The 144,179-nt window shown below is 44.6% G+C and overlaps 2 protein-coding genes and 4 long non-coding RNA genes across 8 annotated transcripts in view; 3 read left to right on the top strand and 3 right to left on the bottom strand.

Moving 5' to 3' along the window:
* LOC128321997 (uncharacterized) overlaps positions 1–2,843 on the bottom strand; it is a 3,437-nt gene extending 594 nt beyond the window's left edge. The window contains exons 1-2 of the long non-coding RNA XR_008305464.1: positions 2,612–2,843; positions 1–674 (exon numbers count right to left, since the gene is read on the bottom strand). The exon at positions 1–674 is cut by the window's left edge and continues 594 nt beyond it. This is a non-coding gene — a long non-coding RNA (uncharacterized LOC128321997). The remainder of the gene's footprint in view (positions 675–2,611) is intronic.
* On the top strand, positions 1,771–6,132 carry LOC128321996 (uncharacterized). The gene is made up of 3 exons (XR_008305463.1): positions 1,771–2,361; positions 2,786–2,967; positions 6,068–6,132. It is a non-coding gene; the product is annotated as an uncharacterized LOC128321996 (long non-coding RNA).
* Positions 6,133–14,263: 8,131 nt separating this feature from the next.
* LOC128321995 (uncharacterized) lies at positions 14,264–15,423 on the top strand. The gene is made up of 2 exons (XR_008305462.1): positions 14,264–14,902; positions 15,020–15,423. It is a non-coding gene; the product is annotated as an uncharacterized LOC128321995 (long non-coding RNA).
* Positions 15,424–54,201: 38,778 nt separating this feature from the next.
* On the bottom strand, positions 54,202–70,413 carry LURAP1 (leucine rich adaptor protein 1). 2 transcript variants are annotated; one of them, XR_008306033.1, is made up of 3 exons: positions 69,151–70,413; positions 57,571–59,650; positions 54,202–54,659 (listed from the first exon to the last, which is right to left on the bottom strand). XR_008306033.1 is itself a non-coding variant. In XM_053244964.1 (2 exons), the coding sequence occupies exons 1-2, from the start codon at positions 69,349–69,351 to the stop codon at positions 58,934–58,936; spliced, it is 918 nt and encodes a 305-aa protein (XP_053100939.1). In that variant the 5' UTR covers positions 69,352–70,413; the 3' UTR covers positions 54,202–58,933. The 2 variants fall into 2 exon arrangements, 1 of the variants encoding a protein (XP_053100939.1); XM_053244964.1 differs by having other exon boundaries at positions 54,202–59,650.
* Positions 70,414–78,765: 8,352 nt separating this feature from the next.
* On the bottom strand, positions 78,766–91,056 carry LOC128322861 (uncharacterized). Its single transcript, XR_008306034.1, has 3 exons — positions 90,430–91,056; positions 88,348–88,421; positions 78,766–79,736 (listed from the first exon to the last, which is right to left on the bottom strand). It is a non-coding gene; the product is annotated as an uncharacterized LOC128322861 (long non-coding RNA).
* POMGNT1 (protein O-linked mannose N-acetylglucosaminyltransferase 1 (beta 1,2-)) lies at positions 90,893–142,295 on the top strand. 2 transcript variants are annotated; one of them, XM_053244962.1, is made up of 22 exons: positions 90,893–91,100; positions 95,952–96,151; positions 111,672–111,777; positions 112,365–112,480; positions 112,922–112,987; positions 114,191–114,304; positions 115,289–115,406; positions 117,565–117,663; positions 119,030–119,157; positions 119,872–119,942; positions 121,814–121,889; positions 123,564–123,647; positions 124,130–124,171; positions 124,857–124,915; positions 125,663–125,735; positions 125,925–126,053; positions 127,230–127,355; positions 128,636–128,700; positions 130,076–130,120; positions 131,682–131,817; positions 132,074–132,183; positions 133,143–142,295. In XM_053244962.1, the coding sequence occupies exons 2-22, from the start codon at positions 96,035–96,037 to the stop codon at positions 133,237–133,239; spliced, it is 1,977 nt and encodes a 658-aa protein (XP_053100937.1). In that variant the 5' UTR covers positions 90,893–91,100; positions 95,952–96,034; the 3' UTR covers positions 133,240–142,295. The 2 variants fall into 2 exon arrangements, with proteins under 2 accessions (XP_053100937.1, XP_053100938.1); XM_053244963.1 differs by lacking the exon at positions 95,952–96,151 and having other exon boundaries at positions 90,894–91,100.
* Positions 142,296–144,179: the final 1,884 nt, after the last annotated feature.

Genomic DNA, 144,179 nt, shown 5'->3' with positions numbered 1-144,179 from the left:
TGCATACTTCCAGCCCGACAAGGGGACAGGGTGGCAGGGAGGTACGCTGCCACCCTGCTGGACCAGTTTACAATGGAGCGCCAGCGGGGGGAAAGCAGCGGGAGGAGTAAGTGCACCCTCCCCAACCCTTAAAGTCATCCCGCCCCCTGCCGCCTTCGAACTTCCCCGCATTGGTTCCATGTACATCCCTAGTTCAGAGATGCCAAAATTGGTTAACCCAGTCTGCTAGTTATTCTTGGCTTTAAATGTCCTGTAACATTAAAGAGAACTGTTGTTGTAATTGTTGTTGTTGTTGTTGTTGTTGTTGTTACATTTTATATCCCGCTCTTCCTCCAAGGAGCCCGGAGCAGTTTACTACTTACTTAAGTTTCTCCTCACAACAGCCCTGTGATGTAGGTTAGGCTGAGAGAGAAGGGGCTGGCCCAGAGTCACCCAGCTAGTATCATAGATGAATGGGGATTTGAACTCGGGTCTCCCTGGTCCTAGTCCAGCACTTTAACCACTACACATGCTGGCTCTAATGAAAAGAGAGGGAGAGCAAACTTCCATGGCCGAGCAACAACAAAAATCCCCAGCAGGCTCTGATCCAGGTCCTGGAGTTCTGTCACATGTCTCCTGGGTTATCTCATTGGCTGTCTGCTTCCAGCAGCTGTGATGCTCTTAACACCTCCCTCCTGTAAGAAAACAAGCAGGATTTAAATCCCCCCACACTCTTCTTCCCACTCCAGCCAGGGGTCTGATTTTTGCTTACTTGCTGTTTTTTGCAAGTGGGAGACTGCCTGTGAATTCCAGCTTGAGCTGCACCACCAAAGAAAGGTGGAATATACATACGTATATTGAAGGAAGAACAAAATATACTACGTATTATAAAGCTCCAAAACGGAACATAATAAACCATGAACACTTCCAAAATTATTCAGAAAGTGGAAAACATTATTACAATGTATACTACCTCTGATTTTTTTAAAATTTTCATTTATGATGAATAGTATTGATGCTTCTTCCAAACTTCCATCAGTTTTGATGGCCTTCCTTGACATTAAAAAAATCTGTCAACTTAACCATGCCTAAGAGCCCCTGGTGGCACAGTGGTAAAACTGCCACCCTGTAACCAGAAGGTTACAAGTTTGATCCTGACCAGGGGCTCAAGGTTGACTCAGCCTTCCATCCTTCCGAGGTCGGTAAAATGAGTACCCAGAATGTTGGGGGGCAATATGCTAAATCATTGTAAACCGCTTAGAGAGCTTCCAGCTATAGAGTGGTATATGAATGTAAGTGCTATTGCTATTGCTATTGCTATCAAGCACCATACATATAGCAGCCCTTTTGATTCCAGGAATCTTGTGTTTTCTCCATTTATTTACTGGCTGGCCTCTTTAAAAATATATATATATCTTCCCTTTAAAACATGCAATAAAATAAAAACATTAAGACATAATATATTACAGGCAATCAAAACTTTTATGGCTGTTAAAGGAACCACAACCACACCTCATCCTTGAACTCACAAGCTGGCCTTATTCAAGCCACTGCTCTCTCAAGTTCAGTCCCTTAATACTGACCTACTTGGCAGATCTGTTATGCAGATTACTAAGAAAGTGCATGTGAAGTAATTTGGACATCAAAACATCAGTACTAAGTATCTCTCTATATATAATTCTCTAAGGCAGACCCATGGCTAATCCTGTGTGTGGCAGCTCTCGTGAGAGTTCGCAAGCAGAAGCAAGTGACTGGGCAGTGGGGATTCCATATGCAGATAGGGAGAAGGAGCCTGTGATGGTTAAGGTCAGTTGGAATGCAACTGTTCTTGACTGTAGAGGAAAGGAATCTATATATATAAAAGGATAGTGGACAGGGGTATGTGAAGAGAGGGGTTGTGAGAGAGGAAAGAGCCCCTTCAGGAGGAGGCTGCCATTGTATGAATTAGATGAGGAAACAAGATGAACAAGATCTGTTAACTCAGGAAGGGCGGGGGAGAGAGAGAGAAAGAAAAAAAGGAGGGGAAGAAAGACAGAGAGGAAGAGCGAGTGGAGGAGAGAGAAAGAGAGAAAAAGAAGGGAGAAGAAAAGAGAAAGAAGGAAGGGTGAGGGATGGGACTGAGTCTGTCAATGGCCTGAGACGAATGAGTGGCCATGGCAGCAGTGGTGGCAGCAAGGAAGGGCCCAGTCAACCACTGCTGCTGTTTGGGGCTACCAAGGCCATTGGTGGAGGGAGGGAGGCAGGCAAGCAAGCAACAAGGCCTGGGTCTGTCAGCAGCCTGAGAGGAACGAGTGGCCATGGTGGTGGCGGCAGCGAGGAAGGGCCCAATCAACCGCTGCTGCTGCTGCTACTCCTGTGGGGAAGAGCAGGAGCGGGGCTCAGGTGAGGGTGAGGAGGCCTCTGGGGATAGGGGGCTGCAGCTTGGCCAATAGGCACCAGCAACCCTGCAGCCATGACCAAGAGGGGTGAGGAGGATGGAAACAATGGGATGGAGGAGGAGGAAGAGTGCAGTTCAGGCGAGGGTGGAGAGATCTCTGAGCAAAGGGGGGCTGTGGCAGAAGGTGAGGGGAGCAATCAAGTACAAGCACACAGATGCTCTGAACGGGTTGAGCTCGTTGTAATTATTACTCACCAGCCAAATCTTTGGCTACAGGCCTCTAATCTTTGTAGAGACTATTCTGGAAAGTTGTCACTACTCTTTTTTTCCCTTTCCCCTTTTTTAATAAAGACATACAGTGTGGTTCAATGCTCTATGAGGAGCTGTTGTATTCTATCAAGTAATCTTTTGTGCTTTGTTGTTTGGAAGTTTGTCCCAGTGGGGACCCCATAGAACAGGACAGTCAAAGTCCCAGCCCATGGGCCAGATCTGGCCATGAGGCTTCACTCTCCGACGCCAAACCCGGAGCCATGTCTGCCACTGCCACCATCGCCGAGAAGCTTCAGGGGCTGGCAGCAGGCTGGTGAGGGCAGCTGAGCTGGGTGGCTCAGGTAAGTATATTATTCAGAATCTCCTTCTGCACATATTCTGGTGTAAAAAGTAATGCATTCCGCTAATTTAAGTGGCAGAATTGTCCATGCAGAGTTTGGTAGAGAAGGAGCAAGGCAGGTGTGAGAAGGTGGTGTGAGGCAGGTGCGAGAAGACTGCATCAGGTGGTGCAGGGGGGGTACAGCCCCATGGAAGTGCATTGGAATCAAATCCAGCCCACCACATTTGAGAGTTTGACACCCCTACTGTAGAGCGTGTGTGTGTGGCGGGGTGGGTGGGGTGGAATCAGAAAGGAAAGGGAGGGAAAGGAGAAGGAGAAAATGGAGTTGTTTCTGGAATAAAGTCTTAGTTAAATCCACATAAGATTGTTTTGAGTTTATGGGGGAAGCAGTTATAAAACAGGGATCCAGTGCACCCATGTGCACACCTACCTATACAAGCAAAGGCTTCTCGCCCATTTCAGTGCTCTCCTTTCAATCTCCACTAATGCTGTCCCTAACATTGCATTAGCATTTATGTATACAACAAGCTGCTGAATCAAAGCTATCAGTTCTTTAATAATGTATATAATACCCCTCTCCCCCAAATATTCATCATAAATAGTGACAAAATATTGGCAAAAATATCAATGAAAGCAATAATACTTGAGGACTCACTCTGAAGAAACGTTGTAATTTTGAAAGTTAGCATTTTTGCAGCAAAAGCAGAAATATAACAAAAAAGCAAAAGTTAATCTGCTCTTTAAAATTAGACGCCATATTCCAAACTCAAAGTATGTATGAAGTATGTACAAAGTATGTACAAAGAAAGCAGTGTTTTAATATTTGTTGACTGGATTCTGCAATAAGCCTATCTACATCTCTAATATAAAGTTGTCATGACAAATATCCAGCAAAATCTGCTTCAATATGCGATAATCCCAAATGTATTCCTGAGTTCTCAGTCACAGCTGCCGCAAGCATATAACTCAGATGTGGCTGTCCTTAAAAACTGATCCTCTCATAATTACCTAAAGATGAGATGCAAAATCCTGAGGATGCTGGGTAATAATATGTAAATCAGGTTAACCTGCTGCAGCGGAACCAAGCTTCAGTCTTGGAATTACTTTCCAACATGACTGTGAGGCGCTACCATTGATGCTTCAGCATGACACGCTACTCACAGCCCTACAAAGAAGCAGGATTCTGAGAGGGAAGAATCAGGTAGTGGTGCTTAAGCCTCAGGCTGCTCAGAGCAAAGGTTTTCAGAGCAGAGACAAATGAACAGAGCCTTCTCATTTCAGGAATAATAACTTTACTTTATAAACTTTTTGATAGGTTTTCAGTTTCGTAGCATTGAAGCCCCTGCAAGTTTCATCCCCCCGCCCCACGTTTGCCCTAATGAGCTGCCACTTCAAAATTAAGACCTCACTAAGAAGTATCATTCATAGGAACATAGGAAACTGCCATATACTGAGTCAGACCATTCATCTATCTAGCTCAGTATTGTCTTCACAGACTGTCAGCGGCTTCTCCAAGGTTGCAGGCAGGAATCTCTCTCAGCCCTATCTTGGAGAAGCCAGGGAGGGAACTTGAAACCTTCTGCTCTTCCCAGAGCGGCTTCATCCCCTGAGGGGAATATCTTGCAGTGCTCACACATCAAGTCTCCCATTCATATGCAAGCAGGGCAGACCCTGCTTAGCTATGGGGACAAGTCATGCTGGCTACCACAAGACCAGCTCTCCTCTCCCATTCTTTAGCAACTAGACTGGAGGAGCCTGTCCCTTGTGGTCAGCTGGTATCATTACACTTGCCCACTGTAAAGGAAAGTGGACTGTCGACTCCTGGCAACCACAGAGCCCTGCGGTTGTCTTTGGTAGAATACAGGAGGGGTTTACCATTGCCATCTCCCACGCAGTATGAGATTATGTCTTTCAGCTTCTTCCTATACTGCTCACTGTACAGCCAGCCAATTGGCCAGTATTTGGTATACAGAAAATTGCTGTGACTCCTTGTGACATCTGGGAGCAGCCTCATGATTATCCAGAGAGAAGAGGCGGCACTGGTGGCAGATTTGCATGATGTTAAAGTGGTGGCCAGTTGTTCATTTCACAGACTTGGGACTTCACACAAGCATCAGGAGACCCCTAAATATACAAATCCTAAATACAAAAAGTCCTGAAACAAACAGGACACAGGAACTGCCACTGTAGAGGCTGCACAACCCTATTTCCATTTATGTTAATGTCTTGCTGTATATTATCTATTTAATTTTGCATTTTGTATATGTTTAAATGTGACTGCTTTGTGGTTTTTCACAAAAAATGGTATATAAGTAACTTAAGAGAAAGCAAAAAATAAATAACAAATATTTATATACTACTTTTCAACAAACATTTCTAAAGCAATTTACTAAAGAAGGAAGGAAGGAAGGAAGATGGATCCTTGTCCCCAAAGGGCTCACAATCTAAAAAGAAACATAAGATAGACACCAGCAATAGTCACTGGAGGGGTACTATGCTGGAGGTGAACAGTTACTCTCCCCCTGCTAAATAAAGAGAACCACCATTTTAAAAAGGTGCCTCTTTGCCCAGTTTGCAGGGGGCAATGAGCAGCTCGGGGAACTAAGTAAATATCTGCTTGTTGCCACATAGATCCAGTGGGGTGAATGAATGAACAAACAAATGAATGAATGAATGAATGAATAGCTGAATGAAGTGCAGCAAGCCACATACCTAATGGTTGTGTGGCTTGGTCCTCACTTGCTAATGGCAATTGTCAGATAAGGGCTTTAAGATGGGTGGCCATGTGCCTGGCTCAAGGTAACTGTGATAATATCCAAGATGTGGCAGCTACCATAATGCTGTGAGGTGCTGGCAAAAATCCGCTCCTTGAAGCACTGGAGCTGGATCACTGTTCCACAGGAGCGCACAATCTGTTAAGTGTGCCCCAATCACATTTGACAATGTACATAATACTTCGAAACCCAGACAGAAGGAGAGGACATAACCTCTGGAGATTCATTTTTTAAAATGTAAAGAAGACTAATTGTACACAAAATGGCTGGGCTGTGGGGAGGCTAGCCTTGCTGCTCATCACTTTTAAGACAAACCTTTTCTATCAGCACACCAGCGTTGGTGATCCATAAAAGAGAGTCGTGCGGCCACCAAGAAACTGTGTTCAAGAGCACTTTTAAAAGGTAGGTCACAAAGCTGTATAGGCATGCTGGGGGCAGCAGGAGGTTGTCTCTCACTAATGTCACAGAGAATATCCGGTTGGAAGACGTGTGTGTATTTCACAGTTCCGCAACCATACAGCATAAGTTTAGAAATGGACTGGATACCTAGCTACATAATTCAGCAACCACGTTTCCAGCCTCTAAGGCCGTGAGCATAGGCTTGAAAGCATATGGGCCATGCCTAGTGAAATCTCAGAAACCAGAGCATGGAATGAGCAGGATTATTAGTGGTAATGGGATGGTTCATTCAGTGTCCTGCTCTTTTGTCTGCCCTCCAAAGAGCTGGAGGGCAGAAATTCACATATCATTTCCATTACTTTTCGGACCTCATTGGGTGCCAAAGATAGTGCATGGGCTCCATTGCAAACTAGTGCAAAAATTAGAATCCCCTTTCCTTTCCCTTTCCCGCAGTGCAAGCCTATAGTAAGTCAGCTCTGGTGAGTGAATGAGGAAAACCTGCCTGGGCATCTTTAATGTGAATGACTCCCTTGGTGTTTTGATGACACATTTAGGCCTGACTGGCATTTTTCCTGGGAAGTGTAAATGTGATAAGATGAGAAGAAGGAATATCCTGCTGCAAGGTTTAATGTTTTCCAGGAGGGGGCAGACCTGCACTAGGAATGTGTCTGCTTCTGTGGTGAAATTCCATCTTTCAGTGCACTATACTGAACTGAGCACAGAGACCGCAGAGCAGTGCACACAAGACATGCATGTCCTGCTCAGGCAGCTGTAAGGCATGAAAGCATGTCTAAGTGCCAGGATGGCAGAATCTGTGGGAGAGTTCAGATGACCAACTGCAAGTAAGTAGGAAGGAACTGGAGGTTCCTGGCGAGTGTCCACTCCAGGCACGAGCTGGTACTTCCACCCCTTTCTGTGTCATCCAAACCCAAAAATGGCAGGTGTCCACCACCTGACATTCTCCACCCAGCTTCATCTCTTGGTTACAACTGTCAGGCAAATGATGGGCAGCAGAGAGAACCCAGCATTCTCCAGCTAACATTTCCAGATTTGGATGACAGAAAAGGGGAAGAATGACCTACTTGCACCAGGAGGTTTTCCAATCAGCGATTTACTCCTGCTTCAATATGCATAGAGTAGGGGGGAGTTCATACAAGGGAGGGATTTACAGTTGCTTCAATATGGTAACAGCAAAATGTAGTCCATACAAAATGTAGTCCATACAGCCAACACCTTATCTGATGTTATTGTGATTTCAGCTTAATCATTTACAAAATCATTAAAAATCAAAACATTGACTGATTAACTTGAAATTAAATACACAGAGTCTTGCCATCTTCCACTACCTGTGTGCCAATTTTCAGAATTCCCTGCCCAGAAATTACTGTGTTCTGAATTTTTAGTTCTCTTCATCCCATGGACAGCTCGATTTGTTTGGTTTGAGAAGGTGCTCATGCGGAACTGTGCTAATTCCAAAGCATTTCTGATTTGTTCTTTTTCTTTTACAATAGCAGGGGTTTCCAAGAGCACAAAAACAATTTTTTTTTAAAGTAGGGAAATTCTTGAGAGATACACATGCACAGAACCTGGTGCCTGGGCTTCCCACCCCTCTTTGTGAGAGCCTCAAAGTTGAAGCAGGACCTAATGGCAGTAGATGGACTATGGAACATTGGGTTGTACTCCCATGCAGATGGACTTGCACAAGCACATTGGGGGTGGGGGCGGATTTTAAAAAATAAAATTTCAAAAAAATAACCAGAAACCATGCATGTGCACTCACTCGTTCCTTGCCTACCTGGGCACAGGTAAATGCATCAGTAGTAAGCAGGAGGCAAAGCACCCTTGCCTTCTCTACAATCATATTGGCTAGAAATTAATGGAATGGGTGGGGAGAAGCCTGAACAAGCCTGTGCTTTTTAATATCTACATGAATTGTAGATATGGGGAGATCATCACAAGATTGGGAGAGATCATCACTGGGAGAGATCATCAGGAGATTTGGTGCAGTGTGTAACCTTCTCTTACCCCCTGCCACCTGAGCAAAGAGATACCTTTTAAAGTGGTGATTCTCTTATTGGGGGGAGAGCAACTGGCTCTATCCAACTGCAGCAGAGCATCCCTCCAGTGGCTGTTGCTGATATTTGTCTTGTGTTTCTTTTTGGATCGCGAGCCCTTTGGGGTTATTTATGTATTGTTTATTTTTCTGTGTAAACTGCTTTGAGAACTTTGGTTGATGAGCAGTATATAAATATTCACTGTAGTAGTAGTAGTAGTAGTAGTAGTAGTAGCCTCCTTAAATGCCTGCCTGGAGGCAGTGATGGGCTGGATGAGGGATAACAAACTGAGACTAAATCCAAATAAGACAGAAGTAACCTCCAGACATGACTACTGCAATGCACTCTATGTGGGGCTGCCTTTGTATGTAGTCTAGAAATCAGTTGGTACAGAATGTGGCCGCCATGTTAGTCTCTCTGGGTCATCACGAAGAGACCATATTACTCCTATATTAAAAGAACTACACTGAATACCAATAGATTTCTAGGCAAAATACAAGGTGCTGGTTATAAAGCCCTAAACAGCTTAGGCCCAAGGTATTTAAGAGAACGACCTTTTCCCTAGGAGACCCATTGCCCATTGAGATAATCCAGAGAGGTTCGTCTGCTGGAATGTACTCCCTGCCACCCCATCCCTGACAGCTTTTAAAAAGTCTTTGAGGCAGGTCTCATAATCCAAAAGACCCACACGAGCAGGGCAGCAGCCCTGGGCGGCCAGATTGGTCACCCACACGACTGGGAGGAGTGCGAGTGCACAGGGCATACTGGAGAGACCACCGACTGGGGGTCTCCTCATGAGTAGCCGCAGTGCGGAGCCACGCTGCAGCTACTCATGATTTTAAAAACCTGCGAGCCCAGTGGTTCTAGAGCGGGTAACCCGCGCAAGTATCCCTGCCCCCAAACCAGGTTTGCAGAGTGAGTGCTCCACAAACCTGGTTTTCCAGATCATGAGTAGCTGCGGCGCGGCTTCGTGCTACACCTACTCATGAGGAGACCCATGGAGGGGAGGCGAAAAGCTGCCTCCCAGCTCCAGGGTTCTCGCCAGCATGCCCTGTGTGCTTGCGCAGGGCATGCTGGAGCTTGCGGGGGCCAATTGGCCCCGACTCCCCCCAGCCCTCACCGGCTCCGTCTCAGAGCCGGCAATCGTGTGGGCAGCCGATGCAGCCTCCCAGGGCTCCCTCCCCGCTCCTGAGCGGGGAAAGCGGGCTTAGCCCACTCTTCCTGCTCACTGCCACACACTGGGTCTCATGGACCGTGAGACCCGGTCCTGTGTCTTTTTTATAATCTTGTCTTTAAATTTTATTGTGAGCCGCCTTGGGATTTTCTTAATGAAAGGCGGGGTATAAATTTAACAATAAATAAAAATAAATCAATGGATTTGATATGGCACAGTAATGCTTTGTGAGAATAATTTGACTCATCCCAGAAAGGTATGAGCTCACAGTTCCCCACTTTTTGGATCAACCATGTTTCAAAGGAATTGAGGGTCAGTTGTGATCATAATTGTTTCTTATAACATGTCAGAAGGAACATTCACACTTGATGTCCTCAGCTGAATCTACCCTCAGCCAGGTAGCAACAGCAGGGATATAGTCTGCTTCACTACAACCAAATGATTGTCTTAAATGATGCATTCCCATTAAAAATACAAAACATTCTAATCCTTATAGCATCTTTACTCCAGTAAGCAATACTCTCATGTAAATCTCCACTTCTGTAACACCATCCCCATCTTTGCTTCCTCAAATCAGTGACAGTAACTGTTTTTATCCGGATTGTTTTTAAATATTGGGAATGGGGTGAAGTAGATAATCCAAAAATGACACCAATATGTGGAGTTTTATGAAGGAGATTTGTGAATACAGGTGGCCTTCACAACTCACTTAGAGGTCAGAGTAGGCTCTGGCAAACCAGGAAAACAGGCATGATTTTCAACAGAAGTTAGATGTCACCATCCAATTGAGGCCACAAGCACAAAGAGGAAAGCTTTGCAAAGCATCATGAGAACAAACAAGGTCAAGGAAGAATTCTTAGCATCCCAGCTGCAAATCATCCAGCATTGCCCCGCCTTCTCCATACAGTGGTTATTAAATACAAGAGATTGGTTTCTAAGTCTGCCTTTCCTGTCCTAAGCATCTTACAGGAATGTGAGAGATAAATGCAAGGTTATTTTTAACAGCCTAATCCAGATTCACTGCTCTGTTTGCTGCCTCTTTCCAAATCCCGAAGGGGCTGATCTGTCCGTGACAGATAAACAGAGAGCTTTTGATCAAGGTGGGAGATGGAGAGTAAGTTCCTTTCCCATTTAAGTCTGTGACAGAATCTTTGGGGACTTTGCTGAAGCAGCTTCTTGGATTTGCCCCAAATGTTTTGCACTGGGAGCCTAAGGAAATGAGGACTATCTCTCCAAACATGCATGTTTGTGCTAACATTATGCATACAGGCTTGCCTCTCAATCCTGATCCCCCTACCCCCGTTTTCTCCTCCTCCTCTTTCTACCCTCTATGGGCTGATCAGCTGCACCTACCCATTATTGTAGGGCATAGCCACAAGATGCAGGTCACTTGTTGTCATCCTTACAAGTGTTTGGGAGTTGGTAAAAGCCGGAATGGAACGAGCCAGAACTTGGGGTGTAGCTAGGGGAGAGGGGGCCTGTGTTCACCCCTCTCCCTGGTGGCCCTTTGGAATGAGGGAGATAATGAAGAAGCACAGGGAGGGGTGGGCAGGGGGGCCCTCAGGAGCTGGGGACCCCAAGTTCTTTGAACTCATCTGCTCAATTATAGCTACACCCCTGGCCAGAACAAACCCTTTAAAATCTAACTGGATTCCAAAATCAGTGGGATGTGTTAGCGACACTAGAGAACAATACTGTAGCACCAAAATATTTCAAATATTAAACTTATTAACCCCTCAAGGGCAAAAATGGAATGGAACAGTGCAAAATCCTGCAACAGCCAAGGGTATTTCACTTTTATTAACCTCTCCACAGCCAGAACAGTGTGGAAAAGCCCAGAATGATCCCCCTAACAACCAAACTGCATCCCCAAAACAGAGTTATGCACTGAGGACACAGACACTGGATAACAATAGTCTAGCACTGAAATATTTGCAATATTACAGTTTTATTAACCCTTTCCGTGACAAAAATGGACTGCAATGGTGCAACCACCTGAAACAGTCCAGAACAGCCCCCAGACTGTCAGACTGCATACCAAAAGCAGTGGAATGGGCTGCAGGCACTGGAGAAGAATATTGCAGCACCTAAATATTTCCAGTCTTGTACCCCTTCAGTGCTAGAAATTGACCGGAATGGCACAATGGCCTGAAACAGCCTGGAATGGCCCCCTAACTTTCAAGCTACATCCCCAAAACAGTGGAATGGGCTGCAGACACTGCAGAAGAGTATTGTAGCACTGAAATATTTCCAGTCCTGCACTTTTATGAACCCCTTCAGCGCAAAAAATGGACTGGAACAGCGCAGCAGCCTGAAACAGTCTGGAAGAGCACCCAACTGTCTTTCAACCCATTTCTTGATTCTTTGACTATATACTTTTATGAGATATGGATCTATTTCCAAATAAGAAATACATGCTTTGATATAGTTCAAAGATCTTTGGAAACATGAACCAAAAATATAACCAGAAAAGCAATGTCAGCAACTACATTTCCCCCCCTGAAAAAATTATTTACTCTTTGCATTTTTTTTTAAAAAGCATTTCTAATTCTCCTCTGTTAGCATCACTACTAAGTTCCATCATAATGGAGGCTGTGTAAAGGAAAAGAGTGTAGCCTTCTTCGAAGATTTTTTCCTTTGTCACTTATGTCAGTCACAACACTTTGGACATTTGTATATTCCACAAGGAAGTTCAGTTATCTGAAGACAGAACAGATGATATTAGTCCCGACCTTGGTAAAAGGAGAACTATTGTGTCCTTCTTTGGTTTCTTGCACAGTTTGCCCATTAAGCACAAGGACCAAGAAGACCTGCAATACTCTTCTACTGCCAAAGACAGGAATTTGATAGTAGAAATAGAGATAGAAGAACCCTTGAGGTGCATTTCTGGAATTGACTGTCTTGAAATGGGTTCTGACTTGCGGGCCATTCTAATGTTTTTGGGATGCAGCTTGACAGTTTGGGGGCCATTCTAGGCTGTTTCAGGCTGTTGTGGCAGTCTGCCCATTTTTGGCACTGAAGGGGTTCATAAAAGTGCAAGATTGGAAATATTTCAGTGCTACAGTATTCTTCTCCAGCGACTGCAACCCATTTCATTGGTTTGGGGATGCAGCTTGACAGTTAGGGGGCCGTTCCAGGCTGTTCCCAGCAGTTGCACTTTTCCATTCCCTTCTTGGCACTGAAGGGGTTAATAAAAATGCAAGACTGGAAACATTTTAGTGCTGCAATACTCTTCTCCAGTGCCTGCAGTCCATTCCACTGTTTTGGGGATGCAGCTTGACAGTTTGGGGGCCATTCCAGGCTGTTTCAGGTAGTTGAGCCATTCTGGTTTCATTTTTGGCACCGAAGGAGTTCATAGAAGTGCAAGACTGGAAATATTCAGTGCTACAAGAGTCTTCCGCAGAGTCTGCAGCCCATTCCACTATTTTGTGAATGCAGCTTGAATGTCAGGGGGCCGTTCTGTGCTGTTTCAAACTGTTCTGCCATTCTGGCTCTGAAGGGGTTAATAAATGTGCACTAGCCCAAGCTTTTGCACAGTGGTCCAAGCTGTTCATGTCCATTTTTAGCTCTGAAGGGGTTAATAAAAGTGTAATATTGGGAATATTTCAGTGCTAAAATATTGTTCTCCAGTGTCTTGAACACATCCCTCTGTTTTGGAGATCCAGTTTGATTTTTAAGGGTCATTACACCCCATTCTGGCTTGTTCTAGTTTTTACCCAGAGCCAAAGGTTGTGTTTCTTGCCATGCATATAAATCAAAGGAGGCAAAGCTACAGCTCTTCTAGTTCCATATCAAGTATCCTGAACAACAGGAAATAGCAGGAATTGATGATGTTAATTTATTAATGAGGTGCACATGCTATAAGCATTTATTACAAAGAGATTTTAACTGTCCCTATTTACCAGGGACAGTCCCTGCTTTCTGGAATCTGTGCTGGGTAAATCCGTGTCCCTGCTTTTGCCTCTTGGGGATGCCAAGGGCGTAGCTAGGGGAGAGGGGGCCCATGTTCATCCCTCTCTCTGGCAGCCCCCCAGAGTGAGGGAGATAATGAAGAAAATAGGGAGGGATGGAGCTGGAGGCCCGTGTTCTTTGAACCCTTTCACTCAATTATAGCTGCACCCCTGGAGGATGTCTTGCTCATTTCCCCCCATGTGAATTTAGCAATTCACATGGGGGGAAATGAGCAAGGCATCCCCCAGGGGTGCAGCTATTAAGACCTCCTAAGTTGTCGTTTTTCAGGATTTAGCTCCCTCTTCAACATCTCTAGAAATTAAAACTTCAAGAGGGTGAGTAGATGCATCGTGTCTCTAGGCGCTGCGCGGTGCAGAGCCTATAGTGGGTGAAATCCAGTCTTATGAAAAGTGTAATAGTGAGTGGGGGCTTGAGCAGTAATCCTTGGTATGGGAATTGTTTCAAGTATCCTTATTTTCATCTGCTGTGTTGGCTTTGCTCATCTGCCTTGGTTATCTGGAATACTGTGCTATGCATGCACTTTATTACCTGCTTTCATTCTGTGATGTGCTTGTAGTCAGAGAGAATTGTATGCCTCACCTCCCAGGATGCTTGGTTACACCCCATACATACACATTCACAAGTGTGTCCCTGTTTTCATCTTGCAGGTATGATTACCTTCAACAAGCTGTATTAACACTTCACTTGACACTAGGTGACAGACTTTTAAAGAAGATTGGAAACCATTCTTACTGTACCTAAAGAACTATTTTCCTAATATTGATTTTTCAACAGGGTTTGAAATTTTGTAATATTAGCAGGTTGAGTAGACTAAACTCGAGTTTGGTAAGGTATAGGATATATGTTTTGAATTATTACAGCAAGGGTTAATTTAGTGATTATTACAGCAAGGGTTAAGTTAGTGATTCGCGCTGATTGGTGAGCTGGAAGTCAATTTTTGTTTAATGTTTGATGTAATGAGATTTTCAAGATATTGTTAAAATCAATAAAAATTTAAAGAAAGGAAAAAAAAGACACTAGGTGACAGACTGACAGCTGGGGTTTGGTCTCATGAGATAAAGCAGAGCTATACTGGGATTTTAAACATGGTTGTGTTTTTTTCCATAAGAACATAGGAAGCAGCCTTATACCAGTTCAGACACTTGGTCCATCTCGCTCTGTATAGTTTACCCTGACTGTTGCTAAACCAACAGGAGTCAATAATGAATACTACATTATTAAGGAAAGAGGCGTTCTTCATACACCTGTTTAAGACTTATATTGGAGGTCTTAATACCAATCAAGATCTTTCGTGTTTTTTGGGAGAACATTAGGAAAGAGAGGAATGCACACAGTTACTTTGGAATATCTATGGATGCTGTTATCATGAGTTTTACAGAATCAGGAGAGAAAGAAGAAGCTACCTGATTAATTTGGTAAAAGGATGCAGCTGTGGGTCATTAAAACTTAGCGTGCTTAATTGTGGATCAGTTTTAAAAGGAAGAGTGAGTGCAGAGATTCTAAGCATGTCTCCACAGGCGCATTAGTCTAAACACCGTGGTAAGATAAGGCCGGTAACAGAATGTAAGCATACATTGCTTATACTTAAAATGATGAGTGTTTAGAATTGGATCTGTATGTGGGAGAAACAGTATTTGGCAGGAAAGTTTCTATAATGTGATGCATTGTTTTCTTGTTTAGGTTTATCTGAAGAAGTAACAATTAGTTATGAAACAGATTAATATCCGGAAAATCTGTAATATTGCATATCGTTCACTGTACTGCACATGGATTTGGCTTTGAAAGCGTAAGATTAAATTACGCAGATTGTCTCCACTTGGAATATATGGAGAAGGAGACGTACCATCATATTACTGAATTAAGAAGAGAAACATCCTCCCCACTGGATTCCACGGGATTTGCACTTCTACTGTGAACTAATACAACTACAGGATAAGAACGGTTTATCCCTATATGGGAAGTTGTAACATACATCTGGGGGAATACTTCATATTATTATATATGTTTATGCACTTTGTCATATCCAGCGTGCAAGCCACTTTGGCTCTGATATGTTTATCAGATAAATTCATTGTGGAAGTTAAGTTGACGGTCTGAGTACTCCTCTTCAGATTGTTCTAGTCACGGTGGGTTGTTTGGTTATTTTAGTTTACTGGCAGTGACTCTCCAAGGTTTCAAGCAGGAGTCTCTCCCAGCTCTACCTGGAGAAACAAGGGAGTGATCCTGGGACCTTCTGCATGCAAGCAGATGTTCTACCACTGAACGACTGCCCCACCTCCTAAGGGGAATATCTTACAGCAGACAGCATTCACACAGAGTCATGCATACAGATGCAAACCAGGGCAGTCCCTGCTTAGCAAAGGGGACAATTCATACTCATTACCACAAGACCAACTCTCCTCCCCGAGAGGAGGCTAAAAACCCTTGGAGGATCAATTCACACTATAAGGTCTTTCACACGACCAGCCACAGCAGAGTAGGAGCAGGAAAACCCGGGTAGTGAGGTTCATGTGGAGTCCTGAGACCTGCTCCTGTCCTGCTGCTCCAGAGCAAGTCTACCCTGTTCTTGTACCTACCCTTTAACTAAGGTAAAAGGGGGAAAGCTCCATCTTACCGAGCCCTGATTGTGTGCATGGTCGGGACTTCTGCTGGAGCTCCCGGCAGCCAGACTTGCTCTTAACCACAAAGTGTTGCCTATAGAGAGGTCAGGAATCTGCGAGCTGCTTCATTGATGCGGACAGTCTCTCTGCTGCCCACACAATGCATTGTGGGTTGCTGGAGGACTTCGTCCTCCAGATCCCTATTGCAGTCAGCTCCGCCATACCGATTGTGTGGGTGCATGGCAGAGCGCAGGCAAGCCCCTACTTGTGTGGGGAAAGTCAGTTATACTCCTGCCTTCCCCCATCCCTCCCCGGTCACCAGGGGTTTCAATCATATGAACAACCTTTATCTCTACAGATGTACCCTAATTTGAAGTGATGTGGGGGTCTTCATTATAGGAAAACCTGGTATTTTCTCCCAGGAAGTTATACATTGCTCCGATACTACAGACTTATCTGGAGCAAGAGCATGATGAGGTAGCTAGTTTTTGAGGGTGCAAATTTAAATGCTCTGTTTATACTATAATTAAAGTGATTATCTTAAAGCCTAGATTGAAGGTAGTATAGAAGCAGGGTGGGCAAATCTGAATGGCAGTGACTGTGCCACAAATCATAATTTATCTACGGAATTAGGGGTTCTTTCTTTCTATCTAATTTGTATACCGTTCCAAACCTCCATCTCTGGGCAGTCAAGTTTCAGAACATAGGATTCTTCATGCAGAATACTAAAGCTCTGCTCTGCTGTAAATCACCTTTAATGACTTCTGCAAAGGAAACAGAAACAGAAACCCGAGCTGTGAACACTTTACTAGTATAGAGGTTGCCATAAGAGATCTTAGAACACTTTAATTGCCTTGGATTGACCCCCAAATTGCAGGTAGCTAACTGATGTTTAAAAAGAGAGTAGTCAATTGTCTGTGGTGATTGTGCTTCTTATTTGTAGAATTCCTGCCAGGTTTGCTATTGCACTGAGGCTGTCTTGACTTGAGGACAGAAAAGCACATGGCAGTGTCAACTGACTGCTGCTTCTCATCAACACTCCAAATGCATCTCTGCAGTTTTGACAAAAGTGACTTTGGAACAACTCCCCTGGACTGCCTCCATACCCAGAGCGTGGTGAAATTGTCAGCTTTTTTCCCCCTGGTGAAACTCCTCTACTTTTAACATGCAGAAATTCAACATGCAGTGGCATGCAGAAATTCAACAGGTGATACTTTGCCAGGCACAGAAATGGGAAAAAACCTGAGCTAGTGACTGAGTCATTTCTCAAGGTAAAACAAAATGGATGAAACTCACCAGATAGATTTTGGCATAGCTTAGAAGTGCTTATGAGCTTAAAAAAAATGATACAGCTCGGAGTCAGCACCATTCTCTGATTTATAACACCACCACCCATTCCAAACCTCCCCTTTTCATTCTGAACATGCAAAACCTTTTGCAGTTTGGAGTTATTTGGTCTTTAAGAAATCCAAACCTTTAGGATTATTTTTCTTTCTTGCCAAAGCCACTATGGCTTTAAAATCCCGGGCCGGTGAGAAGATTCTCAGAGCAGATTACCTCAGGGGCTTGCACCATTATTGGCCTTAAAAAGAAAAACATCCCTGTACATCTCAGGGGGTTAGGAACACCTTAAAATAGCCCTCTGTCATGCTAAGCTATTAAGTTACCTCAGAGTGAGTGATTTAAGCATACTTAAAATGCATTTGCAGGTGGGAAACACAAATCGTAATGCAAATGAAAAATGTGGCTTGGCTTGTTTGCATGAGTAATTTGAACCTCCTTTCCATCTTGCTGGTTAAAGGAGCTTTTCCCAGGGCCCCCAAAATTCCTAAAGTTGACCTTGCGTATCCCTCTTAGGGCAGGGGCAGCTCTCATCTATGGGCAAAGTGGGTAGCATTCATCTTAAATTTCTCAGTCAGCCGTGTTGTCTCTGCCCCCATTTTGTGTGCCTACTGACTCCACCTGTACAGATCTTTTCCTGTTTGTGTGCCCTCGTGTTTGGATCCTGCTGTGTTAGATACAAATCTACACGCTACTGTAGTCCTGTTAAGCATTATAAAGCAACTGATGTTTTCCATATTTCTCTGTATCTCTGCTGATGAGCATTTGAGATTTGTGTGATTGTGTGTGTGTTTATATTTTGATCCCACTCGTTAGCTGCAAATCTATACCTTGCCAGTTATTGCTAAGGCACCCGCCTAGTCCTGGCTCCACCTCCACAGTGCCCACAATTAGCTTCACCCTCACTACCTGTGGCTTGACCCATCACCTGCCCTGCCTAGTGTGCCCCCTACCCCATCCCAGGAACCACCAGCTGCCACTGCCTTAGAGCCAAAACTAGGAAGTTTCCTTATATTTAGTCAGGCCATTGGTAAAGGTAACTGTGCTGTCGAGTCGGTGTCGACTCCTGGCAACCACAGAGCCCTTTGGTTGTCTTTGGTAGAATACAGGAGGGGTTTACCATTGCCATCTCCTGTGATTGGTATAGCAATTCCTAGCATTCTCCACAGAATGCTTCTTCTGTGAAGAAGAATTCTTCCCAGCATTCTCCACAGTTTCGGACAGCAGTCTTTAGACTCTTTACCAGGCCTACCTAAGGACTGAACCTAGAACCTTCTGCATACAAACCATGCATTCTACTAGTAAGCTACAGCTCCTCCCTGCTGTGATTAGTCTCTTTGAACATCTTTTTCTTTCTGGCTCAGGACTGCAGCACCTGGGGTAGTGGGGTACAAACCTTCCCCTTCCCCCTGGGCCTGATTAACCCAGAGCTTTTAATCGGTAACATTATTTATTTTATTTAATATATTTTATACTGCCCAAAACATACGTCTCTGGGTGGTTTACAACAGAATAAAAACAGGAAGTAAAACATTAGTTAGAACAAAAACAATAAGTTTAAAACATTACAACAATTTAAAATTTTAAAACAATATTTTAAAACAGCATTAAAACCATTAAAACAATATTAATTAAAAGCCTGGGTGAACAGATGCATCTTGAACGCTTTAACTTATGTCTGTAAGTTTTCCACACAACAGTTTTGGGAAGGTGATTTAAGAAATGCAGCAGACAGGGTTAAACTCCTCCTCCCATGCCATAGTCACAATACAAATCCCCCCTGGTGGCTGCTTTTTGATAATAAAAAGAATCCAGTTTCAGAACTCCCACATTATATCTAATTTGGTCCTCTCTACCTACACCCACTTTACGTGACAAGGGGTTCTTTTCCATTTTCACTCCACACAGTGACCTCTCAGAAGATGAACATGTGCTCCTCTCCAGCCCTGGAATCTTCTGCTCTGGGCCCACTTTCTTATGACCTTCTCTTTTGACCTGTTATACATCCTCCTCCTCTTTATTTCTTTACCCAGCCTTGACCACAACTCTCCTTTCTTTTTGCCTTCTTCCCCCTTATCTTGAACTTATCTTCTAGTAGTTGGCTGAGCCTAGACGCATACCAGGCTCTTATCCACTGATCAGGGACTGTATGGCTGCAGCTTTAATACAAGCATTTGGGTTGTATTAGCATGTATTTCCTACATGGAACTGCTTTCCATAAAAACATTTTTCATGTTTCAAGTGGCACTTAGAAGCCAGATGTGAACATCTGGAAAGCAGCTTTCACTGACTAACAAAAGAAGACAGTCTGATGACAGGGGACAAGGAGCTTGAGCCTGTACAGAGTCGTACCTGGAGCCCTCTCCCAGCTGCCCAGAAGATTCAAATGATTAAGAAAATGTTAAGCAGAATCCAGCTCCATGGTCTAACTGTGTTTCTGGTAGCCAACCTGGAAATCACTCTGGTGACTTTCTAGTGGCAAAACAATTGAAACCATGATAGCAAAATGAGGTGAATTTAACATCTTTGCATGTATGCCTGGCTGCATGGTAGGAAGCACTGTGCAAGCAAAACTAAGAAAGAACATTCATGTACAAAGCCATCCAGATTCGCTGAAATAAACCAAAATCATGTAGATATGCACAGCATTAAAGGTTAAGTCATGAGTCCAATAGATAAGTACAAACAAGACAACACAATTTCATTCTTTTTGGCTCCTGCTACCTTGCTAATGAGGTTTGCCAGGTCCCTGCTGCTCATCTGCTTAAAGTATCCTGGTTCAAGGATCTAATCTTATCATTTTATTTCAGCAATCTGGGATTACTGCAGCATCAGGTTAGTGCCATGTAAAGTGGGCTAATGCCTATCAAATAGGGAAGGAATGAAGGGCAAACCCTGGGGGGAAACCTGCTGCAGTCTGAGCCTCCATGACAGCATCACTTTCAAAATGCCTGAAGAGAGAGCTTGACCAAATATCTGAATGAAAATTTGCACTGAAATCCATCCACTCCATGCAATGCACTTGAGAGTCTAGTACCCACAAAGCTCCTTCCACATCCTGCAAGCCTGCAGTTATGCCTGTGACATTAGAACACGGTATACATCCATTTTGTTTGATTCATTGCCAGGTCCTTGCCTAGTGATGGGGGTCCAGTGCAACTAGCAAGGGTGGAGCTGGTTGCACCTCCAGCCCCATTCTTCCCCCCAGTCCTCTCACCCACCCTCTTTTCCTGCCTATTGTAGCCAGCAGGACCCTAATTTTGTCTTAAAGCAGGGATGACCAGAAGGGTCAAAGGAAGAAGGGAGTAGGAGCTACAGGGGCTGTATCAACGCTTCGTGTGCCAGACCAATTAAAGATCTGGGTTTCTGGGTAAGGACCTGCTTCAGATTTTCTGGAGAAAAAGAGATACTAAGATTCCCAGGATCCTCACATAAAAGTCAGGCAGAAATAAAAATCCCTTGTCTGGCTATAGGGCGGAAATAGTTTCCATATGAAAGATCCACTTTCTGCTGTCAATCTGGAAAGATGCCACCAAGCGGACTCGACCTTCCTGCTGGATATAATTTACTGGTGTAAAAATTTCCGGCTTCTTGATGCAAGCAAGCTAATTTTATAAAGGGAAGGACAGAGGAGAGACACCCAATCATGTGGGACTTTTGTTAGGAATTCCTCAAGCTTCTATAGCTGGTGTTCCAAAAATCTGGAATTGGTTTAAATCTTTCTCCCACAACTACAGTAACTACATGCACACATGCAGGCAAGCAAACTCATGCAAGAACACACACCAGTCCCTCCACTCATGATCTCTGCTATCCACACACTAATCACTTTAAAGGATGCCATTTGACCCAGGTAAAGGAAGATTGGCTATGGTAGCTGAGCGTTATCACTGCCATCCACTCTCTGTCATGAGTCCCACAAAAATGATCCAATGACAAAGTACTGATTGCATTTGTGCTTGGAGACATATTTTAACCATGGGCTCATTTGGGTAGCCTGGAGCCTATTCACACACGGCTTTATGCCTCAGGATATCTGAAGAGCGAATCTGCTTTGCAGAAGATTCGCAAGATGTTTACTTCAGGGGATTAAATTGACCGTTCACATAGCTGTCAGTTCCTCCCCACACTCCCTGGTAGATCTTTTTTCCTGTGTGTTCGCACCTACCTGGTCTGGGTTTTCCCTCCAACCAGTCAGAAATCACACCACAGAGAAAGTGGCAAGAGAGCTTTTTTTAATAGTTTGACAGCTAACAACAACAACAACAAATATTTATATACCGCTTTTCAACAAAAGTTTCCAAAGTGGTTTACATAGAGAAATAACAAACAAATAAATAAATAAGCTAAGAGCGCAAGACCAGCCTAACAAATTGCCAAACAGTTAGATTGAACAGCAGGACACTTAACCCTTACCTTTGTGAGTGACTGCCTTCATCACATAATGTTCACACACACACGCGACACACACACCCCTAATAAAATCAGCGTAGACAACAACGGGTTCAGGTTACATCCATTCTGCATATCTAAAGCCTATGTAAAACATAGCAAGACACACATTTTGCAGTCTATGCTTGTGTTTAAATCAGGAATTTCTCCCTCCTCCTCCCCCTCCCCCTCCCCCAGCAATTTCTCCCTTTCCCTCCCTCAACAGAGTATCAGCCAATCTGCAACAACACCCGTCCTCCAGAGCTTACAATTGCAAATCACTTAGAGCACCCCATACCCCAAACTGCTGTCAAACTCCCCTTCATTGAATTTTGAAAAATGCCAATTTACTGACATGACCACCCCAAACATAACAGAGAAAACTGCAGGGCAAAACAGAAGCCCCAGATTTTTCCCAAAAGCCTTTGAAACTAGAGGATTTTTAAAAACCAGACATACTTCGGACTAAGCCAGAATTTGCAGCCTCCATTCGGGGGAAAACAAAGTCCTGTCTGCCCTGGTCCCTGATAGCCCTCAGGAATCTCAGGGTAAATCCAGCTAATATGTGGACTGGCACACTCCAATCAGGAGTAGATTCAAAATAAAAGCCCTGTGTGAAAAGCCTCCTAGTAAGGCTTGTGGGGTCCCAACGCACAGTCTCTACCTGTCACTTTAAGGACTCTCTGGTTACCTCTTATAGTGACAGGAATACTTGTGTGCACTCTGTGAGTGCAGTTTGTTTTACTTGAAATACCCCATTGTTCCCCATGGGTAGCTCCTAGGGACACCAAAGCGGGTTGTGTGGTAGGGCATGATGGGTTCTACTGTTGGGTTCTACCTACCACCCAACCACAAAAGAAATGGGCAAGCTTTGTCCAGTTTCCTCCCCTTCATTGTTCCTGCAACTCCCCTTTCCTGGTGGCAACCCACTGGTGCCTGGCCTTGGCTGGGTGTCCTCCACATGACAATAATTTATAAGGGATCAAGTGAATGTGTGGACAAGGTAACTAGATAAGCATTTCTACTTGTCACATAAGAGACAGGTTTAGTTTTCCAACTCCATCTGTGAGTTAAGTGCCAGAAAGCTGGTGAGTAGAAGCTAGGAATAGGAGCTGGAAAATCCCTGGTTCAGCTCTCTCCACCCAAGAACTCTCTAGGTGAGCAAGCTATTATTTGCTCAGCCCCACATCTACAATGTAGGGATAACAATACTGGCTGCCCCTAAAGGGCTGCTGTAAGGATCCCTGAGATAATGTATTTAGAACTGTTTGAACACTAAACATCTGTTCTGTTGCTGTTGGGTTAAAAAAATGTATCTTAGAATTTATGATTTACCAAAAAAAAAAAAAAAAAAAAAACCCCACCACATATGGTGGACATTGACCCTGTCCTCACCAAGGTTATTTGAGCTGGTTTGTAAATCTTGTGCAAGATACTTTGATGTGTAACACTGAAAAAGTAGTTGCTAGCCTTTCCCCCCTCATGGCAGGAACATAATTTAAACTGGAAATATACTTAAATAAACTTCCCAAGTTTCCTGTGGGACAGAATGGCCCAAATCTCCATACACAAGTCTGTATCTCCATAAATGAGATAACTTCTTTTTGATTTGAGGGCAACAATGTATTGTAGATTCCACACAAACACCCACCCCCCCCCCACACACACGTTTTCATTGTGAGATTTTATTTTGGCTATGGAAATTGCCCTTTCAGGTAGGGGTGTGGGAAAATCCTATCTTCCACTCTTTCACACATTGTTAATTAATATCTGTTTGCAGCCGTGTTCCCCTGATTGCTGCTACTTCAGCATTTAAAAAAAAAACTTGAAAGAGCTTCTTCTTCACTATGTGATGTCATCCAGTCAGGAATGACAGAATGGCACTATGTAGCCAATCAGCTTTGGCTGCATGACAGTGTCACTGAGGACAAAGTCCTTCCATAACTATTGCCCACATTCTGCATGCATGTGAGGGGAGAAACACATCCCCACTGCTCAAGCAACTAAATCAACACACCCTATCTTGGTATGCAATGCTGAAAATTTCATTGCTTGCCAGTGCAGCAAAGCTTTGGATAACTCTAATCTCATGTAGTTCCACATGTGAAGTTGGAGTCCAATATAGATGGAGATGCACACCCTTCCACATTCTGCCTCAACAAGTCCACTAAGCATGGCTAGAGAGAGGAATATCAGCCCCATTGCCTCAGTCATGTAGACACATTCCTTCTTTCCCCATCACTTTGTAAACAGATTCTACCTGTAAACCACCCAGAGACATAAGTTTTGGGCGGTATAAAAATATGTAAATAAAATAAATAAATAACATAATAAATAAAAATACTTATACAGAAATGGGTGCAAAAAATCAAAGGGGGTGTATTTCATGTTTGTGAAACACACCACCCATTTCAGCTCAGAACTGTCTGAGATCACAGGAGTAATACACATAGCAGCAGGAGTAACATATTTTATGCACACTTGTCATTTGATTCTAGTCTGAATGACCATTTATCTCTCACCTGTATTATAATGTTTATAACATTTTCAAGTAGTAGGTAAGTGCAAGAGTTTCTGAATAAACCCAAGGAAAAGTTAAACAAAAGTAAGATTTGTTGAGGGGAGAAAACAGAACATTCGCTCAGGCATATTGAAACAAAACAGTAATCAGTCTAAGCATAACATCCTATATATGTTTTTAGAGAGGAATTTGATTGATATCAAACTCCCCTATAGCATGTAGCCAGCCACAAACAACTATTTGAGGTTTTCCAGTTAACAATAGGCTAATTTCTAGCAACAGAAAGAGAGGTAGGAAGAAAAAGGGCTAACTAAAATCTGAATCCAACTATTACTCAAGGCTCTAGAAGTGTTCACTTAGCTGTCATTCAGAACACCCATAGGCTAAAAGGGAGACATTGTGGTAAAGATTAAAAGGGATGTCTAGTCTAGAAATCACAATCATTTCACCTCAAGCAGCCAATATGGATGCCTTCATATTCAAGATGGCTGCACTATTAAACTACAGGCATACTTCCCTGTATCCATTAAAATTATGATGACTGATATTTATATGAGAGCATCTGTAACATTGCATTTATGTTAGTCATATCAGGATTTTTATCCAATGTATTACAACGTATGTTATCCTTTTTATTCCTCATTGTTTCATACTGCACAGTCCTCATGCATAGTGTCGCTAGTTGTGCTTATTCTGCCCAGCTCCCTGGAGCCTCCCTGTTTGCAGTTGCATCTCCAGGCTTGGAGATTGCACTTTGGATATGTTCAGGAGCTTCACAGCAACACGAGCTCTCAGTTTATGGTACGTGTGGGGGACAGGTAACTTAGTTGGCAATGGGCTCGTCGCCCCTAGATTTGGCTGCAAACAAAACAAATTGGAACAGGGATCAGATGCATGCGCCCTCCCTATGTGGCAGCCCCATCTAAGCAGACCCTAATGTCAGATGCAGGGGGCAGGCCTGGGGGTGGGCACGGTGGAGGCAGCACCCGGGCCACTGCTTGGCTCCCTCCACGGCTGTAAAAAAGGGATAGAGCCAGGCAGCCCAATTGCAGGGCAAACATTCACCTTCACCTGATCTGGACGACAGGAATTCAGGACTCTGGGATGGTACTCTGGGACTCTGGCTCTTTTATACTGAAGAGTATAAAATTATGCCTGGAGTGGAGAGGGTAGGCAGAGAAAAATTTTCCCCACTCTCTCACAACACTAGAAACAGGGGTCACTCAATGAAAAAAAAAATTGGGAAATTTAAGACTGACAAGCAGAAGTACTTTTTCAAACAGTGCATAATTAATCTATGGAATTCCTTGCCATGGGATGTAGTGATGGCCACCAGTTTGGATGGCTTTAAAAAGGGGTTTAGACAGATTCACGGAGGACAGGTCTATCAATGGCTACTAGTCTGAAGGCTGTGGGCCATCTCCAGCCTCAGAGGCACGATGCCTCTCAATACCAGTTGCAGGGGAGCAATAGCAGGAGAGAGGGCATGCCCTCACCTCTTGTCTGTGGGCTCCCCAGAGGCTTCTGATGGACCACTGTGTGAAACAAGATGCTGGACTAGATGGGCCCTGTGCCTGATCCACCAGGGCTGTTCTTATGTTCCTCCAAGACAGCATGATTAGAAGCAGGAGGGTTGCAGGCATTAGTAGTAGGAGAGGTGCCCACAAGGAGGATACCTCCATGGGGCCAGCTTCCTATGGCGGCTAGGCAAGCTGTATGGATCAGCAGAAGGACTGATCCGGAGGGTGGCACAAAAAACTGGACAGCCCTGGTTGTGATTGTGGTGCACAGCAGATCGCCCAAGTTACTAGGAACATAGGAAGCTGCCATATACTAAGTCAGACCATTGGTCTATCTAGCTCAGTATTGTCTTCACAGACTGGCAGCGGCTTCTCCAAGGTTGCAGGCAGAAATCTCTCTCAGCCCTATCTTGGAGAAGCCAGGGAGGGAACTTGGAGCCTTCTGCTCTTCCCAGAGCGGCTCCATCCCCTGAGGGGAATATCTCACAGTGCTCACACATCAAGTCTCCCTTTCATATGCAACCAGGGCAGAACCTGCTTAGCTAAGGGGACAAGTCATGCTTGCTACCACAAGACCAGCTCTCCTCTCCTCTACTGGTGATTTCAAGCTCTCCATGCCTTTTAAAGGCGGGGGAGCTGCTCCTGGCCATGCTGCAAATACAGCACTAGCCAATTGAGCTCCCCAAAGGGGCCACTTGGCCTCGTTTGGGAGTGAAACCATGCCCCCCACATCTGACATCAGACACAGGGGCGTGTCTGGGGTGCAAGGCATGACCCCTGGTTGGTGGCGGCCTGAGTTCTTTGAACCCATTTGCCCAATAGTGGCTCTGCCCCTGCTTTCTTAGATCTAAGCAACCCTCATCTTTCTTTTAAGCCTCTTTCTCTTGCCTGCCTGGGAACTTACACAATTAGGACTTTAAGCTAAAACACCTCATTGTAGTTAAATGTATTTTTGATAGTAATATTGCTCTAACCACATGATTCTCTCTTCTGTACCCCCTCCTACAATAAATATCTTATTTATATTTTGAAACTATAACCTTGTCTCCAGTCATTTATTGAGTCCAAATGTTTGCACATATTAAAACTGGTGGAACTGACCCCCACTTAAGAGCTAATTCCTCTACAAAGCCCAAACATTGGGGTGCTGACCAAACACTCCAGGGCAGTGTTTGGTCAACAAACACTGGTATTGTTTGGTCAGCAGACACTGGTATTGTGGTATTTGGTTTCTTGAAGTAATAGAACTTTGTTGCTTAATTCTAACCATCACAGTTATAAGAACTGGTGGAGGAAGGGAAGTTAGAACATGTATGTGCACCCTAAGCAAATTTAAAATATTCCCAGCATCTTATCTAAAGAACAACAGGAGAAGTTATTTATCAAGGATAGATACGAGAAAAGAGGAACTATGCCTGGTACATAAGGACTGCTGGAGTTTATGAGGAGCTGGTTGCACAAATTATCCAGATTCACTTCACAAAGGCCTGCTGTAATTATTTTTAGCCTGTGAGAAATATGGGAAAGACACAGGATTCTTCTTGGAAGGAAATCCAGAACTCTCCTCTGGAGGTCTTCAAAGGCTCACTCCAGCCAGCTTTCTCCCACATTTATTTATTTATTTAAAGATTTAATATACCGCCCAATCCACAGATTCAGGGCAGTGTACAAAATAAGTACATCATCCATTTTATAGATATAGAGATAGAGATAGAGATTTAAAAAGCAAATGCCTGGCGGAAAAAAAATGTCTTCAGCTTTTAACGGCTGAAAGAGATGAGGCAGCCTAAATCTGGGGCGGCGGGGAAAAGATAATTCCAAAGTGAAGGGGCAGCAACAGAGAAAGCCCTTCCACGGGCTCTAGTACTATGGATCACTCTGAGACCAGAGACCGAAAGAAGGGCAACTTGAGAAGATCTCACAGGATGGGACATGACTGGCCCTGAAGGTAATCAGGCACTAAGTCCTGAAGGGTTTTTAAGATGAGAACCAGCACTTTGAATTGGACCCGGAAGCAAATAGGTAACCAGCGCAGTGACCGCAAGAGAGATGTCACACTATCATATCTCCAAGCGCCTATAAGCAGGCAGGCTGCTGCATTCTGGGCCAACTGAAGCTTCCGGGTCATCTTCAAAGGCAACCCCAGGTAGAGCACACATGAGTAACTGGCTGAGCGCACATGCATGACTGGCTGAGGGAAATAAAGACTTTGGTTGAACTCACTCACTCAAACTGTTTGTTTGAGACAAATTTGTTACACATGTTCAGGACACAATTGCACATTTCAAGTTTGAATATCAGTTCAATCCCCATGCCTGGTTTCAAGGAGGCTGCAGGCCTCCAGTCCAAGCCTGAAGTAGCATGGTGATCTGCCACCTCCACAACATGCGGAGCATGTTGCACACCAATCTCCTCCTCAGCCTGATCTCCCCATCCCACTCATGGAGCATTGAGTGCACCATGTCTCACTCCACCCCTATCTCCCCTTACCTGGCCAGTGCTCCTCCTCATCCCAGCCCCTCCCTTTTCAAAAGGCAGAGAGCAGGGAATGGAGCAGAAGGAGGTGTGGAGGAGTAGAGAGTAATAGATTACCATTCTCTCTCCTCCACACTTATTTCCACTCCATTCATCACCTTCTGCCTTTTGAAAAGGCAGAGAGAGAGCTGAGCAGGAGAAGGGACAGCCGACGATGAGTAGGATGGGGCAAGCAGCCAGCTGATGAAGTGATGAGGCATATGTACCTGGTGCTTTGCTGTTATCCAACACCAAAAACAGAAAGCCTTACAAGAAGAAAGAGTCCTCATTAGTGCAGTATGCTGCTGCCAAATTGGTCTCCGGGTCATCCCGAAGAGACCATATTACTCTGGTTTTAAAAGAGCTACCCTGGCTACCAATAGATTTCCAGGCAAAATACAAAATGCTGGTCATTACCTATAGAGCCTTAATGGCTTGGGCCCAGGGTATTTAAGAGAACAGCATCCTCCTTATGAATCCCGCCACCTATTAAGATCTTCAGGGGAGGTTCATCTGAGGGTGCCATCAGCTCATCTGGTGACAAGTCAAAGAAGAGCCTTCTCTGTAGTTGCCCCAGAGCTGTGGAACACACTTCCTGCTAAGATTAGAGCTGCTCCATCCCTGTTGGACTTTAGGAAACAACCGAAGACATATTTCTTCACCCAAGCTTTTTAGCTATTTAGCAGTTTTAGCTATTTTAATTTGAACTTTTATATGTTTTAAATTGTTTTAAAATTTCTTGATTTGTTTTAGTGTTGTAAACTGCCTAAAGACTTTGGTAGTGGGTGGTGTTCAATTATGCTAAATGAATGAATGAATGAATAAAATGTCTGAAAAACAGAAAAGTGACAAATTTGTAGTGAGTCTTTTAGAAGAAGGCTGGGATTAAAATCCTGTTATAGAGCCACTGCATCTATTGCCACTTATTTGCTTTTATTCCTTGGGTGAATCCCTTCACCACCTTTCCTTCTGCAATACCCATCTCACATTAGGAGTTTTTGGGGTGTGAATGTACAGATACAACTATCTATGGTGAATTTGGTGCTTAATTTCTAGAACAAGAAGAGCTGGGCTAGAAGTCATACCTTCTGACTGGAAACTGGCACCATAATCTCAAATTGTTAAGATTACTTAGCAGTGAGGAAAAGGCACTCTGGTCTGCATGTACTCATAGGCACTCTCTTCTCTGCATTAATACTGCAGCTCCAAGTCAGAGCCTTGGCATGTTCCACAGTGAAGGCCTGGCTCAGATTAAGCCTTGTATTCCCCAAGATGTCTCTGGCAGGATTGTGTTTATCAAGAAGCCCAGCTCAGACTGGACCCCAGGTCTCTCCACAAAATTCAGTAGGATACTGATAATCCCAGAAGCATGCGAAGTTGATTTTGATTGGAAGTCCATTTTTCTTGACATGCTAAAGTCAAGAGTGAGCTCCATAGCTAGTCCTTGTTCAACTCAACTTCCTTCTCTTCCCACTCTGTTCCCCAGAAGCTCATCAAAAGCTAGTAATGTAATCTAAATACAAAGAGCAAAAGTAGAAGATGGAAACTCATAAAGGCAAAGAGATAGGCTCATACTCATACAGGCAGACAATGGCAGAGATGAAAACAGAGGCCACATTTGAATGTAACGTGTTGCACTATCTAACTCTACACTTCCCTTCCCCCTACTCTCCCATCTGAATTTAGACATTCTGGAGCGCAATATACCAGCGCAATGATGACTAAATGGATTAAATAAATCTAAATGAATAAATAAATAAATACATGATGTTGCTACTAAATAAATAAATGCCATTAAATAAATAGTATTTATTTTGTAAATACTATTTATTTACACAACAAATAGTCTGCTAACTTGGCAAAGAGGCACCTTTTAATGTGGTGATTCTCTTTATTTAGCAGGGGGAGAGTAACTGGCCCTATCCACCCCCAGCACTGTACTTTCAGTGACTGTTGCTGGTGTCTATCCTATGTTTCTTTTTAGAATATGAGCCCCTTGGGGACAGGGATCCATCTTCAACCCCTTGTTGATGGATAGTTACAGGCCAATCTCCAGTCTCCCTTGGTTGGGCAAGGTGATTGAGAGGGTGGTGGCTGACCAGCTCCAGGCAGTTTTGAAGGAAACTGATTATCCATAGCCATTTCAAAATGGCTTTAGAGCTGGCTACGGGGTTGAGGCAGCCTTGGTCGGCCTGATGGATGACCTTTACCAGGGAATTGACAGAGGGAGTGTGACTCTGCTGGTTCTTTTGGATCTCTCAACAGCATTCAATATCATTGACCATGGTATCATTCTGGATTGCCCGGGAGGAGTTGGAGATTGGGGGCACTGCTTTGCAGTGGTTCTGCTCCTATCTCTTGGATAGATTTCAGATGGTGGAGTTTGGTGACAGCTGCTCCTCAAAACAGGAGCTGTTATATGGAGCCTCAGGGCTCCATTCTGTCACCGATGTTTTTTAATATTTGCATGAAATCTCTGGGTGAGGTTATCAGGAGATTTGGTGCTGGGTGTTACCAGTATGCTGATGATACTCAAATCTACTTCTCCTTTTCATCTTCATCACCAGGAAACGGCACTCGTTATCTAAATGCCTGCCTATAGGCAGTAATGGGCTGGATGAGGGATAACAAATTGAAGCTAAATCCAAGCAAGACAGAGGTGCTCATTGTAGGGGCTCAGAATTTGAGGGGTGAGTTAGATCTTCCTGTGCTGGATGGGGTTACAGTCCCATGGAAGGAGCAGGTACACAGCTTAGGGATACTCCTGGACCCAGGCCTCACCCTGGTATCTCAGGTTGGAGGCCATGGCCAGAAGTGCTTTCTATCAGCTCCGGCTGATTCGACAGCTGCACCCATTCCTTGAAGAGGATGACCTCAAAATGGGTGCATCAGCTGGTAACCTCCAGGCTTGACTATTGCAATGCATTCTGCATGGAGCTGCCTTTGTACATAGTTCGGAAACTTTAGTTAGTTCAAAATGTGGCAGCCAGATTAGTCTCTGGGGCAACCTGGAGAGACCATATTATGCCACTGGTTGGCCACTGTGCGAACCAGGATGCTGATCCAGCAGGGCTGTTCTTATGTTCTTATGTTCTTATGCCTGTTTTGAAACACTGACATGTTTCCAGGCAAAATACAAAGTGCTGGTTATTACCTTTAAAACCCTGAATGGATTAGGTCCGAGTTATCTTTTATAGCGTCTTCTTCTGTACGATCCCCACCGCACATTAAGGTCATCTGAGGAGGTCCTTCTCTAGTTACCACCAACATGTCTGATGGCAACTCAGAGGTGGGCCTTCTCTGTAGCTGCCCCAGGGCTGTGGAATGCACTCCCAGTAGAAATCTGTAACCAGAATTCATTGCTGGTCTTCAGGAGAGCCTTAAAACCATTTGGCCTGGCCTTCCAGGGTTTTTAATTTGTTGTAAACTGTTTTTAATTGCTGTAAATGTTAAGCCTGGTTCTCCAGGGTTTTTAACTGTTTAAATGTTTTGTTAGTTAGTTTTATGCTGTTTTTATGGTTTTGTCTTTAATTGTTAATTGATTTTAATTATTTTATTTTGATGTAAACCACCCTGAGCCATTTTTGAAAGTGCGGTATATAAATTGAATAAATAATAATAATAATAATAATAAATAATAAATATATGATGTTGCTTTATTCTACTAAAGCAGGAGCTTGAGTTCCAGGCTAATGTTTCACCGGTGCAATAGGCTGTGCTTGTGTAACCTCTGTTCCTTAAAGGTTAAAATATTATAGCTATAGGTGGGTCCAGTGGGGGCTGCAAAGCTGAGTAGGAACTAACACATACAGAGGGAAAGGCACAATCCACAGTGGATCCAGAGGGCCTGAAAGAGAAGGTCTCTGCCAAGAGAGCTCCTGTGAGAATACCTGTAGCTGTTTGTGTGATAAGTCTACACTATACTTCATGATTGCAGGTTACAAGAAGAGAGGATAGCAACAGAAGATTATGTCTCAACATCAACCCAGAAGGATCAAGAAACAGAACTATGAGATACCAGATTCTGGTTGGACATTCATGAGAAAAAGAACACTCAAAACAAGCAAACAAACAAAATCTCAATTTGGGACATATTTATTTATTTATTTATTTATTAGATTTATATACCGCCCTTCCGATACGGCTCAGGGCGGTTCACAACATGATAAAAACAATTAAAAACAAATTAACAATTAAAATCAAACTATTAAAAACATAATAAAACCAATAAAACAGCTAAAATCAGGGCAACAATTTAAAACAGTTTAAAACAATTAATCATTTACAACTCTGGAAGGCCGGGCCAAATAAGTATGTTTTAAGGGCTCTCCTGAAGGACAGCAATGATCTCAGATTATGGATTTCTGCCGGGAGTGCATTTCATAGCCCAGGAGCAGCTACAGAGAAGGCCCGCCTCGGCACACCACCTAGGAATGAACCCTCGGTTTGTACTGAGTTCCACTCACCCAATCAAGGATCCATTCCCTCCTCTGTGTTGTCTGGATTGGGAATTGAACCTGAACCGGAATTAATGGAGGAAGCTCCTCCCACTGGCTTCCCTCCCATTGGGTGGCACAAGCTGTCCTTCAAGGGTTGGAGGAAGCCCATGCAGCCAATCCCTCCCCTGTTTCCAGCTCCAAGACTGAAGATAATGATCATCTGGGAGTGCAAAGGGGTGGCGGTGGTGGCAAAGTGTGGGTCCATTGGACCCAAAGTTTCATTGGACCCAAAGTTCTTTTCTGTGCAAAGGCGGCCCAAGCCTCTGTAATTGTTTTTTGGTAAATTCTGTTGTTTGATTGGGTTACGAGAAATTAAACTCTGAAGTACATATTCATTGTTTAAATGTTACATTTATGATCATATATTATAGAGAATTAGGGGCGGGAACCCACAAGGCAGGATTACAGTGCCATTGTAGAAGAACCTATCCACATTACATAGAAAATGTACTTTTCTATGTACACTTGCACAACTTGTAGCATGCCTCCTGCTGTGAAACCTGTTCGTCGATCTATCCATGTTGTAGGGAATGATGTAAAACTATCCTCTAACCTTGTTATACAAATGCAGTGCTTATGCAAGTGGACAGAGAGCATAAGAGAATGAGCAACTCTGAGCTCAGCTATGTGATGTGTGTACCATCTCATGCATGAGTACCATCTTTGTGCATTGCACTAGTGCAGCGTTAGTCTGGATGTCAGCCAAGTCCCCTACGAATGGGCACTGCACAGACTCTTGAGTCAATTAATACTTGATTGAGCTCAGTATATGTGAGCTACGTGTCCTTCCTTCTCTGCTTTGTTACTAGACTTCCTCTTCCACCCACTCCCCCTTTCCCTGCACAGGCATGATATTCCCCCAGGCTGGACTTTGTAATACTGGCAGGGGAAGCAACAAAGTATTCAAAAGAGCTGGGAATGCTGTAAACAAAGGCAAACTCATAGACTAATTAATTGATTTTGAACTGTCTCTGCTGCCTCATTCCCAGGCGTCCTTCTCCTTTGCCAAGGACCTGGGTGCTGCTTGTGCCAAGTTGGGCATGCAGCTGCTTTGCCAACATAATGCAAAACAACAGCAGCAGCAAGAGAGCAGATGAGGCCAGGCAACCCAGAAAGTTATCTTTCTATTTCCCATGTTGACTTTCAGTATTGCTCATTTGTTTGTTTTTGCCTAGTGAGTTTATCTTAGCTCAAGATGAACTTCAGCCCTTATTGGTGGTTAACAAACACAAGGAAATACTGCATCTAAACATGATATCAAATTGCTGCTCTTGATGAAAGAAGAATATGGTCAAGAGGAAGGGGAGATCCATTGCACCAATAACTTCAGGGACTGGTATGGACAGAAGAATAAGGAATGAAGTTAAAGTTACCCTCATTCTGACTCTGTGGGGAAAGCCCGGAGGCAGTGAGGAGGCAAAATGTGGGAGGGAAAGACCGGAGGCAAAATGTGGTTTCCTGCCACATTTTGCATGAGCAGAAGCCATGTGTCATTAATAGCAGGAAAAAATCAACTGGAGGCTTTTCACACAGGGCTTTTATTGTGAATCCACTCCTTATTGGAGCGTGCCGGTCCACATGTTCACTGGATTTAACCCGACCTCCCTGTGGGCTATCAGGGACCAGGACAGACTTTGATTTTCCCTGAATGGAGGCTGCGAATTCTGGCTTAGCCCAAAGTATGTCCCGTTTAAAAAAATCATCTATTTCCAGTGGCTTTAGAAAAAAACTCCAAGGCTTCAAATATGCCCTGGCACTTTTCTGTGATGTTTGGAGGGGTCATTGCTAATGATTTGGCTTCACTGATCTAAAAGGGCTGCCTCCCTTGCAGGTTCCCCACCACCACCACCACCTTTCCCCATTGCCGCCTCACCCCTTCCGCCTCTCCCCACAGGCAGCAGCTCTTCTGGAGGAGGGAATAGTCTCCCTATGTTTGCTGCTGCCGAGCCCGAGTGGTGCCTCCGCCTCTCCCTGCCGGCTGCTCGGGCTCTTCTGAAGGAGAAAATTGTCTCCCTCCAAGGGTCCTCTTCGCTGCCGCTGATCCCACGTGGGATCAGCAGCAACAAACGACTCTCCTTCAGAAGAGCTGCTGCAGGCGGAGAGAGGTGGAGGCACTGGGCTCCAAAGCACCAAACAGAGGGAGACATTCCCTCCTTCAGAAGAGATCACATTAGGAAGGGCAGATTTATCAAACTGGGGGTGTCCATATAAATTACAAATTCTATAAACATGACTCAATGCACTTTAAAATCTTGATCGTGGCATCTGTGTCTCCCAGACATGCTTTTACTCTGATTAAGTATCACTCCAGTAATTGTTTGTTGAAGTATTGCCTTGTTTTTATTACACTTTGTAAGAAAATAGAGTATATTTTATGGAGAGTTTATAGAGTAAAAATACACTTCTTTTTCCTTCCATATTTATCGTGCATATTTATGGTGATGAATAACTAGTTTCAGTGTTGATTAATAAGCTGCAGAAGAAGAGAGGTGGCGGGGGGGGGAGATTTTAAAAAGTGTTTCTTTACGTGTGTGTGTGAGAGAGAAAGAGAGAGTGATGTGCACACACTGCCTTGAAACTGCTGCCCGGAACAAAACTGTTTCCACTCACTGATGATAAAAATTAGAGGGAACACTGGAGCTAATATTTCTTGAGGGGCCAGCTTGAAAAAACTCGGAGCCAACAGTGGGAACTCACAAAGGACAAAGATCGCAGGGAATGCAGGGAGTAGCCGACGGATATGTGAAAGGTCCATCTAATACCCAGAATTAAAATGCCTCGAATCTACGCAGATTCGCGCTTCAAATGCCCTGAGGCATAATGCCATGTGTGAAAAACCTCCTGGTGACACCACACCCCCGCCATGGAAATGCAGCAAGGATAAAATCTTCATCTCTTGCAGGCTGTCTGTCATGCAGAGTGGCCAGCCCATGCAGGATAGCCAACTCTATGGCAGAGGTAGCCAACCAAGGCTCTGTTTATTGCATCAGGAGATGATAGGAGCTGTAGACCAACAACTGCTGGAGAACCTCAGGTTGGCAACCTCAGTCTATGGCAGCTCTAATGCTACCGGTGGAGATGGCACAGAGCAGCCTCCAGATACCCCAAGATCTGTTGTGCCTCTAGATACCATGGCATTCACAGGATAATATGGCTGTGAACACTTAAGCAGTTCTAGGAGCAGAACTGCTAGCAGTACTCTTTTGCTGCTCTTTTGTTGTAGTGTTTTGTTGCATCCTGTGTTCCTTTCACTGCCTGAGCTTGAAGGCTAGTTCAGCAATTACAGTGGTGTGATCATCAGCAGGGATGTGCACAGAACCAGCCAGGCTGGTTCAGTTCAAATCCAAACTGGATTCAAACTGACCCAGTCCAGTTCAACTGCAGGATGAGTTCAAACTTGTTCGCGGACCAGCTCGGGGGTCTACTCAAAAAGGGTACAGCAGGGGGGGTTCCTAGACATAAAGGGTGCATGAAGGGAATCAGGGCTACTTATTATCAGTGGTGGGGCAGGGGCGGCACCTCCTCCAGAGTAGCCCGGGCCAGCTGAGGCCTGGTTTGGGCCTTCTTCAGTCAGGTTTCGGCCTCCAGAGGAGGCCATTTTAGTGACCTCTGTGCATGCATGGAGGCAATTTGCATCACCAAGCAAGTGTTCCCCCACTGTGTTCCTCACACAAGGGATGGTGTAGTTATCTGCGGCATATTCAATTAATAAGATGTTATTGTGTTACTGTATGCAGTGGCATTATGAAAGGAAATGTTTATGGGCATTGCTCATGTGGGGTGCAATCCTAGAATGGAGATGAGGAAAGGTCAATGGTATATTTTGACTGAGAGAAGCAAGGGGTCTATAGAATTGTTGATATCAGGCTTGCAGGCATTGGGTCCATTGATAAACAAACATCAAGACAGGGCTGGAAACCCACTGATGTGACATATGAGGGTTAAACTAGACGCAGGAAAAAGATGCCCTTTCTGGAACATGCCCCTGGAAAGTACTGCTTCAACATGCTTCACAATATGGCCCCCTTCCAATGGACCCATGGTTTGCCTCCATTCCCACCGCCACATTCCCAGATGATCCAATCTAGAGTCTGGGAGAGTGGGGGTGGGAATCCAGCTGTGTGGGCTTCCTCCTCTTAATAAAGGAAAGCTGCAGCAACCAATCAGAGAAGAAAGAGGGAGGAGCTTCCTTCTCTCAACTCCAGTCGAAGACAAGCTGAAGCCTTCAAATGACATGCTGCCACTTTCTAACCTGTGCTTTCGGCAGCAAAACAGAAGTGTGGCCAAGGGTTCAGGTTCGAGACTGGAAACCTAGGGTCACTTTTCTTTTGGAATCGCGGGTGCCCGCATTCGGACAACGGCAAACCTGAACCTCTGGAATGGTTGCCCCCAGTTGCCATTATGTGTGAAGGCAGCCTAAGACTTCCTAGACGCTGAAATGAAACTATGCTGTGCTAAGGATTCATACTTGAGGATTAAAACCCTGTTGGTGGTAAACAGAGTGAGAAAGGTACAGGTCAGATCATACATAAGCTATGTGGTTTATTTTGGCAGCCCAACAACCATTGCTGGTTGATAGCCATAAACTACTACTCAACACTTCCTTAGCAGGTGCTCTGGAAAAAGTGGAGAGACTATCTAGTAGCAATGAAGTGACAGATTTCAATATGATCCATGATCTGGTTGTCAACTAGTGGAGCAGTTAATCAGGGTAGAGATTGCTCTAGTACTGGGGCTTGCACAGAAAAAGATGCTAAGAGGGTGGAAGAGGAGCTGCACAATCTATATGCTTCAAATATGGCAACTGGAAACATTTCATTTTCATAAAAGCTCCTGCAACTGAATCTCAGACTTGGGGAGAGACTGAGCCAAGGCTTTCCTCTTTTTGACTCTTCTGGAAGAAGGAAGGAGGCAGGGTGGCTTGATTAGATCATTTTCTTGACTCTGGGAAACTCGCCAAGACAAAGTTTGAAAAACCATGATCTGTTTTAATTATACGTGATCTGTTTAATTATACACAGAAAAATGGAGCAATACAGAACAACGTAGATTTGAGGCTTTGCAATTCTCACATAGCAGAGTATATTCTGGTGGTAAAGAAGTTCAGCCCAAGAGATTATCTGGAGACATTCGGCTGAGTTCCAAAAACAAACAAAGATTCATGAAGGAACTAAACATCACACACTAAGAGAGAGCCATTGAACAATATACCCAGACAGCCACTAGCTTTCAGCAACAACTGAACAATTCTAACTGACCAAGACAGACCTACTAACATCTCATCATGCCTCTAGTGGCTAGAACAGATAACTAAAAGCAATGTGTTTCTCTATCTATCTATCTATCTATCTGTCTATTTTTATACCTCATGATATCTATGTATATCTATACAAAAATTTAAAAACACTATATAAATCTGAGTAAAAACAGTTAAAATTCAAATTACATTCATTTATTTAAGTAAATATTGACTTCCCGCTTACCTATCTGTGCGGTTCACGTTAAATATACATATAAACCATTGCTATAATAATTCAAAACATAGATACTCCACATTACTACTCGATTTTACCCAACCCAACCTGCTGTTATTACTATATTTCAAATCCTGCTGAAAAGTCCATATTAGAAAAATAGTTCTTTAAGTAAAGTAAAGTAAAGTAAAGTAAAGTAAAAATGGTTCCCAATCTTCCTTGAAAGATACCAAATTTTCATCCCTTATAAGTGTTGTAAGCTTTGCCATCTCAGCATATTCCAAAATTTTTATCAACCAGTCTTCTTTTGAGGCCTTAAGAGTCATCCTAAAAGCAAACAGAAAAGAAGATGCTCTTTTTTCAGTGGGGACCATATCCCAAAGCCCTGGGGCAGCCAGAAAGCAGGCCTGGTCCTGAGTAGGGATTTGCAAACTGGCTCGAGGTTGAGCCGGTTCACCATCGAACCAGGTTGGCTTGAGGGCTTGCCCTAAAGTCGAAATTCCCCCCAAGCCGGCTCAGGGTTCTAAACGTTTTTTGTTGTTGTTTTTTACATTTCCACTTCCCAGCAAGTCTGGCGGTCTCTGGGAGTGCTTCTATGGCTGTGGGAGGGGGGTATCCAGAGGTTCCCCCTCCCCCCAGTCTTCTATGGACCAATTCGGTCCATTTTTGAACCTTCGGTCCTTTCTGTGCTTGCGGGGGCCATTTTGGAGGCTGCTGTGCATGTGCCATGGACATTTGCATGGCTGGTCCAAAATGGCCAAATGGCTATGGCACATGCACAGCAGCCTCCAGAATGGCCACCACAAGCACAGAAAGGACCGAAGGTTCAAAAATGGACCGAACTGGTCCATAGAAGACTGGGGGGAGGGGGAACATTCAAGGGACACACACACCCCTCCGTAGCTGTGGTAGTACCCAACGGAGGCCACCAGACCTGCCGGTAAATGAAAATAATAATAAGTATTATTATTATTATTATTTATTTACACAGTCAGACAGGTGTTATTGACTGGTTTGTTTTATCCAGACATCTAGTCCTTCCGAAGGACCTGGGATGGCTGAATTTTATTGTCAATGTTGTTGCTGTTATAGATATCGTCGCAGAATATAGGCTGTTCCCAGTAAAGTTGCTTTTTGTAATTGGCTGATGGTGATTTCTGTGGCCCCTATGGTGTTGAGGTGCTCTTCAAGGTCTTTTGGAACTGCACCCAGGGCACCAGTTACCACTGGGATTATTTGGGTCTTTTTCTGCCACAGCCTTTCCATTTCAATTTGTAGATCTTTGTATTTTGTAATTTTTTCTATTTCTTTTTCTTCTGTTCTGCTATCCCCTGGTATTGCTATGTCAATTATTTTCACTTGTTTTTCTTTCTTCTCAACTACAGTTATATCTGGTGTATTGTGTGGCAGATGTTTGTCTGTTTGTAGTCGGAAATCCCATAATATTTTTACATCTTCATTTTCTTCAACTTTTTCAATTTTATGGTCCCACCAATGTTTGGCTACAGGTAGCTTGTATTTTTTGCAGATGTTCCAGTGTATCATCCCTGCTACCTTGTCATGCTTTTGTTTGTAGTCAGTCTGTTGTTGTTGTTGTTGTTGTTGTTATACAAATGATTTATACAAATTATATATAATTATAATTATACAATTACAATTATACAAAGATCTACAAATTGAAATTGAAAGGCTCTGGCAGAAGAAGACCAAAATAATCCCAGTGGTAACTGGCGCCCTAGGTGCAATTCCAAAACAACTTGAAGAGCACCTCAACACCATAGGGGCCACAGAAATCACCATCGGCCAATTACAAAAAGCAACATTACTGAGAACAGCCTATATTCTGCGACAATATCTATAATAACAGCAACAACATTGATAATAAAATTCAGCCAACCCAGGTCCTTGGGAAGGACTCGATGTCTGGATAAAGCAAACCAGTCAATAACACCTGTCTGACTGTGTAAACAACAAAATAATAATAACAATAATAATAATAAAACAATAAAACAAAACAAAATTAGTTTGTCTGGTTAGGTTCAAGTCTGGACTGGACTTGAACCAGCAATATTTGGTTTTATACCCCCAAACTAGAACCCTGGCTAGGTTCGCGTTCGAGCCAGTTTGGGGTTCGAGCTAGTTTGGGGGTATAAAACCAAATATTTCTGGTTCAAGTCCTGTCCAGACTTGAACCTAACCAGACAAACTAATTTTGTGCACACCTCTAGTCCCAAGTCTCCAACAAATGAGCCAGCAGCAACAAGAAAAACATAATAGGTGATGGGGTTCATTACAAAGAAGGCACTCTTTTAAGTATTCTGGGCCCAAGCCGCTAAAGGCTTTATAGGTAATAACCAGCACTTTTTATTTCACATGGAAACATATTGTCAGCCAGCGCAGTTCTTTTAAAATCAGTGTTATATGGTCCCTTCAGATTGTCCCAGAGACCAGTCTGGCTGCTGCATTTGGTACCAATTGTAGTTTCTGGATTACGTACAAAGGCAGACCCACATAGAGTGCATTACAGTAGTCAAGCCTGGAGGTTAAAAGCATATGAACCACTGTTTTAAGGTCATTTACCTCCAGAAATGGATGTAGCGGACGCATCAGCCAAAACCAATCAAAAGTGCTCCTGGCCACTGCCTCAAACCGAGAAACTAGAGAGAGTTTTAGATCCAGGAGGAGCACTCCCAAACTACGTACATGATCTTTCAGGGGGAGTTTAACATCATCCAGAACAGGCAGATCTAAACCATCTCTTGGGTCCCAAACCCCCACAGTCAGTACCTCCTCTTATTTGGATTCACATTTGTTGTCCTTCATCCAACCCATTACCGCCTCCAGGCAGACATTTAAGGAAGTTATGCCATTTCCTGATGAGGTTGATATGGAGAAATAGATCTGGGTGTCATCAGCATATTGGTGGGTCAGGCAACCCTGCAGGCTACCAGTTTAATGGTGGGCTACACCAGTGGTTGCACTCCCAGTGCAGCTCACCTTTATAAGGGCCTAGACTTTAAAAGCCCAACAGTCGTGGCTCTCACCCACCCTATCAGGCAAACCCAGCCCAGGTGCAAGATGTTACAATAATTAAAGTGAGCAAAAACACGATATAGCAGCCATCCAAAGAGAACAGCTGCTTAGAATTCTCACTTCTAAAAGTTTTGAAATCACATCCAATTTATCATCATGCCAGTCTTGTGTGATCATAATCCCTCCTTTGAGATTTCACAAATTGAATTAGGGTGAGAAATAATGAGTTACCCAAAGCTATCCAGCCAGTCATTAGTTGAGCTGGCACTCTGTACTAGGTTGGCTCCAATTCAAGCCCCAGTATGCCCTGCATGAGCACGCAGGACATACTGGGGAGACCCCCGAGCCAGGAGGCAGCTTTTCGCCTCCCGGCCGGGGGTCTACTGATGAGTAGGCACGGCATGAAGCTGCGCTGCGGCTACTCACTAGCCTAAAAAGCAGGTTTGCTGGAGCACGCACTCCACAAACCTGCTTTTTAGCAGGGGTTCTCGAGCGGGTTACCCACTCAAGAACCACCGAGCTCAGCTGCAAGCCCGGTGGTTCTTACGATCAACAAAAATCGGGCTAGGCTCTCCTAGCCCAATTTTTGTTGATTGTGAGAATCGCCCCACTATTGAACAAAGGGGGACAATTGTCCCTGGGCTGCTGGGGTTGTGGGCTACCATGGCATCCCCTTGCCTTCCTAGGGTACCCCCTCACCCCCAGCCAGTGAATGAGGTGCTTGCCAGCTGGGAGCGCAACACACAGCTCCCAGCTGGTGAGTACTTTGTCCACTGCCTCAGTGTTCTTTCTTTCCTTCACTCTGAGTGAGGGAGAGAAAGCACTCAGATGGTGAACAAAGCGCTTGCAACTGGGAGAGACCAATGTGGCCTCTCTGTCCCTTCGAGTCAGCAGGTACCTTGTTCGCTGACTGGGTGCTTTCTCTCTCTCTCACCTGGAGAGAGGGAGAGAAATAAAGCACTCAGCTGGCTGGAAGGGGCTGGTGGGCCACATGTCCCCCACTCCCCATGCTGGCCACCCCCCTGCATCAGTGTGTGTCTGATGCCAACACAAGGGGTGTGGCTTGTACGGGTGAGTGGGTTGTGGAGCAGCCACAAAGGAGTGGATTGTTCCCAGGCTGCTGCCAAGCCTGCTAGGTAGCTGCATCCTAAATTTGTTTACCATGCAGAAATTATTCTATTGTAATGCAAGTCTTTGCATATAGTAAATGATCCAGTTACCTGTACTTTTTAACCCATTCTCTCCAAGAGTTATAGCAAGATTATATCACTGTTTGTACTTCACTTTAATGCGTGTGTGTGTGTGTGTGTTGCACGCACACTTGAGCAAGCATGCATGCATGTGCATGTGTGCATAGCTGAAAGTGATGTTTTATAAAGTTATTACTTTAAGGTCACAAACACTGATAGTTATTAGGGATGTGTATGAACAGAGTTGCATAAGGTTTGTGCATGAACAGAGGTTCGTGCACTGGTTCAGCGCCACGGGGAAGGGAGTGGTGAATGGGATCTTTTAAAAAGAGGAGAGCAGGTCCTTACCTGCTCTCCACCACTGCATATAGCTTCCTGCTGCGATGGCACTGCCCCCAAGAACCCGTGTGCAGTGCCAGCATACACGGGTGCCATTTGTTTGGTCAGCAACACTATGTGCATGTGCTTGCTAGCACCATGCACAAGTTCTTGGGGGCAGTGGTGGAGAGCAGGTAAGGACTTGCTCTCCTCTCTTTTAAAGATCCCACTCACCACTCCCCTCCCCACCTCTCCTCTTCCCCTGGCACTGAAGCCTTGTCCACACTGGTTCAGTGCTGAACTGCACATTCCTAATCATTGTCTGTTTTTAACTCAGTCTAACTATTAAGAGGGTTTGTTTGTTTGTTTGTACATTTGAACTTCTTAAAGAAAACTCAGATTTGGTGCTAATCAGTTGTAAATCTTACAGTATTTACACAAGCAGATTTGTATAAACAAATTAAATTTAAACAATTTAAACAAATTAAATGTGAGCACAAGAGGCACCTGGGGCAGGGATTTTCTGGAAGCGGTTGACATCCAAATGGTCATGTGCTCTGCCTCAAAGCTCAAAAACGTGTTTGCTCTGAGTGAGGCAGCTTTCATTTCTGCCAAAGAACCATTTGGCAGGGATGGCTAGTTCTCTCTGTTACTGTTTGCAGCCTGTGCTATGAAGTCATTCCATGCCATTGTGCACAAAGGGCTGGAGGCAGGTTTGTTTGTTTGGAGAGTCACTGCATTCTCCACTGTTATACAAGAGCTCATCTAAAACTATTGTGGTATGGAGGGGCGGTGTGTATGTGGGTCAGAGATTAAATGGAACATGCAGTTGTGAGCTCACCAAAAGGGAATTCAAATCCAGTCTTTAAAAATATCTCCTTTTCCTCTGCTGCCAAGATATTCTCTCACACAGATACACACATACACACGTAAAAGGGGATAAGCTAATAAAGATCTGATCCACGTGATTAACCATTTTTAAAGATGCGTGTGTGGGGGGTGGGGTGGGGTGGGGAATCAGGCAAATGTCTTGCTCACAATATGTAGCATGTATAGAACGCATTGCAAAGTATTACATGCATACACTAAATCCATAATCCTTACATATGCCCCAACTGCCTCTTTTTACCAAGGACACTCTCTATTTTTTGGTCTCTGTTTTTGGTAAATCACTCTCCCTGTTTTATCCTATTTTAGTGTTCTGTTTTGGTGCCTTCTTAGAATTTTGTTGTATTCAGGTGCCAGCTAGGCCTGCTCCGCCCTGGTACTGGCACATTTTGTAGCCAAGGCCCTGGAGGCAACCAGTGGGGGGCATAGAGGATACTTTCCCGAGGGCCTTCTCAAACCTGAAGCCAACCTTGAAGAACATAGCAGATACACTGTCCTCCAGGTAGTTAATACTAAAACTGTCTTAGAAATACATAATACAAGAACTCAAGATTATCCAATTGGCAGGAGGGTCGGGACAGACAGGAGAAAATACTTCCCCATCCTGCTTCCAGTGAATTCTGTAGCAAGAGTACAGTTTTCATGATGTCAGCTGGCAACTGCAAAGTAGTGTCCCTGTTGATCGAAAGGAGAGAAAACAGTACATTTTCCTAAAGTCATCTCCATGACTGCTATTATGTGCATCTGCACAGGAGAGTCCATTCTATGATCTCTTTTCTTGTAGGGATGCTTGAAAATCCACATCCTGCACACCTGGGACAAAGCATGCCTTCTATTTTTATAACTAATTTCCAGACTTGCAGGCAAGACTTCAGAACACTCTTCCTTAATTAAAAACAAAACAAAACTTCACTGATTCAGTGAAGTTTTGTTTTGTTTTTAATTAAGGAAGAGTGTTTGTTTTTAAAAACTAGGCCTGATATTCTCATTGAGATAATAGAGAATGACTAATGTCCACACACATACCACTTCAGAATCCTAGACTGCATTCCTAGACAGTCATTGGGATATTGCCCTGTCCTTGAGAATTCTCTGAGCTGAATTCCTTCCTGGCATAAGGCCTACAATAACTTCAAAATCCCTGTGAAAAGCTTCCCCTTTGGCATTGCTCCCTTGAAAGTTACATTCTCACAAGAACTGAGGACAGGAACTACTGGGAAAGAAGAGAACAGCTGGGCATTAGGATAAGGAATTATATTGCTCTTCAAGTGAGTGTGGCAGCTAGGAGGCTGCAGAGCATCATCTGCAGGAGGGGGGGAAACTTTGGTTAGTCCTTGTTTATTTTAAGGATTTCCAAGCTGATTAAGATCTGTTTGCCTAAGAAATAATGAGTCCATTGGGGAATTTAACCACAGCAGGCAAGTAATAAGTCTTGTTAATGTCATTAGATCAGCATTTTATTATTTATTTATTTATTTATTTATTTATTCGATTTTTCTACCACCCTTCCGAGCAGGCTCAGGGAGGTTTACAATTAAAAGACAAAAATCATTAAAAACAATTAAAACAGAAATACAAATATAAACACCAATTTAAAAACATCTTAAAAAACAATTAAACTATCAAAACAATTAAAACCCTGAAAGCCAGGTTAACATTTAAAAAAATTAAAACTAATTAAAAACCCTGAAAGGCTAGGCCAAAAAAATGAGTTTTAAGAGCTTTAAGACAATAAAGAATTAAGATTACGAATTTCTGCTGGGAGTGCATTCCACAGCCCAGGAGCAGCTACAGAGAAGCCCGCCTCTGAGTCGCCACCAAACGAACCGGTGGTAACTGGAGACGGACCTCCCCAGATGACCTTAACATGCGGTGGGGGTCATGTAAAAGAAGTAAAAATGTAAAAAATAAGGAATACTAAAGGCTGTAAAAAAATAAGGAATACTAAAGGCTGTAAAAAATAAGGAATACTAAAGGCTGTCATATCTAGTTCATGGTTTCTGGGATCTATTTTATGCATTAGATCCCAGCTCTTATTTCTCATTAGATCCCAGCTGTGATCTACTGTATTTTCTGTAATAAGGGTGATAAATGTGCAAAGCAGAAAGCCAAAAGAAATGCAGAGCTGATGGGCTGGAATGCTGTTAAGCAACTGCAATGAAAAGGCTTCTGCTAGGTTTAGTCGACATTTCTTAAAGCTCCTAACTGTGTTGCAAATGGAGATCAGTATGTGGGAAGAAATATACACAGGAATCGACACACTGACATATATACATGTATAGTATAGATACCTACGTAAAACTGAGATGGACTCAGTTTGAATTAAGACACACGAATTCTGATTTAAACATTAGTTCTAGTCAAGGAAATAACCAATATGTTTTGCAAATGAGGAGGAGAAATCCCTCCTAGCAAGAAGATGATGATACATAGGGAGGCTCTTCTTATGATCGGTGAGAAGAGCCTCAGGGAGGTTGCGAGGAGAGCAGGCTAAGCAGACAGTCTGCTCTGGTGTACAAGCAGACAGTCTGCTCTGGCGGCCGCACTGGCCGGCCGCACAACTGCCGGCTCCGTGACGGAGCCAGCAGGGGCTGGGAGGATCGGGGGCCGCATGGCCCCCCGGAAGCTCCAGTAGGCCCTGCGCGAGCGTGCAGGTCATACTGGAGAGACCCCTGAGTCGGGAGGCTGCTTTTAAGCCTCCCGGCTGGGGGTCTACTCATGAGTAGCCATGGTGCAGAGTCACATGGTCAGGCAAAATCAGGCTAAGCTCTCCTAGCAGATAGCAGAATAGGAAGCTATTCTGACGATCAGATGAAACTGGGCTAGGAGAGCCTAGCCCGATTTCATCTGACCATGTGAGCCACTGGGCTTGCAGGCAAGCCCAGTGGCTTCCGGGTAGTTAACCCGCCTAACTACCCCTCCCCTTAAACCGGGTTTGTGGAGCTAGCACTTCACAAACCCGGTTTTCAAAATTGTCAGTAGCCGCGGTGTGGCTCCGCACCACAGCTACTCATGAGTAGACCCCCAGCCGGGAGGCTTAAAAGAAGCCTCCTGGCTCGGGCGTCTCTCCAGCATGCCTTGCGCATACTGGAGCTTCCGGGGGCCATGCAGCCCCTGATCCTCCCAGCCCCCACTGGCTCCGTCATGGAGCTGGCAGTCGTGTGGGCAGCCACTGCGGCCGCCCAGAGCAGACTGTCTGCGAGGAGAGCAGGCTTAGCCCACTCTCCTCACAAACCCCCTAGAGGCTCTTCTCACCGATTGTGAGAAGAGCCTCAGGGGCTGTTTACATGAGCAGCCCTACCCGGGCACACACATCCCTACCCAATCCCTGTCCCTATCCTGGTGCTCTGAGTATTCTCCCCAGGCTTCTACTGAGGTAGAAGGGCACAAGCATGCCCTTTCACCCCAGTGCCCAGTCATGGACCATATTGCTTGGCAGCTAGAGTGCTCACTCCATGGTGTGTTGTGGGATGCGGGAGGCCACAGCCTGCTTTCCCCCTGCTCCCATGCTTCTCTCGGAGCTGTTGTGAGCAAGTCATTGATAAAACTTTGCCCAAATCTAAAAGTCTTGTAACACCTTCGAAAAATGTTCAGGATCCGACACTGGTGAATCTCCATGGGAAGAAGCCCTTTCGCACATTAGGTGGGTTCAGATTATACTCCATCCACCCAGCCCATCACACACTATCAGGCCCTGAGCAAACAGGTCCTTCTCCCTTTCTGCAGCAACTTTCCCTAATCACAAAGGGAGTGGTTTAATCTGACCTACTCATCTACCCATGACCCAAATACCTGTTTATTTCAGCTGTATGTAGAGGAGTGATTCAGATGAACTGCCTCTCCACACACTTAGGGAAAGGTGTCCCAGTGTGCCAGAAGGTGGGGGAGGACGTGTACAGACATGTTCTCCCACATGTCCTGATCACATGCAGTGGGTTGGGTTAAAATAGCATCATCCGAAATGTCCCAAAATGTTCAGTGCACATACAAGCTGTTTATAATGTACACATGTACAGATCTGTACAGTTCAGCACACATACATAGTACATTTCATACCTGTCTTGGTAATACATTTCCTACCTGTTTTAGATTTGAAGGAATCTGTACTTGGGTTCACTTTTAAAATGAACTCATGTACAGTCATTATCACAAAAACATGTACATGTGTGCAGACATGTGCAGTCATTCACACAAAAACATGTACAGACACCTGTACATTCAGCGTTATGTCTGAATAGGGCTACAGAACTTTTCAATTGTGGATGCAATTGCAAACTACTGAGGATGACTTTCACATTCTTCACACCCACACTGTTGCTCTCTTTAAGTCTCATGCTTGAGTGCCTTTCCTCACAATCGCTCTTTCCCTTCCTGAAGAACCCTGTTTATATGCACACTTGGCCCACTGACCCAAGCTCCAGGAGTGCAGCCAAGAGAGGAAGGGGTGTATTCAAATGAGACACAATTGGCCCCTTTTCTTCTACTGGTTAAGCCATGAGACAGGTGGCGAGACAGAGGTGGCACAGATCCATGAGTATGTGGGTGGGCATGTAAAACACAATGAATGGGAATTCGGCTCCGCTTTTGTCAAATGCCAATTAGACAATCACGAGCTAAAGAAGAAAGAAAAAGAAATCTGAACTATTTGAGTAGGGAGGGAGGTAAATTGGATGGCTTGAATATTAGATAGATGAATATTATGGAATGGGGGGAGGAGGACTATGCTGATGTGTTTAGTATGCCAGCCTCTGCTTTTCTTTGGCTGAAAGGCGTTCTTTCAATTCCTTTTCATCCAATTAGCCAGAGACAAGGGGCTTCTGTACCACAGTGAGGCTAATGCCCCCACTGTCAGCACATTAAGGAAAGACTTGCTTCCAAATGTACCCCCTCCATTAATAGCCAGACAATTGTGCTTTTTACACCCCCTGGCACAGTTTGGACCCAATCATGCAAATGGGACCTTGTCCCATGAGAGGGGAAGACTATGCTCACAATTTGAACTGGGGAGAGATGGCCTGACCTGGCTGGTTCTTGCATCTGCCATCCCCGGTAGCTGAGTAACAAGTTCCTTAAAGCAGGGATAGCAGCAAATACAGCTAGAGATAAAAGGTGGACCCCCACTCGCCACCAGCTCTAAATGTTTACTGCAAGGAAGGTAGTTCTTTCCTATGTCAGACTGCTTGTGGCCTTGAGGTTTCTTTCCCCTTGCACCCTCCTATTTGCTTGAGCTATCTATGGAGTGAAACAATTTTGTAGCAATGGATATGTTATTGAAATCCACCTTAAATGGCTTTAATGCTTCTATTTTTGTCAGCAAGTTGAACAATGCAGGCTTTTCTTGATGGCAAAATGTACCTCTGGAAGTTGTGGTTGCTGAAGTTTATACTTGGCCAGATGCATTCATTACTGTTTCTGCCTTGGTCAGTATTCCGCGGGGGAAACCAGGTTGTTTCTTTCCAAGATCCAAGCCATGATGTGAAGTCTTCCATCTCCATACTCCCATGTTCAGCTGCATCAGTAATTTCACAAACAGAGAAGTAGGGAGGCCCATATTTTAACTTCAGCAATCCAAGTGACAGCCATATGCTCACAGGGAACACTGCCTCTTCCTCCCAGCTAGGCCATGAGAACGTTTTCCTCTATTCCTAGCCCCCAGCTGCTTAGGAACTCAGCTCTGAGAGGAATATCCTGCTCTTGTACTGTATAGAAAAACATCTGAAGCTGGCGCTATATTCATTTAACTGTGAATGCATTTCAGTTCCCCAAGGATGTGTGGGTGGAATTATTTTTAACTTGGAAGATACTGAAGCAAGGCAAAAAGAGAAGAATTGACCGCTTGAACGGATATAGTTTTCACAATGATACCTTTTGCTTTTGAAGAACAGGATTCACAAGGTCACTTCCAAAGAATGGTCTTCCTGATTATTAATATAGATTTCCACACAGCCAAGTTGGAGCCATTATTTGTTCTGATCACCTGTTGTTGCTGTGTGATTCTTGATACCAATACAAATTTTCTTTCTCTCTCAAGGCAAATAGCTGCTACAGAGAAGGGCTGATCCACAGGACTATGGTGGGCAGAGGGTTAGTCATGGTCCAATCCACGGAAGACCTGATCTGCTTGGTATTTACTGAATGAAAAACAAGCACTCCAGTCATCTGCTTAAAGTAACATTAAGGTGGATTCAGATATCACATGGGAGCATGGTTTATATTAACTAAGGTTCATTTAGAAATCCTGGATTGGTGCTACAGACAATCATGTCCAGCATTGCCACTTGGGTGCTCATCCAGATGCAAAGGTTGCCCATCTGCACTGCATGACTTTCAGTGACACACGCATCCAGATGCACTGTCATCACCTACATTCTACCGCAACTAGACAAGTAAGGTCCCATTCAGACATAACAAATCTTGGTCAGTTTTGTCATAACATTGTTTGTTTGGGTCCTATACCTTCTCTTTATCACCCATGATCTAGGCTTGCTTCTTTCTATGTAAGAGCCCTGTGAGGGTGGAACTACTGAAACAAACCAGGTTAAGATTAAGCCATAATTGTAGGTTCAGACATCACATAAGAACATGGTTAGGACAAACAAAGCAACCATTTATCTTGAGATTCGATTGTGGTTTGACTGCCCAAAAGAAATTATAGCTAGTTAACTGGTGCTGGATCAGACATACAAACTAACTATAGTCAGACAAAATATACTATGATTCCACATGATGTCTGAACCCATCCTTACTATGACCCACTCAAGTCTTATGTAATTGCTACATTACCTCAGATTCAAGAAGGAATATTTAGAAGTATAAGGTATAGTTCCAGTCCTGACACTACAATACATAAGAGACTGAATAATGACAGTGCATTATCATATTCGTGATCATATTGCATTGTTCCAGGATCTTTTTCATCTGCTATCTGGGGGGGGGGGGAGTCCTCCATCCTCTCACCTTTTGGGAGGATTCCTCCATATAAGGAAACTTGCTTGAAGTGTAAAGATGAGATCTCTCTACAATCACTTCCTCTTGCAATTACAAGGGAGATGAAGAAAAACTCTTTCCCTCATTTGCAGCTTTCTTTGTCAGCTACAAATTTTCTGCCCATGCACATCAACACAAGACAAATGAGCTGAATAATCTCACATTATAGGATATATAGTAATTCAATCAACATTTCTTCCACGTGGGGAAGAAACTACTCTGTTGCCAAGGCAAAAGAGCGAACGATTCCTCACCACAACCCAGTTACTCTTAGGCCCCCATTCGGACATAGTGCAAAACCTCAGGTAGACAAAGCTGTGGTTAATCTATGAAGCCGAGAATCATGCCACAGATGATGGACAAGCTCCGCTTCTGGGCAGATGAACTCCTCCCTCTTTCTAGTCTGTCCAGGCTGCAACTCAGAAAGCTGAGTTCTACTCATGTGACCAGACTATTGGCAAAGCATCAGCATGCTAGTGAAGCTGCAAACATTGGATGCAATTTTAGAGGGGGCGTGCTCGGTGTGATCATGCCTTTCGGCAGGATTCAGCAGGACAAAGACATGTTAACCCTTTCCTCAAACTGCTCCATAGTCCACCGCAGTTGCGGCAGAAGGGTCATGTGGGCATCCTCTTCCTGTCCCTGTGAAGAAAGGATTGGGTGCCTCTCTTCCCACCGGTACTGGTTAAATATAGACTGCACAAGTGATCGCTCTACTCAAAATGAGTTTGTTACTGGCAATGGACATTTGTGACACACCTGCACCAGCCCATTCTCCAGCAGATATGCCATAAGTCACATGCCCCACCTCCACATGGCTCTCTCTCCCCATTTCTCCAGGGACCTTTTTCCCCTCACCCTAGATCCCCTATCCCTATCCCATATATGAGTGCTTTTGTATGAATGGATAGGATTAGACTGCTAGGAAGAGGTTGAGATTACTTAGGATTTGCCCCTTTGATTTTTGGTAGTAGTGCTCTATTTTTTGTACTAGTCCGTAGGGGAAGGAGGGCCCAGCCCCTTACCCCTGGATGCAAGTATGCTTGGTCTCAGCCAGACCTCATGAGAATAACCATCCATCTAGAGCAGGATTAAATCACACAAGATTCTTGTGTACAATGAAAATGGATCCTGCTCTGGAGCAGACCACTCTCTCATGAGAGACACACATGGCAGGCCATAGAGACACACATGCGGGTTGGAGGCCTTTGACCACCCAGTCCGGTTGACAGTTCCACCAAAGCCCCGGGAAGGGTTTCCCAGCAACATCCTTCTCAGCCCCGGCAACTGCCGGGAACCGAGAATATAAGCACCCCTTAAAAGAGTCTGGTCTTCCCACAACACATCTCCATGCTTGGTAGTGCTGCTGACAGTCACCTGGCTCACCTGGTAGTGCTGCTGAATGGTCACCTGGACCATTAGAATGGTCATTCTAATCCATCGGTGTCCATAGACTGGGACATAGGATTCATCCCTGGTCTCTCCTTGAATGCCAACCCTGCCCAGGAACACTTGAACACCCAAAGCGACTGAGACTACTGTTAAGTCTGGAAGAGTTGGGTGGAAGGGGGAAGGTGTGGAGTATGAGTTCTATTTTTAACCAGTGGTGCCGGGATCCCCACAACAGCAGGTGCTATAGTTGGAAGGTTTACCTCATGAGTATACAGTCAAATGGAGAGCTGAAACACATTAATGTTTCTTTTGTGTGCAGTGCACTGGCCCTCTCTTGAGAAGGTTAGCTTCTCCTACCCCTCTGGCTGGCAAGCTGGAACAAGAACAAGAGTGTGTTTGGTCTTTCTCACTGCTTTGCCCAAGACTTCAAGCCCGGTGGCACCCTTGGTTACAGTGAACCAAACCCCAGGATCCTCTGCCTATGAACCAGTGAACCAAACCAGTGAACCAGTGAACCAAACCCCAGGATCCTCTAGCCTCCTAGGAAGTCAATAAGATCTATTCCTGGAGTACCAGACAGGCAGCCCAAGCCATTTCGTGGTCCAGCAACCAGTGTCTTCCCCCAGGATTCTCAGGCATGTTCCTCAGTCTGGTGTCCCCCCCCACACACACATGTTTGTGTACTTTAAGGCCAAAGACACCACACTCCACTGATAAGATCTGAGAGCCCCAGGAATGGAGATAGATCAGGTGTTAGGTCAATGAAAGGGCTCTTTGCACATGTGTCTATTCTGCCTTTTTAATTTAAAGCGTGCTTTACTCAGTGCCACCCCTTTAAATGCATGAACTGCAGGGACGCAACATCCCTATTGCCAAGCAGCAGCAGGAGGAGCAAGGGGATGGCAGAGGGTGGGGTACTGGCTCCAAGCAGCAGCCAGCGAGAAATGCAGCTGCCCTAGAATGGATGCATTTTTGGCTGATCTGAGTCAGCCTCTCTATCTGGAGGTTGCACACAAAACCCAGGTTATAATGGGTGGCAGAATTCGGATGACACAATGGTGACATCTAACCTCAGGTTTCAGCAGCAGAACTCACTACAAACTGAGGGTTCCAATTGAGGTTTGGGAGCAAAAATAGAGCCACAGTTGGGTGACGAAACCACAGTTTCAGGCTTTCAGACAATCACAGACTCAGACCTCTGGCACGTTTACCTCTGGTTTGGCATTATGTCCAAATGGGGCCTTACTTCTCTAGTTGGGGCAGAATATAGGTGATGACAGTGCATATCTGGCTGCATGTCTCACTGAAAGTCATGCAGTGCAGACGGGCAACCTTTGCATTTGGATGAGCACCCAAGTGGCAGTGTTATTACAATGCTGCATTACTTTCAATGCACTAAGCATTTGGATTTGAATGCTCACCCCCATCCACATTCTGCCACAGTCATATGTAATATGTGTTAGAATTGGATCAGAGCAAAAGGTTTGTTGTGCAACGCTGGAAGGCAACCTAAAGTAGCTGTGCGGCATGCAAGGCAGGATGTGCAAGTCCAGTTGCCTGGATAACAAGGATGCTGGGTAACTTCACACACCTCCAAAGCAGCAGCAGATCAGTGAAACAATGGCTGTAAAATGGCACCAAAAGAGTGCATGAAAAAATGGCAGACAGGACGGGTTTCTTTTACATTTTGTCCACACAAACACCCAATGGAAACCTTTGCAGCAAAAACCGAACCTCATGAAAATTAACTGCAGCACCACGTTACATTTTACAGATTAGCAGTTTTCATATCCAAAAGGAAAACATTAATAGTTTAGGCTGCATCTGCAAATGATCATGTATATGAAAGCAAGGAAAACTTGTGGAAGTTAAGGCTGGGAATTTGTATTCTATAATATGATTTGCATTATCCTTAGAACATCTTGTGTTTTTATGAGCAATTGTACTTGTGGTTTTATAAGAAACAACTTAAAGAAGTTTACTAGATTAGAACAGCAGTCAAAGGGGCAGACTTCTCTTTCCAGGCTTAGTAAGAGAGAACTTCACTAACTGCACACTTATTTTATCTCTCCTAAGTACAAACAGTACAGGAATCCTCCTAGGCTTGCATGGCAGAATATCCTACATTTAATGACATGAGAGTAAGAATAATCATAAAAGGATCAAATGTTTTAATGCTTGAAAGACCCCAGATGATGTGTGCTATTGCTGGAGGAATAAAACATGGTTATTCAATGAAGTTCATCCAAGGCTGATGTTCTGCACTCTTATAACTTAGAGATAAGCCATGTTTGGCATTTTTTTTCTTTCAAATGAATGATCTAGAGAATCTGTGCGTTCCCCTGCAGCACATGACTTGGTCCTGACTCATGAATCACCTGGGATTATTTGCTGGGCAGGTATTTTTCTGCTGTCCACCTACTCTCTGCATTGAGTATGCTGATCCATGTGGATATGGTTTGGTAGACTGCCCAGAAAGTTTGACCAGACGACACTGGGTCTTATTCGGTCCTCTGATTCTATTATTGTTGGACATACGGTACAGGTTTTGAGGTAAACTTTAAATTCATTCCAAGTGTATGCTGTTCAAATTGAATACAGCTGTTGATGCTCTGAAAGAAAATGTACATATTCAAAATCCAAGGAATTTGCCATATATGTGTTCATCAGTTCTGAATGCAAGTGTTTGTAGATGAAATCAAATATGCAACCTTCTCCCCACTCCCCACAAAATTGAAATTGGGTTGGGGAATTTGAAATCAAAGCTTTGTGGGGTGCAGTACAAGATATAAGTGACAGTGGGTTTTGTTTTCAACAAGGGCACCTGAAAAATCACACTTTTAAAAATCTTGTTTTGCGGATTCACTTATTGTTCCCTAGGAACATAGGAACCTGCCTTGTACTGAGTCAGACCTTTGGTCCATCTAGCTCAATACTGACTACACAGACTGGCAGTGGCTTCTCCAAGCTTGCAGGCAGGATTATCTCTCAACCTTGTCTTGAAGATGCCAGGGAGGTAACTTGATGCTCTTCCCAGAGCAGCCCCATTCCCTATGGGGAATATCTTACAGTGCTCACACATATAGTCTCCTATTCAAATGCAAACCAAGGAAGATCCTACTTAGCAAAGGGGACAAGCCATGCTTGCTACCAGAAGCCCAGCTCTCTCTCCTTGGAGAGCTGGTCCCTACATTTCATATGTTTGGTATTTTATATGTTTGGTATTTTGTTAATCTACCATGATGTTCTCTCATTGCTCAGTAGGATCACGCCCACCCACCCCCCATCTAACTGCTTGACTAATTGAACCAAAGGTAGACAAATGCCATACCTGCAGCATGTCCTCCATGGAACTGAAGATCAACCAGCAGACTCCATTTTATGCAGCAAACTGGTAACATTATTTAATTAACATTAGTTCAGGGCCTCTTTCCAGATTACCATTCTATTGCTCACATGTACAATGGCATCACCATGTTGGGAAGGGGATAGTGGTACAAGGCCCAGTAAGGCTATGGGTTAAAGGGAGATCAACTGATAGGCCACAGGAAATGACCATGTGCTGTCCATTACAGATTTTAGCCAACATAACATGATAAAGGTGAAATAATAATGAGGTGCCCATCAGATACCAAAGCAATGAATCCAATAGACTTTGGAAGGGTTTCCAAATCTGAGGAGTAGTTGTTGTTTGTTGTTGTTGCCATTGTTAATATAATATCCAAGAAAATATAGTATCCAATATTATATCTAATATAATATCCAAGAAAACATTAACATGAAACAATTCCTGAATTCCAAGTAGTCCATTGTTTAGGCTAAGAAGCATAAAGAAAGTTTACTATAGTTCTGAATCACGACTGTATATTGAGAGACTCAAATGGACAGCAATGATACAGTATTGCTTATAAATTCTGTTCCTACCCATCATGTCATTCCCTGGTCCATACCATTGCTACGATGGCTCTTGCCCTCCCAAACTAAGGTGCCAGATTATTGGCAGGCATAAAGAACGCTTTCATTGGTGATATAACACCGACAGATAAAGTAGTATAAGTCTCCTCTCAAAGCAGCCACCATAGTTGCTGTCCTTCTGAGGCTGGATTATTTGGCCCTTCCACAACACATGCTCTCTACCACAAACCAGAGCAAACCAGAAAGGGAAAAGCTTAGAAAAGGAACACATTGAGACCTTGGCAGCTTGGAAGACCATATGAAATCTAAGTGGCTCCCTCCTGGCTAGTAGGGGGGAAACCCTTAAGGTACTGATCCACAATTCTGGTTTTGTAATATGCTTTCTTCCTTTTCCTGAATGGAAATAAACTGCTAGAATTATTTTACAGCACTATTTAACCCTGAGGATCTGATTATTTTTTCTGCTGTGGGCGATAACCCCAAATGAGATTGATTACAATGAAAGACTGGATTTTACATGTCAAAAAAGAAGAATAAAGTGGTGGACAACCACAAGGAAGACTACTAGACATAATCTTGGATGGTGCATTCTGCTCACCACCAGCAGTGTAAACCTACTGAATACAGGTTATTTGAAAAACTTCAGATTAGAATTGAAAATGGTATTTTCACAGAACTAGAGGTCATTCACACAATAAAAAGACAAGTTCTACCCAGGTTTGGGAGCTGTGTGTGCTCCCAGTTTTTGATTGTGTGGAAGCAACGTAGGAGGAAAACCTGGGTAGAAGTGATTGTGCAAGGTAGGAGGGAAAGCTACCTGGGTTTTGTGTGAACGACCTCCTAGACTTCCATTTGAAGATTCAGTTCCATGATCAACTTCAGATGCTATCTATATTTCTCTTCATTGCATGTAAGTCCCAGGTTAAACACGCACATTCTAATTGGTTATGCATATTTGCTGCAAGTTGCACTGCAGTATAGACTCAGAAATATTTAAAAACAATTAGCAGACAATACACATGCACTATTTAACTGGGCCTTTACAGAAGAGATTATATGGTTGGGTTAAACAATATCATTTGGCACAAAAGGTTTTAAAGGAAAATATAGCAAGAGTTTGCTCAAAGACACAATGGGATAGTTAGCTTCAAAAGGATATCCAGAAAACATCATGGGAATTTGGAACGTGTATTGACATACTTTGAAAATATTATTTGAAACTTCTAGTTTAGGTTAAGCACAGGGGCTTAAATGGAAATACTGCAAAATTAGAGAAGGTTGCCAGATAATTGGGAATCATATTCATTGCAATTCAAGCACCCCTGTATTTATCTGAATTATGCTGTTTATGAATTTGACAGGATATCAACAGGGCTGGCAATTCAAAATCCATAGTAATAAAGATAAAGGTAATGGAATAATAGAACAGGAATTGACAAATCATATTGGCAACAGATCTGAGGATTTGGATTAAAGACCCAAACTAGTCTCTTTGGGGTCTCACCCAAATCGGCTCTATATGGACTAACAGGTTCAACAGAAATCAGAACAACCCACAACAGGATTAAAAACTGGTCTGTGACACCCCTACAAAGCAGATAAGTTTACCTTTCTCTAATAATAGAGCAAACTGAGGTGATCAACAGCTCAACAGCTCACATCAGAAACAAGCATGCAGAGTTGGAAATTTCAGATTCTTGGTTTTCAGGTTGTCTGGGTTCCTCAAAATCTGATGGTGGTACCAACAAAGTTCTGAATGCTTTTTTGCAATCTTGTGCATGACTGACACCTTGAGGCTGGCTCCCAGAACTATGAGCACACTCTCAGTTGTTCTTCAGAGGGTCCCACAAATTTTGGCTGGGATTAGTAGCCAACCAAAATATCAGAGGCTTGCTTAAGACATTATGTTGCACTTTTGAGGTACTGATTGTTGCTTGAAGTGAAACACAAGGTCAGGGTAATTCCCTTTCACCAACCTGTTCCAAGTTTAGGAAGAGGAGGGCTTTCGTTCACTATTGTGCTTTCAGGCATCTGCAATGCCTCCAACATGAAGCACAAGATGGACAAGTATCACCCCTCTTTCCTGGCTTGGAACAGGGGGTGGGAAGGGGAAACCCTCCCCTCAGACATGCTGGATTTCCTAGATTCTTGGAGTGCCTCAGAAGTGCAGCACAACTTCAGGAATAATCCCTCCCTCCTTCACTCCCTCCTATATAACCACTCCTAAATAATCGCTCCTTCACTCACTACTCCCAACTCCCACTTGAGATGTGGGGTGGAACTCTCATACTTGCCAGAAATGAAAAGACCCTTACTATGGTTGGTGTGGCAAATGAATTTGTGGATTTCATTGTACTTCCTCATTACCTTCTTAAACACAAAAACGGTATTGAAATAGCAAGCAAAGAGAGATAATCCCACATCAGAGCAGAGTGTAATGAATGTGATGAAAACAGAAATTGTGTCAAAGAAATTATTCTGGTTCTGTTTTTAAAAAACAAAAACACCTTGGATAATGCTCAGTTAACTTGAACAGGAAAGGGGGAATATGTTTTCCAAAGAAAGGAAGTGGCTGCATGAATGTGTGAGGTCCTTAATTGCCATCAAGGTGAATGTACTTCTTTGAAACTGGGGGTAGTAAGCATATGCCCAGAGGCAGACCATGACAGGAGGTGGAAGGTATTCAGTTATTGCACAAGGCTGAGGGATGCAAGGGCCCAAACACTTCCCTCAGAGCAGTGGAATCACTTGACATCATGATACTGGTTCTTGGGGTTAATGTCAAGGAAGGACAATGTAACCAGTTTGGTACAACCTGCTGTATCTGCCAGCAAGTGTGCCCACACATCTGGTCAAACCAAAGCAGCCATTTTGGCAAGGAAAGTAGTGTTTGCAGACCAAAGTGCAAAAAAATTAATCATGTGAGTCCCTGAGCCCATCATCTTTGACCTGTATGGTTTTTCTTTGGAGGCTACAAGAATGTCACATCATCTTGAGATTGAACCCAGTGCCAGTGGGCATCATACTCCAAGTGCCTCCTGCTATTCAGTTTGCAGTTCTCCACATCAACTTTGTTATTCCTGGAGGCCTTTGCTGTAGGACTACTTTTGCTTGACCTCTCTGTAGCTGCTGGAGTGAATTTCGCCTCAACACTTTGCTCCAACCCTGGGACTTGTCTGCCCAAAAGCCCATTGGCCATTGGCAGTGACTGAGTGACAGCTCTGTTTTGCTCATTGGAGCCTGGGTTTTTAACCAAACTGGGGACCCTCTCGTGATATGCTTTGCTTTTGTCCTGCTCTTTGATTACATTCTTGGCAGGAAGGGCCCTGTCTGAGTCAGTCTTTGATTTATCCAGCTCAGCTCTAGCCAAGGGTCTGCCTGGGGTTGATGACATTATGGGTTCTACGGAAGAGCCTTGTCCATACTCATCCATATCATCAGCCAGTGTGTCCAAATAGCTTCCAATGGAGATACTGTCCAGCTTGTCATTAGGGTCCTGCAGGCTGTTCCAGCTGCCCCGTCGGGATGTCTCTTGACTTTCCACTAGGCTGTACTGGCTGCTGTTGAGGCTGCTGCAGTGGCTGGTCAGCATTCCTTTCTCCTCTAGTAGCCACTTGACAGTCTCTATGCCCTCGTTCACTGCCATTAGCTGCTGTAGGATCTTAACATCTATTGTTCTTAGGTAGGCCTGTGGGAGAAGAAGAAAAAACAGAATAGAATTGTCAGAACCATGCACTGCAGGAGATATTGAATTGGTTACTTCAGGAAGTTTGAATTGAAGTTGGTGTGTGTGTATGTGTGTGTGTAATGCAGTCAAATATAAAATAACAAAATAACAATTCTATTGAAAGTTTCAATAAGAGGATGCCTTCTTCGTTATGAATTCCGCCGCCTATTAAGATCTTCAGGGGAGGTTTGTCTGAGGATGCCACCAGCTCGTCTGGTGGCAACTCAAAGCTATGCCTTCTCTGTGGTTGCCCCAGGACTGTGAAATGCAATTCCTGATGAGGCTAGAATGCTCCATCCCTGTTGATCTTTAGGAAATAACTGAAGACACATCTCTTCAGCCAAGCTTTTTAGTTAGTTGGTGTTATTATGGATATTTTAATCTGATTTTATGTTTTAACTGTAAAATTCTTGGTTTATTTTATTCTTGGTTTGTGTTATGCTGTAAACCGCCTAGAGACTTCGGTAGTGGTTAATTAATTAATTGATTAATTAATTAAAATAATGGCAACTCTCAGGAATTGTCCTTAGCACTGGACCACCTCAGATGGAACCCAAAATATCCCTCTGTGCCAAGTATGTGCTCCATTTCTTCCAAGACCTGTGTAACAGAATGGGAGTGCTCATGACCCTTCCTGCTACAGTTAACAAGGAGCACACCCCTGGTGCTAGCAAGGGTTAGCACATGGTAAGCTGACAATGACCAACTTGAAAAACATTCCAGTGCAGCATTGTAAGAGGGAGAAAGAGAAATGAGTTCTGGAAAGGAAGAGAAAACAGAGGATGACTGCCATATGTGTAGGAGACAAATAGTTTAAATTGTTAGTGAAATATCTTGCCTGCCATCTGCATTGAACCAGAGTTCACTCTTCCCATTTTTTGAGATGAAGTGATATTTCAAATACAGAGGCACTGGCTCACAACTTAGCCTTTCCTGTCTTCTTGAACCAGAACAAATTACAGCCTCACCACTTGGGACCACAACCTAAGACCAAACCATCTTCACATATCTTAGGTTCTGTGTGAAAGGGGCTTAAGTCCTATTATAATATGGTCGTGCTGTTGCTTCCTATCGTATGGCTGCTCCCTTTCTTGAAATCTAAATCACTATTTTGTTTTTCTTACTTTCTTTTTATTGTGAGCTGCCCTGGGCACCCAATGTTGGGTAGAAAGAGGATATAAATTATGTAAATAAAATTGTGTAAATCACTATAAAATGTATTGTTAGATTCTGTGATGGTGGTGCTGGATGATCAAAGCTCAGTGTATGATATTGAAGCTATTCACATGCACGTGCAAAATTGGGTTAAGGGAGCCCAGCCTGGTTTTGCACATCTGTGTGTACCACTGGGATTGGGCCCAATCTGCAGGGCTCCTGCTCGTGCAGTGCATTATGAGAGCTCCAAGGGGCAAGGCAACGTAAGGCAATGCATATGGCACCCCAACCCTCGGAGCGACTGGCAGCAGCCAGTAATTGTCTGGGCAGGTGATGGGCCCACCCAAATGATAGAACCGGATCGTCTGCGGGGAGGCAAGCTTTTAAAGGCTTCCTTCCCACTAGCCCTCTTGCATTTTCTCATTGCTCATGAGAAAGGGCTCACAGTCTTGCTGTGTTAATGGTGGTAGACAGATACAAAGATGTGATAGTGGTCTTGCTCTGCTTTCACTCATTGTAGCTGCTAACACTCTCATAGACTGTGGAGACACTTCGGTCCTCCCACTCAAGACTGAGTTAGAGCGCACAGAGATTACAACAGTCTGTCTCCTCTGATGGAGCACTATATAACTGAAAAAGTAAACTCTTTTGTTCTATTTTAGTCTTGGTTACTTGGTTCATCAGAACATTATGATTCAGCTTCTGATCTATACTTTTAGTTTACGTGGTAGAAAGTTGTGTTGCCATACCCCTTCTAAAGTTGTGGTGGAGACCATCTGTCAATAAGCGTAGGTGCAGTCTTCACTGGGATTATATTTATCCCCTGAGCCATAGTTATAACCCAGAAATAACATCAGCCTAGATTATTATTAAACAGGTGATATTTCAATTAGTTGTTGAAGAACAACCGAAACAATGGAGAAGACACAGAAAAACTCTATACAGCTGCAGCTATCAATCAAGTAGATAGAAAAAGAGACAAAATGAAATAAAGAACCAAAGGCATCGACAAGGGGAAGGTATGTCCGGGTTTGGTAGAGACAAGACTCATATTAATTACAGTTTTGATTGTTCTTGCCAGTGAGGGTTGCACTTAAAATTGCTTTCAGTTCAAGCTTTCCAGGCAGATTTCATAACACTAACGAGATAAAAGACGCCCAGTTTAATCAAAAGTGTGTTGAGATTTCTGCAGGGGAGAACAACTTGTCTGCAGTTGCATGGAGAACCAATCATGTTCACCATACTACCACAAATTGTTCTTCCTACAGGTCACCATGTAATAGCAGCATGAAGATCGGAAGCAAACAGCTTCCAGTCAAGAGCACTAGATAGAGGGAGGAGCAGACTTTGTTGTTCCAGAAGTCAGGACTAGAACCAACTGGCAAAATTGCAGGGAAGCAAATTTAGGCTAGACATCACAGCAAATTTCCTAACTGCGAGAGCCTACTTTGTGCAGTGGCAGACTCTCTCATTTGCTAGAGCAGGGCTGTACAACTTTGGCCCTTCTGCAGATGTTGGACTACAACCGCCATCATCTCTGACTATTGGCCGCTGTGTCTGGGGATGATGGGAACTGTAGTCCAAGAACATATGGAGGGCCAAAGTTGTGCAGTCTTTCACTAGAGGTTTTCAAACATGGACTGAATGGCCAACTGGCAGGGATGCTGTAGTACAGTGGCTCCCAACCGGGGGTCCTCCAGATGTTGCTGAACTGCAACTCCCAGCATCCCCAGCCACAATAAGCTGTAGCTATGGATGCTGGGAGTTGTAGTTCAGCAACATCTGGAGGACCCCAGATTGGGAAACACTGCTGTAGTAGTTTCCTGCACCGAACAAGGGGTCCCTTCCAACTCTAAAATTCCATGATTCTACGATCACCCAGTATTTCTTGGTTTAAAGCAGCAGCTGGGCTATATGAAGCAGCTCCAGGGTCCTGTGCAGAGAAAATCACTGCCAAATCATTAATGTTTGTACTATGTTTGGTCTTGCATGTTGCCAGCACAATTCTACAAGATGCAATCACAAAGGGCAGAAGAGTAGCAAGGAACTTGAAAAACAAGCAAAGGATTTGTATAGAGAAGTTTGATTTATTAGACTTGATTCAAAGACTGTGGTATTGCTAAATGATTCCAGCTGGACAGAAGTTGAATAAGTTGACAAGAGATGTGAGCACCATGGACAGAGAGGAATAGTTCCAACAGAGTATAATTGCAAATGGGGAAATTTAAAACACAAACACACAAACCATGGAAGGACTGTGTTTGCTAGAGACCAAGTGAACCACCAAAGGCCAACAAAGACCAGCCCATGGAAGGTGGGGACATAAAAATCCACATAGAACACAGAAATTCCATAAATTTGATCATCCTCAGTTTTAAGAGGGGTAAAATTGGCCATGGTTCCTCAATAGGCACTTAAAGGAAATTAGAGAAGACGAATAATGGAATGTATTCCTTTGATCCTTCTCTACAACTGGTTTTCAGTTGAGATTTCAAGCCCTTATACAAGAGCTTGGGATGGGGGAGCAGAGCAGATAAACAGTCCCATTACCAGTATTTTTGTGCTTCCATCATAATTTTGTGCTTTGGTCTCAGAAAGGGGGAGTTTGAATGAACACATGGAGGAATTGTGTCTCAGGAAACACTTGTCCAGGAAGCATTTTTTAAAACCAGGAAGAGACCAGAGAACAAATGGTTGGTCTGCAGGATATGGATCCTATTTCACAAAGTTCTATTTTTGAAAAGGAAAAAAAGTGTGGGGGGGGGGTGGTATAAACAGACAGCAGGTGTTCTTTAAAGAGCTGTAATGGCTTATAGTAGTATTTCCCAGTGAATGGAAAAAGTGTGTTCCACCTGGAATCAGACTCAGCGCTTGGTGAAATGGGTGGGGGTAAGCTTTAGAATTGTTCTCCAGAGCCTCCACTTCTACTGTTCATTCCTATCTATTAAAAAAAACATGCCAAGGCCATACTTGTTATGGGTTTAAAGAAATATGGTGCAGATGGAGCCTTCACCTGGGCTATACTTAGATGACATTGCTTTGTCTGAAGTGCAGGCAGCTGGGGGCCAGTCTGAAGATTCTCATATATATGGGCCTTATAAAAACCTCTATGCAGATGTGCCCATGGGAGCTAGCAGCATATGCCTATTTAACTGGAAGTAATCCCATGATTTTGACAGAACTTACAAATGTGTAACAGATGGTATAACAATGTTGGCTGAAAGTGTGACCTATAGCCAAGGAGTCCCCAGTTGGAATCACAACTCAACCAGAACTGACTAGGTAGCTATAGTCAAGCATCAACCTCCATCCACCTTAACATGAAGATCATGATACTACACCATAAAGATATATCTGCAAGTTTCCAAGAATCTGCTACAGCAATGTTTCAGCTAGGTACTCACTCACTTGTCTGGGGCAAGCAGCAATTCCTTCTGGATAAGTAGGTTGCCAGATCCATTGCTCAATCCACCCTGCGGCATACAGGTATGTGCAAACAGGTAGAAACAGGTAAGCCTAGCAACTAGGCTGGTGTGTGCATTGTACTCTTTTTCATGGAACTCCTTTGCAAAGCTGCACCCACCACTCCCATTTGGAAATCAGTCTCCTAAATTAGCACTGTGAGGCATTGCTGTGAGCTAATATATCCCAACTGCTTTCCTTCTACATCTCTCAGCTCCCTTGCAAATAAAAAATTCAGCATTTAAAACTAAGCAGATGATCTGTGCAGCTGAATACAGTCTTCAAAAATCCTCCAGTCCCTCTACAGACTCAGAGACCTTAAGAGCATCCTTCTCATGCTGGGGAACAGATGTCTCCAGATGTGGCAAAGAAAGCAATGTGTGGAGGAAGAGAGGCTGTTTTGTATACTCTTTTTTTGTTTGGGAAACAATATAAAGATAAACCACTGTTCTCACTGTTCTCTTTTTTGATGTTGGCTTCTGGGAAAGTGCACTTGAATGCCAAGTTTCAGACAGAAGATAATTAAAGGCTTGGCAGAATCTGGCAATATCAATGGGTTAGAAGGGTGTTTATGTTTTCCATCTTTAGGTTCCCCCCCCCCCCCGCCCCCCCTCCCACACACACACATTTGCTGGTAATTTGTGGAAGGTTGCTGATTATCATATTTATCTAACTTGGGGAAAAATTCTCCCACATTTGCCCCCAAACGGCAGTGATTCTGTGAGTTTGCAAAAAACAGCATGTAGAATTTATAAAGTACAGTTTAAGTGTCCAAAACATTTGATATACATTATTTCAATAACCCTTACTATGACCCTGTAAGGTAGGTCAGTGCTATTATCCCCAATTGTATGTACAGCGAGGTGATGGCTTGCCTAAGGGCTTGCCTGGCTGACTAGTGCTAACTTGGCAAAGAGGCACCTTTTACTCTAGTGATTCTCTTTATTTAGCAGGAGGAGAGTAACTGGCCCTGTCCACCCCCAGCACACAGTACCTCCAGTGACTGTTGCTGGTGTCTATCCTTTGTTTCTTTTTAGAATGTGAGCCCTTTGGGGACAGGGAGCCATCTTATTTATTTATTATTTCTCTGTGTAAACCACCCTGAGCCATTTTTGGAAGGGCGGTATAGAAATTGAATTAATAATAATAATAATAATAATAATAATAATAATAATAATAATGCCCACCAGCCTCTAGTCCTGGGTAGTGTGGGAACGGATGGGCCTTGCCCTACTGCCTGAGGCACGAGGGGAAGGCTTGGGCCAGCCCTGCTTAAGGCCACCAGTGAGTTCATGATTGAGAAGAGATTTGAATGACAAATATCTGCTCATAGCACACTCTTAGCAACAGGGGTGTGCACGGAACCAGTTAAGGCAGTTCGGTATGAATTCGAACCAAACCACTGGTCTGCAAGCCGGTTTGATCAGACCAACTAGTAATCCAGTTCATTGAACTGAGTTGAACTGGATCAACCCGCTTTGACCTGCTTCAAAGGCTATGCTTGTAAAGCGAAATTCGGTAAGGATTCCCCCTTAAAACATTCTTAAAGGATTCCCCCACCCCTTTGCTTGTAAAGGGGAATCCTCACCAGATTGCCCTTTAAAAGCATAGCCCTTGTACTGGGTTGAACCGGTCTGAATCGGACTAGGCCCAGTCCGGTTCGAACTTGGACTGGTCACCTTTTTGAGGAGCCAGTCCAGTTCAAGTAGGAACCAGTCAAACCAGTTCTGCACACCCCTACTTAGCAAGTATACTAAACATGCCAAAAGTGTTCTTAGATCTTTAGCATCAGTCCACCATATGATATCCCATCACAACTGATACCACCAAGAAAACAAAATGAAAAAAGCAATATTATGGGGAAAGGAGAAGGATCTCTTCTCTCCTACCCACCTTGCCAAGAGGGCCATTTTGCACATTCAAATATACTGAAATTGAGACTGTGGGTTGAGCAAATCCATGTAGCAACCAGCATGCTCCAAAGCAATCACAAGCATGGTTCAGCAAGTAGGAACTAGGGTTGTGCACAAAACTGGTTTTGCTGGTTTGGTTTGGGGCCTGGTCATACCAGACCCGGTTTGAGTTTGAACCAAGCTGGTTAGAACCAGTTCAGAGTTCTACTGGTAAAGGGGAATCCAATGAGGGGAATCCAATGATTACCAGTAAAGGGGCAGGGAGGGCTTGCCTAAGGGTAGAGTGGTTGAGAGGGGAGTAAGTAACTGCTTACAGGTGCTGGTGGCTGTGGTTGTAGGGGGGGAGGTGGCACCCCCCCCCACCGCTGGCGTCCCTCAGAGTAGGCAGGGCCACCGGTTCGGGCCTTATTTGGTCCAGTTCGAGCCTCTGAACTCCACACATGGAGGCCATTTTAGTGACCTCCACGCATGCACAGAAACCATTTGTGTGACCATGCAAATTGTGTGACCTCTGTGCATGTGTGGAGGTCACTAAAATGGCCTCCATGCATGCGTAGAGGCCCAAACTGGGTCGAAGAAGACCCAAACTGGGCCGTTAGCGGCCCTGCCTACTCGGGAAGGCCAGCAGGGGTGGCCTCCCCCCATGGCCGCAGCCACCAGCACTTGTAAGTAGTTACTTACTCCCCTCTCACCCACTCTACCCTTAGGCAAGCCCCCTTGCCCCTTTACTGGTGAAGGGGAATCCTCACCAGATTCCCCTTTACCAGGAGAGCTCCAAGCCAGCTTGATTCGAACTGGGCCTGGTTTGACCCAGAACCTGTCGAGCCGAGCCGGCTTGCACACCCCTAGTAGGAACATAGGAGGACGCTTCGTTATACTGAATCAGACCATTGGTCCATCTAGCTCAGTATTGTCGACACTGACAGCAACTCTCCAGGGTTTTAGACAAGGATCTTTCCCAGCCCTACCTGAAGATGCCAGGGTCTAGAGATCAAACTTGGGACCTTCTGATGCAAAGCTGGTGATCTGCCATTGAACTAAGGCCCCATCCCCCAGCTCAGCACATGTTTAGGATACAACTGCCAAGTAAATGCCGATTGGTTGAAAACTAGGCACATGCTAAAGCAATATCCTACAGAAACTTCAGAGCATGGTGGATAGTACTGGGTTCACTCAACCCACATTCACAACACAACAGTATGATTGTCTGAATTGGTCAAACTGAATATGTGCTGCATGGGGCAGTCAAACTAGCTGCTTTTCTTGTGCTCTCAATAAAACCCCACTGACTTCACCTTTTCAGTTCCGTCTGAACCTGCTCCATAAAAATAAGTATCGCTAGTGGGGGGCCCAGCTGCTTAAACAGCTCTGTCTAACTCACAAAACTAGATAAACCAGGGAATAGGATGAATTCCAGCCAATTTCGTCCCATCAATCACTTCAACTGAAACATTTCAAATAGACTTGAAGCCAAGCACTGCAGCTGAACTGATACCGTGGAGCTGAGTGCCAATGAAAGCTTTATGTTTTCCTGGTAAAATAGCCCCTGAAGGGTCCTAGTCTGGGTTGGGACCACACCAGGGCAGTGCTTAAAAATCCTCCCCATTTGCTGCAGTCCCAGTCTGGATCAAGCCTCGCACACATGCTGTTTGCAAAAGAAAACAGCCGTGGTGTGCTTACAGTGATGCTATTAATGCCACATGTCGTTTAGCCCAATGTCGGCCTATGAAACTGGGCTTGGATGCTGGAATCCCTTCCTGCCTCTGCATTCAAAAGTGACAATGTGGAGTTTTCCCCTGCCCTGCCCTGCCCAACCACCTCCCTAGCATCTGCAGTGTTCAGAATCTACACAGCCATCCTTGCATGACAGGAAAGGAGCTTGGCGATGAGGAGGGCGCGGGGAGGGGTGCAGCAGGAGGAAAAGAATGTAAATTCCACTGGAGTCACTGTGATAATCAGTGGCTGTCAAAGACAAGACATGTGCACTTTGGAGATGAACTGCTTTATTGTGGCCTGAGCTTCCATAGGCAGCAGATACATACATGGAGCCAAGTGTGGTGGATATTGGACTGAATGTGGCTGAAAGGGATGTGGGTGCAGAGGGGAATAAACTAAGTGAACCAAGAGAAAGTTTAATGTAATGATATCTGGAGCCCCCTCCAGCATCGGGTGAACTGTCCTCCCTTTCTGGCATGGGACTGGTCATTGTCCCCACACATTTGGGTCTAGCAATATGGGTTCTCTCTATCTGACACTGGAGGGGTAAAAGAGGAGCAGAGCTTGGAATGGGGTGGGGGGCTAGTTGCAGACTGTTACCCAGAATGGGGAGGTATTGCCTAGCAGCAAAAAAAACATTGAGAGGTGGGTGGCCAAAGAAAAGTGACTAGCCTGGTGACAGAGAGGCAGACAGGATGGCTGGAGAGGCTGCTGTCCCACGGGAGAGAAAAGAGGGGTGATGCTGGTGAGGAGCAAGCATGCCTCAGAAAGGGCACGCTGGGGACAGGCAACATTCAGAGGATGGAGCACATCTGCTCTGCATGCAGAAAGCCCCGGGTTTGGTTCTTGACATCTCCGGGGAAAGTATCTCAGAGAGCCGCTCTGCTGAGAAAGACCCGCGTGCCTGGAGAGCCAGAAGGAACCGTCACAACACGGACGCGCTGGGCTGGTTGGACCAAGAGTCTGACTCAGCTTCATCCTTTCACCGAAAAGATCTTTTACAGCGAATAGCGGTGGGGAAGGGCAGGAAAAGTTACCCACCCGCCCGCCGGCCGCCCGAAAGGGCAAGGATACAGAGGAGGATGCTTCAGCCCGCCTGCAGGCTTCTTCATTCACCCCAAAGGCAGAAGAGAAAGAGGCACGCCGGGGCCAGCTATTGGGCGCCCACACCGCGGGAGGGACAGGGCAGGAGGGAGGCTCGATCCCTTGACTCACCAGTTCCAGTTTCAGCGCCTTGATCTTCTCCCCAAGCCCGTGGCGCAGCCCCCGGCTAGGGCTGCTCCGGAGCAGATGAGCAGCGGGGTCTTCCCGCAGCCAGCGCAGCAGCCCGTCGGGGGGCTTCTGCCCTACTTTGCTCTCCAGATCCTTCAGGTCGGGGGGCAGAGCGAGCTCAGGGCAGCCCCCCGGAACCTCCATCCTCGGAGGCTGGGGTGCAGTGGAAAGTGGATCTGCTTGGGGCGGGCTCAACTTGCAAGACCCCTCGGAATCAAACTGGGCGGGATCTCCTCCGGGAACTAGCCAAGCCGCCTTGCATAGCAGAGGAAGGACCGTTGAAGACTCGGCCTGGAATAGCAAGCAAGGATCACCTCACCACCGCGCCCCCCCAAATCTGGGAGTCACAGCCCGCCAGAGCCTGGAAGGTGAAGATGGGCCTCAGCAGATGTCCGGCCGCTCTCCCCACTTGCCCGTCACTCCCGATTCCAGCAGTCGCCCCGCATTGGGCATCTCTCCCGGTGCTGGGATCTGTCAACCCCTTTGCTGCTCATAGGAGGTGGAGGCGGGAGGCATCAGACGCCCTTGACGTCTCCTTCCAGGATCTCCGAGAGTCCGGCATCCAGTCGCGCCGCGGATGGGTTGACACTCAGTGGGCTGAGAAAGTGCCCGGCAAAAGTTGTCGCCTCTGCACAAGGCTGGGTGCCAGAGCAAGCGGTGGGCGAGGAAAGGGTTCTGGCCGGAGCTGCGAGGCTGTCGCTCCTGCAAGCGGCCCCTAACGGACACATAGATGGCCCCCGTCTGTCTGTCGGTCTTCTTCTCCTTCAAGGGGTCTCGGGTGCAGGCCATCCGGCAACGAGAAGGCTCCCAGTGAAATCCCAGGGCTTCTGCGCCCGCCTCTCCCACCTGCCCGGGTTAGGGAAGCACAATGCAGAGAAGCAAACTGCTACATGCCAGCTACCGTAAAGCGCATCGTAAAGGCGTACTACTTGTTACCCTATTTCCTCGAGTGGAGAGCAATCAAAATGAGTCAACGCAGCAGTTTAATGCATTATGGGAAGACTTACCAGACACTTTTCTCCTTTGTCAGCTTCTCCTATATCACCTTAAAAAATGTCAGTCCTTAACCTCCTCTGTGACAGGAGGTCGCTGTCCAGCTAATATAGCTTGTCAGTTCTCTGTGTAGAGACCATGAACATCATTTTAAAGACAGCTTTTAAGTGATTTTGAGAGGGGCTTTGCTTCCCATCCCATGGTGTACACACATGCACTTTCCTTCTACTGGCACCTCAATCAAACAGGTTTTGCAGATTTAGGAAACAATAACATCAACAACAAAACCCATGGGAGAAATCTGATTACCTGAGTCAAAAGTTGACTAAATGTACACACAACAATCAGCAATCTTTTTTTTCCAACCACCATTGGAGTGAAGATGTGGGTCCACCAACTCTTAAACATTTATACAGTTTGTTTGATGCCTTTGTCACTTCTGTGTTCTCTACAACATTAAAAAGAAACATAAATTTTAAAATGGGATAGTGGCTGTATGTCTGTGTCATTTTCCATCATTTGTTGAAAAACACTATTTGTTGTGTGTGTGTGTGTGTGTGTGTGTGTGTGTGTTTACATACACATGCATATATAACACAACAATAATTTAGGCTGACTGATTGCACCAGCAAGCATGAAAGCATTTCTTGAATCCAGCCCTGTTTTGGTTTTTTGGGTTTTGTTTTTGTTTGTTTTTTTGCTAGGCTGCTTTTTGATATGTGCACATTTGATTTTCCATATTTTAAAACACTCTAATAGAAAATGTTCATCTCTCACCTTGGTTGCTTGTTTCTTCTTCTTATCATCATCATCATCATCATCATCATCATCATCAATGGAAAGTGGGATGGTGTAGGTTCTTGTCATTCCTGACTGCCATCTACGACTACAACTATATACCACTTTTCAACAAATGTTCTCAAAGTGGTTTACATAGAAAAAAATAGATAGATAAATATGGCTCCCTGACCCAAAAGAGCTCACAATCTGAAAAGAATTCACACATTTGTACACATTTCATGCTTAGAAATGCAGAGAAAAACATGTCTGTGTGATCACCAGACAGCCAAGACAGACGCATACTGGGTTCTTTACAATCTTGTTTCTATCTTTTAAAAAAGTAACATGTTGTTCTAGTAAGAACCAATCTGCCGACTTTTCTTTCACTGTCCCTACAACAGGTCTAAATTTGGTCCAAATTGGTTAGGCAGTTTACAGGTTAGCCCACTTGTGCCTCAAACAATCATGTGTCCACCATCTTGAACTGGGGTAGATGACATCATCACAAACTATGCATTTGAGGTTCCCTATGTGTCCCTACAACTGTACCAAATTTAGTCCAAATCATTTCCCACTTGCACCTTAAACATTCACATGTCTGCCATCTTGAATCAGAGTGGATGACTTCATTACAAACTATACCCTTGAGGTGTCCTTATGTTCCCTACACCTGTAACAAATTTGGTTCAAATTTGGTTAGGTGGTTCACAAGTTAGCCCAAATGTGCCTCAAATGTTCACGTCTGCCATCTTGAATTGGGATGGATGACATCACAAACCACACCACTGAGATGTCCTTGAGTGTCACTCACTACAACTGTTCCAAATTTGGTTCAAATTGGTTAGGCAGTCCACAAGTTAGCCTTCTTGCGCCTCAACCATTCATGCAACCACCATCTTGAATTGAAGAGGATGACATCATCACAAACTATGCCATTGAAGCATCCCTATGTGTCTCTACCACTGTAGCAAATTTAGTTCAAATTGGTGAGGCAGTTCACAAGTTAGCCCACTTGTGCCTCAAATGTTTACACATCCTCCATTTTGAATTGGGGTGGATGACATTGTCACAAACTACATCACTGAGGTGTCTCTATTTGTCCCTACAACTGTACCTATTTTGGTTCATATTGATCCAGCCATTGCAAAGTTGATAGGGACACACTCACACATGGACACACATGGAATGCCCGGTGATCTCGTAAACCTACTGGAAAGTAGGTGAAAAACTAACCATTTCCTTCAAGCCCTAAGTTTGAGTTTGTTGAATGTACATTCGGGCCCTTTCAACATCCTGTCTGTCCCAGCTCTTCAAGACCATTATTGTGATCTCTTGAATATATCTCACCAGCACCACCTCTCCATATTCCAATTTTACTAGATAACCTGGTTTTATGATAGATTATTTTGAAAATATTAGCTAATAGAATGTGTTGAAAGCTTTTTAAAGGAACATGTACTGGAAGTGCACAAAGAGGGAGCCCTTTTGACTACAGTGAGAGGAAGTCTTGGTTCAAATCCTTGCACAGCTCCAGAGTTTATGAATGACCTTAGGCAAGTCACTATAGGCTTGCTCATGCTGGCATGTACTTTGAGATTATTCATTTATATGTTCTGTATTACTACGCCCTCCTTATGCTCCCGGCAACTTCAGTTAATCATTCCTTAGCTGTTGTTAACCTTCTAATGCTTCATCTAAACATTAGATTGTACATGAAAGTTAAAGACTAATAGCAAGATTATCACTTGTGTCTGGCAGAACCCTTGTACCCTTAACCATGTTGTGCAGCAGGCAGAAATTCAACAGATGATGCTTCCTCCATTGCTGCATCTCCATGTTAGGAACAGCTGTACTTGCTGAATTCCTGCATGTCATTTAGATGTTAAAGATATAAGACTCTGTGGAAAGAAGCTATAAAATGTGCTAGTGATTTAGAATACCTGTTATGTGAACAAGCCTTTTAATATCACTGGGATTCTGATATCCTTTTTGTAACTGTAAGATAATCATATGGCAGGCTTTTCTCCCAATTAGAGATGTGCAAGACGTTTTGCGTTTCGAGCTCAAAAGCAAACACTCTCTAAATAAAGGGCCTATTTTGAGCTTGGAACAAAACAACCTCGTTTTGAAAAACATATTGATGTTTCACGCACCATTTTGGAGGCCTCTTTTTTCCCTGTTGATTGATTTTATGGCACTGGCTTCCAATTGGCTTGCAATCTCCTTGCTTCTTGGTTTAGCCTCTCTTGAACTAAGGATACATCAGGAGAGGAGGAAAGAAGGTTTGTGGTTTTCTTTTCTCAGCACCAAGTATAATATGCTGTGCGGTTTTGCTGGTTCTCAGATTAACAAAGGCAGTCCTTCCTTGAGTTGTGGTTTGTTTTGTTTGTGAGATGGTGTTGTAGTGAGAAATGAACAGCGGCAACTCTGTGTGTGCATAATATTTCTTGGTGATTGCTGTGATGAGCTCCTTGTCTGGCCTTGAGATTAACTTGTGCTTCACTCATTGCTCTTGTCTGCACTGCAATCTGCATTCATTACAAGTTGTACTCATTCAAAATTTGGCTGAAATTGCTCTAGTTGAGTTTATGGGTATGCTTGCTGCCAATGGTGCTGCTGTGTCAGCTGTTGCAATGCTAGGAAGTAATATAAGGAGTCATAATTCTTTAGGGGGAGAGCAACTTGTGCCAATGATGTTACTGCAGCTCAGGCACTGGGTCTGGCAGTAGATTCTGGGTCAATGATTCCTTTTGACCATTTTTGAACTGTGTTTGAAATGTGTATTATGAGTTGGAAGAGACATATTCCGTTTTATAGTGTGCTTCTGCAGTGGTTTTCAAGACAGGGTTGCAAAATGCATTGCAAATTGCAATGCAAAACTTGCACTCTGTGAGTGCAGCTTGTCCCAGCCATAGGGAACAATGGGGAAACTGAAAACATCCCATTGGTCCCCATAGGTAGCTCCTAGGAACACCAAAGTGGGTTGTGTGATAGGGCATGATGGGTGCTACCTACCACTCAAACCACAAAAGAAACAAGCAAGCAGGTGATTTTAAATAAATTTTTAAGCTTTCCCCCAAACCCCCATAAGATCCTACAATGGGGTGTTTGGGGTTTCCCCATTGTTCCCTATGGCCAGAACAAGCTGCACTCACAGAGTGCAGTGCATACAAGTTTTGAATTGCAATTTGCAATGCATTTTGTTCTGACAAAATGTTTCAGCCATTTGTGTTTTGTTTTGAGCTCAAAACAAAATGCAAAATCCATTTCGTGCACATCCCTACTCCCAATTACTGAATGATTTTGTTACAGCAGTGGTGGCTATGGGTTCTTCCTCTGACAGGTAACAAGAGCTGCCATGCAACAGACAGAAATGGAGAAAATGTCCCTAATTTAACGAATTTGTATTTCAGTTGTACTCTTCCATCTCAATTTTTTTCAGCACATCTTTATAGCCTTTTAAAGGCAACAGAATACTTGTAACTGTCTTTTCCTAAGAGGTGAGTAAACCTCACCTCCAACCTATTTAGCCACTTCCATCATCCCCAGCTGCAATGTATTACAGCTGGGGGTGATGAGATTTGTAGTCTAACAACTTCTGGAGAGCGTTGGGTGACCATTCCTGCTATAGCATATGCAGGATTAATCATCCTTTGTCTCTGCAGATTTTGCCTTCTGTTTTATATGCATTAATGATGGGCGACAGAAGGTGTCATGGTCATATTGTTTTTATCCATGTCAGCTGGAGAAATTATTGCATCTAAAATTAGATTCAGATAGTACTAGGCAGATAGGCTCAATCAACAGCATGAAACTGTCCACTGAATCCAGAGGACATCAGCAGCAAACATGGATGTTGTGGAAGGCAATGATGTAATATTTGTCTCAACAGAGGACTGGCTTCACGGATGGGCCATGGATGGGCATGGGCCCAAACGCCCTTGCCCATCTACCCAGATGACTCCATTGTAGTGGTGTGAGTTGGAGACAGATTAAAACCAACACCAGGCAAGCCTATCTGCCCATGGAAGCATCCCCCAGGCCTCAGGGAGACTCCCATGGGCCTATGGCGAGGACACAAATTTCCTTTTTTCATATAAACTACTTTTGCAAACTTTTTGTTGAGAAATGATATATAAATATTTTAATACTAGATATTAATAATAATAATAATAATAATAATAATAAGAAGAAGAAGAAGAAGAAGAAGAAGAACAAACACCAACACTAATAGGAAGAGGAGGAGGAGCTGCACCAGTTGGGAGCTTCACAGCAGCTCTTTCTCCATCCTTCCCACTGGTCAATGGACTGTCTCACAAAGGCCTCTGGAAAGGTACAGGGGCCTTTGGAAGAAAGTGTATTGGCAAGTGGGAGGGGCAGGAGTTGCTGCTGAAGGAACTGGCACGGCAACCACCCATCCACCACTGCCTAGGAAGCTGGGGGAGGCAGCAAGCTGGGTGTGTGTGGTGAGGACCCAGTGCAGGGGCCTTGCTTCAGGGCCTAGCATCAGCCCTGCCTTGGCACTTCTGGCAAAGAATGAAGTTCTTCCGGGTCACAGAGATTGTTTCCAATAATGGAAATGGCCTCTAGAGCATCTGTTGGCCATAGAACTATTAAGCTCTGTATCATCTCTCAGGACTAACTATTGTATACTATATTGTATGCTTAGATTCTGGTGATGAAAAGTCCATTTAAGGCTAGTGATGACACCAGAATACATCATTACCTGATTTGGTATGAAAATTTGGTCAGCTTGAAATCGTCACTGTATTGGGAACTGGACATCATGATTTCGCCCAGACATCAAGCTGGATTTTCATCAAGCCGGATTTCCCAGCTTAGAATGTTATGATTCTGTGTATTCAGCGTTCAGCAGAGCAAGCACTAAAGCCAGCTCGATGAAATTCTTGAGTACTGCTGTGAAATTTCTGGGGATGATGGGAGATGTAGTCCAACAACATCCAGGGACCCCTGGAATGAGAACCCCTGCATTACTTGCAGTGAAAATCTTACTGATTGCTGTGAACTCTACAGCCAGAAACTCAACAAAAAAACCCTTCATATTTCCTCTATTTGATCAATTTCCTTACATTTTTCTTGCAATTTTATTATGTGTTTGTTGTCTCCCATCCAAATAAAAACTACAATTCTCTTGTTACAGGATATGTTTGTTTGGAGTTGTGTGGGGAATTGAATTTCCAGGCAGTTCTCCATCATGGCTAGTGTGGGTTCAAGGCAAGTGAAATTGTGCAATGCCCAGGGGAAATGTGGTCATGAAAATGTATATCGCATCATCAGTGAGTGCCTGCTCTCAATTATGTTCTGTTCCCAAAGTTCAGTTTCATGTTCCTCTGCAAAATGAAGTTTGATGGATTTCCGTTTGTTAGGAGCAAGGCCTCCTCAGAGGTGGCACCAACTTTGTGGAAAGCCCTCCCCCAGGAGGCCTGCCTGGCCCCAAGCCCGTATACCATTAAATGTCAAGTGTCAAGCCAAAGCTCTAGCTTTTAAGGTCCCCCCCCCCCACCCATCAAACTGATCAGACTCATGTCAACTTTGGATGCTGATTTGTTGCACACTGCAATCCTGCCTGTATGAATTTGTTTATTTAATTTGAGGAGAATTCAATCATCACTATTTATGATGGGTCAAGAGGATCCATTTCAAACGTTAAACAATGAACTTCTGGCAGAATTTGCAAAAAAGAACTATTAGTATCCTCAAATGTGTGATTCTTTTGCCTCTTTCAGTAGGGGTAGTATATAGCATTAAGTTCTGTTCAACTGAGAGGAACAGGAAACACACACACACACACACACACACACACACACACACACACACACATCCATTATACCAGTAATAATCTCCAGCCCATTTACTTTCATTAGGGTTGCACAATGTACAACTCCTGAACCACTCAAGGCAAATCCTGACATCTGGCTTGTTTATTCCAACAGAGTGAGCTGTGTGTGCCAGGTGGGTGAGGGGGGGCTCTGTCATGGGGCCATGTGAAGCGAAGTCCTCAGGAGGCAAGTGCACTAAAGGGTGGTAAGTGTGGGCACCTGCCCCACCCCATTTCAGGAGAAGACAAAGCAGCCAGGCTTGGTACTGGAGGAGAAACGTGTGGGGAGGGGAGAGGGAGCACTAATCATGGTGCAGCAGTACAGCAGCAAGGAAGAGCGGCCAGCCAGTGAAGCTGTTGCTGTTGGATGCATACCCCATGGTGCCTTGCCAAACAGCAAGCAGTGATGAAGCAGCCCATAAGGCAAGGCCAGCAACATAGAGAAGGGGGGGCAGCATCTGGGGCAATGAGGTGGAGGTGAAGGAGGTGGGGCCAGTGAGGGGGTAGGGGTGGCAAGTAGGTTGCCTCAGATGGCAAAAGGCAATGAGCTGGCAGTGGTTGTGTGTGATGCACAGGGGCATGGAACCCAAAAGCAGAGTGTGCCCAAACAGACAATCAGTAAGTCCAGGCAATAGACTGTCTTGCAGAATGTGGCAAAGACCATTTAATAATGGCATCTTACAGCACTACGTTTTATGTGCATAAGGAATTGGAAGTAGAGCTGCCACCTTTGTTTCTGGCAAGATACATGTGTATGGCATGCTGGGGGAATTCTCCCTGTGCATGGCAGAGAAAATCAACAGGTGTAGCTTTTACCAACATAATCATATCTGCCAACATGTCCCTATTTTTCCATTCACCGGAATGGGAAAATAGGGACGTGTTGGCAGGTATGGATGATACAGTAATGGAGAAAACTCAGCTTCCTACAGCTCTGCTGGTCATGCAGTTAAAGGAGCCCTGTTAGAAACAAAGGTAGCAATCCTAACTAGAAGTATGACTCTAGAGTCTAGGATGATGCCTCCCCAGGCTCAATCCAGTTCCAGAAAGCATGACCTGCAAGGTCTTCATTGTGTGAGCTCATCTGTCACCATTAGCACATCGTCATAAAAACAAGGTTTTACTTGTATATATTTGTCCCACCACCCTGCTGTGTAGCCTTAGATTTCTCTTTGTTGGAAAGAACAGATTTCTCCCTGTGCACCATGCATGCATTTCCTGCGCAGGAGCAGGGCTTCCTGGTCAAGATAGCGGTTTCCGGGAAGGGTTAATTCCAGCACCACTCTCTTCAGAAATTAATCCCTGTGAAAGATGGCAAGAAGCCCACAGAGATATTTAGGGTATGCACAAACATACAGAGGATGTGGAATAACCTAAAAGACTTCAGAAGAGGGCAGGAGGCCCAAGGACTGAGGCATTTAGTGCAGGGTATGAACAAATAAACAAAGGAAGAGGAAACATCCCAAAGGGTGCAGAACAGCAGCCTCCACCCAGACTATAGGTAGGACACTGACATTATGCCCCCCCACTCCCGAAAGGAATGACTGTTCCAGTCTAGTTCATGCACTAGCAGATATTTTATTAGTCTTATTTTGCATTGTATATTTTTATTATGTTGTGAGCCGCCCCAAGCAGTAGCGTACTGGAGGGGTTGGGTATAAATACTTTAAACAAACAGACAAATGTTGATATGTTGCACAACCAGTTGCACAAAACACTGCAAAACACACTGCACAAAATGTAGTCAAACACAATGCACAACATGCTGCACAATCGGTTGCACAATGCATTGTGCAAATTTGTATGCATTTCAGAGGCCTTTCACTAATGGCTGCATAACATCATTAAGCACTCCAGCTTTCCACAACTCCACAAACTTCTTTGGAGCACCTAATTTCTCTTGTCATGCTAGCCATGTCAGCCAATTTTTTTTGGAAGGGGGGAGAAATCACAATGTTTCAAGCAGAAGCTCTTCATCAGGAGAATAGCTGTCCAAAAGACCAGCTTTAAGGACAAGACAAAGACATGGTTTTTAGGAAGAGTACTCTCTAGCAAAGCCATTCGAATCCACAGTCTTTGGGCCAAACTCTGTGTGATGGCAGTAGAACCATGTCTGCAAGGGATTTAAAAGGCACATTCAGCAGCCCATAGATGTTCAGGGACAGTGATGTCTGCAGAGAGCCAAGAAAGATGCAGAGAGTGATTAGTGGCAGCAACACATGGTCTCTGAACCTGACAGCCTGGTTGGTGTTTGTGAGCGAATGAACTGGGAGTGGTGCTACCAGAGTGCCCATGTAGTGGTGCCCTTGCAGGCTCCAGTCCTAGCCACCCTGCCCCATACTGGGGGAGAGTGTGTAGTGACTGAAGCAAGGCCTTTCCCTACGCTAGCAGCACTCGGTGTGCTGTGACTGTTCTGCTCTATGTGGTCAGGCCTCAATTCTGAAAAACAAACCGGTCCATGGGTGTTTGGCCAGCAGTAGCAATTGCTGGAGTGGAGTGCCCAGCATTCATCAGCAGGAAGCATACATCTGGCCCCCATGCCACCTGGGTGGGAGAAACCGCTCTCAGCTGTCAAGGGAGGAAATAATGGTTAGCCAACACTGTTTAGCCAAGTCGTAGCTGACAACAGTGAATGAGGAGAGAGAGAGAGATGGAAGACATTTGAAGCATTTTTACTAAGACAACTTCTTGACAGGTTAAATAGTAAGACTGAGCTCCCACATGGAGGGAGGAGGAGAGCACTCCTTCTCAGCCTTGACACAGGAAGAATATATATATTGCATAAAGATGGCAGCTTTCCACAATGGATCTGTTTCTGTTGACTGCACTCTGTGGCTTCATGCGCTGAGAAGCAAGCTGGCACACAGCAAGCACTGCAGTGCTAGGACATGGCTGCAAAGTTCCATTGATGCACTTCCTGTGGGAAGATTTCCAAGCAGCAATGGATGTCCTTTCTCCCATCCTATCACCAGAGGCGGATACGTCCTCTCCCAACACCTGTTAACTCTTACTTCCCACACTGGAAGAAAAGCCCATGTGAACATTTATTTAAAAACTAGCTGGCTTGGGCACAAAGCATCTACGCCTCCACTGCCTGGCCGGCCCACTTCTCCCCCCACCCACACGCCCAGCTTCTCCCCCCGCCAACCCCTGGTTTTTGGCTGGTTGGCGGGCAGGCTGGAAAGCCAGCCAACAACCTCCTCCCACCTGCCCACCAATTCCTGGTGGCCGGTCCGGGCCAGCCCACCTCCTTCTGCTGCTCCCTGTGGCCAGCCACACGCTGACGGGAGCAGACCGCTTCTCCCCCCCCCCCACACACACACACCTGCAGTTTCTGGCTGGCAGGCCAGTCGGAAAACCGTCCCGCCACCTTCTCCCGCCTGCCAGCCCACCAGCCAGCCAATTCCTGGCAGCTGGGCCAGCCCACTGTCGCCTGCTCCCACCGGCCGGGCGGCCTGCCACTTGCTTCTGCCAGCCAGCTGCCCACTGGCGGCCGGCATCCCTATTTTCTCCCCATCCCTAATCGGCAGCTCTTTGCGAACTCTTGCGAGAGCTGCCACACATGGGATTAGCGGCAGGTGCGCCTAGGAGACATAAATATATATATTTGCAGGCATTAAAATGCAGGCTGAGCTAGAAAAAGGAAAAAATCAACAGCCAGGTGACAACAAATTAGGCTGCTTTAAAACAGGCCAGATGGCAACCAAATAACTTTGCACCCCAGTAGACACATGCCCTTTCCTAGTTCCTTCCATAATGGTTTTATGGATTGTTTTAATGTGTCTGTGTGTGAGCCGTTTTGGAGAAAAGGTGTAATAAAAAGCTTTTTAAAATTATATGTGTATATATATATACACCTCTCTCTCTCTCTCTCTCTCTCTCTCTCTCTCAGGTAGAAACTGGCAGTTAGTTAACTTCCCTAGAAGTGTGAGTTTTACACATCCCCACTGTGAAGAAAGGACATGGAGTGAAAATTATCATTTGCTTGACCGCATGAGCCTGTTCATACTTTTTGATCCTGTGAGCTCCTTTCTGTCCACTTTTTATTTGACACTTATATGAATCTAAATAGCTAGTAATTAGCACAAGCATAACAGAGCAGCAGAGTTTCCATTCCGGCTCCACCATGAAATCAGCCTGAATAGTGTAGTCATCAACTGCAAGGCAGCATGCGGGAGCTAGCCAGCCATTTAATTAATCTGCTTCAGACAGCCCAGTGAGACTCCAGCCCACCCATGCTTATCAGAGACCGGCAATGGGCCAGGGGAGGGGAGGGGGCAGAACAGGGCCATAGATGTAAAGGAGGACAGGGTTCCGGTTCTTTTAATAGTTGTGAAGAAGGGGGAATTTCAGTACGTGCAGCTTTTCCCACCTTTGCCTGACAAGCTGCACTTGTCAATGTTTATTTCTCCTATAACACTATTAAAGATACAAGAAATCTGTCCTCCTCTGCATCTGACCATGTTAAAATATAACACAGATATGTTAAAATATAACGCAGATATGGTCTTGTCCTTACAACAGCCATATACAAAGGGGGACAGGGCAACTGTATTTTTACCAGTGGTGCAGAAGAGGACATTTTGTGTGCTGCTTTTCTCACCCTTGCATGCTACACCTGCTGAAATTCCCTTTTCTATTAAAAGGAACTATTCAAGGTGTCGGGACAGCTAGTCGCCCTTTCTGTACCCAGATTCTGCCTGGATGCTGGATGAGATAATTCTAACCCTATGCTTTGGAAGGAAGCCTCTGCCACTCCTCTTACATGGGCTATGTAACAAATAAGTAGTGAAGCAGATCTTCAGTGACCTGGCTTAAAGGTGAAAATGTTGAGCAGTGGCCTTACATTATATCCACATTCGGTTCAATTGTTCGGTTCAATTGTTCGGTTCAATTGCTCTCTGGGGCTGCATTTCAAAGTCAACAAGTAACCTCACACAAATAGTAGCACAGTGGTTTATCCCACTAAAATAATTATAGCACTGATTTCTTCCTGTAACCATTCCAATGTGATTCTCACACATATGCACCAGGACTGCCCCTGAGTAATTTCATTTTGGCAAACTTTATTTATGTACAATTGAACTTTTCCATTCATTCCATGTATCTTTGATTTTCTCTTTTTTAAAAAAACTGCTTGGTCACAGGGGCATAGGGACCATAGAGCAATGGGGGGAACGATTGTCCCCCCAGCCACCAGGGTCTAGGGGATCTGCCAAGGCACGCCCTCAGACAGGGTGCCTCTTTGCCCTTCCCGCACCCAGCTGGTGAATGAAGCGCTCACCAGCTGGGAGTGCGAGGCACACCCCTCTCCTCTCCAGCCTGTGATTCAATAAAACGCTGGCTGTGCTGAGTGGAAAAGCAATGAAACGCTGTCAGGGGAGGGATGGGAGCAGTCCGAATGGACCCTCTCCCCGATTTTGGCCCTGCCCCTGAGTCTCATGTCAGTTGCATGGGGGTGGGGGCAATGCTGAGAACTGGGCTGTCACCCCTGGCAGAGCTTCCCTTCCCCAGTTAGCTATTTATGGAATCGCAGACTGAGAAATCCTTTCCCTGCCTCCCTGAGAAGGCAGGGAAAGGAGTTCCCAGTCAGCGATTCCACAAACCGCTGACTGGGGAAAGGGAAGCTCTGCCAGGGCTGATGGGCCCCAATCCCGGCACTGGCCCCACCCCATTACGCCTGATGTCAGGTGCAGGGGGCATGGCTTGGGGCATGCGCAATGGTAGAACCTAGGGGGTGGGGCAGCTGCTGGAGGACACTGTCCTCCGGCTGTGGCCAAGCTCCCTACACTTCATAGACAAAGTATCTGAGCTACACAGGACTTTCTTGGTGGCAAACAAAAAGCATTGTCTGAATGGAAACCTTGTAGTTTCTCCTTATATCAAAAGCTGATTAAGAAGTGTAAGAAAAAAGTCTCAGTCTCTGAGACCAATCTCAGTACGTGGCTTCACACATCACAGAGAACACGACTGAACTCCAGAGCACACATGAGAGCCTGACTTCTAGGCTGGGGAAGGACATACCAACACTGAGTATATCGTCCGAACCCACTGATGTTAGCAGATTCTACTACTTGCAATTCCAAACCCAAAATCTGTAACCTACATCAAATCTAGGTTACAGATGTTGGGTTTGGACCCACAAGTAGGGTGGAATATGCCAACATCGGTGAGCTCAGATGTCATGCCCAATGGCAGCATGTCCTTCCCAACACCGAACGTCAGGCTCCCATGCATAGTTTAGAGTTCAGTTGCCCCCTGAGATTGATTTGAGACTGGAAGTGGGTGGTGGCCAGTGCTTTCACACCGGAAAAACACCTGTGTGTTGGGATCCCTGCACACTCCGGCTAAGCTGCCAATTCAATATGATAAGTGAAGTTGGCCAGTATGTCACATTAATGACAGGTGTATTTTAAAGAACCAGTCATGGCCCCAAATTTTAAACAATAACTTCCAGGTATCTTTGGCACATGTGTTTTCAGTTTGAAACCAGAAATGTTGAAAGGAAAACAGGCTTGCCAGTGGAAAGTATCTGCCAACTACCAGTACAATGGACTGGTACTAAGGAATATTTAAAGGTGAAGAGAAACTGTTCATTACCCTCAGGGAATAACCAGTTTGCTTCGTGTTGAAAATCTGCATTTTCAGAGCTCTTATAGCATTTACTCACAGGAAGCAAGATGAGGGCAATAGAAAGTAGAAATTTTGGAGTCAATATGGCTTTTTTAATATACCTAACTAAAAATTAATAACATCAGAGCCATAAGTTTGTATCTACCCCATATAGTGGTCAATACAGAATTTAGTTTGAACTAGCCGACTCTGCACAGAGCATCTGTGCGCTCTTTGGGGCCGGCGGTCACCTCTCCTCCCACTTCTGCCCCAGTCTCTGCTTCTAGGCCTAGCCACCTCTCCTCCCCACTGCCACTTCTCCCCCCCCCCCCCGACTTTCTTTCCCCCCCTCCTGGGCCTTGCCTCTGGCCTCCGCGGCCATGCCCGCCGCCGCGGCAACCAATCCTCCTAGGTGTGCCTCATCCAATCAGGCGTATCCGCTGCCCAGCCAATCAGCTGGGCTCTGGGACGCACATTCCAAGGCACACCCAGGAGAATTAATATAATAGATGCTGACATCAAAACCTTGGAGTGAATTCCATGTCAGTGAACTTCTGAACCAGTAACACAATCTTTTGGCCATAATTTGAGTACCTGAAGTTCAGGTCATACAAGGGGTGAAGGTGTGCCTTATTGTCAGGTATCTCTCAGTGAAAATGTATTCTTCCATAGAAATTATGCAACAGAGAAATGTCTCATTACCACCACCACTGGAGTTAGCAGCAAATCTGACCTGGAAGAAATTTTCCTTCTCCTCCTAAATATGGCATGCAAGTAATTCTGAGTGATAAGCAGTACCAACACTGTCTCCCCACAGCAGAAAGTTCCTTAACTCATTGGTATGAGTCCATTCCATGTGTAGCCATTTCCTACCTAAAACTGTATTCTTCTTTGATATCTTGGGGTGAAAGAAAATGCACACACATACACATATCTTACACAAAAACATTCGATCCACACACATGTCATGTAGGCAACCCTTAAGGCACCAGAATAAAAACCTAATAAGACTACATTAGATAAGCAAACATTGTCTTTGCTTATGATTAACATTTTTCTTAGGGTGGTGGGATTTCTACTTCCATCCATGCCATTATGCTGCCACCTGGTGGCTCAGTGATGCAATCTTCATTAGACATCCTCCTCATTCTTAATACTAAAATGGGACATTTCTGGATGGCAATTTATTCTAATATGCACTTAAGCTGCAATGAGAGATTTTAGCATGGTATCCAAATGACATCAAAGAACATGCTATTTCTTAGTGCCATCTGCTCGCCATTTGCTGACAATCTATGAAAGGACCATCCCTTTCGAATACTGCAATATTTGAAATCCATTTAAATACATTAACATCTTTTAAAATGTATTTTTTCATGGATAGTCACAGTTCATGGATAGTCAACAAACAGCCAGCATGTAACACTAGCAAACAGTACAACATTCTTTGACATCCTCTGGATTCCCTGGAAAATCTCTCATTGCAATTTGTGTTCATGTTAGAATAAATTGCTGTCTGGAAATGCCCAGGATTACATCTTAAGAGTGTTACAAATTGCAGCCCTTGGGGCTTTTCTGTCATGCCCACCTTTGTTTTTTCATACACACACCCTTTGTTTGCTTAACATCCAGCCTGAAGAAACATCCAACCTGAAGAAGAGTTGTAATTTGTAATCTTGCTCAGTATTTTATATTTTAATTTGTTCTAATAAAAATAATACCCCTTTTTAAAAAAATAATCTAATAGAGCACATTATCTTTGTAAGACACAATTGTAGTCCAATGCAGATGTTTGCAATCTGTCTCCTCTTAAGCCTCTGTATTGCTCCCCTTGCCTACTTCCTCTCACTTCTGGTCTTCACTTTAAGCTTCTTGTACATTCATATAGTTCAGCTTGTTCCCCTTAAATATACAAGAAGCATAAAGTAAAGACAAATAGTGAGAGAAAGCTAGCAAACAGCATGGTACAAATAAGTTACATGGTAAACATGAAGAGCAGAGAACATCAGACGAGTAGCAGCATTTAGGACATAGTGAAAAGACAAGGTTATAGCTTCTCCCCTTCCGAGTATGCTCCTCCCTGGCCTCTTTGCTCTCTAGGCACCAATATTCTCAAACAGAGCCTAAGCCTGCCCCCTCTGTTCCTTGCCTGCATCCCTTGCCTACATGCAGCTTCCTATCACTCTGATTCCTTCCCACCTGACACTTTCTCTGTTTCAAGCACCTCATTAAAATACATCTCTTCACTGCAGCTTATCTCAATTGACTTCCCTTTTATTTTACTTTCCCTTCCTCTCTAAAGGGTCTTCCTAGACTGTAAGCCTAAAGGCAGGGACTGGTTGGACTTTTGTTTTGTTCCTTAATTCTGTACAGCACTTAGAAACTTTCAGTGTAATAAAGAGTAATACTATAATTGGCGGTGTGTGTGTGTGTGTATGCCATTGGGATTTATTGGTTCTGGACAAACAAAACAAAGTATTTCTTTACACAATCCATACCATAGTTAACATACAGATGTAACCATAGCAAAATATGGAGAGGAGAGCTGGTCTTGTGGTAGTAAGCATGACTTGCCCCCTTAGCTAAGCAGGGTCCATCCTGTTTGCATATGAATGGGAGACTAGAAGTCTGAGCACTGAAAAATATTCCCCTTAGGGGATAGAGCCTCTCTGGGAAGAGCAGAAGGTTCCAAGTTCCCTCCCTGGCAGCATCTCCAAGATAGGGCTGAGAGAGATTCCTGCCAGCAACCTTGGAGAAACTGCTGCCAGTCTGTGAAGACAATACTTAGCTAGTTAGACCAATGGTCTGATTCAGTATATGGCAGCTTCCTATGTTCCTATATGGTGAGGGCCATTAGCTTTGATAGCTTTTTAAAAAAGGATTAGACAAATTCATAAAAACCAAATCTATCAATGGTTATCAGCCATAACCGTCTTGGGATTGCTTTAATGAAAGGCGGTATATAAATTTAACAAAAAATAAAATAAATAAAATAAATAGCTAAATGGAACCTCCATGTGCAGAGGAGGTATACCTTGGAATATATTGATTTCTGGGGACAGGGAATAGCCATCATCTTCCATACCCTACCTCTGCACTGCCCAACTTGGGCCACCCAAGCAGTGGTCCCTCTATTTTTTTTCATCTCTGTGTGGAATGAGTTTTGTTCTGGGCGGCAGCATCAAGGCACTGTATGCGCACATGCATTCAGAGTGGGGCCTTTCTAATTCAACTTGAGCGGGGTCTAAAATTAACTGAGTGAACATCGAAAAACTTGTGAGCGTGCACATGTGCTCACGCCTTAGAGAGAAAAGTGAGCCCAAGGCATCTGATGGACTGCTGTTGGCAAAAGAATGTTAGACTAGGTAAATCTTTGACTGCTTTGCAAAGCATGTATTTTGGTCCACTGTAGAAATGCAGATTTGTCCCTCATTTTCTCAGATAACCTGTTTCTTGTTGGCAAGTGAACATTTTATATTTCTCAATGGCTTAGTATAGAGGTTTATGGAGTGATCAGCCATCCCTCCTTCTAAAGAGATAACAGGGAGTGAACCCTTGTCTTGACTGACACACTGGTGAACTCCAGGGCAGCCAATCAGTACACCAGGAGGTGGATGGGACCTAGAGAGCGGTTGCAGGGGATTCTGGGAATAAGAAGGGCAGTCTTTGTTAGAGAAGAAGCTATGCTGGAGGTGCTCAGCAGGACATGTGGCCATGGAGGCTAGCTGCAGGAGAATGACTCTGCAGATCCTTGAAAGATAGGAGGGCCGGAAGCTTGAATTCTCATCTGGAGTTTGGTGAGTCCAAGGAAAGGAAGTCTGGGCTTTGGCTTTGGAAAAATTAATTTAGGGGAACGTTTGTTTAGTCAGACTTTGTGTTAGAAACTCATATTTCTTTGGTGTGTGTGCTTTTGCATATCCCTGATACTGTTTTATTTTTGTTTACCTGTAACATAATTAAAATAAGAAACACTAGCCTACGCCCATCCTACCTAGGCTGCAAAAGACTATAAACATTTAAGCGTGCATTAAGACAACCTATTTTTGTAATCTTACTAAGTATTCTTAACTGTATCTAAAAGCTAGAAGTCTCAGACGGAAGCAGTCTGTAGTAATTAAATAAAACTGGGATGCTTTTTTGTTGTTGTTATTTTCTTTTTTACAAGCCTCTCTGAGTTGGTTTTTAACTCAGGAAAAGAGTGGGGGTGAAGGGGGATTTTATCTCGGGCAAACATATCCTCAGACATTCAGCAGCTATCAGTTTTCTCATTCCATGTAAGGTTACATGTGGAAAGGTTTTTTTGTATTTGCCCAATACCCAGTGCCGGAGGGACCTCGGATTACAGCACCCAATCCACGGGTCCAGTTCTCAGCAAATTTTAGGGTGCTTGGTGGCAGTATTTTGAACCTACCAATAATTACAGAATAGTTTTAGGAGAAGCCTAGCCAGGCAGCTTGGCAGGGATGATTCAATATTTTCTTTCCCTCATGTGAGCTTGCTCTGAGACAAAGGCTTTAATCCACTACGTCTTAGTATATATATCATATTGACTATTTGCTATTGAACATACAGTTCCAGCCAGCAGATATGTAAACCATTGCTCCTTTCTATAGTAGCAACCTGCAGGCAGCAACCAAAAGCCTATGCCAGAAGGATTGTCCATGTGGGTTCTGGAATAAGGATGTTAAGTCTAGCAAGAGACAAAAGAGAAATATTTCTGCATTCAGCCTCATTGGAAATAGGGACTTAGGGAGGATAAATAAAGGTGGGGTGATGGTATATTTGGACTGGAGGCGTTGCCAAGGGGTTAGATTAAGTTGGGCATCCACATTGCCCTGGGGAAAGGGAGAAATCTGGCAGGGGATTATTCATATTTTCTTTTTTGCATCCCCATTCCTACTTTTTTATAGTTCTACCTTGATGCAGATCTTGCCTCTATCACTGCTTTTTCATCTTGTTCCCAAGGTCTTGAAATTGGTGGTCTCAAAATCTGAAAAATGCAATAAATAAATATTGAACAATGACCCATAGAGATGCATTGTATTGAAAACGTTGTATAAATTGCTGCTGAAGAGTTGCATTCCTAACACTGGAGGTCAAGTAGTCAGTACCATGCAGTCTGCCTCTCATTGCTCTGCGCAAATCCCAGCTATGAGCATGATAGTGTAGAGGGCCCCAGTGTGTCCAATGAATATATTCTTTCTCTCTTTCTTTTAAACTCTAGAGGTGGAAATACTTGTTGAATATTCAGCTGAAATTGCATATTCAGGACCAACATTGATTTCTGAAGATTTTGTAACAGCAGTCAACATCTCACAATCTCTGACATGCAGCAGTCAGTATTTAACAATAGCCAATTGCTTAGTATTTGACATGTGCTGGCATTGCAGCAGTGAACATTTGACAGAAAAACTGGCATGCAGTAGCAGTCAATAGATGACCATTTGCCATAGGCATCTTGCAACAGAACTTGGTAACTGTAAATTACAAATCAAAAGAGATGAATTTTGATGCCAAATTTCAACTCCAACATTTGAATGTTGAATTTCAGAATTATGCTTTGAATCAAAATCTGATGAAATGTGGGGGGGAAATCAGACTTTTACAATTGTGCAAATTTTCATATCAGTTCTAAAAAATTCAGTTCATATGCTAGGTGTAACTTGAGCACTCATAGTCTTCCTCCTCCAACAGATTAGCAGCTTTCATTTAAAACAACAACAAGAACTTTGTTGCTCAATGAGTCTGCTCTGCTTCAATACAGGTATCCGTCATCCCTCCCAAAATAGCAGCCAGCTAAGTGCTTGGCTCAGCTACCGCAGAGGTATGGCCATAAATGATTCCTAGCAGCAGCCCCTCAACTTGGCAACTGCCTGGCTTTAGTGGGACCTAAAGGGAGAGAGAAAGAATGGTTTTATGTTTCTCATGCAATCCAAATTTGTAATTTTTAGATACTGAGCAGCATTCAGACAAAGTTACCCAACAGTAGAACTCAGGAGTTATCTATTCTACTCATGACCACTTAATTTCAATTATTCAGGAGTAATTTAATCTGGCTGCTGCCCTTTTTTTAATGTTTAGATCCTCTTCTACTTTGTTTCTGTGTTTCTCAATTCTCACCCTATCCTGTAGAATGCATGCAGGAGTCCACCCTCAGTCTTCAAGACAAGGTGGGGTAGTGAGCCAAATAATAACACTACCAATAAATCAAAGCTCTTTCCTTAGCTTCCTCTGCTTTCCCAAATTTCTGAGTTGTGGAGGGGTGATGTTTCCTCCTAAAGCCAGAGGTTAAAATAATCCCTTCCACACAATTTGCTTTTAAGCAGCAACTAAAGCCCTATTTACATGCTATGTTCAACACTTATATAAAGAGTGTACCATGTACCATTCTGTACATAGGTAGTTATTCACATGTTATGTTGAACACTGATACAACAGTACACTTCCTCCTATCTGTATCCTGAAGGGGCCTGTACCTAGGTTCACTTTTAAAATGAATGTAGGTACAGAAACATGTACATGTACATCTGAACACAGCAGGTACAACATAATGTCTGAATAGGACTGTCACTGAAGTGGCTTCCAGTCATCTTCCATTCCCATCAGATTCTTGATTCTAACCTGTAAAAGCTCTGTGGGTGGGTAGCCTTTATGTCAGTGGGAAGGAATGTTTGTAACCAATTTTTTTTTAAAAAAAAATCCTTAATTTTTAAATAAATTGTTGTTTGACTCCCACCCCCTCACCACATATCGAATTCCTCACACAGAACAAATAAGGCTATTCTTTTATCTGGCCCAACTGTTTTAAAATGCAAGATTTCGAAGTCACATAGACTTCATTCTTCAGCCAATGTGTATTGTTCTGTGGAATTTGGACGCAGGGGGAAGTTCCCAGGAAATCTGCCCGTTACACTCCGCCACCCGAACCCCTAGACAACTCTAGACGCAGCAACTGGTCGCATGTGAACAAACTATGTACATGTGAGGGTGGTGCACACCGTGTATGCATTGCACAAACGTTTTCCTCTGCAAAAGCGGCATCTGTGATGGAAAACCGTCATACAGAAAGCAGCCCTGACTCTGTGCCGGGACTCCTTTTCTTTTCGCCAGTCTTCGGCCGACTATTCGTTGCGCGTCTACAGCCGCTCATAAACCCCAGGGCAGCACAGGAATAACTTGCACGTGCTTCGGCCGGCTGGCAGTTCCACCCTGCGGCTACAGCCAAGGCTGGAGGAGCTGCTCTGCCTTCCCAACAAGCAGACAGCCTAGTCTGTTCCACTCCGTCCAGGGGCGGGGCTACATTTTTAATACGCGGCACAGCAGCCAATCGCACAAACTGCAGCACCCCTGCCTGACAGCTCTGCGCTGCAAAACAGAGGCCTCGCCCCTTTCTGCGCTCCGCCCCTTCACCTCTTCTGGCGACCTGGCTAGACGCCTTGCCGGAGTCGTCTCCTTTAAGAGCGGGCGTCTAGCTGTATATCCCGCGCCGGAAGCAGAGAGGCACGTCAGTTTCCAGCCTCGCCAAGAAAACGCCTGTTAGTGGTCAGAGTGTGGGGGGGAAAGGGACCGAGGTTCCCCACTGCTGCTGTTGAACACGCGCGGCTGCTGGAGCACACTGAGCTGCGCCCGGCCATGGACAAGGCTCCCCTCTCAGCCCCCTTGAAAGGCAGTAAGTAGATCCATCTTCATTTGGAGCTGCATACGGTGTAAAAACGTGTGTGAGAGAGATCTGTTATGGATCGGCTTACCCACCACCCTTCCCCCCCCCAAGACTCTATGATCCATTTTGCATCATCACCACCACCTCTTTTTTTTTTTAATGTTCTGGCAACCTGCTAGCAATCGCTTTATCCTTAACTCACTCCATTTTATGTTGCTGCAAATCAATGCCGACTACTCAGCCTGCCCTTACTAACGCGCGCGGGTGGGGGGCGTGTCACAGGAGGGTAGGAATATCTTCCACTTTCCCAACTTCATTGCTTGAGGCTTATTTTCAGCCCCATAACCGCAAGGTCTTCCCTTCACAGGGCTGTCTCCTCTCCCTTCCTGAATGCCTTCCATCTATTTATAGGCATGGATGCAGGGCAGATCGAAAAGTTGCTTCCCATCCAGTCTTGGGAGGGAAGATGGAAATAGGTCTCAGTAGTATAAAAGGTAACTCTGAAAAGATTCCTGGTTCTTATATGGTGCATCCTTTCTCCTCAGAGATACTTCTGTTGCTCAGTTTTGTGTGACATACCAGCAGTGAATTCTAGCCCTGTTTCCTTGGAGGTGATTCTCATTGTCTTCAGAGTGACTTGCTTCTAAGTAAATGTGCTTTGGCTTGGAGACTTTGCCACTGATGCAAGCTTATTTGCTGCTTCCATTTCCTCCTGGAGCACATACTCTGTTCAGAGGATTCTCCCTCCAGATAAGAACATGTAATCCGTTTAGTGTTGGCAAGCCTGTGGCCAGTTTCCATCTACCACCTCCTCTTAAATCTGTGAGGTCACTGGGGAGGGGACCTGTGCACAGGTGCTGACTGAGGAGATGAAGGATCCATGATAGCGTTCACATCTGAATAACCCATTGATATCAGTAGCAGTCAGATGACAAAAATAACTAATCTTTGCAAGGTTTCTCTCACTTAATTGAAGTAGTTGCAAAATGAGAAATATAGGAATAGTTAGTCTCTGGAGTAACTAGTCTTCAGAAGCATGTTGGAGATGCTTCTTGCATGAATTCCCAGCAGCATATAGCATAGCTTCTCTACTGTAAATCTTTCTGAGGAAGAATGAAGGTAAACTTACCTCCCATACTTTTTAAAATTCATCTAACATCACTTTCGCCTGTGCATCTGCAGAAGCCATCTTTTTTCCTGAATAAAAACTATGACAACTCTGGACCTATCCCAAGTGGTCTTGGGACCGACGCACATTGCTAGTCACGTGCTTGATTTGGTCTTTCACTCTGATCCGGGAGGTGTTCCATGGGTGGGGACTCCTGTGATTTCCCCATTGTCATGGATGGACCACCATCTGGTTAAGGTTGGACTCACAATCCCTTCCCACCTCCTCAGGGGTGAGGGGTCTATTAGGATGGTATGCCTGAGAAGGTTATTGGATCCAATAGGATTCCAAGATGCCTTGGAGGGATTTAGTATTGGCTCTGCTGGCAATCCTGTTGATGCCTTGATGGAGAACTGGAACAATGAACTCACCAGGGCAGTAGACATGACCGGTCCCAAGTGTCCTCTCTGACCTGCTTCAAAACTGGCCCCTTGGTATACGGAAGAACTATAGGTCTGAAGCAGCAAGGTAGACTGGTGCATAAGTGGAGAAAGACTCGGCTTGAATCCAACAGATTGCAACATGGAGTGTGTTTGAAGATCTATGCTCAGGCAGCATGTGTGGCAAAGAAGCTATTCTTTTCTGCCCGTATTGCATCTGCAAGTTGACCTCCGGCGGAGTTGTTCAGGGTTGTGAGAGGGCTAGTATGTGCCCCTCCTCTCTTGAATCAGAATCTGAAACCATTGATTACCCTCTGTGACATGTTCAGTGAATTCTATATTGAAGAAATTTCTCGTATTTGGGCCGACTTAGACTCAGTCTCCACAATTACTGCATTGTCTGGTGCAGAGGTGTCCAGCGACTCCTCTTGTGTGGTTAAGTTGGATCAGTTCCAGTTCGTGACTCCTGAAGATGTGGACAAGCTGCTTGGAATGGTGCGGCCTACCACCTGTTCTCTTGACCCTTGCCCAATATGGCTTATACTGTCTGGCAGGGGGATTGTTTGCAGGCCTGTTAGAGGTTATAAATGCTTCTCTGAGTGAAGGCATAGGAACATAGAAAGCTGCCATATTCCGAGTCAGACCATTGGTCTATCTAGCTCAGTAGCCTTCACAGACTGGCAGCGGCTTCTCCAAGGTTGCAGGCAGGAATCTCTCTCAGCCCTATCTTGGAGATGTCAGGGAGGGAACTTGGAACCTTCTGCTCTTCCCAGAGCAGCTTCATCCATCTTACAGTGCTCACACATCAAGTCTCCCATTCATATGCAACCAGGGCAGACCCTGCTTAGCTAAGGGGATGAGTCATGGTTGCTACCACAAGACCAGATCTTTCTTGTCTTAAGGAGGCAATTATTAGACCACTTCTGAAGAAGCCTGTGTTGGATTCCTCAGAGTTAAACAACTAGTACAGGTCTTTCTCCAAGCTTCCATGGCTGAGCAAGGTAATTGAGAGGGTGTTGGCCTCCCAGCTCCAGACAGTCTTGGAGGAAACTGATTATCTAGACCCATTTCAGACTGGCTTTGAGTGGGCTATGTGGTGGAGACTGCCTTCGTTGGCCTGATGGATGATCTCCGATTGGGAATTGACAGAGGAAGTGTGACTGTGTTGGTTCTTTTGAACCTCTCAGCGGCTTTCGGTACTATCAACCATAGTATCCTTTTGGAGTGTCTGAGGGGGTTGGGAGTGGGAGGCACTGATTTGCAGTGGTTCCGCGCCTACCTCTTGGGCAGGTTCCAGATGGTGTCCCTTGGAGACTGTTGTTCTTCAGAATCTGAGTTTTTGTATGGTGTCCCTTGAGGCTTCATATTGTCTCCAATATTGTTTAACATCTACATGTTGTTCAGCATCTGCATCTGGTGGGTCACTGTTTGAAATCGGATGCTGGACTAGATGGGCCTTGGGCCTGATCCAGCAGGGCTGTTCTTATGAAACCATTGGGAGGGATTATCAGGAGATTTGGTGCAGGGTGCTAACAGTATGCTGATGACACTCTCACATTTCTCCATATCAACATATCAGTCTGGTAACCTCCAGACTGGATTACTGCAATGCACTCTATGTGGGGCTGCCTTTGTATGTAGTCCAGAAACTACAGTTTGTCCAGAATGCGACAGCCAGGTTGGTCTCTGAGTTATCTTGGAGAGACCATATTACTCCTGTATTGAAAGAGCTACACTGATTGCCTATAAGTTGCGGGCAAAATACAAAGTGCTGGCTATAATCTATACAACCTTAAACTGCTTGGGCCCTAGTTATTTAGGAGAATGTCTTTTTCATCATGAACCCCACCACCAATTGAGTTGATCAGGAGAAGTTCGTCTGCAGTTGCCACCAGCTTGTCTGGTGGCTACTCGAGGATGGGCCTTTGCTGCTGCTGCCCTGAAGCTTTGGAATGTGCTCCCTGCTGAAATAAGAGCCTCCCCATTTCTGACAACTTTTAAAAAGTTTTTAAAGATGCATTTGTTCACCCAGGCTTTTAATTGAAATGCAGCACTGTTTTAATAGTTTTAACATTGTTTTGAACTTTTAAATTGTTGTAATGTGTTAACTTTTTCTGTCATTTGTTTTGTGTTGTTGTAAACCACCCAGAGACGTAAAGTGTTGGGTAGCATAATAAGTTAGATAAATAAATAACTGCTTGACTGGAGATAGCTATGTTTCTGGAGGGGTTCTGAGCTGGATAAATAAATAAGACAAGGAATGCTTGGAATCGTGTCTGCATTATCTGCTGATGGCCCCAAAACTGAAGTTGAGTTTGAATAGTGAATGGAGAGAGTGGTAAAGGTAAAGTGTGCCGTCAAGTCGATTTCGACTCCTGGCGCCTACAGAGTCCTGTGGTTTTCTTTTGGTAGAATACAGGAGGGGTTTACCATTGCCGCCTCCTGCACAGTATGAGATGATGCCTTTCAGCAGCATCTTATATCGCTGCTGCCCAATGTAGGTGTTTCCCATAGTCTGTGAAGCATACCAGCAGAGTACTCTGCAAAAAAAACAAAACAAAAAAAAAACACCCCCCAAAAAACCCCACTAAAGGGTGGGAAAGAATAGCACCAGTATGTCCGCAAAAGGGAAGGGACACTCCATGGTGCTGAAACATGTCTATTAAAATGTTTAAGAGTGTCTAATGCACTTCAAACATATGCTCTTCTATTACATTCTCAACTTCCACTTGGAATTCTCGTCACCTCACCAATTTTTGCTGAAGTAAAATGGAAGAATATGTGAAGATGGAGGAAAATATACTCAAAACACATTTTTGAGTATAAAATATTTTAGTATAAAATGTAACTCAAACATTTTAATAAGGACACTTGTAGCAGCTTGAGTTTCCCCTTCTCATTTGCTGGCCCTCAGTACTCTGCCTGATAATCTCTCATTCCATACCTGCCAACATGTCCCTATTTTCTCCATGCAGGTGAATGGGAAAACAGGGTCAAGTTGGCAGGTATGCATTCCCTGCCTACCTCTTCCCATGCCTCATTGTTTCTCTGCTTCTAAAACTCTTTGACAAAGGGTTCTCCCATCTTAATTTCTTCCATCCTGGTCCATGCCAGGCTCCTTCACTCCCTACTCATAACCACTACTACGTTTTGCAGAAGTCCATATATTGTGACCAGAATAGATGATGTAAATTGTGTGTTAAACTTTTGTGCAGAATTAGAGTTGCCTCTGCAATAGATCTTGATGTCATGCAATACATCTAGCTCTGCCTTCCCGATCTTCAAACTCTTGCTGTTTTCTGTGCCCTGCAGGTCTCATGGGCAGAATGTGACTAGAGAAGAGCCAATGCTGAGAGCTACCTCATGTAGCTGCCCACTTCCGTCCTATTTGCCCTATGATGATGGATGAGTGGAAACCCAACCCCCAAGGCAAGCCATGGAAGAAACGTAGCTGGTACCTGACCTGGAAGTACAAGCTAACAAACCAGAGGGCACTAAGGAGGTTGTGTCAGGTGAGAACAGGCCCTGCCCACCCTTGCCTCTGCTAGGTTCTAGGGATGTGCCCAAAAGTTATTTGGCACTGGCGGGGGTGGTACTTTAAGGGCAGGGGAGGTGTACTTACCCCTCCCACTGCATTTCTCCCACTGGCACTCTGTTATTTTCAAGCCCCTCGGGGTGGCAGTGTTTCTCCCTGCTGCCCCGTTGCCCTCATCGGCCGGAAGTAGCAATTGTGTGTGCGCGGCAGACAGGCGTGCACGCACACGCAACGGGCGCGTGCGTGATCGCTACTTCCAGCCGATGAGGGCAACGGGGTGGCAGGGAGGAACGCTGCCGCCTCGAGGGGCTTGAAACTAATGGAGCACCGGGGGGGGGAAATGTGGCAGGAGGGGTGAGTACACCCTCCCCTCCCCTTAAAGTACCACTCCTGCCAGCACCGACCCACCCCCCCACCGAGCCGAAACATTTTGGAGGCCTTTATAATGGCCTCTGAAATGTTTCAGGCTCAAGCCTACTCGGTTGCTTGTGTTGTGCTGCACATTGCAGCCCTGTTCAGGAACTGGATACAGTGTATGCAGATACAAGGCAACTGGGAGTGAGCTTGCTAGCCCCACTTTCACATTCACCTGTTCCTTAGTCATGTCCCTTGACTCTCCCTGGAAATAGCAGTTGTCTGCAGAGGCAAGCACTGTATCCGGGAGAGTTTCTGGGGCTGAGGAACACCCAGCACTCCAACTCACAGAAAGAAACTCTCCCCAGGTACAGCATAACAAACACTCCTGTTCCTCCATATCTGGGTGCGGGGCTTGTGACTGACTAGGATTAGAGAAGATTGGTTTTAAATGCCTCTGGATTATGGAGTGTCTGTGCGCAAACTGATGAGAACCTCTACAAATTGAATGAGCATTGCAAATGGATTATTTGTATTATGCAAAAATAGTATATTGACACAGATAAGTAGCTTCTGCATTGTTCATATTTTTTAAAAAACCAGCAGTCCAGTAATACTTTGTAGGTGAGCTGACTTATTGTAGCATAAGATTGTGTTTAGGCAAGGGGTCACCTGATGCATCTGGTATATACTTGTGAAAGCTCATAAATAAATATGAGACTGTGAGGTGCTATGGAATTTTCTATCTCTTTGCTGCAACTGATCATTGTATCCCTCTTCTGAAACCAATTAACATGAATATTCTTAGCTTTTGCCCCGTATCCTAAGAGTGAACCAGTTGCATGCCCTTCAGAGGAAGCATAGGTCACAAGGCACGAATTGAGGCTTGTCTGTCACTTCTGGTCTGAGGCAATCAAAAGTTTGGGGTGGTCCTGGACTGGTAACAGTATGTAGGTTCTAATTATTTCATCTAATAGCTACTGGTATGTCTTGCAAAAAGAGAAGTAGAGACTTAGAGATTCTACCAGGGCTGCTTGGAAACCACAAATAATGTGGAATTTGAGCCTCTCAGACGGAAATCTATTCATTTTATTTATTTATTTATTTATTTATTTATTTAAAATTTATATCCGACTCTTCTTCCAAGATCCCAGAGTGGTGTACTAGATTATGTTTATCCTCGCAGCAACCCTGTGAGATAGGTTGAGAGAGAGAAGTGATTGGCCTAGAGCCACCCAGTGAGTTTCATGGCTGAAATGTAACACTGTATCCAATTGGTGGATTTGGAAATACTGAGGTTGTTCTCACAGCCACACTAGGGAGGGCGGTGGAGAAGCGGGCTCCTGCCTGCCTGCCCACACACAATCTCCCTGCCCTTCCAAGCTTTACCATTCCTCAGACACACAATTTGTTGCCATAGTGAGTGGCAGAGCTGTGAGCCGGAGCAGGAAGTCTTCTAGCATCCCACAGTGCACCGTGCCAGGGGTGCAGTGCATTGTTGGATTCCCCCACTGCTGGGTGCTCTTGCCTCCCAGTTTTGTGCATGCTTGGGCTGCAGGCAGGGTGTGCTTGCACCTTTCTACCTGCATAAAAGCCTGGTGGGGGAGAACTCGGGAGCACCAGGATCAGGCCTGGCCCCAGCATTCCACACAAGCAGCCCTACCTCGGTAGGGCTGTGCAAGCCTGGGTAGGGCTGCTCGTGTGCATGCCCTCAATAAATCACAACTTGGCTTTAAATGAAGTTGCTCATTTGCTCATCCCTTGGTACATGTTGCTCTTGTTCATTGGGTATGACAGAAGCTGAGCTGCTGTTCCAACAGAATGAACTGATCCAAAGTACATGAGCACCTAGGAAGTATCCTTTAGGGATGTGCACGGAACTAGCAGAGGTGGGACAACTTTAAGGGCAGGGGAGGATGCACTTACCCCTCACTCCGCTTCCCCCACACCGATGCTGGGTTTGTAAAGACTCTGTCAGGGTGGCAGCATACCTTCCTGTTGCCCCGTTCCCTCCTTGACTGGAAGTGCAAGGTGCGCATGCGCACATCGCGCCTGCACATCAAACATGTGAGCAAGCAGGTGCAACATGTGGCACTTCCTACCAAGGAGGGAACGGGGCAGCAGGAAGATATGCTGCTACCCTGACAGAGTCTTTACAAACCCAGTGCCAGCGGGGGGGAAAGTGGAGAAAGGGGTAAGTGCACCCTCCCCCACCCTTAAAGTTGTCACACACACACCTTCGAGCCTCAGAACTGCCTGGTGTTTGAACCTGTTTGGAGCTCGATAAAAGGGCCTCCAAACAGGTTCGTGCACATCCCTAGTATCCTTAATTAAACTAGACACTGACTTGTCATTGTGTGCATATAAGGACCGTAGGTCAAGCAACTTAAAGGCTATTGGCCAGGATTTAAGGTTAACATAGGGATCCTGTGAGCCTTCCCATGCTAACTATGACTGTCCCTGGAGAAAAAGGCCATCAGCTTCTAGTCCACTGTTCCACATCTTGAATGGTGAGTGAAGGAGCCTTCATCCTCTCTAGGCTTGCCATATTTTTTTTTCCCCTGACAAGGTTCCTGTGCATTTAAAAGCTGCCTGACAGGAAAATTTTGCTTGCTAAATGTCTCCTTATCTGTCTATGCAAGAAAAAGCTTCACCTGCCAAAGAAGCCCTGCCAGGGAGGGAAAAGCTGTTATCCCCAATTCTATCCCTTTGTCTCTTGAGCGGGAATGAGATGCCTTTTACTTGTGAGCACTTTCTAACACAGAGTCAACTCACTGGGGATTTCTGCACCCCTTCTGGCAGCATCCAGGCAGAGCTTCTTGGGTTCTTCCAAACTGTGATTTATTCCAACTTCGGAGCAAATTCAGACGGGAAATGTAAGGAGGTGTTCACAGGATGTTCAAGAACATTGCTCAAGTTCTTGGTTCCATCTGCTGACAATCCATGAAAAAGCTGTGGTTTTCCCCCCAAGTTGGAATAAAGGCAGTATTTTTCACAGATTGTCAGCAAATTGTGCTAAGAACTTGTGTTACTGTCCTTGGATGTCATGTGGACAACCTGTTACATCTCCCATCAGAATTGGCACTGAAATTGAAATAAGTCTCCAACTGGAAGAACCTCTTGCTAAGTTTCACTGGAACATCTTCTGCTACAACATGCCCAGCTTACACTGCCTGCTTAGGGGCTCTTCTTTGTCCCAGCCTTATTTATATCTTGATTTGTTGTTGGTTGTACAATTGAATAATATGCACACAAATTAATGCAGCCATTGCAACTGAGCTGCCACAGCCCTCTCAGGACAGTCGGCTTCGAACTTTTTCCAGCGGCTATGTACTCAGAGAGAGATGGCTAATTCTCAGTGCTGCTCAGGTAATCTCTAACAAATATGGCAATGCAGATGCCTCTTCTAAATAAATAAAACCGTGGATTTGCAGCCTTGAACATCAAGTCCTCCCAACTTGTCAGTTTCTCCTTTTGCCTGTGATGCTGAGTGAGTTTCAATTAAAAGCTGAAACGGAAGGAGGACGGGGAAGGGTGGCTTCTAAAGGCACATCCTGATGCTGGATCACAGTTCTCTGATATATCTGCACTATTAGCTCTGTGTTTCCTGGCTCGTAGAACAGATCTGTTTGTGTAATGGTGCTTCTTAATAAAGCGTGAACAAGCCCATAAACATGTACAGAAAAGCCGCTCTCTTCACCTAATTCCATGTGTTGGTGGAGTAAGTACATCTGGGAGAGGAAAGAAGGGATAAGGTTGGAGAAATGAGCAGATTACCTTGTGGGGTGGGGGAACCATGAAAGCCTTGCTTCCTAATCTGATGTGAGTGATTGAGAGGCAAGGAAAATGTACTCTTTGATGCTGCAACATATCTATGGTACAGCATCATAATACGGTGTATATGGTGTTCTAGAGTTTCATCAGCAAAAACAGACAGGTCTCTGCCTCCAGGGAGCTTATATCCAAAGATGAGCAATGGGGGCAGGGGAGAGTGAGGGATGAACGTGAGCAAATGCAGTTACACATACTTAAGACGTGCTTACAGTGGTGAATAAAGATTACGGTGATAAGCCATAGGCCATGCAGAAAGTCTTGCCTTTGAAATTATTTAAGGAAGGATTTGAAGCGGGGGAGAGATGTGATACTCCATGCATGTTCAGGATGGAAGCTCTGTCCCAAGGGGGCAGTGGTTGGAGGAGAATTGGTGGAGTAAGGACAGCAAGAGGCCTTCGGGCAGCTGAGTGGGATAATTGGAGGAGTGGTGCTTATGGGCAGGATTACTTCAAGAAACGAGACCTAAAGGATAGATTAAAAAAGGCTCAGAAGAGCTTTAAAGGTAAGGACAAAAGATTTTTGCTGACTGTAGAAAGGGATGGGGAACTGGAAACATCCTCTCTATTATTCTTTATATCTTAACTGTTGCTATGGAAAACAGTGTTCCCAAAGTGGTTTACATAGCTATAAATAGATAAATAAAATGGCTCCCCATCCCCAAAGGGCTCACAATCTAAAAAAGAAACATAAGGTATTCACTAGCAACAGCCACTGGAGGGATGCTCTGCTGGGGATGGATAGGGCCAGTTGCTCTCCCCCTGCTCAGTAGAGAGAATCACCACTTTTAAAAGGTGCCTCTTTGCTCAGTCAGCAGGGGGCTGCTACTACTACTGCACCACATAGTGAGGCTATTCTGACGATCAGGTGAAATCGGGCTAGGAGAGTTCTCAAAATTGTGAGTAGCCCCCCAGCTGGGCGGCTTAAAAGCAGCCTCCTGGCTCGGGGGTCTCTCCAGTATGCCCTGCGCACTCGCACAGGGCATACTGGAGCTTCCAGGGGCCGCACAGCCCCCAATCCTCCCAGCCCCCACCGGCTCCATCACGGAGCCAGCAATTGTGTGGGTGGCCACTGCGGCCTCCCAGAGCAGACTGTCTGCTCATCTGCGAGGAGAGCAGGCTTAGCCTGCTCTCCTCGCAACCCCCTTAGAGGCTCTTCTCACCGATCGTGAGAAGAGCCTCAGTGTCATACAGTAATCAAGGCTGGATGTAACCATCATTTGCACTATTGTAACTAGATCCAATATCTTTAGATAGGGCTGAACCTCACAATTCAGCCAAAACTGATTAAAGGTGCTCCTGGCCAGTGCTGTCACCTAAGTATCCAGGGACAGCAATGGATGATCACCCTTAAACTGCAAACTTGCATCTTTGGTCTCGACTACAATCCCATCTAGTGTTGAATGAGTGCCCACCTATATGAAACTCCCAGCCAACAGCACCTCAATCTTTTTTTGAGTAAGTTTCAGTTGGTTCACCTCCATCCAAATCAGTCCTGCCTCTTGTGGCATTTAAATCAGGGATGCTTTGAAGTTTGTGTTTAGTTTTTCACCTTAGATGTTACTTGGGCTTGTATAATTGTACTTACAGTGGGTATAGGAAAGAATCACCCCCTTTGATAGACCTTAAATTCTGGTTCCCTTACATCCTGAAATGAAAACACAAAGAAAATTCCCTTCACCAGCTGTACTTATCCAATGCAATCTATAACATCCAACTGAAAAACATCACAATTACAGTCCAGAAAAAGTGTCAGAAATAAAAAACAAGAATTACTGAGATTGAAAAAGGATCACCCCCCCAATGTCAATATTTTGTTGAACCACCTTTTGCTTTAATAACAGCCTTGAATATGTTGGGATACTTCTCTATCAACCTTGCACATCTAGACGGAGCAATATTTGCCCACTCCTCCATACAGAACTGTTCAAGTTCGGTCACATTGGATGGTAGGTGTTGGTGGACTGCTATCCTCCCTGGATCCAGTCGGCCCTCCAAACTGGATGGAAGAGCAAGGAGGAAACTGGTAAGAGAGGTTACCAAGAGGCCAATGGCCACTCTGAAGGAGTTAAAGGACTTCATGGCAAAGAGTGGTTGTTCTGTGCATGTGACAACAATTTCACGAGCGCTCCACAGATGTGGCTTGTTCAGGAGGGTCGCAAGGAGAAAGCCACTTCTCAAGAAAGGCCACATTAAAGCTCGTTTGAGCTTTGCCAGAAGGCACCTTGAAGATTCTGATGCCAAATGGAAAAAGGTCTTATGGTCAGATGAGACCAAGATTGAACTATTTGGTCTCAACACCAAACAGTACACCTGGCGTAAATCCAACGCAGCTCACCATCCACAACACACCATACCTACAGTGAAGCATGGAGGTGGCAGCATCCTGTTGTGGGGGTGTTTCTCTGCCTCAGGGACTGGGGCTCTCGTTAGGGTAGAAGGAAAAATGGATGGGGCAAAATACCGTCAGATTCTGGAAGAAAACCTGCTACCCTCTGCCAGACAGTTGAGGATGGGCAGAAGATTCACCTTTCAACATGACAACAATCCGAAGCACACAGCAAAATTAACCACACAGTGGCTGAAGGAGAAAAAAGTGAACGTCCTCATGTGGCCCAGTCAGATCCCAGACCTAAATCCCATAGAAAAGCTGTGGAGAGATTTGAAGATAGCAGTCCACCAACACCTACCATCCAATGTGACCGAACTTGAACAGTTCTGTATGGAGGAGTGGGCAAATATTGCTCCGTCTAGATGTGCAAGGTTGATAGAGAAGTATCCCAACAGACTCAAGGCTGTTATTAAAGCAAAAGGTGGTTCAACAAAATATCAACATTGGGGGGGGGGGGGTTGATCCTTTTTCAATCTCAGTAATTCTTGTTTTTTATTTCTGACACTTTTTCTGGACTGTAATTGTGATGTTTTTCAGTTGGATGTTATAGGTTGCATTGGATAAGTACAGCTGGTGAAGTACAGCTTGTGTTTTCGTTTCAGGATGTAAGGGAACCAGAATTTAAGGTCTATCAAAGGGGGTGATTCTTTCCTATACCCACTGTATATTCTGCTGCCACCAATTATATGACGAAGCTTCTGTAATTCTGTTGATTTCTTTACCCTAATAACATGGCTTTGCAGACGTGAGGAGCGCTTGTTAAAGAAAACACTTGGTCAGATGTACTTTAAAACAAAACAAGAAGAATATTTATTTAAAGATGTTGTCTGAGGTTTGTTTCACTACTGATTAGTAGGGCTGAAATCTTGCTTGGTTACACAGTTGATGATTTGGACTTCTCAGAGCACTTACTTAGTTTACACACGCATACCTGCCAACATGTCCCTATTTTCCCATTCACCTGAATGGAAAAATAGGGACATGTTGGCAGGTATGCATACAGTGAGGCTCTCCACACGAGCAGTGTGGAGAGCCGAATCAGGCTCTGTAGGAAGAACGGGCTTAGCCTGCTCTCTCTGCGCATGATCTCTCTGTCCTGGATCGGCTGCCGACACAATTACCGGCTCGTCATGGAGCTGGTAGGGTTGGTGGGGATTGGAGGCTGCCTGGTCCAAGGATGCCCCGCGTGAGTGCACAGGGCATTCTGGGGGAGATCCCCAAGGCCTGGAGGCTTGTTGGAGCTGCCCGGCCGGGGGTCTCCTCATGAGTTGCCATGGCGCGGAGCCGCAGCACGTGTTAAGTGTTTGCTCCATAAACCTTGGTTTAAGGGGAGGGACATTTTTGGAGGTTTGCTGCCGGGAGCTGCGCGGCTTCCATTGCAGCACGCGACCGTGCAAAACCAGGCTGGCCTTCCTTAGCCTGCTTCCACACAATCATGAGAATGGCCTCAATGTATAAGGCTTTTCACCTTTTGGACTGAGTTCTGTCTCAGAACTGTACTTCGTTACAGACTGTCCTAATAACCTAGTCCTTTATTTTTTTAGACTTCCTTATCTTTTGAGTCTCATAACAACTCCTCTTTGAGACTGTTGCTACCCAGACCCAAATCCCCACTCTCGCTCAACTTCACTTCCGTCACCGTCACATAAACGACAGCTCCCGAGAGTTCTAAGCCAATTGCATTGGACCCCCAAAGGCAAATGTAATTGAGAGGTGTGGTTTGCTGTTAAATTGTGAGGGAGGAAATCAGTGTTTTTTTACATATCATGACACCATGATTTGAGGGCCGTATCTGAATTGATCCAAATTGCAAGAGCAAAGGGCAGCTGAGCAGAAAGGAATTTGAATCCTGGTGTGGGCAAAGAGGCTGTTCTCATGAGCAGCCAAGGCTGGGCTAAGGCAGCCAAGCCCAAGCTTCGCTGCCCATGAGAACCACTGGGAGGCATGTGGCTCTCGGCAGCAAACCCACCTCTTAAATGAGGTTAAGGGAGCACATGCTCCCTTAACCCTGTTTACCTGACCGTGTGTCAGCACCAGGTGCTTTCAGCTGGTGCTGCAACCCTGACAAGCACCTGCCTGTTGCTGGGGGACCCCCACAATTCACCATGCACTCATGTGGTGCATTGTGGGATCTCCGGAGGTTGGAACATGTTGTCCTAGCCTCCGAAGGTGAGTGTTGCAGGCACACAGCACTGCTCATCTGGGAATGTGCTTTGTGCTCCCAACAGAAGAACTCTATCATCTGGGGGATAAGGTGGGTTGACCAAGCCTTGCCACCTGCCCAGTTGTGTGAATGACCTCAGTGAGTGTTAAAATTGTTTTTGTATTGTGCTGCTTCAGACTGTAGGTAGGAGGCTGAATGATCCTCTGCAGGGAAACAATATTTGCTCAGAAATCTTGTGTACGTGAGAAAAACTCTTGGCCAGAATCTTTCTCTGTATAGGATTTTTTCCGCAGGGAAGCATTTGATTATAAAGTCTCCCACCTGTAATCTGAGGTGGTACAGCACAGAAACAGTTTCTCCACAGAAGGACCTCTCTGTCTGGACCAAGCCTGGGATGTCCCAATGAATACTCAGGCTGAGGTCCATGTCCTTTTTTTTTTTTTTTTTTAAAGGGCAAGAATGAAATAATTATCTCCCTTTTAAGAGTATAGTTGTCATTTTAAAACATGCCTATTGGCAAACTGGAGTTACTGAAGGAAATGTGAGAACATGCAACTAAATAATCAAACATTGTCATGCATTGTTAGAAGGTAAGGTCTTCTCTAGTGTATTTTTTTTATCCTCTATTACACTGAAATCAAAGTAGCCTAAAAATAACAGTGTGTCCTTAATGCTCAGTTTTACTGATTAAACTGTGCTCCCACTAATTAATTGACTAAAGCTTAGTTGTTTGATCTGCTCACGTGAAGCTTGCAGCTCTAATCTGTAGAACTATAACCTTCATGGATAGAAGTCCTGCAGAAGGAGGAGTCAAGATCACATAAGCCAAGCTCAAATGCTTCTCAGCCCTCCCAGCAGGAGCACATGGATCCTCTTGCAATCTATCTGGGATCTTGTGGAGGTGCTTCCACTTGGAGGTGGACATGCAGCAGCTTTGAGTGGATGGATGACAGCTTGAGAAAGGGCTGCTGTGATCATGCAAGTCACAGCAGCCAAGTGTTCGTCCTTCATATGATTGTGGGTGTCTTTGGGAGTGGTGAGCAGGATCTTTAAAAAAGAAGAGAGTAGATCCTTAACTGCTCTTCACCACTGCATGCAGCTTCCTGCTATGACACACTGCACCCAAGAACCCATGTGCATGGTGTCAGCAACACCATGCTGCCCATGCACATGGCATCCCATGATCCTTACCAGGAGGCAAGGACCTGCTCTCCACTTTTTAAAAAAAAATCCAGCTCCCCTCGCCACTCCTCTCCCCACAGTGCCGAACCCGTGCACGAACCTCTGTTCATGCATATTCCTAACCAATAGGCTCACAATAGCTTTATGCGCCTCCACAAAATCCCAGATTGCTAGAGGTCCCGTGCACTCCTGCTGGCCAGATTGCCAGAGTTGCCAGTCTTTACCACCCACCATTGGCTCCCTTGTTGCCACATGTAATCTAGAGCTGTCTTAAAACTCGGAGCTTACGTTTTTGTCCCTACCATTTGAAACTGGCCCTGCATGACGTGCCCGAGGCTGGGACAAAATGACTACAGGTGAAACTCGGAAAATTAGAATATTGTGCAAAGGTCCATTAATTTCAGTAATGTAAATTAAAAGGTGAAACTGATATATGAGACAGACGCATTACATGCAAAGCGAGATAAGTCAAGCCTTAATTTGTTATAATTGTGATGATCATGGCGTACAGCTCATGAAAACCCCAAATCCACAATCTCAGAAAATTAGAATATTACATGGAACCAAGAAGACAAGGATTGAAGAATAGAACAATATCGGACCTCTGAAAAGTATAAGCATGCATATGTATTCAGTACTTGGTTTGGGCCCCTTTTGCAGCAATTACTGCCTCAGTGCGGCGTGGCATGGATGCTATCAGCCTGTGGCACTGATGAGGTGTTATGGAAGACCAGGATGCTTCATTAGCAGCCTTCAGCAATTCTGCATTGTTTGGTCTCATGTCTCTCATCCTTCTCTTGGCAGTGCCCCATAGATTCTCTATGGGGTCAGGTCAGGTGAGTTTGCTGGCCAATCAAGCACAGTACACTGTATACTTTTCAGAGGTCCAATATTGTTCTATTCTTCAATCCTTGTCTTCTTGGTTCCATGTAATATTCTAATTTTCTGAGATTGTGGATTTGGGGTTTTCATGAGCTGTACGCCATGATCATCACAATTATAACAAATTAAGGCTTGACTTCTCTCGCTTTGCATGTAATGCGTCTGTCTCATATATCAGTTTCACCTTTTAATTTGCATTACTGAAATTAATGGACTTTTGCACGATATTCTAATTTTCCGAGTTTCACCTGTACAGTACAACATGGAATTAAGTTTCCAAACTTATTCCCCATCCCGCCCGCCGCCCACCACTCCAAACTCCAGTTTTCAAAAAGTGCATGATGACCTTGAAAACTACATGTTAGTATTGAATTTCTCATGTGTTGCTTTCAGAATCCCACAGAGGAAATAATCCATACAGCTGCCTTCAATAGCCTGACATTGCAATAGGCATACAGGCATGACAACTATATTTCAATATCTTGTCTGGATCCCATGTCTCAAAATAGCAAGTTTAATACAAAGCTGTCAATGTTGTAGAGATAGCTGACACCTTAATTGCACACACACAGGGCTCTTCAAGTTCAGGTTCCCATAGAAACCCTGTTGCCCTGTACTCTAGCGTCATAGTACAATTGTTCATTATAGCACCATTGTATATATTGTGGTAATGTGACATTCCCTGCAAACCACAGTAACATAATAACGTAGCGGAAGGTCTGCAGCTCTGAAGGTAAGTCTGAAACTTTTGCCCATGCAAAATTAATGGCTTTGCCTGAAAGCCAGTCAAGGTGACATGACAGAAAAATTGTGTTGCTCTGTTGTGAGAACCTTGTGACAGACATCCTCACTAATCACACAGCCCTGGGGGACATATTTCCAGGTTGTGCAGGACACTTCCAGTAGAAGGAGAGAGCAGTGAAAAACGCCCACTTGTGCAATGAGTACTGTGGAACTCAGGAAGGCTTCCTCAGTGGGGACACTTCTTTCCTGTGCCTGGTTAGTAAAGATGTTGACCTCTGACATATAAACTATGACCACTGGTCCATCTAATTCAACTTTGTCTGCATTGAATGGTTTCAGGGTTTCAGATGGGTCTTTCTTAGCCCTACCCAGAGATTGAAGCTGGGGCCTTCTGTAGGCCAAGTATGCACTTCTAAGAACAGCCCTGCTGGATCAGGCCCAGGGCCCATCTAGTCTAGCATCCTGTTTCACACAGTGGCCCATCAGATGCCTCCGAGAAGCCCAAAGGCAGGAGTTGAGGGCATGCCTCCTGCAACCTGCTTCTTCCCATCACCAAATGCCCTCAGTGGGAAGATTCATTTTGTCTTGAGTCTGGTGTCTTGGGTCACTTGACCATCCTGATCTTAAACACTACATAATTCTAGACCACATTACTGGTGTGCTTTTTGTTTTTTGAGGAGCTTACCTGTGATCCAGGTTACAGGCTGAAAATGTTGCAGTACTAAAAGCTGCCTGCATAGTCAGATGGGTTCCATTAAGTGGAATAACTTCTTGCATGTAAGGCCTCACTCAGTAAGCTTAAACTTTCCTAATTTGCTATTGCAGCTACTTGAACTATTGGGTGGGTCTAGGATACTATAGGAGCGGGAAAGGTGTTGGCAGGTGGCACAGAAAATTATTTAAGCCAAGTTTATGTACAAAGCTAAGCAACAAACACTGCTTAGCTTTGAAACCTGTTCTAAGCCAAGCAGACCTCCTTTTTCTTCCCATCCCCTCATCAAGCAGTACTCCCACACTGGTTAACTGGGGGCAATACTGTATATATGAACACAGATGGAGATCACAGGCAGAAGAAAGGGGTTGGAAATCCTGGGAAAACAAGTTTGCTGCCATTTATCAGGCCTGCTTAACTTAGGCCCCCCAGCTGTTCTTGGACTACAACTCCCATAATCCCCAGCTATAGTGGCCAGTAGCCAGGGATTATGGGAATTGTAGGCCAACATCTGCAGGTGGACCAAAGTTGAGCAGCCCTGATTTATCTGAACCTGAGGAAACCCCACCTTGACATTGTCCACATCATTTAAACTTTAAACCCTGTGAATGAGATTTGTTTTCTTTTTAGTTAGAATGGGTATTCTTAAGGTTCTGGCTATGCATGCCTGGAAGGAAGGCATATTTTCGAGGCTGACACAGCCCTAAGAGTTCCTCCTTGTAAGAGAGTGTATGGATCGGAGACTGTACAAGAGACAGTCTGCTGAGATCTCTTGTGATGTTACAGGTAAGGCTTGTTGAGCTTTATCTATGGAGCGCCATCTCTGAGAATAAAGATGAAATAAAAACGTGACATATATATGCCAAAATATTACACAAAATGGCTATCTAAATTCCACAGCTTTGTTTTCATTTCATTACCTAATGAAACAATGAAACAGCTAATCTTGCAACAGTTTGTGCAGATACAGGAGCCTATTTCCGAAGATGAAATGAACTATAGTTTGACTCATGAATGAGCCAAAAAGCTTGTGCACTTCCAGTTGGTTTTGTGTGGTTGTGTAAACCACTGTTCTCCATTTTGGATGTTGCAGGGAAGTGGCTTAAGAAACAAGGAAATCTTCAGTTAAGTCAGATGCAGGAGAGACAGAGTGTGGGCCTGTTGAGGACCCAAGAAGCTACTTGGGCGTAACTATATTTGGGCAAGGGGAGACAGTTGTCTTGGGGCTCACTGCCTCCAGGGCCCCCCCGGAGACATGACACATGACTCCCCTTTACTGAATTTGTTCAGAATTCTGAGAAAAAATACATAGGCTCACACTGCATGGTTGAAAGTCTCCTTTGCTAATCTGCAGCAAGGGGCCCATTTTAATCATTAGTGTTTCTAGTGTGTTCTAGGCATTAAAAGTAGTGCGCATATATATATATATATATATATAGAGAGAGAGAGAGAGAGAGAGAGAGTATTCAATGTATATCACTATATATTGTGAAGTGTGTGTGTGTATTCAGTGAAATGTATTTCCAGGCAGCATACTTATTTTGAAATATCAGACTTAAATCCTTGGGGGGCCTGGGGTGTGTGGAGGCCCTGGACTTTGAGGGGGGGCCCATTTTAAAATCTCCTCTCTGGGCACACTCCAACCTTGCTATGCCCCTGAAGCTACTGTCTGTTTGGACAATTTGTACTGGATCAAAGACTCCACTTTTCTTGGTCACTATCGAGCAGCTAATTTTCAGTTACCTGAATATATAGTTGCTGATTATATTAACATCAGCAAAAAGCCATCTTTATATAGTAAAACAGACTGATTTTTAAAAGGGTGCAAATAATGTCACCATGTCCCATGTTAAATTGCTGTATGAATGCAGCTATAGATCATTTTCAACACCCACTTAAGAGGCACAGAATTGTTGGGAGGGGTTGCTTTTAATGCTGGTTGTGCTTACAAGGCAGGTTTGAATTAATGAACCTAGCTGTTTGCTGTTACCTGGCATCTTCCCAATGCTGTGGACTAAGTAGGATTAAAGAGAATAGCAGCTTTTCCTTGTGTATTCTAGTGCAGAGATTGGGAATTGCTAAGGAAGCTTCTGTTTTTGAAGGCTAGCTGACAAATGTTTTGCGATATCTAGATATCAAAACCAGCTTTTTATGCTGCATATTTTGAAACATTTCAAATCCTCCTTGGGCCCAGTTTTATATGTTGCTGAATTCTTCTGAACACAGCTCATTTCAAGAACTGTGTACCACAATAATATTGCCATTATCAAATGTTGGAAGGCATGCAGTACAATATCTGTGTCACATGACCCTGACCTGATTTCCATCTCCAAATGCCACAAGTTCACTTCTAAGGAATTTAAACAATGGCTGACTACTTGCCAGGGAAAATTACAGGCATCTGAAATAATCAGAGAAGGAAAGACGTGATTGTAGGTGAGGTGCAGAAACTCCCACTTGGAATGTAAGGTGAGGCAAACCGTTGTAATGATCTGAATGGGAGTGCCAGAAATCAAGCTTCTCCTAGACCGCTTCAGCCCTACTGGATCAGGCCCAAGGCCTATCTAATCCGGCATCTTGTTTCACACAGTGGCCCACCAGATGTCTCTGAGAAGCCCACAGGCAAGAGGTGAGGGCATACCCTCTCTCTTGCTGTTGCTCCCCTGTGACTGGTATTTAGAAGCATCTTGCTTCTGAGGCTGGAGGTGGCCTATAGCTATCAGACCAGACCAGTAGCCATCGATAGACCTGTCCTCCATGAATTTGTCCAAGCCCCTGTTAAAGCCCGCCAGACTAGTGGCTATCACCACATTCCATGGCAGACAATTCCATAGATTAATTACGTGCTGTGTGAAAAAGTATTTCCTTTTATCAGTCCTAAACTTCCTGGCCTTCAGTTTCATGGGATGACCCCGGTTCTAGTCTTGTATGTGAGAGAGAAACACTTCTCTCTCTTTCCACTGTCTCTACTCCATGCATAATTTTGGACTCTTCACAGATAAGAATCCAAAACAGAGAGTCCTGTGGTTAGACTAAGATGTAGCATCAATTTAGGGCATATGTGGCCTGGTAGCCACACTGGAGATAGGTAGTCTAGTCAGTGTCTAGTCTGGAGATAGGTAGTCTAATCAGGAGATAGGTAGTCTAGTCACTGGCTGCTTTCAGAATGGAAGGATTTAAGCTTTGGATTTCCAATACTCTGCTTTTTATGATCTGATGTGGAGCCTTGCCTTGCAGATGGGGGCTGTTCTTTTCTTGCTAGTGACTGTCATCGTGAACATAAAGCTGATTTTGGACACTAGAAGAGCAGCCAGTGAAGAGGAGGAGTCTGCTCAGGATTATGGTGAGTATGAAGCATTGTGACTGGGTCGTTGTAGTGGAATGTTCTTAGGGCTGAGGTCTGCTTTATGTCTCCCCCTGAAGACAGTGTTCTCTAGCTGGCACACTCAGATTTCCTGCCTAATTGGTCCCACACCATCTCCTTAGCCACAGGATTGTTGTGTGCAGTCTACTCTCTAGTGGCTGGAACATGCAGGGGTCCAGGTATGATCTTCAGCTGGTTGGGAGAGAGAGATTGAGACTGAGATTGAGAGATTTTCTTTAGGGAGAGGGTGAGAGATGGAAGAGTGTAATAGTACCTGCCAGATCTTCAGACCCACCCAAGGAGATGTCAGTGAATCCTCAACTTAAAGAAAAAGTGAGGGATAGTGTTGTCTTAAAGAAATGTCCCTGTTTTACATTATGAAAAATAAAAAATAACAAGGAGGAGACTTCAAGGTGCATCAAGGGGAAGGTGTTATGAACTAAAGATTCCTTGTACTTGGGGATGAAAACATTTGTGTATAACATTCCTCTTTGAAAAGGATGTTTTGATTTTTCTACACCCAGAATTTGCAAGTGATTTGAAGTTGATGCTCTCTTTTGCTTTAGATGAAGGCTTGCAAAACCTGGAGGTCCCACGACGACCTGTCAATAGCAAGAAAGTTCTGGATATTGAGGTGTACTCCAGCCGCTCCAAGGTGTATGTGGCAGTGGATGGGACAACGGTGAGGACCTGTACTGCAGCTATAACTGCAGGCAGAATAAGTAGTTGGGTGTAGCCAGGGAATCGGTAAAACTCCACTTAAGACAAAGCAAAATGCCTTTTTGAAAGGGAGCGGTTCTTCCTTTTAAAACCTTCTAATACTATGTTTTACCAGGCTTCTGTGTCCTGCTTTTTTTTTTTTTTAAACCAGTCACCATTACATGCTGTTACTACTGCACTGAAGCTTCCCAGTTCTTTGGTACAGAAGGACATTGTAGCTCCTGGCAATGTAATGTGTTGGATTGTTTTCTTCAGCATGAATAGCAGTGGTTAAGGGCACATTCAAAGGCAGTCCCTGGATTGCAGAACCTTTAGCAACTGGATGGAAGTTCCTGGAAGCAAGTCTTGTGTGGGTGGTGAGGACTAAAGGAATGGAAAATTATTGCAGTTTTTCATTGTACAGGTTTTGGAAGATGAAGCCCGGGAGCAAGGCAGAGGTATCCATGTGATCGTATTAAATCAGGCTACAGTAAGTAACTCGAGGAAGAAAATGGTCCTTGTATTAACATACTTTAGGAGGTTATCTGTTTTCCCTAGCCCTCTTCCCTCGCCTCCCACACACAGAAACTTAAAGTATAGCATGGTGTAGTGGTTAGAGTGCCAGACTAGGACCGGGGAGACCCGAGTTCAAATCCCCATTCAGACATGATACTTGCTGGGTGACTCTGGGCTAGTCACTTCTCTCTCAGCCTAACCTACATCACAGAGTTGTTGTGAGGAGAAACTCAAATATGTAGTACACCGCTCTGGGCTCCTTGGAGGAAGAGCGGGATATAAAATGTTAAAAAAAAAAATAATAAGCACTTGCTTACAGTGCAAGAGGAGTCTTTACATAAAAACGACTCATTTTTCAGGATTCCATGTAAACCAGATTTCAGTGCTGGAACCTGGAGCTGAACTTGAGGCCACCATCCAAAACTTCTTCAGAAGTGTTTCAGCAGCCTCTCATACTCCTGCCTCCTAATCGGGGCTGTGTTAGGACTGAAATGTGGCTTGCACCAGTACTGATGTTCCTGACCTTGGCCCAGTCCAAACAGGGGGCCCTTGTCTCAAATTAATCGAGACCTTCTGGACTATTTTCACATGAATGTGTTGGTGGGGAAAGGAAGCCCAAAATGTTTCTGGATCTGTGGAATTCACCAGTTCCTATTTGTAAATGCTGTGTAATGCAGTCATGAGAAAAACCTCTTTTGCATAATGCAAACTGCTTAGATGCCTATCTGGTCTATTCTTGACAAACATGAATGGTGATGCTTATACCTTTTCTCTAGGCTTCTGATTCTGTTGCCCAACATGTTTTAATACTGGTATTGTTGCAGCAATGTAGACTGGTTTCTATTTTATCTTTGATTTTGGCAGCAGAGGAGAGTAATTGTTCTCTCACTACTTTACTGCAGATTAGTTGCTTTCATGTCCCCCACCCCCGCCAATAAAAGACTGTTCATGAAAATATGGATATGTACATCAGATCTCAAAACAATGTGAAAACTGCTTCTCAAGGAGCATGTACACTACTCGGTGGCTTCAGTGAGCTGCTTACTTAGGAAGATGCAATGTTGAAACTTTCTCTTACCATTTAAAGTATCCTGATGCATGAGTAGGACTCGCCCATGCTTCTATCCAGAATGAATGCACTAATGCAATCCACCTCATGACTATAATTGTACAATAGGGTCATGTGATGGCAAAGCGGGTTTTTGACACCTACTCTCCACATGAGGATGAAGCTATGGTTCTCTTCCTCAATATGGTGGCAAGAGGTCGCATCCTGATCTTCACTATTAAGGTAAGTCTCTTGGGGTTGCAGTTCTTTCCTTTACCCTCTATCCGTTATTTCTTAGGACAATCTAGATTAATGCTTTTGAATGCCTCTCTTCTAGTAACCAGAAATGTTGTGGTAACAGGCCTTAAAAATATACTGGGTAGCAGATTACAGAAGGGCAAAAAATAAAGATTAGCTTTTCACAGAGTTGAAAAGTAGTGCTAAGTGCCCACCAAGCTATTCTCAAGCCAGGAAAATAAATGCAGCCATGACCAACTGCAACCAAATGCTGGCTATAGTTGGCCCTATCTTGTAGCTGCTGCCCTGATGCTCCCTAAAAAGGAGGACAAGGCAACAGAGGAATGGAGATGACCAGAGGACTGATCTTGCCATAAATGCTTGGCTGAGTTAACTAGTTCCTGCTGCACAACTATCCTTATTTACTTTCTAATGTTTTAGCACTCTGGAGGGAATTAACAACTGCTGGGTTCGTTTTTGTTGGTTTGTGGGTCCAGGGGTTTTTCCTCTGTTTACAGCACTTATTCTGAATGCTTTCAGGTGCATGCTTCCACAAATGCACATTTCAGAGCAAACTGGTGAGCTGCATTCTCTGTTTCTGATTTACACCAAGCTGCTGCCCTGTGCATAGTCAGAGGCAGGCCTAAATGTAAGCTTTGAAAGCTTACACGTGTTAGTCTCTAGGCTTTCTCCAGTTTGTGCAGTGTGAGTGAAGCCAGCATCTGCTGGTCAGAATTCCCCAGCTTGGAACTCCTGTCTCTTTTTTCATATTTTGAGTGTGGCATTATCCATACTTGCTCAACTGAATTTTCAATTGTTCTTTAGTTTTTTCTGAAGTTAAGTCAAAACTGCTATGCAACTATCAATAGTCCTTTAGTGAGCAAATCGGACAGAAGGGAGTCCTTTTCAGGCTGATTCTGCTACTAAAAGATGAATCGCTTCAAAAACTGGGAAATTTCATGCAATAGTTTGGTTCTTGTTTCTTTTCAGGATGAGGGCTCCTTTCACCTTAAGGACACAGCAAAGAATCTCCTGAAGAACTTAGGAAGCCAGGTTGCAGGTTCCCTCGGCTGGCGGGATATGTGGACATTTGTGGGGAAGAAAGGAGGTCAGAATCTGGTTTTGGCATGAATCTGCAGGGCAGATGAGGGATGCAGCGGAGGATTTCTGCAGGGCTGGAGACTATAATATTTAAAAAGCTATGGCCAGGAGCGCTTTCTATCAACTTCAGCTGATACAACAGCTGCATCCATTCCTTGAAGATTATTTATTTGATCTGATTTCTATACCACCCTTCCAAAAATGTCTCAGGGTGGTTTACACAGAGAAATAATAAATAAATAAATAAGATGGATCCCTGTCCCCAAAGGGCTCACAATCTAAAAAGAATCATAAGATAGACACCAGCAACAGTCACTGGAGGAGCTGTGGTGCTCTCTCTAGTAACCGCTAGGCTTGGCTACTGCAATGCACTCTATGTGGGACTGCCTTTGTATGTAGTTTGGAAACTTAACATAGGAAACTGCCATATACTGAGTCAGACCATTGGTCTATCTAGCTCAGAATTGTCTTCACAGACTGGCAGCGGCTTCTCCAAGGTTGCAGGCAGGAATCTCTCTCAGCCCTATCTTGGAGAAGCCAGGGAGGGAACTTGAAACCTGCTCTTCCCAGAGTGGCTTCATCCCCTGAGGGGAATATCTTGCAGTGCTCACAAATCAAGTATCCCATTCAGATGCAACCAGGCAGACCCTGCTTAGCTATGGGGACAAGTCATGCTTGCTACAAGTCATGCTTGCAACAGCTAGATTGGTCTCCAGGGTTTCTCGGAGAAACCATATTTTGCCTGTTTTAAAACAATTGCATTGGCTGCCAATAGGTTTCCAGGCAAAATACAAAGCCACAGCACGTTGTTGTTTACGCAGTCAGACAGGTGTTATTGACTGGTTTGTTTTATCCAGACATCGAGTCCTTCCCAAGGACCTGGGATGGCTGAATTTTATTATCAATGTTGTTGTTGCTGTTATTATTATAGATATCGTCGCAGAATATAGGCTGTTCCCAGTAATGTTGCTTTTTGTAATTGGCTGATGGTGATTTCTGTGGCCCGTATTATCCATTCATTCATTCATTCAGTTTCTATATCGCCCTTCCAAAAATGGCTCAGGGTGTTTTTTACTGAGAACTAAAAAATAAATCAGATGGCTCCCTGTCCCCAAAGGGCTCACAATCTAAAAAGAAACATCAGATAGATACCAGCAACAGTCACTGGAGGTACTGTGCCTTGGGGTGATAATGCCAGTTACTCTCCCCCTGCTAAATAAAGGAGAATCACCACGTTAAAAGGTGCCTCTTTGCCAAGTTAGCAGGGGAGGGTCATCGAGAAAGGTCTGCCTCCAGATGCCGCCAGCTCATCTGGCAGCAACTCGGGAGTGTGCCTTCTCTGTCGTTGCTCCTGGGCTGTGGAAATGTGCTCCCTATAGATATTTGAGACTTAACATCCTTATCAGCCTCTAAAAAAGCCCCTAAGATACTTAAAAAAAAAAATCCTGGCTTTTAGTAGTAATTGAATGTTTTAAATTGTGTTTGTTCATTGTTTTAGTAGTTTGTTTTGTTAGTTGTATTTACTGTTGTGAACCACCTAGAACCTCGGAGTCAGGTGGTATATTAATTAGATAAATAAAAGGAAGAGCTAAGGCTAAGTTTGATATGTATTCAGTGATGTGCTGAAATCTCCATCTTCATTTCTCCATGAAGTCCAAATACTGAAATAATTAAGTAAATCCCAGGAAGCAGAGGACAATGCTCTTGTACTACTAATGATTGTACTACTAATGATTGTGTAGGAGAGGGAGTTCTGGCAGGTGCAGCTTCTCACGTTCACATTGCAAGAAAGAGGAAAAACTCTGCCTGCTCACACTCCCTCTTCTACACAATAGGTGCTTCCTCCTCCATGGTATCGGGTCACCCTAGAGTGATGCTTTGCTGATCCTGCTGCTGTTGCTTGAAAAAAGGGCCTAAAGGAAGAGGCCAGGCTTGGCTTGATTGCCTTGCAGAGCATGCTGGATTTAGCAAGATTCACACAGCAGCAGCAGCATCTGCCTGGTAGTGGAGAGACACAAGTAAAAATATATATATATCAAATCAGCTGCCTACTGCTAAATCATTGTAAACCGCTTAGAGAGCTCTGGCTATAAAGCGGTATATAAATGTAAGTGCTATTGCTATTGCTAAGTGCTATTGGCCTTGACTTAATGTCTTCTCAACAGGTGAGGTCTACGGTGAAAAACATGCCAAGTCTCCAGTACTTTCCACATGGGGGGAGCCGGTCTTGCTGAAAACTGAAGTCCAGCTGACCTCTGTGGAAGGTATGACCTGCTGGCTCATTCCAGGAGATGCTGTCATTCTATAATAGCCTTGTTAAAGATAGAGTTACAGAAATGCGGTTTGGAATGACCCATCAACTGCAGGACAAAAGATTTTCATCTTTGGACCTGTCCTAGCGTCTCATCCTATTGAACAGAGGAGATGAGCAGGATTATGTAACTTGTTCAGATTTTATTCTTTACATTAATCGGGAAAATTATGGTGGTTTTCCTACTTTAGACAATATTAGAGTTTGGATGGATTGATGAATTGTGGTTTGTTGTATCTTGCTGTTTGTGTTTGGATCAATGTTGTTTAGCGTTGTGAATTTGTTTTAATAAGGGGATTTTTTTAAAAAAACACTCTAGGGCAAGAGCAGAATAAGTCAAAGGCTCAGATGAAGAAAAGCCATTTTCAAAGTAAATCAAAACATAATCTGCAGCATTTAGAGTGTAGATCCTGAAAACTAGTGGTCAAACATTTTGCCTACTGATTTGTGTTGGACCAATAGTAGTTATCCTTTCTGCTGCCAAAGTTTTGTTGAACCCAAGCAATAGAAATCCAGAATCAGCTTTCACTCCACTTTATGGATTTCAGGCAAGAATAATGGCCACTATACATCTGTAGGCCAAAGAAACGAGCCATTGAGGCTATTCACATGCGTGTGTGAACTGCCAGGTTCAGGCTCGATCCCAGCAGCAACATGATGGTAACCCCCCCTGTGAAGCTACCCCTCAAAATGAGTTTAGGAGAGCACTCTCTCTCCTAACCCCGTTTTGGCAATCGTCTGTCGGGGGATCCCAATAATGCACCACATTCTTATGTGGTGCATTATTTGAGCTCTGCAGGGGCAGGGCGGCACATCTCAGCACCTCCATCCCCGGAGCTACCAGCAGGAGCCAGTGCTTGTCTGGGCGGGCAATCCACCTGCCCAAGGCGAGAGCACTGCTCATCTCGCTCTCCCTGCAGACCACCCCAGAGCCCTTCTCACGGATTGTGAGAAGAGGCTCATTCTCTTCATTTTGCATCTGGCCTGAAATTGCTACAGAGGATTGCTAGATCTGTAGTAAAGATATTTTATCTTGGCTTTGTGGCTCTAGTCTCCTTTATTCAGCCTGGTTTCTGCTTCCGCACCATGTTCTCCTTGCTGCTTCTATCTTGCCTTGAGGCAAATCCAACAAAGTGAAAGGGTTCCTGCAGATAGGTTCTCCTGTCCCATTCTTTGCTTCAGTGTTTGAGAGAAGAGAGTTCTTGGAGGTGTCCTTTTGATACTCTAAGGTCTGTTTATGGGAGCTGGTTAGGGCAAATTACATGACTTATCTAGTTCCAAATTTTTCAGTGCCTTGAGTAAAAACTATGTGTCCACAGATGCAGAATGCCACTGGCCTGACACAGAGCTGAATCGCCGGAGGAAACGTTTCTGTAGCAAGGTGGAAGGTTATGGCAGTGTCTGCAGCTGTAAGGACCCCACGCCTATAGAGTTCAATCCTGACCCAGTGAGTAACTCAGAATGAGAACCCCTTCAGTCCCAAATGGCTGCCAGGAGTAGTGTTGATGAGAATGTGTGTTAAATTCCTCCAATTCTCTAGTTAACGAAGCATCCAGTGGTGAGCTTTGGATGTGGTTTGAAGTACCTAAGCCACCTCTGAAGGTTACCAAAATGTGTAATGAGGGGAGGCAGCTTGTTCCCTTCAGCATTGGTGGAGTCCTCCCACCCCACACACTTAAATCCTCTCCCACTGTCTTCAGTCCCCAAAACATATTTTCTCCCTCCCCAAAAGTGTGACTTCTCCTCCTCAAGCGTTCCCTGTGCCTCCATCCCTCAAAGAGATATTCCTCCCTTCCCTTTTGACCTTTTGGAGTATACTACGGCTACTACCTGCCTGCCTTTACCATCTGTTTTACTTACCATCCTGAGTCTCAAATATAAAAGAGAAAAATCAGCTCAAGGTGAGTCTCTTCCCACTTCTAAGCTAAGATCCTGGTTCCAGAAATAGTTGGAAAGTGTGTGGCTGATAAAAGTACTGTATTTGTGCCCACCACTGTCATGCACACGAGCATCTGTGCTTTGTGAAGAGAAACTTGCTCTTTTTCCCCTTAGAGTTGTTCCAGAGCAAGGAGGAGGAATATGAAGACAGGGACAAGGGTCTTTTTAGGGGGGGTCCCCCCCCCTGCAGTTACTGCTAATGGTCTTGTTCCTTCCTCTTTAGCTGAAAGACAACAAGGTTTTTGATGTGCCTGTGGCTGTCATTGCAGGGAACAGACCCAACTACCTGTACAGGTGAGTATTGGGCCGGGCTTATTCACACTGATATGATGCTATGCTGGAATTTTCTGTACCAAGAGCAATAGCCAGAAATGAAAAATCCTTCAACCCCAATAAACATCTAGGTAGAACAGACTCCAGAGGAAAAGGGCCTCTCTAGGCCTTCTGCAAAATTCCCAAGTGATGTGGACATTTCTGTTGGAAAGCTCTGTTTTCCCACAGCAAGCAGCACTTCTGTCTTCTACTTCAGAGGCACAGAACCATAGTTGGCACTGGAATCACTTGGTGGATTTTTTTCAGAGCCCTAAGAAACACGTGCTTTATATTTACGGACAAGAGCAAGGTCTTTGACCTTGAGGCTAGTCACACGTGCAGCATGCTGCTCCGAAAGGAGGTCTGCGGGGAGAGCAGGCTTAGTCCACTCTTCCCGCAGACAATCCAAAGGCAGCTCTGGACGGCCAGATCGACCGCCCACACGACTGCTGGCTCCATCATGGACCCTGCAGGGATTGGGGGCCGTGCGGCCCCTGGAAGTTCCCTACACAAAGTGCTTTGTGCAAGCCTGGTGTCCAGGCTTGACTCACCCACATAGTGAGAAATTTGATGTGCTGAATGGAATGGAAAATAAAACATGATTTTAGAAACAAAGGCTTCAGTGTTTTGCTAACCAGTGCTTTGCCGTCATCCATGCATGCACACATACACCCTACCCATTTTTGTTCTCTAAAGAGATCATTGGCCATTTCATAAAGAATTATGATATAGTTTTTCTTTTTAGATGTTTGACTATTCCCTGCATGTAGAAACTGAGCATGATAGGAAGGAGAATTCAGATTAATTTGTGGGAGGATTCAGTTATATTTTAATTCCTTATTGGACTTATATCCCACCTTTCCTCCAGGTAGCTCAGGGTAGTGTACACTGTTCCCTCTAAGGCATGTGCACGTGTGCACGCTCACAAGTTTTCTGATGCCCGCTCAGTTAATTTTAGATCCCGCTCAGGTTGAAATAGGAAGGCCCCACTATGCATGCATGTGTGTGCACACAATGTCTTGATATTGCCACCCAGAACAAAACTGATTCCACACGGAGATTAGAAAAATTAAAGGGACCACTGGTAGTGTATATAGTTCCTGTCCCCTTTTTATCCTCACAACATCTCTGTGAGAGGGGTTAGGCTGAGAGGTAATGATTGGTGCAGATTTAATGGCTTAGCAAAGAATTGAATCTGCATCTCCCACATCCTAGTCTGACACTTTAATTTGGTGATTTTCACTTATTTTATTCCTCAAATAGGGATCACTCTGGCAAACAACTTTCAGTGTGAGATCCACTACTCAGGGTACTTCTGACCTCTGCACAGTGCTGTGCTTTTCTCAGTGCTGGGAACCCTCTCTCAAAAGCTCTGTGGGGAAACATTGGGAACGGCTTTGCTTCCTAGCACTCTGTGTATGCCTTTCAGGATGGTGTAAGGGCTCAAGAAGGCTCAGTTTCTCTTAAAGGCCCACTCACACTCTGAGCTGGGCAAACTGCAGCTGTGTAATGAGAATGGTTATCTTCACATGGTGCCAGGAGATTGTGCAGAGTATTCAGCTTTGACCAGAGGTTTGTGCAGGCCTAATAAACAATTAAGAGCAGGGGGCACAGTTAGGGTTGATGGGAGCTGACAATGTCCCATGGGCCTTACAATGAAGAACATTGCTTTAACCACTACATTGCACTGCCACTTCTCCTTCTCTGGTTTAGAGAAACTATGTGATGGAGAAGGATAGTTAAGGCATCCAAAACGTTTGCTGCCTATGCCACTTTCAAATGAATTGTTGGTGATACTTAAGTGAAATTGGATTAGCTCATTGTGATCCATCTGTTGACCTTCTGTCCTGTAGGATGCTACGTTCTCTGCTGTCGGCACAAGGAGTTGACCCACAGATGATTACAGTCTATATCGATGGATATTATGAGGTAAAATATCAGGGGTGGTGGTGGAGAGGAGTGTCCTTCCTCTGCTTCATCAGTGTCCTTTCATTCTGTTGGAATCACTCGGATGGACAAACAAAGTGCAGATATTGCGATTCCAATCTTATGTGAGCTGGAGATATTTTCCCAGGAGAGTGAACCCTTGCCAATAGGGATACAGCTATAATTTAATCAGTGGAGATGGAGGATGACAAACTTCCCTGGCCCTGAGCAGTGTTCCCTGTAACAGGGCTTCCCAGATATTGTTGACTACAACTCCCATCATCCCCAAAGACCATTGCAGAAGGGAATGATGGGAGTTGTAGTCAACATCATCTGGGAATCCCTGTTAGAGGAAACACAGGCCCTGAAGGAGAAGGGCCTACCGGCTGGGTGACAACTTACTCTTTGCTCTCCTGCTCACCCCTTTTCTGAAGTGGAAAGTGAAGCAGAATCTTCTGCTTCACTCTTTCCTGAAGAAGAGAGGAGAGCTGGTCTTGTGGTAGCAAGCATGACTTGTCCCCTTAGCTAAGCAGAGTCTGCCCTAGTTCCATGTGAATGGGAGACTTGATGTGTGAGCACTGTAAGATATTCCCCTTAGGGGATAGAGCTGCTCTGGGAGGAGCAGAAGGTTTCAAGTTCCCTCCCTGGCATCTCCAAGATAGAGCTGAGAGAGATTCCTGCCTGCAGCCTTGGAAAAGCCGCTGCCAGTCTGTGTAGACAGTACTGAGCTAGATAGACCAATGGTCTGACTCAATATATGGAACCTTCCTATGTTCCTAAGAGTAAGACCTAGGAAGCTGCCTTATACTGAATCAGACCATTGGTCCATCTAGCTCAGTATTGCCTACACAGACTGGCAGCGGCTCTCCAAGACTGCAAGCAGGAGTCTCTCTCAATGCTATCTTGGAGATGCCAGGGAAGGAACTTGGAACCTTCTGCATGCAAATGTTCTTCTCAGAGCAGCCCCATCCCCTAAGGGGAATATCTTACAGTGCTCACACATGTAGGACCGGGTCTCACGAGCTGTGAGACCCGGTTTGGGGCTGTGAGCGGGAAGGGAGCCCTGGGTGGCTGGATCGGCCACCCACACAATTGCCGGCTCCGAGATGGAGCCGGCAGGGGCTGGGGAGCTCGGGGGCCGCACGAGCACGCAGGGCATACTGGGGAGACCCCCGAGCCGGGAGGCGGCTTTTCGCCTCCCAGTCGGGGGTCTACTCATGAGTAGCCCGGGTTTGCGGAGCACTCGCTCCGCAAACCCGGGCTAAGGGGCGGACTACAGGAGTGGGTTAGCCGCTCCAGAACCACCAGGCTCGGCTGCGAGCCTGGTGGTTCTGACGATCAGCAAAAATCGGGCTAGCGGAGGCTAGCCCAATTTTTGCTGATCGTCAGAATAGCCCCGTAGTCTCCCACTCAGATGCAAACCACGGCGGACCCTACTTGGCAAAGGGGACAACTCAGGCTTGCTACCCCAAGACCAGCTCTTCTGAGACAGCCATTTCTTTTTCTACGCATCACTTTTTCTTTTGTGTTTTCAGTAGTAATGAAGAACAGGTGTTCTCTCTTCATAATAGCATTTCAGATAGCTGAAGTTCATTATGTTCTTCAATGAGAACTGTTAATGAGTTGATGGAGACCTCAAACAGTGTGTGTATTTCACAAGTTGTCTTTCCTTTCTAGGAGCCAATGGATGTGGTGGAATTATTTGGATTAAAGGGAATTCAGCATACCCCCATCAGCATTAAAAATGCCAGAGTCTCCCAGGTGAGGGGCCTCTTTTTCTTCACCCCTAGGAGTCCTGTCTGTGCATCCATTGTTGCATCCATCCTTCCTGCTGCCTGTCTAGCTGAATTATGGACTGTCAGTAATCGGAGCCTGTACTAGTTTCCCTAAAAAAACAAAAAAACACACACACCACCACCACTACCACCATGCTTGGTAGCTGTGGAGCAGTGGTCTGCACAGTCCCTCTGGCTCAAGCATGCAAGTTCCAGCTTTCTAGGCCTCTCAGCTTGAGCCATCAACAGAGTGTGACCCAGGAAAGGCAAGACATATAAACACCTACTGCTATCGCTGAGTGGTCTTATGCCACTTTACCTTGAAGATTACCATTCTGAGTGGGGCCAGATGCATGAGGTGGGGATCGAGGAGTTGGTAGCAACTGCTGGTTTATCTAGTGAAAAAAGGACCAATTCTGAGAAATGCTCAAATTCTTTGTAACAGGAATCTTTTCCCTCCCTTCCTAGCACTACAAGGCCAGCTTGACTGCAACATTCAACTTGCATCCAGTATGTAGTGCTACCTTTTTTTCCTGCTTTTTTGCTTGGGTCTGGAGAAATCTTGCTTGTTAGTGCAATTACTGGGAAGCTGTTCTGGTAGATTATGCTAATCATTAATTACAGAGGCTACATAAAATATAGCAAGCAGAAACATAAATGAACAATTACACTGTCTTGTTTGAAAAGGTTTTGGAAACTCACAATGTTATGGTTCTGTAAAAACTGATATCCTTGTGTCTGGTTGGGACAGTATAGTTCTGAATTGAATTACCATCTTTGGTAGGCTCATCTGGTTCCTAAAACTGCCAGGCTGGATTGTTGCAAATTGAATCCTGACAAAGAGGCACCTTTTTAAAGTGGTGATTCTCTTTATTTAGCAGGGGGAGAGTAACTGGCCCTATCCACCCCCAGCACACTACTTCCAGTGACTGTTGCTGGTGTCTATCTTATGTCTCTTTTTAGATTGTGACCCCTTTGGGACAGGGATTCATCTTATTGATCTTATTTGTTATTTCTCTGTGTGAACTGCCCTGTGCCATTTTTGGAAGGGCGGTATAGAAATCGAAAGAATGAATAAATAAATAAAAGTGCGGTATTTGAATTCCACCACCATGTGGGTAGGAACACAGCCTCTAAATCCTGTTCCACATTGGGTTTGTTATTCACTTTCTCTTCTTTCCCTACCCCTTTCTAGGATGCCAAATTTGCTGTGGTGCTTGAAGAAGATTTGGACATCTCCATTGACTTTTTCAGGTATTAGCTGAAATCTAATTTAGGTATAGTCTAAAATCCATTGATCCCAAGTTTTGGGATCAATGTAAGTTTTGGGCGGTATAAAAATATGTTAATAAATAAAAATAAAATATAATTTTCCCTTGTCCACCACGAGCCATACCTGGATGCATGCTATGTTTTGACTGCTCAGTCTGATCAAATTCCATTTCTGGTTAAGAGCAGCCCTGCTGGATCAGGCCCATCTAGTCCAGCATCCTGTTTCACACAGTGACCCACCAGATGCATCTGAGAACCCACAGGCAATTCCAGATGTACTTGTGTATGCTGTATACACTCATACAGGTGTTGAACATAATCTGTGACTGGGGCTCATAACACCAATGGAAGGGGTGTGAGCAGGATTGGCTATGCAGTGGCAGATAAGGAGAATGGAGTATAAGAACTCTTTAGACCAGCCCATTAGAAGGAGTTCCAAAGGGCAGGAAACTGGATTGAACCTCACGACCAAACTGAGAGTATATTTGGGTCATCCAGGCTGCCCACTTGACTTCATGCCTAGCCTCATTTTGGATCCATTCACTTGATTGAATGTGATCCTTGCTTGAATGACTTGCTGATGCTGATTCTGTTCCATGTGCTGTGCTCTTTCAAAGTATGCCCACCATCTTTAGGATGGTTGCTGACTGCAAAATCACTCTCATTAGCCTAACCAAGGTTGGCTTAAATGAGAAGCCATCCAACTGTGTCTTCTGTTGTTTAATTTAGCTTCCTAAGCCAGTCTCTCTACTTGCTGGAGGAAGATGACAGCTTGTACTGCATTTCTGCCTGGAATGACCAGGTGGGTATGGCCTGGTTTATGATGACCTTTTCCTACTCTCAGGCTGGCTCCTTGCTTTTCTGTCACCCCACCCCCACCCCTCGCGTGTCCATGTGCACATGCACACTCCTTCAGCGTTATCAAGCTGAAAGACTTCATGAAGTATGCCCTGTTGAAGGCCTCCCTAACCGTTTCTCTTTGGGCACTTAGGGCTATGAACACACCGCTGAGGATCCCTCACTCTTGTATCGTGTGGAGACCATGCCAGGCCTGGGCTGGGTGTTGAGGAAGACTCTCTACAAGGATGAGTTGGAGCCCAAATGGCCAACACCAGAAAAGGTCAGTGTCCACTCTGATGGCCTCTACTTGTGTACAAGGGCTGACCCTTCTGTGGCCCTTTATTCAACATTTGGCAACAATGATACCATTCAGGGGCTGGGAACACCACAGAGCAGTGGTTCTTAATGTGGGGTCCACCAGATGTTGCTGAACTACCCTACATTAAGAACACCTGCCATAGAGGATCTTCTTGCAGCAATAGGATGATGTGTACCCTAAAATTACCATTTAGAGATCTGCAGTTTTAAATTGACAAAGTTCAGATGAATACAGCCTCCACCATTCCACTGTATGTGATTAAGGCAGGAACTTGCCAAGAACACGTCCACCATTACATGGATGTGTGGCTGCGTTCTCGGCATGTCCTTTAATCATGTGCAAGGGGTGATCACCCAAATGGCCCCTCTACACATGCTGCAAAACCCTGATTAAACACATGAGTAAAAAGACGTGCAGAAAATGTGTCGACACATCCTTGAGTTACATGGAGCAGGCACATTCAAGCAAGGCTGCAGCCTTCTCACACGTAAAAGAATGTTGGGGGCAATATGCTAAAATCATTGTAAACCGCTTAGAGAGCTTCGGCTATAGAGCGGTATATAAATGTAAGTGCTAAAAGGGACGGCGGGCTGATGTTCATCTGGACCTGCCCACACATTTTAATTCATAAGGCACTGTGTATGCTATCACATTCCCAAAAATGTTCTATGGAAACAAAACTGAAAAATCAGGATTCAAGCAATCATAGAACATTTTCAAAAATCTTCAATAAAAGGAGCAGGAATGCGAAATGTTAACAAACGTCAATCTTCCAAAGTACAAGCTTGGCAGAAATTTTGCTGCATACTTTTGCACACCTATTGCCTCACATGTTGGTGGTATTAAGAATACTTAAATACCACTCTTCAACCAATGAATGATGTGTCTATCAGTGACCTGTTGCCAGTAGCATAACAGCTTTTTGTCAGTGCATTTTAAAACTTGGGTAAAAAACAAGAGATCCTGCATTTGAGGTTTCTATTGGATCTTTTTTCTTTTCTTTTTTGCTTCAGATTCTGGGAGAAGAGGTCCTATACGTGCTTCCTGGGAGTGGCAGGCCATAAAGTTGCCCTAAACTTAACTAAGTTTATCTTTACAGTGGCGTCTAATGCATCACTGTTTGTTGTCTCCCTTCAGCTCTGGGACTGGGATATGTGGATGCGAATGCCAGAGCAGCGGAAAGGGCGAGAATGCCTCATCCCTGATGTATCGCGCTCATACCACTTTGGCATTGTTGGCCTCAACATGAATGGCTACTTTCATGTAAGTGACCCATATTAACTCCCCTAGAGAGGTAGCAGGCACCAGCCCGTCAGCCTACTACCTTTTCCTTCTGGTTCCATTGTGGTCTCCACTTAAAAACATCCCCACCTCAACTTCTCATGGAGGTCATAATTTATTTATTTATTGAGACTTACTGAATGCAAAGGAAGATGAAAATGTTCAGCTACTCTTGCCTCCCTGCTTTCAGGAAAGTCTGCATTTTCCAACCAGCATTTAACCTTGTAGAAAGAAGCTGCCTATGTCTAATGGTAACTAGGCAAGAATTTAAAAGCCAGGATTACTAAATAAAACCTCCATGTACAAAGGCAATATACCTCTGAATACCAGATTCTGTGGAGAAACGGAGTAAGGCCATTACTTCTATGCTTGGCTTATAAGAACCCAGAGGAATCTGGGTAGCCACTGTATGAAATAGAGTACCATGGTCTGGATTAATAAACAACCGCCCTGAGCCAGCTCAGATGGGCGGTATAAAAATCGAATGAATGAATGAATGAATGAATGAATGAATGAATGAATACATTCATGTATTTTGTGCACTAGTTCTGACTTAATTTGTTCAATATGTGCTGCTTACCCCTAAAGATGGGCACACACAATGATAGCCATGTAGAGGCCACTGTAAATTTCTTCCCCTGGTGGCTGTCTCCATTGGCAGTTCATTCAGGTGTGGCTTTTGGAGCCTGTGTGGTCTAGTGCTCAAAGTGTTAGCTTTGGACCAGGGAATTCGGAATTCAGATCCCCACTCATTCATGGAAGTCTCACTGGGTGACTTTGGGCCATTACCATCAGCCTAACCTACCTCACACGTTTGTTAGGATAAAATGAGGCAGGAGATAAAACCATGTGCACTGCTTTGTACACTCTGGACAGGCAAGATTAAAATGTAATTTTTTTAAAAAATGCTCACCATGGGGAAGGGTTTTCTGCTCCATCACCCTGGTTGCTGGATCCATGTGCCTAAATCACAGATTCTCTCTAGTGAGTGCTCTAGGGGTAATTGGAAGCCTGGGTTGAATGTAGTGGCCCTATCCAAGCCCTGCACAGCATCCCTCCAGTGGCTGTTGCTGGTGTCTACGTTGTGTTTCTTTTTAGATTGTAAGCCCTTTGGGGACAGGGAGCATCTTATGTATTATTTATTTTTCTATGTAAACCTACTTTGAGAATTTTGTTGAAGAGCAGTATTTAAATATTCGTAGTAGTAGACGATAGAGATGACTGATCCCTTGTGATGGTTTTTATACTCTCCTCTCTTCTAGGAAGCCTACTTCAAAAAGCACAAGTTCAACACTGTCCCCAGTGTCCAACTTAAAAACGTGGAGAGGTAAGTGCAGCACCTGCAGACTGTGTAGAACCAACCGTTCATCCCAAGGGTCAGGATGGCTCCAGTCCCAGGATATGCCTTTCTCGTTTTTTCACCTCACCAGCTTGGATCTGCTCGCTTGGCCATACTAGAGACCCCAAAACATCAACATATAATAACACTTCCCTTGGGGGACCCTAACAGTCCTGGAGGGTGAATAGTGGCAGGAGGGCAGTATGTCAGTTTAGTAAGTAAATAATTGGAACATAACCCACTCTCTGACTTGCAAGCTGCATGTGTAAAACTACAGCATCTTAAACATCCCACTTTCATCTGAGAAAAACGTGTGTGTGAGTGTGCACGTGTGTGTACCCTCCCCCTCCCCCCCCTCAGGCCAACAGCCTCCTGCATCTGACTGAATAAATAACCTTGCGTACAAATAGCTGGAGACTGAGCCAAGCTTGGGCATGGAAATATGGGGAATGGAAAGATAAGCAAGCTCCTTGCAGAGCTAAATATATAGAGAAGGGGCTGTAGCTCAATGGGGGAGCCTGTGCTTTGCATGCAGAAGCTCCCAGGCTCGGTCCTTGCCATCTCCAGGTAGGGTGAGGAAACACCCCAAACCCTGGAGAGCCAGTGCTAGTCAGTATAGACTGTACTGAGCTAGATGGAGCAGTTGACTTGGCATGAAGCAGATTCCTGTGTTCCTTCCTGTGCACAGAGTTTGGAGAAATGTTGATCTTATAGCTGTTGCTGCAAGTAACATCCCTGCCCAGCCTCCTGCTATATGTATGGACACTTAATGGGCTAGAAGAGGCAAGGCTGGAAATAGTTGGAATTATATCTGCAAGCGTGGACAAGTCTGTAATTGAGCCCACAGCTCATCAGACTGACAGCTGTCATCTCTACACCATTCAAGTCAATCCAGCTAGTTGGGCTTTTCAAGACACCCATGCCATACTCCAAAGGACAAGATGTTGTTGGAAAGGGAGAAGCACCTGCTCTTCCATGGTTGCCAATTGGCAACCAGTTGGTTACATCTAGGCCTTTGACTCTTACAGTTTTAACGACCAGTATCTGCTTCCTCCATTAGTCCCAGTCTCTGCTTGGCAGGTGCTGCCATCCTCAGTGCAACTGTGGAGACTAGGAGAGAAGAGATAGTGGGATGGGATGATCCAATTGGGTTCCTCTATACAAGATGGTCTTTCTCTAGAGGTGTCACTAGGCTGGTGTTTTAATCATGGTCATTGATCACTTTCTGGATTACTATTCAAGTTGGACATTGGGACCAAGAGTGGGCTACCTTGCAGCGGACCCCTAAGACATGCACCTGTAAGATATAAAGTAGCCATCTCACTCCTTCCTATCTCACATGCTCTCTTTTCCCTCTATTCAGCTTAAAGAAAGATGCATATGAAACTGAAATTCATCACCTGCTCAGGTAACTTGTGTGTTGGTGATAACGCTCTGCAATATTCCATCCCTTAAGTGAGGAGGGGGAGGTAACTGTTTGGAAATGCAGAAGGCTGTGTCTGCTGTCATTGTGCTTATCACCAGGTTTGCTAGCAGACACTTTGCTGAATCTGCTATAGTTGTATTTTTTGGTCACTTGTGGAAAGAGTGGAGCCTTTGTTTTGCCACCTTGTGCATATGCCATAACATCAACAATGTAATAAAAAAGCTATCATTGGCCATGGCTTCAGACTGCTCTAGAGGTTTAATAGGGAAATCTAAATCATAAAAATTTGATCAGCAAGAGGATTTTCTTAGCAGATATTGTTTTAGAAGTATACAAAACTTTGGAACTGAAACTATTAAATGCTAGAAACTTCTCATGTAAAACTTTCTAGGGAGTTCAAAAACCATCTTTAGAACCATATCATTTTTCTCTCTCATACTACAAAGCTTGAACAGAACATAGTTTTGTGTGGGCAAATAGAGTCCTTTTTAAAAAATGGTTGCTCTCTTATTTTTAGCAGGGGCAGAGGACCTATGCCTCTTCAGTCCCAGCACAGTGTCTTTCCAGTGGCTGTCACTGGTGTCACCCTTGTGTGTATTTTTAAGATTGTTAGCCTGTTTCAGACACGAAGCCATCTTTTACCCTTTTCAGTGTAAACAGATTTGAGTTGTTGTTGTTGAAGAAGAATATATATGGCTTATCCATCATCATCAAAATATTTGGGTCTTCCTGAAGGCTTCCAGGAAGATTCCTGCAGACTCTGTCTGTATGGTGTTACCAGTTTCTCTTATTGGGTTTTTACTGCAATAGACTAACACATAGGAAGCTGCCATATACTGACTCAGACCATCAGTCTATCTAGCTCAGTATTGTCTTCACAGACAGGCAGTGGCTTCTCCAAAGTTGTAGGCAGGAATCTCTGTCAGCCCTATCTTGGAGAAGCCAGGGAGGGAACTTGGAACCTTCTGCTCTTTCCAGCGTGACTCTATCCCCTAAGGGGAATATCTTACAGTGCTCACACATCAAGTCTCCCATTGATATTATTTTATTATGTATTTTATTTCTATACTGCCCTTCCAAAAATGGCTCAGAGAAATAATAAATAAATAAGATGGATCCTTGTCCCCAAAGGGATCACAATCTAAAAAGAAACATCAGATAGACACCAGCAACAGTCACTGGAGGTACTGTGCTGGGGGTGGGTAGGGCCAGTTACTCTCTCCCTGCTAAATAAAGAGAATCACCACATTAAAAGGTGCCTCTTTGCCAAGTTAGAAGTGCAACCAGGGCAGACCCTATTTAGCTAAGGGGACAAGGCATGCTTGCTACCATAAGACCAATTATCTTCCTGTGATGAACACAGCTCTCTAAAAAACAAAAAATTAGCAAAACTTAATTTTTGAGGCACTTAAATGGCCACAGACCTCTGAAACCACTTGGGATTTCTTGAGTGTGTGTGTGCGCACACGTGCATGCGCACGCTCACTCCCTAACTTGAATCCATCATTTTCGTGTTTACTCCTGTCTTTTTATCCTCCTCCAGTGAGGCAGAAGTTCTCGATCACCGCAAGAACCCCTGCGAGGATTCCTTTGTGCCGGACACTGAAGGAAAGATCTATGTGATGTACATCAAAATGGAGCAGGAAGCAGATTTCACCACCTGGACTCAACTTGCCAAGGTAACTTCCAACCTTCCCTCCTACCCAGCCTGTGACATCACAGGCTGGGTAGAGACTACCTCATCAGTCTCTGCAATCTGATGGTGCAGAGAGACTGCATCATCAGATTGCTCTTATCCTAGCTGTACTTGAATTGAAAGCCAAGGTAGTAAGCTGTTCACAGAGGCAGCTCATCCTCTAGATTCTGGAGTTTTGTTACATAGTTGACTTGATCTTATTGACACCATTATAAACTGTTCCCTTACCCTGTCCTTAGTGCCTCCACATATGGGATTTGGATGTCCGTGGGAACCACAAGGGACTGTGGCGGCTCTTCCGGAAGAAGAACCATTTCTTAGTAGTAGGAGTCCCTGCCTCACCATACTCGTAAGTGTGCATTAGTGTCGTTGCGAACCAAACCATCCCCTGGGACTGTGTAGAGCTTGCCTGTTCCCTGTTGGGTCATCTTGCTGCCTGACTGCTTAGTTGGGGCACTTTCTCTCCTAATGTTACTCCAGTGTTTCCTCAGCTAGCTTTCTTCATCCCATCAAATTGGTGTGATTGTTCAGAAGGAATCCATGGAGAAATGTCTCCAAGTAACACAGTCTTTCAGTCTACTGTCAAATCCTCTCTACTGCCACCTGGTGCCTGCTTTATTTCTCATTAGCAAAGCAAAAGTTGCAGAGAACTTGGCAAGAGGCTCTTATGGCTCAATGCCGCAAGATATGATCCTTCATAAAGATCATTGGCAGTCCCTTAGCTGGGAAGTGGCTGTGTGCATTGAGAGCTAGATGTATGGAGACAGTTAAGCTAAAAAGGAAACGGCTGTGGGGACCGTTGACTCTGAGAGTCCGTTTGAAGAACAAAGTTGAGTCTTGCAAAATATGGCTGAGGACAGAGGAGGCAATTGCCAGAGGGCAAACTGCTGACCTGGCAATGAATGGGTGGGGAAGTGTGCCATCTCATGAAGCGGCTATGAAGGCCGAACTGTTTTCCAGGCAAATGGGTATTGTATTGTTGAAAAGCTATTTATCTATCGCTTTTCAGCAAATGTTCTCAAAGCAGTTTACGTAGGAAAATGAATAATAAACAAATGAAATAAGATGTTCCCTGTCTGCAGGGGCCTCACAATCTAAAAAGAAACATAAGATAGACACCAGCAACAGTCACTGGAGAGATGCTGTGCTGGGTTTGGATACGGACAGTTGTTCTCCCCCTGCTAAATATAAGAGAATCACCACTCAAAAAAGGTGCCTTTTTTGCTCAGTTAGCAGGGTCCTGAACTTTCGTGTGTGTGTATGTTTGTCTCGGGTCCCTGATCATTGGCTCCTCTCACTTCTCTCTAGATCCAAGAAACCTTCCTCAGTGACCCCGATCTACATGGAGCCTCAAGCCAAGGATGAGGCAGCAGGAGCTGTAGTGGCAGGAGCAGAGCAAACGTGAAGCAGGACCTGAGAGTGGTGCCCGTATCGCCTCTGCAATCTGCTGGGAAGAAGGGAGCAGGCACTTGCAGCTCTGCAGGATCTCGATGATGATTTTTCTGAAGACTTGGGAGTCGCAACGAGACACATGGGCTGCAGGACGTCCTCCTGTCCTGGAGCAGCTGCTGCCAAGCGTGGATCCAGTTGCCCTGGGAAAACCGCCTAGTATTTTTCTAAGCAGCTGCAACAATGCGATTGTCTCATTTTTAACACTGATGCTTTACTACCTGGCCATCCTTCCCCCCCCCCTCAAATTGGGAGTTGGACCAGAGGAGCTGTCTGACAGAGATGGGTTCCCTTTTAGGAGCTCCTTCTGCACCGCTGCTTCAGGATATGATTTTTATTTATTAACTGTGTATTGGGCAACATCCTTTTTTAAAAAAAAAGGCTGTTGTCCTGCTTGTGTTTCTGGAGTGTTCGAAGATTGCTTATGGGAATCTAATCCCCTGAAAGCACGTGGGGCGGGGGACCATCCTTCAGAGAGGAGAACCAAGTTGCCTCTGGGCTGGCTAATGGGCTACGGAGCAGACAGTTCACCTGCATGTGGGGAATGGTTTGGTGTCGGAGATGGAGGCTGCCCGCATCATCGGAATGGAGGACATAAACCACAATGAACGGCATGTATCAGTACTGTGGACGATCAATTCTGGATGCTTGGGCACAGAATTCCATTTCTCCCCTTTGGGACTTTAGAGGGGACAGGGTCTGTTTCAAGGTTCTGGCCTCTAGCTACCAAATTTAGGCAACTCTTCTTGACTCCAACTCTCACCAAGAGTTGGCTAGGAGCAGCATGCAGAGGCTGAGAATGTGGGGCTTGGGGCTGACATTGCTATGGTGTCACTGCAAGCACATGTTGTACAATCCCAAGAAAAAGAGCCAAGAGGCAGTGAAAGAGTAGGTGCAAAAAGTGCCTTGAGCGAGCAAGTGCTGGCCTAGAAGATGTCTGCCAGCTCATACAAGGTAGAGAAGGAATCTAACCAAACCTTAATTCTGCTTGTCCCTTCGGAACAAGCTTCCTAATACGCTTGAAAATAAACCAGGGACACAGTTGTCCCTCTGTTGGTCTACCGTGGAGATGAGCTGTGGCAGTAGCAGGCCACCTTCTTATGGGATATTGGTGGTACGTGCCTATTGGGCAAGCTCCTTCTTGTGGAGCTAATAGGAATTGGGTCCCTTCCTATTGATTTTTAGCCAGTCTTGTGGTTTTTGAGGTACAGCTTGCTGAAGCATGTTGCTTGAAGAGAAGATTTGGGAGTTGCCTTGTTTGCCATCAGGGAGGTGTTGATGGCTCTTGGGGAAAGAGTTGTGCTTTCCCCCCTGGATTCCAGATTTCTCCAATTAGAGGTGATGGAAAAGGGCAGCAATTCAGGGATAAAGAGGTAGAGATAGTTTCCTCTTCCACATCCTGTGCCTTATTTGGTGAGGAGAGACCTAAGATCTAGAATGTAACTTTCAGTAGATCAATTCATTAAACAACAAAAGGGAAGGGAGCATTGCCCAGTAAGGGACAGTCAGGTTCTAGTTTAGTACAAGACTGTCCTTCCTTTTGGTGGAGGGTGGGGCACTTCTCCTGTTTTCTCTTCCATTCCTCCTTCTCTCCCTCCTCAACCAGTTTCCAAACTAACTGGATACATAAGAGAGTTGATGCTATTTGAGGATGCCTGGGGTGACAAATGGGAGAGGGACTAGAAAGTGGAGCTAAACGACACAGTATTGCTGTAATTATAGCAATGTTTGAGCCAACAGCTGTGGCTCCCTTGAATAAGGTTCTGTCCTCACCCTCTCTGTTTCTGCATTGGGGGTCCCACTTGAATTGGGATTGTCTTGTTTCGTATCAGTTAGCTTGTCCTATATATATATATTCTTGCCCATACCAGAGCCCTAATGATTCCTGTGGCCAAGAAGGAGACTACAGGGTATTGTAGATGGCTTGGCTAAAGTTATTTATTTAGTACAGATCTGTATATAAGTTGTTTATTTACAGAGGCAGCCCAGGACCTGAGTCTATTCAATCTATTCTTTCTTCTGGTGGTGTTGATACAATAAATGGGGTCGCATGAGTGGATTCTTTGCCTGTTGAGATAATGGGGCTTGCATCCCTGCTACAGATATTGCCAGATGCTACATGGCCAAGTAAAACAGGCTGGTAATTCAGGTGAATGGAAACAGGAATATGAGTTTATGGTGGCCTTGCCTGTTAGACTTGAAGCACTTCTATTGATCAAAGAGTTGTCCTTCAGCTGCAAGATGAGTGTGGCCAGATGATGAGCAGAGCACACCTGGGTCTAAAGGGAGTGCTTGTGCTGCTTCTTCCCTGAGTGCTTAGTCAATTATTTGTCAACTGCATCATGTTTCATTGGTAAACTTGGCTATATGTGCTACTCCCTAAGCCATTTTCACCAAGAACAATAGAGATTAACTTTGAGCCACTTTATACATTCTGCAGAAGAATTTGCATTTGTCAAGTAAGCACTAAAATTCAGAGAAGGTACGTATTTCTGTAACCAGGAACTTGGGAAGAATAACTCACCTGGACTCAAATTTACACTCTTGTGAGTGAGTGTGCACCCTGTAAAGATGCATGGTGACCACTAAGATTGTTTGTGTTTCTGCTGATGCATGAAATGGCCCTAATTGTGAAAAGAATTTGCCGTTTTGTAGCAACATGGTATGGAACATGCTTTTGCTTGTTCGATTTTAAGTTGTTTGACTCTCTTAAGGAGTGGATCCTTTTGCAGGGAGGAGGGAGCAACTGCTCACCTTCAGTCTGTGAAGCCAACCATGGGAAATCATGCTCTGCAGAAACAGTTTCTGATTTGGAAACGTGAACAGATGTGGCTTTGAAGCCACCCAACTACTCGAGCCTTGTAGAGAGTTGGGCCTTCTGCACATTGGCTTTTTCAGAGGTAGCGAATTCGTGTTAACCACCCTGAGCATGGTTTCACTTACAGAAGTGGAGTCCTTATTGCAGATCCAGCCCTGAGATATCAAAATCCTTGATAGAAGGGAGGGATACCCTACTTCTGGGGAAGGACTTTGGAGCAATGAAAAGATGAGATTGTCTCTTTGCCTGGGACTAAGGGGCCCTGGTCTCCTAAAAGTTTGATAAGGAAGAGCACAGGCATCTTCCATACTCCCATGTGTGCACTGGTTGGTGCTAGGTACTTGATTGATTGATGGTGCTAGGTACTTGTTGCAGTAAGACAATTCTTGTCTTTCCTGTGTGCAAAGTCAGGTCATTTGATGTAGTAGTTTTGCTCCAAGAGGATGGTCAAAGACCAGAAAGGGCCCTGAATGTAGATAGTCTGAATGTAACAATGTTCTACTCTTGGTGTGCTGGCAGTGGTACCCATTCTTCCGTGTCTGACCAAATGCAACGCATTTATGGTGATGACAACAAGGATACCATGGAAACAACATCTTGTTTCAGAGGATTTGTGTATGCAAATGGCTTAACTTTTTTGTGAGGACTTGATTTGGTTGGATTTTTGTGTGTTTGGTTTCTGGGAAGGAAGTGGCTTATGGTAAGGATGGTATGGGGTGTGTCCTCTCCCAGTCAAGAAGAACAATTCAAACTTGCAGATAAGTCTAGAAAGCCTTATAAGCTCTGAAATTCCTGCCTGCCTTCCATATACTGATATGCCAATGGGCAGATAGAGCAGCTTTTCCAGAGAATTATTTGCTCTGAAATCAGTTGCTGCAGCCAAGTTTCAGCAAGGCAAGGGCCATTTGGGGGAGTAGGGGGTGGAATTGCGGGAAAATACATTTTTTCACACACACACACACACACACACACACACACACACACACATAGTTATTAATTCGGTTTTTCTTTTAGCTAGTTTTTGAGAACCCTTAAATTATTATTTTTTAGCAAAAATAGTTTTGTATGCTTCCCTGTAAAAGAAAAACAATTCTGGCTTGGAAGAGCTAACTCGGAATATTATAACTTTTTAGGCACAGTTCAGCTACATTTAAATCAATGAGAGTTTTGATTTTAATGGAAGGTATATTGTGTCCTGAAGCTACACTTCTGAAATAGACAAATGAGGGTTGTGCATTTAACAGGGACTGAATTCCAATAATACAGACATACCTTTTTTAAAAAATTCACTTGTCAGCTGCAGTCCTACTCATGTTTATTCTCAAATAAGTCCCATTGACTTCAGCAGGGACTTCCTTCTGAATAAACATACATAAGAGCAAATGTGAACACAACAAAATGGCTGATCTTCCATTCAGCCTTAAATTCCTGGCAAGGGGGTTGCCTCCGGCGCATGCACACACACACAGAATAAAATCTCTACTTCCCTTGCCAAACTTCACAAATTCTGCAAACTAAACAGAATGAATTCTAAAGAAAACCTTTGCTTCAGTTTTCAATAGAATTCAATAAAACCGCTACTGTTTACACAACTGCAGATCTTACATGTGATTTAAGATCTTGAGCAGCAGGTGGAGGCCATGGCGAGAGGTTCCTTTGCCCAGCTTTGGCTGGTCCACCAGTTGCAGCCCTATCTCGACCGGCAGGCCCTGGCAACGGTAACTCATGCTCTCGTCTGGATTAGTGTAATGTGCTCTACCTGGGATTGCCTTTGAAGCTTCAGTTGGTCCAAAATGCGGTGGACCGCCTGCTTATGGGCACTAGGAGATATGATAGTGTGACACCTCTATTGTGGTTGCTGCATTGGTTACCTATTTGCTTCCGGGTCCTATTTGCTGGTTCTCACCTTTAAAACCCTTCAGGGCTTAGCACCTGTTTACCTTCAGTATCGCCTCTCTTGGCCAGTTCTGTCCCATCATGTGAGATCTTCTCATGTTGCCTTCTTTTGGTCCCTGGTCTCAGAGAGGTCCGTAGTACTAGGGCCCATAGAAGGGCTTTCTCTGTTGCTGCCCCTTCACTTTGGAATTCTCTTCCCCCAGATTTGGTCTGCCACCTCCTTTTCAGCCTTTAAGATCTTATTGAAGATATTTCTTTTCTGCCAGGCGTTTACCCTTTAAATCTCTCTCTCTCTCTCTCTCTCTCTCTCTCTCTCTCTCTCTCTCTCTCTCTCTCTCAAAATCTTGGATGCTGTTCTTGCTTTGTATACCGCCCCGAGTCTGTGGATTGGGTGGTATATTAAAAAAAAAACCATAAATAAATAAGCATAATTCACAATATAATAAATATTCAAGATGATATTCAGAATAATCAAAAAGAATAGTATTTGAAAATTGAATATTTTAATACATCAATCACTCCTCCCTTTCTTACCTTGCTCCTCTGCAATGCCAGGTTGGTCCAAAATAAGCCTGAACTCATCCATGATTTGATTATGGATGAAGGGGCCGACCTGGTATGTATTACCGAGACTTGGTTGGGGGAGGCTAGTGGTCCAGTCTGATCCCAACTTCCCCCTCCAGGATATTCTGTAGAGGAGCAGGTGAGAGGAGGTGGAGTGGCTGTGGCCTATAAGGATAACATCTCCCTCACCAGGGTCCCTGTTAGGGTCTCAGACCATACTGAATGTGTGTACTTAAGTTTGGGGACCAGGGATAGATTGGGACTTCTGTTGGTGTACCGATTGCCCCACTGCACAACGGAATCCCTTACTGAGATCACGGACTTGGTCGCGGAACTCGCATTGGAGTCTCCCAGACTTTTGGTGCTGGGAGACTTCAGTGTGTGTTTTGGTACCAATTTGTCCAGGGCAGCTCAGCAATTCATAGCAGCCATGACAACTATGGGCCTATCCTAAGTGGTCTCTGGACTGATGCATATTGCAGGTCACATGCTTGATTTGGTCTTCTACTCTGATCAGGGTGGTGTTCCATGGGTGGGGACTCCTATGATCTCCCCGTTGTCATGGACGGACCACCATCTGGTTAAAGTTGGACTTACAACCACTTCCCACCTCCGCAGGGGCGAGGGGCCTATTAGAATGGTCCGCCCGAAGAGGTTATTGAATCCAGTAAGATTCCAAGAAGCCTTGGAGGGATTCAGTGTTGGCTTTGCTGGTGATCCTGTTGACGTCCTGGTTGAGAATTGGAACAACTTGCTCACCAGGGCAGTAGACACAATTGCTCCCAAGCATCCCCTCTGACTCGCTTCAAAATTGGCCCCTTGGTATACGGAAGATCTACGGCGCCTAAAGCGGCAAGGTAGGCGACTGGAGCACAAGTGGAGAAAGACTCAACTCGAATCTGATAGATTACAACATAGAGCACATTTAAAGATCTATGCTCAGGCAATACATGCAGCAGAGAAGCAGTTCTTTTCTGCCCGTATTGCCTCTGCGAGTTCACGTCCAGCGGAGTTGTTCAGGGTTGTGAGGGGACTAGTATCTGCCCCCCACCCCCGAACCAGAATTTGGAGTCATCAGTTACCCGCTGTGATGTGTTTAAAGAGTTTTTCACAGATAAAATCTCTCTGATTCAGTCCAACCTAGATGGAGACTCCACAATTAATTTGATGTCTGAACTGGAGATGTCCAACAACTCCTCTTATGTGATTCGACTGGATCGGTTTCAGTTTGTGACTCTTGAGAGGATGTGGACAAGCTGCTTGGATTGGTGAGGCCTACCACTTGTCCTCTTGACCCTTGTCCAACATGGCTTGTTCTATCTAGCAGGGAGGCTCTTGAAGGAGGCCTGGTAGAAATCATAAATGCGTCTCTGAGGGAGGGCGGGATGTCTCCTTCTCTTAAGGATGCAATCATTAGACCTCTTCTAAAGAAGCCAGCATTAGATCCCTCAGATTTGAGCAATTATAGGCCTGTTTCCAACCTCCCATAGTTGGGCAAGGTAATTGAGAAAGTGGTAGCCTTTCAGCTCAAAGTGGTCTTGGAGAAAACTGATTATCTAGACCCATTTCAAACTGGTTTTCGGGCGGGCTATGGGATGGAGACTGCCTGTGTCGTCCTGATGGATGATCTCCAGTTGGGAATTGACAGAGGAAAGTGTGACTCTGTTGGTCCTTTTGGATCTCTCGGCGGCTTTCAATACTATCGACCATAGTATCCTTCAGGAACATCTGAGAGTGTTGGGGGTGAGAGCACTGTTTTACAGTGGTTCCACTCCTACCTCTCAGACAGATTCCAGATGGTGTCGATTGGAGACTGTTGCTCTTCGAGATCTGAGCTTAACTATGGTGTCCCCCAAGGCTCCATACTTTCTCCAATGCTTTTTTAACACCTACATGAAACCGCTGGGAGAGATTATCAGGGGATATGGAGCTGGGTGTTAACAGTATGCTGATGACACCCAGATCTACTTCTCCATGTCAACTTCTTCAGGAGTTGGCATATCCTCCCTAAATGCCTGCCTGGAAGCAGTAATGGGCTGGATGAGAGAGAATAAACTGAAGCTGAATCCAGATAAGACGGAGGTACTTATTGTGCGAAGTCAGAACTCCAGAGACTATCTTGATATACTTGTTCAAGATGGGGTCACACTTCCCCAAAAGGAACAGGTTCGCAGTCTGGGAGTACTTCTGCATCCACACCTCTCCTTGGTTTCTCAGGTTGAGGAGGTGGCCAGGGGTGCTTTCTATCAGCTTCAGCTGATACGCCAGCTGCACCCGTTTCTCGAGATCAATGACCTCAAAACAGTGGTACATTTGTTGTTAACCTCCAGACTTGACTTCTGTAATGTGCTCTACATGGGGCCTGCCTTTGTACATAGTCCGAAAACTTCAGTTGGTTCAGAATGCGGCAGCCAGATTGGTCTCTGGGTCATCCGTTGTAATCCTTTGCTGATGGAGCTTCACTGCCTGCCAATTGGTTTCTGGGCAAAATACAAAGTGCTAGTTATATAAAATACAAAGCCCTAAACGGATTAGGCCCTGGGTATTTAAGAGAGCATCTTCTTCACTGTGAGCCACACCGTCCACTGAGGTCATCTGAGGACCGTCTCCAGTTACTGCCAACTCATCTGGTGGCTACACAGAGACGGATCTTCTCAGTTACAGCCCCGAGATTGTGGAATGCACTCCCTGTTGAAATATGATCCTCCCCATCTCTGGCAATTTTTAAAAAAATCTGAAAACCCATCTTTTCACCCAAGCTTTCCCAGCTTTTAAAAATTGTCTGTTATTTTATGGTTGATTTTAAATTGGTGAATTGTTTTAACTTTTTATATATATTTTAATTGTTTTATGTTAACTGCCCAGAGACAAAAGTTTGGGCAGTATAGAAGTTTGATAGATAGATGAATAATATTTCAGACAAAATTTTCTGGCTGGCCACTACTGAAGGCAGAATATGAGACCAGATCTCCAATAAGGATCAATAATTCTTAGCTTTTCTTAACACTCTGGATTTGGTTTTTGTTTTGCCAGGGGAGGAGGAGTAACCTGTAAATAACTTGTTTCCTGAATAGCTGCTGATTTCAGACTTTGCCTAACTCTGTGGGGGTGCAGGGCTAAAAGGAAAATGCAGATAATTTAGGTGTTTAAAAAAATAGGATCATAAATTCCTCAAGAGTTCTATCTTGAGGCATCTAGCACTTTCCAGACCTACAGATACCCAGAACAGTGTGGAATCTTTGGATAATATCCATTTTGTTTGAAATATGCTTCTCCATGTAACTCAAACTACTGGTGACAATGCACAACTCCCGAATGTAAAGCTGTCACACCCTATGGTCTCTCAGTGGATTGGTGTACGTATGTAAGGCTCTCCAATGCCAGGTGGTTCAAACTGTTGTAACCGTACTCTTAAAAGCTGCCATGTGGAACAGACTTGTTTCTTGCTGTGTCTTTCTTTTCCACTTGGTATCTTACTTTCTCTCCCTTCTCCACCTACCCCCCTCTGGATTTCTTTTCCCCTTTCCTTTTCTGTAATTCCCCTTTAACACAGAATGATGTCATTTAATGGGCTGGGTGTTCCTGGGTCTTTGGCAGGCCTCTTCTTGCATGCAGCTGGGAAGGGAACTGGGGCTGCATGCAGGAGGGGTGGCTGCTTCTTGGAATCCAACTGTAAGTTTTTTGTTTTGTCCTTGGTTTGTTTTTCAAAAATAAAGGTGGCAAAACTTGTTACATTCCATGTCTTCCCTGCATTGTAATATCCTGCACTGTAAAGAAGATGCCAACTCCTGTAACTGCTCTGGAACACAATATGCTCTCCACCCATAAGCATCTTCAACATCACCCTAATCTAGTAAAATGTACCCTAGTTCACCTATGTGGGTCCTCAGCCTTGGGTCCCCAGGTAATGTTGGATTAAAACTCTCATCAGTTGCAGCCACAATTGCATCTGACATTGTGGCTGGAGATTATGGGAATTGTAGTCCAACATTGCCACCTTAAGTGGTGCAGCGGGGAAATGCTTGACTAACAAGCAGAAGGTTGCTGTTTTGAATCCCTGCTGGTACTATTTTGGGCAGCAGCGATATAGAAAGATGCTGAAAGGCATCCTCTCATACTGCGTGGGAGGAGGCAATGGTAAACCGCTCCTGTATGCTACCAAAGAAAACCACAGGGCTCTGTGGGAGGCAGGAGTCGAAATCGACTTGACGGCACATTACTTTAGTCCAACATCATCAAATATTTATATACTGCTTTTCAATAAACGTTTCCAAAACGGTTTACATAGTGAAATAACAAAGAAATATAATGGCTTCCAAAAATGGCTCAGAGAAATAATAAATAAGATGGATCCCTGTCCTCAAAGGGCTCACAATCTAAAAAGAAACATAAGATAGGCATCAGCAACAGTGACTGGAGGTACTGTGCTGGGGGTGGATAGGGCCAGTTACTCTCCCCCTACTAAATAAAGAGGAGAATCATGTTAAAAAGGTGCCTCTTTGCCCAGTTAGCAGGGGTTAACTTTCCCCATCAGCTGGGGATCCAAGGTTGGGGACACATAAACTACATTATTTGTGGCTGTCGATGGCTAAAGGATGCCACTCTTCTGACAGACAGATGCTTTCCTGTCCGGGGGTGGGGGATGGGGGGGTCGCAGGCAATGTTTGCTACTGTGATCGGCTGCAGGGCTGTTTGCAAGCTACTAGTAAGCATGTTCTTGAAGGTTAAGAGAGGTTACCCTTTTACCACTGGAACTGCTCTGTCACACTTGCAGTCAGGTTGTCTAACTTCAAATGAAGGTGTATCGCTAGCCTGTATTATATAGGCTTTGAAATACAGGCATAATGGCCTCATCCAAACATGGAACCATGGCTTAATCCTGGTACTGCACACAACCGCATACCCTTCATGCCTGAGGGGAGGAAGGTTTCTACTTCCTGTTCGGGTTTAGAATCCACAAGATGGAACTACAAGACTGAATCACAGTTTCATATCCTAGCTTGTTCCTAAACAATGCTTAAAACAAGCTGAGACTTACTGGGTTTAGACCTCAATAGAAATCTCAGGAACGTCTCACAGAACCAAATTCTGCATGACATCTGAACTGCACCAATGTAGGTGAGCTCTGGAGCATGGATCTTGGAAGTAGGAAACAAACCTCTGTCTTGGCCTCAGCTTAGTCATGGGCTTGACTCATGCTGCCACCAGAGGAAAACGAGACAGTGCAATCCTAAAGGTTTTGTTCATATAATTAACACCAGCCTTCTCGGTTATTGTTGCCAGGGACATCTCATGGGTTATCTTCCCCCCCCCCACTAGGTCCGAGACAGGATAGAATCTGATTGGAAGAAAAGATAGATACACGCCCACTCGGGGCTGAGGGGGATAACCCCGCCCCAGTTCTTTCTGTCCTCACCTAGCTCCAGATAACAGTTTTTTTCTCTCCATATATCTTTGCCTGTATGCTTAATTTTTCATCTGCTCTCTGTCGTTTCTTCATCTCCCTCAGTTTCTCCACTCTTGGTCTGTAAAAAAACAAAAACAAACAACAACAAAAACCTCTTTCAGCTATTCTCTTTGTGTTCCCCTCCCCCCTCCCTCCCTCTGCTGTATGGAGT

Source organism: Hemicordylus capensis, chromosome 4 (assembly GCF_027244095.1).
Source record: "Hemicordylus capensis ecotype Gifberg chromosome 4, rHemCap1.1.pri, whole genome shotgun sequence".
NCBI classification, from domain to species: Eukaryota; Metazoa; Chordata; class Lepidosauria; order Squamata; family Cordylidae; genus Hemicordylus; species Hemicordylus capensis.
The sequence above is the reverse complement of the archived record's forward strand: the minus strand, read 5'-3'. Positions and strand labels throughout refer to the sequence as shown.

Bases quoted from the DNA above. Each gene is read 5' to 3' on its own strand.
- LURAP1 (XM_053244964.1), bottom strand. From the start codon at position 69,351: ATGGAGGTTCCGGGGGGCTGCCCTGAGCTCGCTCTGCCCCCCGACCTG. The intron at 59,651-69,150 runs GTGAGTCAAGGG...CTTCTCCCACAG, and splicing joins AGGCGCTGAAACTGGAACTG to GCCTACCTAAGAACAATAGA.
- POMGNT1 (XM_053244962.1), top strand. From the start codon at position 96,035: ATGATGATGGATGAGTGGAAACCCAACCCCCAAGGCAAGCCATGGAAG. The intron at 112,481-112,921 runs GTGAGGACCTGT...TTCATTGTACAG, and splicing joins TGGCAGTGGATGGGACAACG to GTTTTGGAAGATGAAGCCCG. The intron at 128,701-130,075 runs GTAAGTGCAGCA...CCCTCTATTCAG, and splicing joins CAACTTAAAAACGTGGAGAG to CTTAAAGAAAGATGCATATG.